General features: G+C 45.2%; 4 protein-coding genes across 11 annotated transcripts; 1 reads left to right on the forward strand and 3 right to left on the reverse strand.

The window, feature by feature from the left end:
- Nucleotides 1-12,025: 12,025 nt before the first annotated feature.
- GCGR (glucagon receptor) lies at nt 12,026-54,122 on the forward strand. 2 transcript variants are annotated; one of them, XM_083727627.1, is made up of 14 exons: nt 12,026-12,578; nt 37,560-37,700; nt 37,805-37,901; nt 39,097-39,204; nt 41,549-41,670; nt 41,854-41,960; nt 43,498-43,651; nt 44,793-44,952; nt 49,510-49,570; nt 49,839-49,908; nt 50,782-50,870; nt 51,213-51,351; nt 51,845-51,886; nt 52,772-54,122. In XM_083727627.1, exons 2-14 carry the CDS (start codon nt 37,647-37,649, stop codon nt 53,063-53,065), a joined length of 1,497 nt encoding a protein of 498 aa, XP_083583753.1. In that variant the 5' UTR covers nt 12,026-12,578; nt 37,560-37,646; the 3' UTR covers nt 53,066-54,122. The 2 variants fall into 2 exon arrangements, with proteins under 2 accessions (XP_083583753.1, XP_083583754.1); XM_083727628.1 differs by lacking the exon at nt 12,026-12,578 and adding an exon at nt 37,241-37,445.
- Nucleotides 53,491-74,418, reverse strand: MCRIP1 (MAPK regulated corepressor interacting protein 1). 6 transcript variants are annotated; one of them, XM_083727863.1, is made up of 6 exons: nt 74,259-74,418; nt 73,626-73,686; nt 72,549-72,715; nt 71,982-72,083; nt 71,015-71,125; nt 53,491-55,034 (listed from the first exon to the last, which is right to left on the reverse strand). In XM_083727863.1, exons 1-5 carry the CDS (start codon nt 74,401-74,403, stop codon nt 71,061-71,063), a joined length of 540 nt encoding a protein of 179 aa, XP_083583989.1. In that variant the 5' UTR covers nt 74,404-74,418; the 3' UTR covers nt 53,491-55,034; nt 71,015-71,060. The 6 variants fall into 6 exon arrangements, 5 of the variants coding, with proteins under 5 accessions (XP_083583989.1, XP_083583991.1, XP_083583988.1 ...); XM_083727865.1 differs by lacking the exon at nt 53,491-55,034 and adding an exon at nt 67,655-68,833 and having other exon boundaries at nt 72,549-72,667; XM_083727862.1 differs by lacking the exon at nt 53,491-55,034 and adding an exon at nt 67,655-68,833.
- A 2,299-nt stretch (nt 74,419-76,717) lies between these two features.
- On the reverse strand, nt 76,718-79,561 carry PPP1R27 (protein phosphatase 1 regulatory subunit 27). Its single transcript, XM_083727870.1, has 3 exons — nt 79,047-79,561; nt 77,985-78,135; nt 76,718-77,499 (listed from the first exon to the last, which is right to left on the reverse strand). Exons 1-3 carry the CDS (start codon nt 79,222-79,224, stop codon nt 77,376-77,378), a joined length of 453 nt encoding a protein of 150 aa, XP_083583996.1. The 5' UTR covers nt 79,225-79,561; the 3' UTR covers nt 76,718-77,375.
- A 5,711-nt stretch (nt 79,562-85,272) lies between these two features.
- Nucleotides 85,273-109,842, reverse strand: P4HB (prolyl 4-hydroxylase subunit beta). Of its 2 annotated transcripts, none has more exons than XR_014561350.1 (12): nt 104,193-104,641; nt 102,936-103,142; nt 98,810-98,943; nt 98,192-98,329; nt 94,037-94,141; nt 93,678-93,803; nt 92,492-92,692; nt 90,060-90,180; nt 89,708-89,889; nt 89,273-89,359; nt 88,858-88,926; nt 85,273-86,324 (listed from the first exon to the last, which is right to left on the reverse strand). XR_014561350.1 is itself a non-coding variant. In XM_083727616.1 (12 exons), the coding sequence occupies exons 2-12, from the start codon at nt 104,356-104,358 to the stop codon at nt 86,241-86,243; spliced, it is 1,551 nt and encodes a 516-aa protein (XP_083583742.1). In that variant the 5' UTR covers nt 104,359-108,387; nt 109,313-109,842; the 3' UTR covers nt 85,273-86,240. The 2 variants fall into 2 exon arrangements, 1 of the variants encoding a protein (XP_083583742.1); XM_083727616.1 differs by lacking the exon at nt 88,858-88,926 and adding an exon at nt 109,313-109,842 and having other exon boundaries at nt 104,193-108,387.
- Nucleotides 109,843-129,736: the final 19,894 nt, after the last annotated feature.

Raw genomic sequence — 129,736 nt, forward strand, 5'->3', positions numbered from 1 at the left:
ATTCGTCCACCATGGCAGGTAGTTGTTTGATTTGCTGCTGTATAATGTGTAAAACTGACTACAGAACACTAAAGAAGATATGGTCAGTCTTTTTTATGAATATATGCAACATCGTTCAGAGATGCCAAGAACCTAAGCCACATGGTTTGGTCCAGCAACTGCACCCCTGTCAAGTCACAAAATACATGCCAGGGTAGCTGGATGTTTCCTACGAAGGACACTGGTTTTTCCTAGGATGGAGCAAGGACTGCACAATATCCTGGCTAAGCAGGTGGGGTCAGACCAGGAGGAAGCTGGCAAATGCCTCTAACATCTTGCCATTCAAAACAACTACCAAATGAGTGTGGAGAGTGCTACAAAACACTGAACAGAACTGCACAATCTTGGCTTTGCACATTATTTATTTCTCCTATTTGTGTGTCGCTCTGGCAAACCTAGGCACTGGGATCAGGTATTCAGCTTCTAGTATTCGTTAGGCTTGACTTAAGTGTGTAATTTAGTTCAACCAACATGCGTCTCAAACTCAGCCCCTGTTCTGAGTTGGTGTTTACTCCACAACTGAGCCCGGCTTCGGCTGGGGAGGGCGAGATATAAATAGCAATTTATTATTATTATTATTTATTATTATTATTATTATTATTATTATTATTATTAAATGGGTAGTCTGACTTGCTTTCACTACTGCTACTGCTTCCACTTGACTAGTGTAGTTTGGTTTAGGTAGCATAAGGAGCCCTGAGTAGTATAATCAAGGGTACCAGGCAGGGGTGCCAACTTGAATAAAATACTGGAGGGGGTGCCCAGGTAAGCCCTGCCCCACATAATCAATCACATGATGTGGCACACAAACACCATTTGAAAGGCAATGCCCACCAACTTTTGGGGAGGCTAGCCCCCTCAAATATTTTATGGGGGGGGGTGAAGGGACCTCAGCCCCTACGAATTGGCTCCTATTCGTACCTGGGACTGAAGTTGTTCAGCACTGATGCTTATGAATGCTCAGGGTTAGTTTGTGCATTGACGCAGGATCAAGCTGTGAAATTTTCGCTGCAGAGGCCGTAGCACAGGCTTCCTCAAACTCAGCCCTCCAGATGTTTTTGGCCTGCAACTCCCATGATCCCTAGCTAGCAGAACCAGTGGTCAGGGATGATGGGAATTGTAGTCTCAAAACATAGAGGGACCAGTTTGAGGAAGCCTGCCATAGCACTTCATGCTGCATATAATTACAGTGCTCCCTCCTGAAACATTTCCCTTCATTGCACTCTCCTCGTTCACATGACAAATGTGTATGCAAAATTATATTTTTAAGGATGCATGTTTCAATGTATAATACACATTCCGATGTGATGCCTGCTGCCATGTGGTTAGAATGTCAGCCTGGGACTGGGCAGACCAGTTTGAAACTCCATCAGCCATGCTCCTCACGAGGTGACCTTTAGCCAGTCATCCTCTTTTGACCTATCCTAACCCACAGGGTTGCTAGAAGGATAAAATGGGGGGGACGGGACTGTTTGCTCCATCTGGAAAGTCTTGGAAGAAAGGTGAGATATTAACCCCATTTGATGTTGTTGTTGTTTACAATCAAGCAGTATATAAAGTTGATCAAATAAATAAATAAAATGCAATAGACAAAAACTTCAGACTACATACCACAAAACGAGCCTCTGGGTAATGTAATAAAATTTTAACTGACATTTTGTAAATGTTTTCTTTCATCTGGGATAATGAGACAAGTGTTCAAAGTGATAGATGAAAACACAGCTGTTGTTGTTGTCCTTTTGCTGCTAAATTTCTTACATTTTTTTTTTTGCCAGGTTTCCCCCCATAGTGGCTCCCGCAGCAGATATAAGTATTCTGGAAGCCTTCCTGAGAGCACCAAGCCAGGCAGCGTGATGCTCTTTCTGGATTCTCATTGGCTCTTAGTCGGCCCCCTAACACAGTGGGGAGGAGAGAATGGGAGAGATGTCACTGGCCAGCTACTGTTAATTGCATGGTAGGAGCCAGCCATGTTCTTTTGAGTGCAGAACGAGCTGTCTGCTTGAACAATAATAGTGAGGAACTTCAGCATCTCACACTTGGTCAGGATGTTGAAATAGTCGCCAGGAGCTTTTTGTTTGTTGGCAAAAAGATGACCAGGGTGGAAAGAGGAGAAACACGGTAGAGATTTGTAGAACTACAAAAAGCGTAGAGAAAGAGAATAGAAATGTGTCTGTCTCAGATGGTGCAGTGGGTAAGACGGTGAATTTCTGCACCCTTCCACTGATCCAGCCACCTGCCTGTCACCATTTAGCACTAAGAGTACCATCACCACTTTGTGGCTGCAACAAAAGGGTCCATGGCACTCCTACGGAGATGTCCTCAGGGCCCTTCCACAGAGCAAGGCATATGGGGAGAGGGGGCCACAGAGAATGCCTACACCTCCACATTGCTCTGGCAAATACAGCTTATTAAGCAAGAAACTGTTAAAACTTTAAATAGAGTTTCTTCTATTTGTCACAACTGTGACAAAGAAGCAGTGGGAGCAGGCACTCTTTAAGGTCACCACAACCACAATGCCTTGCTGTGGAACAACTCTGCGGTCCCAGTTTGTTTTATTGTAATTGGATTCAGCAGCTTTACAGCTGCAGCTTGCTATTTAATGTATAGCAAACTGCTTTGTGAGAAGATTGTTCTAAAAAGGGGCATTTTTTAAAAACCTTGGTCTTCTCTATGTGAGCCTGTCCATTGGTTAAGATAGTGTTTGGATACATTTCTCTGGAGGTCTTCCAAAGCCTTTGGATAATGATGGCTGTCAGACAAGGGGCCTTTTCTGTGGTGGCAGCAGAAGAATGGATTTCCCTTCCTAGATGTGTTCACCTGGTACCCGTGTTCCTGTATTTTGGCTCCATGCAAAGACTGTCTTATTCTCTTGTTTGATGGTTCTTAACTGAAGGTTACCAGATGTCCCTGTTTCCTGGGGACAGTCCCTGGATTTACAAATCAGTCCCCATACAAAATTCATTGAAGTTGAAAAGGGTCCCCGGATTCATTGAAAAAAATCTGGTTACCTTATCTTAACTCCCCCTTTGACATTTATTGATTGCTGTTTTATAACTTCTGCCCCTGGATCATTTCGTGGCTTCTCAGTCACTTTATTCCTGACATGTCATTGCTGTTCTATTATTGTTTTATATTGTGTGGTATACTATTGGTTAACTGCCCTGAGGCAAATGCAAAAGGCAAAGATATAAAACCATAAAATAAAACAAGAGGCAAATAACGTAATTCTGTTTCCCAGACTGCTAAGACCCACGTTGTCCAGTGAGAAAAGTGTAACTTTCAGGACAATAAAAAAGTGCCTCCTAAATAATTGATGGCGTTAATTTCCACCTGGTTATGTTGGTGGCCACTAGCTCAGACAGCTTGGGGGGGGGGGGGAATAAGATAAATTACTGAAAAGCAGATTGAGAATTAGACAAATTAAGAATTAACAAAATTACTGGAAGTTATGTTGGCAGCTGAGGCAGAAAAGTCCCACAGGTACCTTTCTCCCTCGTCAGCAGCAACAGCAGCAATATCAAATAAATTACAATTTGCTGCCCTTTCATGACACTCAAAATCAGTTTCCTGAGATGGCCCACCTCACTGTGCTTAATGGCAAGGTCTACATGAATAATTGCTAAAATTGAACTTGCATGTTCAAAGGCTGTGAGCAAACAATAGTAAATGGCTGCTTCTGAGCTGACCACCGTTGGAAACAGAGAGCTTCGGATATCAATACGTAATAAACTTAGCCAAGCCTGCCCTACCTAACTTAACTGACCCACTCAGTGAAGGAGGGTCTTGATTTTCCCCTTCAGTACGACTCTCAGGCTCTTGGGAGATGCTGTTGTGTAATTCCCAGAGGCAGAAGAGGGGGAAAAAAGCCCCTTCAAATGCTGGGTTTGTCATACGCTAAGAGTAGCAGCAGCATGAGATTTACAGGCTAGAAGAGCATACAGCTGCAGGGCCAGGAGAATGTCTGGCATTTGTGTCCATCCGTATCCCAGGCAAAGAGGCATCCAGCGGTCCGATTAATGAGCACACAGCAGGGTTCCTTGGCCCGACACTGCCATTGTGAAAGGAAAGCTACCACTTAATATGTGTGTGTGTCGGGCGAGACAGGGAGAAGAGGAGGGGGCCCAGGACACAATGGAGCAGAAACTCACATTGCCAGAAGGAACAGTATCTAGTCCCAGTGGAAGCGAATTGAGAATCATTGAACCTTGGGCCAGCCCTTCAGTAAACAGACCTGTGTTTGGCAGCACAGATGAGCGTGAGGAAGCAGGCCGAGCTTCTGTGGGGCCTAGCGGTGGGGTGGCCCTCAAAGATAAGAAGCAAGCGCAGCAGCAGAACAGAACAGCAATATTTGAAAGCATCAGACTGTATCCAGCTAACTTTTGCTCACTTAGTAGACCCACTGAAATGAGTGGGCTTAAGTTAGTCATGCCCATTGGTTTCCACAGGCCTACTCTGAGCATGAATAACATGGGATGCAACCCATGGCGTATTAAGCGGCTACAGTGTGTGTTAGAGATCAACATCATCTCCCCTGTTCCCCAAATTAATCAGTAGAGCTGTCAGAAAGTGATGATTCTTGATCGTGGGGCTCTTGTAGGGCTTAACATCATGAAGCCCGGAGAGATGTCTTGGCTATTTGCTGGCTGTACCAGATTTGACGAGAAATAAATTACAACATGACATTTTCCTCGAGTTTGTATCCAGTGGCAGCCTTCCAGGAGAAATGATTATGGCTTTCCTTCTGAAGCAAGAACAATTAGAAACTAAAGCAGACGGTCCTTAGCTGAGATGAATGGGCATAAACTAACCAAGGTTGAAAAAAATACTTGATTCCCATTGATTTTGACACGAGAGTTACAGTGCAATGCTATGCCTGTCTATTCGGAGTTAAGTTCTGCTTGCTCAATGGGGATTATTCCCTAGTAGAAGATGAAAAACTTGTGGCCCTTGAATATGTTGTTGGGCCACTTCTTCCATCAGCAGAGGGAATGATTTACTTAATAGTTATTTGGATATTGCATATACCACTTAATGTTTTCAGCAACAACCCATGAGCAGTTTACAGAAATTACAGAGTGGAATTCAGCATTGCACTAATACAATTGTTCCTTCAGTGCAACCATTTTTGCTTGCCAGATGGAACAATCTCTCCTCTCCTTCCCCTGCATGCTGTTCTGGGGGGTCTCCCAGCCCCACAGAGTATATATGGGGGTGGAGCAGGGAAAAGCCCCATTGTGCAAGCATAAGTCCTTGTGCTGGCTTCCCCTGACATGCTGCGTTAGTGGAAGCCAGCTTAAAAAAATCCAAACCAAAATGCAATAACTATAATAGATGTCAAATAAATATCAGAATGCAATAAATACATTTTTAAAACCATCATTTAAAACAGCAAGTTGCAACTGAGCACAATAGCATTCTCAAACAGACCTGTGTAACCAGCTGATATCTTGGGAAGCCTTTGAAGCATCCAGCAGACGGAGCTTCTCAGATCTTTTTTGGGCGAGTGCTCCAGACGGTTGGTGCTATAACTGAAAAGGCCCATTTCTGAGAGGTTTCCAGATGGTACGGCCAGCAGGGTCTCCTCTGATGAGCATAAAGTTTGATTTGGCCTATAGCAGGGAATGCAGTCTGCTCGGTACCATCACCCCAAGTTGGTTGGGTCTTTATATGTCCATAATAAACCTTGGAACTTAACTCAGTGGCAAATAGATGGCAGCTGCAGATCCTTAAGAACCAGTGTCATACGTGGCCCAGCTAGATGTAGTCAGTAGTCACAGCATTCTGCACTAGCTGCAGCTTCCAAACCAACCAATAGAGTTTAATATTTAATGTGCCTAATATGGTGGAGTAGGAATGTTAAGATATGGCTTTACTTCTCAGCAATGACTGGTGGCTTTTGTTTATCAATTGCAAGTGGTCCTTAGAATAACTTTTTTAAAGTATTCTGTTGGGGTCTTGTAGCATGCTAGTCAAGTATTTGCATTTCATCAATTGCTTAGTAGATTGGATAAAAAGCCAGAACATTAATCAGCTAATGATCTTTAATCAGTTGGCAGTCCAGCTTCTACCCCACTTGCACGTGAACAGGTCAATAGGTCATCCCGCGCAATGTTTGCTGTCACTGGAATTGAGCACATCAACGCTGCCCTGCTGCCAACTGGCGAGCAATGGAATTGGGCAGCTATGAGGGGTGTGGTCGTGCTGCTTAGCTCATTGGACTGTCCTACAACTGAAGCTCCTGCTCACCATGGGGAATGCAACAACTTGGCCATCTGAGCAGGAAAAGGATAACTAAGGCAAATCACTGCTGCTACAGTTTTCGAATCTTAAAACTGCATTGACTTAGAATAGCGGGAGAGAGGTATTTTAATGGCCCTCCATATGTTGCTAGACTCTCTACTCTCATTAGTCTGAGCCAGCATGATCAATAGCCCTGGATGATGTAGTCGAGCGACATCTAGAGAACCAAAGCCTAGCCACCCCTGCCTTAGACTGTCCTAGCAAGGTGCGCTTGAAGTTGGGGAACAAGCAATAGTGGAGGGCATAGCGGATCTTTGTTAGAGCAAATTCAGTGTCCTCCAGTAGGTGAAAGAAGCATGGAAGGAAATGCTTGCTAGCCAGGTTTTCTCCTGACGTCACTTGGGAACCATGGAAGTTTCAGACTGGAGGTGTTTCCAGTCCTACCTGGGAAAGGTGGGGGGTGGAACCTGAGACTAAAGCAGAGCTACAGCCCTTCCCCAAGCAAGAACCAACAACCATAGGCAAACATGGGGCAGGTGAGCAAAGCAGATGAACTCAAAACCTAGGAGAGTTGGTGTAGCTTTCAGCCCCGTTCCACAGCATGCTGTTTGTTTGCTGGAGAATGTGAGATGCTCCCAGAGGCCTCTGACCCCATTCCCTGACCACGTTTACTTCACCCAGTTTGGCCTCTGTGAGTCTCTGTTCTGCTCCTGCTATGTGCCCCTCTTCCCTCCCTCTCTGCCGCAGTCACTTCCGATGTCCCGAGACACCCCAGCTGCGGGAACCATTCTTAGCCTTTCTGTTCACCCAGAGGAGCAGCTGAGCCCTTTGTTGGGGCCGGGGGTGGCTTTAATTTCTCTTCCACTCTTTTGAGCAAACAAAAGTGCCAGAGGAACATCTCCTTGGAAGCTGGAGCCCTGTTTAATTTGCAATGATCATGGGCTTGGAGTGGCCCAAACTTAGTTCCAGGGCAAGCAAAACAAAAGGTTTCCTTTTTATCACAGCTTTATGCTACAGAACAGAATCTCTGAGATTTTTTAAAAAGGCAATTTGGCATTCTTAGGCATGTTAACTGTCGTACTCAATGTCTACTTTATTTATTATTGATTAATTGATGGCATTGATATATCACCCTTCTTCCAAAAATATTGATGTAAAAAAAAACCACAGGGTTTGGCTTTTGCTGCCCAACTCCACATGGGACTCTGAGTCCCCTAAGTCCATGATCGGTCACAGAAGAATGGATGGAGGCAGGATTCAGTGGAAAGCAAAACATAATTTTCTTGGCCCCGCATCACCATCACACTTTGCATAAGCAACTGCAATATAATTACCATCTGATTAAAAGGATTAAGACAAAACAGGTGACGTTGAGCAGCACCGGGGTCTGGTTAGCCGTGAGGTCAGAGTGCTGTCCGAAAGCAGCCTTTGAAGCATAGGGTTTGATGGCATCCACTGTGCTTTCTGCATCTGTCCAATTTGGAGAGAGGTCAGAAGCAGCAGGAGCTAGTGTGTTGTTGTTTTCTAAAGTGCTATCTCTTTCTGCTTAGAAAATTCTTGTGTGCAGAACTTAGCCTCTCCCCCCCCTCCCACTCCTCAGACACACACACTCACTAATGAGCCCCAGCTATTCATTGCTATGATGCGCCAAGCATGTGTTCTCTCCCCCAGCTCGCAGTATGATGGCTCAGCTGGTCTCCAGGGGAAGCTAAGTAACTCAGAGGCTGTCCTCACACGAAAACATTACCACTCTCTGGACACTGAGCAGACACCTCTGCCCTTTGCTGCCGTCCTCTAGGAAGCCGAACTGTCTTCCTAGACCTTTCCCCTGCATGTCTTCCTGAGCAGCGAGGCAGGTGTCCCCGAATCCCAACTCAGTCCCCATTTGCTACCAAGATGTAGCACAGTATCTAACAGCCTATCGGCTGACTTAGCACAGCAGTAAATGCATTTCCCTTTCCCCCAGAGGCTGGTGGAAAAGGGCAGCATATTGAGAGATGCTTCTTAAAAGGAATTAACAGGCACCCTTTCACTGGGCAGGGGGTGATGTGAGGAGGGCACAGCTCAGATCTAGGACCACATTTCCCAAGCTGTTGTCAACACTCTCATTACCTAACTCCCCAGCCATACAAGGGATTTGTGGTCTCTATTACTGCAGCTAATGTGATAAGCTCCCTTTCTTTTGACAGGCTCATCAGCAATAACCAGTTCAGAGCATGATTGTAATGGCCCCATCCAATTACCGAGGGTCAGTCACTAAAAAATGGCACTGGGGGACTAAGTGGTATTTCTTTAAAGTGTTGTTAAAGGCGAGCATTCGGAAAAAGCTTGCACAGACAATTTTTTTAAAAACTGGTGCTTGATTACTTGCTTTGTAGTATCTCTTAGAAGGGCCTACTTGCAGCGGGAGGGGAGGGTTCAGAGGGAGAGGGGGAGACAGAACAAATGAGAATGTGGACTACAGCCTTTATCCAAGATCCCATGTAGGATGCTCTGTGGCTCAGTGGGATTTTCTTCTGTGGATATCCTGGTCTTACCTGCATTTTTCATGCCTTAAAAGTGCCCACTGAACAGAGGGCTCTGGAATTGAGACACAGGTAACACCTCCACAAATACCCTTCCTCTTCTTTCTCTTGTTGCATTAAAAATGCATTCCAGTTCCCATCTGTGCCAGCTAGAATGGCCAGGAATTATGAGAGTTGTAGTCCAACAATATGTGGAAAACCACAAGTTAGTCCCCATCCCTGGAATTTCTGTTGTTCATGCTGCAATATATATATAGAAAGAACAGAGACCCGTCCTTATTTTTCTGCACACATTCTGTAAAGTTACCCCCCAAAAAATATTTCAGGAATCTGCACACATTTCTTCTAAGGGTGTCCGCCCCCCCACCCTGCCCACACATTTCAATTTATTCTTTGTAAGCCAAGCTGCTCCGTTTTGATTAACTGTCTCATCGATTTCTAATGGGGTCGTTATCCTCCCACCTATGAAGGCCCTTTGGAGCCAGGCAGCTTCTGTCTGAGGCAGACCCCATGTGTCTGGAATTGCATGTGAGTAATGACAAGTGATGCTGGTGGCGCTGTGGTCTAAACCACTGAGCCTAGGGCTTGCTGATCGGAAGGTTGGCGGTTCAAATCCCCGCGACGGGATAAGCTCCCGTTGCTCGGTCCCAGCTCCTGCCAACCTAGCAGTTCGAAAGCATGTCAAAATGCAAGCAGATAAATAGGTACCACTCCGGCGGGAAGGTAAATGGTGTTTCCATGTGCTGGCCACATGATCTGGAAAAAAAACTGTCTTCGGACAAACATCGGCTCCCTCAGCCAGTAAAGCGAGATGAGTGCCACAACCCCAGAGTCGTTTGTGACTGGACTTAACTGTCAGGGGTACTTTACCTTTATTTAATGACCACAGCATATGACTAAGTTTAGTCCCTGAGGCCTGACATCACCACCAGTGGCTAGGCTTGTTTGTCCTGCTTATACGGGAAGTGGATTTTATATATATATATAAAACTGGATCACACAAGACTATGCATACCTCCGGCAAGGCAGTATCAGTAGCTTTTGGGCTGTTGTGAACTAGGTTGCTTTTATAATGCCTTTTGAGTCTTTGTTCCACAGTTCCCTTCCATTATTGCAGTGGCTTCTTTGAGGCATATGTGCCTGAGAAATACAGCAGCTTTGAATGGGACGGAGGAAAAGCCACCAGAGAGTGTACTCTCCCTGCAGCACATAGGGGAAGGAGAAGGCAAGGAATGAGAGAAATGAAACCCACAATGTAGATCTGCACATCCCTGAAATTCAGGAATGACCATGTGAGGAAACTGCCTAGCAATTCCAGAATTAATGGTCTGGAACTTAAGAGTGTGCCATCGTGACCTTGCTCAGAGTCACCAGATAGATTTAATTCCATAGCCTAGATCTCCCAGTAGCTATGCACAATCTCTCGAATCTCATCAGCTGTCAAAAATGGCACTGGTAACCAGAGGAGATAAGAACTCCCCCTGTAGAATCAGCATCCTGCTTCCAACAGCGACCAACTTCTCCAACAATTCTATAGCACCGCCACTCTGCACACAAGGAAATAAAAGCAACTTCCACTCATAATAACTGTTGAGCATAAAACTAGCAATGTGAATTGTTTTCAATGTACATTTGAACTTTCCCCAACATTGTAGGATTCAAGGGATGGAGTAGGGACAGCATCCAATCTCCAACCCAAATTAAAATAACAACTTCCCAAAAGTAGATATATATATTTTTTAAAAGATTTGTGTAGCTATTTTGTGCACAAAGACAAGCCTATGCAGTGTATGAACACAAGTGGAATATTTTTGTTTATTTGAAGAACAGTTTTATTTCTTTTTATTTCATTCATTCATTCATTCATTCATTCATGCTTGCTTGCTTTCTATAAAGCACACACCTAGCAATGATTCTAGTTACAGATAGGTAGCTGTGTTGGTCTGCCAAGGAATTTTTAAATTTTGTTTCGACCTAGCAATGATGTCAATCAAGAAACAAAACATGCCTTCTCATTGCTATCATTTGTATTCAGAGACACACTGCCTCCAACAGTGAAGGTAGAACATAGCCATCATGCTTGGTAGCCTTGTTCTCCACGAATTTATCCAATTCCCAGAGTGGTTCAACAATCCCTCTTCCCAGAGAACCCTGGGATTGTAAAACAGAACTTCCCTTTGGACAAGCCAGTCTAATTCTTCTGTGACAACACTTGCTCTTCTTTATGTTTACTAAGTCTATTTTTAATAACGCCTTCCAGCAATTTATCAAGGCCAAACATTAGGCTAACTGGCCTGTGATTTCCTGGCTCGCTGCCCTCACCCCTTTATAAAAATTGGTGCTGCGCTGGCTTACTTCCAGTCATCTGGTAAAGATGCTTATTTTAGTTACAAATCTGTTTCTGCTAGATGCATTTCCAGAGGGAGGTATCCATGTATTACCATCACAAATGGATGGCATCAGTGCTAAATGGAAAGGAAGAAAGGAGGAAGAGACCACAAAATTTGAGCTTGAAATTAACAGGCATTAATTGTCACAACTGATATGCTATGGAGGAGGCAGGTGGGCTCTCCCCCCGCACCCACTGCAATAGAAATATTGCCAGAAGAAAAAAAGATATCCACATATTTAATGTTTCAGACACCTTCTCTCAGGTGTGAACATCTTTTTTCCAACCAGATGTCCTGCATTACACCTGGATAAGGCAGGTGCAATCATTGGCGCATCCAGGATTTTTGCTAGGGGGCAGCCCTTTTGGGGGGGGGCAGAACCTCAGTTAGCTATGATTTTTATTTATTTAGGGGGTGGAGCTGCCCCTCCCTGCCCATGGATGCAACTGATGCACTATAAATTGAGTCTGGAATAAGGACTAAAGCAGAGTTGATGTCTTACACAGATGTTCTGTTTTCTCTTAACAATTCAGACCACAGGGCTGATCTGCTTAGCTTTCTTCAAGCCATATTAGGTAGGGAAGCATACTTCCAGACCTCACCATAAGCCCATCTGATTCATCCAGGGGTTTCCCAAACTTGAGTCTCCAACTATTTCTGGACTACAATTCCCACCATCCCTAACCCTGGTCCTGCTAGCTAGGGATGATGGAAGTTGTAGTCCAAAAACAGCTGGAGACCCAAGTTTGGGAAACAACATTAGTGAGAGGAAGGCCTTGAGCTTGATGACCGCCTGGCCCTTTGCCCCCTTTCCCCGATGCCGCTCAAAGAGTACACGCGTCCCAGGAACAGGATGGCGCCCCCTGACGCGAGGCCCTGGGAAGAATGAGGCGGCCTGAGCCTCGGCTGCCGATCTCCCCCGAAGTTGGGGTGGGCGGGGTGGGGGGGTGGAGAGGAAGGAGGAGGTGGTCTGCGCAGCCCTCCCTGACACCTCCAAGTCTCGCTTTCCTTTTGCGCGTCAGCAGCAGCAACGGCGGGTGAAAGCTTGCGACTCCGGCAGGAGGGAAGGTCCCTTTCTGGAGAGCTGCTTCCCTGGCGCGGGGAGAACGCGGCGCCCCTCCGGCTGCCCGCCCGCCCGCACCTGCTGCTCCGCGAAGAGGCTCGGCCGCTGTCTCCTCCTCCCCTCCCTCCGGGCGCCCACCCCCCAGCTCGCCGGTCCCTCCCCCCGAAGCCGGTCACTGAGGCTGCATTGAGCCGCGGCTCTGGCAAAAGTTTTGAGCGGAGCGCCAGCGCTCAGGAGCCCTTGGCGGGGAACTTCCTCGACCCTTTGCCCGGCTGCGATGCGCCTGACGGGGAGCGCCGAGAACTGAAGCCACACAGGCAGGTAGGTCTGGGCCGGCGGCTGAGGGAAGAAGGAGGGCTGCCGTCTTCGCGGGTTTTTCCTTTTCCTTTGGTCACGTCGAGGGGCGCGAGCGCGTGGCGGGGAGATCCCTCAGCCGGTTCCAGGGGCACCGGAGGCGCTTTCTCTGGGCTCGGTGTGGAAGGGGGCTCTCGCTCCCCCCCCTTCTTCTCCCCTTCAGCCTCGGGCATAGCTGTCAACTTTTCCCTTTTCTTCTTGCGAGAAATCCTATTCGGAATAAAGGAATTTCCCTTAAAAAGGGGGAAACGTTGACAGCTATGGCCTCGGGTTCCCCGCGGTGAACCGGATGGAGCTGAGCACATGCAACAGCCAGCCTCGTCCCTGCCTTGCGCTCCGGGGAGGCGAGGCGACAACGGCCTCGGTCCGGGGCGTCCACACGGCAGCCGAATATAGCGGGACAGCTTTGTCGAGGGTTAAGGGAAGGGAATTCTGGAGAGCTCCGTTGGTTAGAACGTGGTGCTGGTAATAGCAAGGTCTCAGGTTCAGTCCCCATATGGGACTGCTATACATTCCTGCACTGCAGGGTGGGGGATTGGACTAGTTGATCCTTCGTGTCCCTTCCAACTCTGCAGTTCTATGATTCTGCAACTGTTAAAAGGGGAGCAGCGTCCTCTCCCGAGAGGTCAGAGACCCACTTGGACGCCAAGTATATAGTCAACTTTGGCACAATTTCTAGCGAGCCTGTTAGAATATGCCACGCACCACCCAGTTTGCCTTGCTGGCTTGCTAGTCTGTGGTAAGGTTGCCATATTTCATAAAGTAAAAAAACAGGACACCCCAAAAGACATCAACTCTGCCTTTGTAATGTCCTGGGAAATCCGGACGTATAGCAGCCCTTGTCTCTGGACACACAGGGTAATCCTTGACCAGATAACCATACACACACATGTGTCAGTCAAGGACCTCCTTAGCTACTTCTTAAGAGCAACACAATTTTTCCTCCCTTCCCAAGAGCAAACAGTATCAGGTATGATTTCCAACTCCCCTTTGATCAGCAATGGCTGCAGCAAAACGAGATGACCCCAAATTACTCTGCCAAATGAAGAATGCTTGAAGGTAACCAGGAGTGGTTTCCAGGTGGAAGGGCTGTGAGTTCAGTTCATTCTGGTACCCAAAATTAATTCCCTGGATCTGAATTAATGCTACACTGACTCCACTTGGTGGATCTTGTGGGTTCCCGTTAAACCACCACCACCACCAAGCACATCCTGCAAGCCTGAGGTCTGACCAGCCCTGAAATAGATAGTGCCTTGTTTTCTAGTCCACAGTTCATGGGCATAGCCAAGGGGGGTCAGCTGTCCCCTATGATCAATAAAAATATTTAACTAACTAAGGTTCTGCCCCCCCCCAAAAAAAAATCCTGGCTATGCCCATGCCACAGTTTTTTTATGCCCTTTGCTTTGAAAACCCAAACAGGAGAATTGCATCAGTTGCACAGGGAACCTCTGGATTTTTGGAAGAGAAAGTGTGGGGCAGTAGTAGTTGGAGAACACTGCATGGATGAGGGGGAATGAAAGGAGGCACAGAGGGGTTCACAAGTCACATTAAGCCAAGGCATGGAAGGGGCCACTGAGAAAGGGGGCACATATACCCACCATGGAGTTGTGCTTATGGCCAGGCGTGTGTGTGTGTGTACCATAGCTGCCAACTTTTTTCTTGCAAGGAATCCTATTCAGAATAATTTCCCTTTAAAAAATGGAAAAGTTGACAGCTATGGTGTGTACACATATATACATCTACACAGTACATACAGTTCCTCTTCTGCCCTGCTTCTCCTCCTCCTCCATGCTAGTATCACATCACAGGGCTATGTTCTTGTCTCCTGCCCACAGCCTCCTGCAGACACCCAGCCACACAATCAGTCACGTAACACCTAGCAGAACTTGAACCTAATTAATACTAATGGCAATCTGCTATGTGTGCAGGAGAAAAGGTGGCAGAGGGGAGAGTGTGTGTGCCTGTTGAATGGACAAACACATGCCCCGTGTGAACTATAACCCAAAGGTGAAAAAAACAATTCCGGAGACGACAGCCAATTGGTTAAAAAAATCCTTTTTACTTTATGTATGACTGGGATAGCTCAGTTGGTTAGAGCAGGAGACTCTTATGCTCTGGGTGGTGGGTTCGACCCACATGTTGGGCAAAAAGATACCTGCATGGAAATTCTGTTTCTTCCTTAGAATCATAGAGTTCGAAGGGACCACAAGGGTTATCTAGTCCGTGACCCTTTTGGTCCCTTTGAACTCTATGATTCTAAGGAAGAAACAGAATTGGAACGGCCACTTTTACAATATATAAGGACCCGAGGCACAGGGATGTTTGTTTTAATGTGTTATGCACTGTATTGCAAAATCACAAAACATCCATATGAAAATCTCTGGTTAATGTGACACACTGCTAAACAAAAAACAGATCTGTAAGCCCAGCAGGTTCAATGAATACTAAATTTAAGTATGGTTATACCCATCTCTGCAAAAGTGGGGTGAACATTGGAGCACAAGGCATAAGGGAGAGTAATACTGTACAGTATACTGGTCCAGTTACCCATTCAGGCAAATCTGTCCTAAACACTTGGCATGTGCGGTATAATCCTACATTGGTAACTTGGGGAAGTTAGGAAGGATAAGTAGGATTTCCCCCTACAGATGCTGTTGTTGTTCAAATAGGAGGTGTTAAAAATGGTGACCAGTGTATAAATGAACTTCTAAAGATTTATATTTAGGAATGGATTGGTTCAGAGTCCACCCTATCCTGCTTGGGATTACTGTTAACGTTACTGCTGTAAACACACGATCTCATGCAAAACTCACTAAATTGCCTATAGCAAGAGTAGTGTGTGGCACTCACCAAGGCAGGATAATTGCAGGACACCAGATATTAAAATCCCAAGCAAGCCTGACTTTTGCCTTTCTCTTGCTATGATGGACAGTGTTGGGTTAACTCCCTTGCCTTGGATACATTGCTGGTGAGGACAGAATTGCAGCCTGTGGGGATCTGGCTCCTCCAGTGTCACTAGTGAGGCAGGATAGGAACCAAAAAGAGACTTGTAGCAGCAATCATGGCAGCCTCTTAGTGTGTGCACGAGGAGTAGAAATCGCTTCCCATTGGCTTTCAGGGTTAGTTCTGACCTCTGATCCTTATGTACAAGCCCAGAACAGCAGTGGAGTTTAGGTAACAGCCCCGCTTCTTGCTAGATTCAGTTTCCGTTGTTTGAGTGTGACGACATGTACAGCAAATTCTTGGAAAAGCTGCATGGGAGCAGACAGTCTCTCTTTAATTAACCTCTTGGTTCTATATCATGGAATGGAGCATTGATATGACCTTTCTTAAAATGCCTTGCAGGAATCTCCCCTACCTCGGGTTAAGAACTTAATTTGTTCTGGAGGTCCGTTCTTAACCTGAAACTGTTCTTAACCTGAAGCACCACTTTAGCTAATGGGGCCTCCGCTGTCGCTGTGCTGCTGCCACGCGATTTCTGTTCTCATCCTGAAGCAAAGTTCTTAACCCGAGGTACTATTTCTGGGTTAGCGGAGTCTGTAACCTGAAGCGTCTGTTACCCGAGGTACCACTGTACAGTCCTCAGCTCCAACCCCATCCCAGTATGGTCCCATCAGGTGGAACTGACAGCACATTTTGTGACTATTTCTGCTTCTATCCACAGAGGTGGATTTAAGGGAGTGTGACTGGTTCAGTTGCACTGGGCGCAGAACCTCGGGGACACCGCAGGGGGGGGGCGCTGCAACTATGATGTAGAATGGAATGTGAGAGGAGGTGGTGCCGCTGAAATTTGAGACCCCCAAATCTATCCACCTACACCCTTCCAAAATGCAGTAGCAGAAGCAAATTACCAGTAGCAAATTCTTGTAATGTGATCTTGATTTATGCACTTAAAAGCAATCCAGCTCTTAATGAGAAACCTGCAATTCTCCAAGGATCACTTGTGTAAATTATGCAGAGATGCAAATATTTCAACATGATGTGAATCCAGAAATATGTTAGTTTTTTTTTTAAAAAAGTGATACTGTGTGCCAGTTTTTAGGGAATTTTAAATATTTGGTGGCAGAAACACATGACACAGAGAACAGTGTGTACAAAGGTCTTGAAGGGCATTTATGGGATAGGACAGGAGATATACAGAGCACAGACTTCCTTGCCTCTGGCTGCCAAAAACCCCATTTACGTTTTCACAACGTTTTCACAAAGTACTGTCCGCACATTTTCACCCCCCCCCATAATGCTGATGACTAGAAACTTCAGTGTTGCTTTTTTAAAGTAAACCTGAAATTATTGGAAAAAGAAAGATGTCTTGACACCCCAGATTCCATTGCAATTGCAGTTATGAAGATTTTCAAATGCACATGCCCTTCCCAGACTCATTCACCTAATACTGCCTTTCACTCAGTGTGTTAAGACATCCCCATTATCTATCCCCTCCCAACAGTCCTGACCTATTGGATTTTTGAGACCCGATGTGACAATCTCCCATACTCTTTGTCCACTTTACCTTTAGCACATATTTTTCTTGCCCTGTGTATCAAATCCTCTGCTGCTTGGGGCCCAGAATAGATGTTTTTCACTGTTTGGCTGCGAACACAGTGAAGAGTCTATTCTCTGTGTGCCACAAAATGCCCTGGGTGTAATTGGAGGACAGTGTATCATGATACCACCCATTCATTTGTCTGATATAATTCAGCTCCTCATGTAGCATGGATGATATGAAAATCCTAATTTCTGATCCCCCATCTGGCATAAGTCTCAATATAAGACTCTGGGAAACATATCTCGTTAGATATGTTTGTTAAGCTTGTTAGAGTGTTTCAGCTTTGTGCTTGGTTGGCGGCTGGTGCTTAATTTGTAAAATGATGGCCAGAGTTCAGCCCTATCTGGAAGCCAGGCCCTCTAACCAGGAAAACTTATTCTGTAGCCACCAATGAAAACAGAGGGACAGGCTAGACTTGTTGAGTTTGTGCATGCTCAAGAGGCATGGACTCTTCTCTTTGGATAACCAGAACAAGAAAGAAAAAAGGAACCCCAACCCCTACTAGTGCAGTATTTGGGAGACTCCGTACACACAGCCCTGCCAGTTTGAGTGAGTTGATTGCATCTTGGGCTGGATTTGGCTGTGTGATTGCTTCACAGAATGCTCAAATCACAACTGGGGGAAAAGTCTCCTGGTGTTCTACTGCTGCATCATAAACGCTTTGTAGTTGGACTGCAATAGTAGAGTAAAATCTCAGCTTGCATTGAAAAATTATGACTGGAGAGTCTAGAGAACCTATTGCACCATTGTTTCACTGCTTGGTGAAAAGATTGAACAGATTCACTCAATCCGCATAAGGGCACCCATCTCCAGTTGTGTGATTTGGACCTCAGATTCCAGGATCCAGGACTAGCTTCTCTAGCAGAACCTATGGCTTGACAAAAACAGGTTCCAACTCAAATTAAGTAGCAAATCTGGTTCTTCTGTTGTGTCTAGCTGGCTGTGGATGTCACCTACTTATTTGGGGATGTTATATACTCCTTGATATAGACCACTGGTGTCAGGTGGATGTGTTTTTACATGCTTTCAAGAGGCAACAATTTCTGGAAAACATTCTGGCAGGGCTTTGCGTTAAGTTGCCAATACAAATGGATTGAAATCTGCCTTCATTCATTTGCAGCGTTTCTATTCTGCATTTTCCCCAAGGAGCACAAGGAGGGGTCTACATAATTCTACCCTCCAAGGTTATCCTCGAAACAACCCTTTGAGCTAAGTTAGCTTTAGCTTGTGTGACTGGCTCACCTGGCTGAGTGAGTGGGGATTGGAACCTGGAACTATCTCTTCCTTTCCTAGTCCAACCCTCTAACCACTACACCACACACTTGCCTATCAGATTCTGAATGGAAAAATGTCTTCTGGGGCTGAGCCTGCAAGGGACGCAGTATGTAGTCTTTTGCACACCCTGTAGTTCTGCCTGCACATGTGCTTCTTGGCATCAGTGCTTGCCCGCTAAGTGGCAGACAGCTAGGCATTCTTGAGCGCTGTTCCTTGCATCACAAGGGCCATGGTGGTGGGTGAGAGCTGAGCTATAACCACTTGGTTCTGTGGGGATATTTGCAGTGATGGGAGGCCCTGAGCAGGGTCCTTTAGGTTCAGTCTCAGCCTCTCCACTGTGCCCTTTGTGCCTCTGCTCCGAGTTGGGCTGTGTCAACAGAGTGATTGCAAAGTATCCTGTTTGAACAAGTCTTACTCACTATGAGACCTTGCAAGTTGGGAAGTTGCCTGGTGCATCAGAATAACAACTGCTCCAATCTTGCCCCCTTCAGTTGGGGGTGTGTCTCGTCACCAGCCCCCAAGCAGACGGCAGCCACGGATGGGTCAAGTTGCATGCTGGGAGGATGAAGAGGATCCTTTGCCGCCTTTTCTGTGTCTTGCAGGCTCATGGTTTGGGTGTTTGCTTAGAAAAGGATTCAACAGTCACCTAACATGGACTCAATTGGTCTGTGCATGAGCAGACACAGATGTATCTATTTCAGAGGCACTGTGTCCAGATGTGCAATGGCAGCAGCAGCAGCAAGCCCCCTTGCCACTAGCCTCTTACCTTGGCAAAGCAGCAGCAAATCTTCCCATTGAGCCAGTGAGTTATCAATTCCATGTAGAGTTAGCAAAGCAAAGAGAAAATGGGCTGGAGATTAAATAAGGTAAAGGTAAAGCAACCCCTGACCATTAGGTCCAGTCATGGCCGACTCTGGGGTTGCGGCGCTCATCTTGCTTTATTGGCCGAGGGAGCCGGGGTACAGCTTCCGGGTCATGTGGCCAGCATGACTAAGCCGCTTCTGGCGAACCAGAGCAGCGCACGGAAACGCCGTTTACCTTCCTGCTGGAGTGGTACCTATTTATCTACTTGCACTTTGACGTGCTTTCGAACTGCTAGGTGGGCAGGAGCAGGGACCGAGCAAGGGGAGCTCACCCCGTCATGGGGATTCGAACCGCTGACCTTCTGATCCTAGGCTCTGTGGTTTAACCCACAGCGCCACCCGCATCCCTGGAGATTAAATATTCAGCCTCAAACAATGTGACAATGAGCCCAGGAAGCTACCAAAATAAGAAGAGCCACATAGACATCCTTCTGCAGTTCATATAGCTGGAGCAAATGCTCTTTGCAGGATACCTGGGCTGTAAAGCCTTTGGCCATGTCCTCCTTAAAAGGCTTTCCAGCAGTTGTGCTGGCCATTCACCATACTTAACAGGCTGCCAGTGGGAAGGCACAGTTGGCTCTTCAGAAGGCTGTGCCAGCTCTTCAGCCTGAGTTGATGGAATTTGAAAGAGATTACCTGCAACAGAGTACCAAGCCCTTCATCAACCCCACCTTGTACAGGGATTCACAAGTCCTGGCAGTCAGGTGATGAGCCTGTGGCTTTGCCCACATGGTTTGATTTCAAACCACACAGGCAAAAAACCTAGGTTACCCAATGTCATTATGGCATCAGGTGGCTGACAGAGGAGCAGCTCCACCTACCTGTCAAACTTGGCCTGCAGAGAATAAGGATCTGGCCCTCTGACCATATCCAGTTCCCCACCCTTGCCTTATTGCAATATATGTGAGACTAGAAGAGCGTTGATTTTGGCATTACAGGAAGTAGTAAACTGTGGCGGTAGTGACACATTTTTGCTTTGCCCTCTGTGTGGTTTACAGGTGTTGTTCTTGCACTGTGGGATGAAGTCAGAGATTCTGTGCTGTAAGACAGAAGATGGTTTTTCTCAGCAGATCTGTTTCTAGAGATCTAACTGGTGGCAGACGTCTTTCATCTGAAAAGGCCACACAGCCTTTTTTGCAGCTGGCATGTCCTCTCATAGATCAAGGATAGCTAATCTTGGACCCTTTAGGTGTTGCTAAACTACAGTTCCCCCCACCCCCAACCATGGGCCAGGCCTGCTGGGGTTGATGGGTGTTGCTCTCTTTCTAGTATAAACTGCTGACCATCTCTCCCTTTAGCCACTTTCCTTTACAGCACACAGTCTGTGTCCCTATGTGGGATAAAGTGACCAATGAGGCAGGAGTCAGCACTCAAGCGGACTTTGCCTCCTTCATTTCAATCATGGGTGGGAAACTCCAGCTCCCATCAGCGCCAGTAAGCATGGACAGTGGTCAGGGGATGATGGGATTTGTAGTCCAGCAGCAGTTAGCCAAATAGGGAATGTCACCTGCCTGCCTGCGTTTGCTATCTTGCCAAATTGTCCTTTGATCACTCTCATTTTATTCCTTTCTCTCCAGTTGGCTGTTGCTGTTTTCTTACCTCCCAAGGCCAGGAAGCGTCTCATCACATTTTACAATACAAGGTGCTGTGTGGGGATTATCATTAATACTGAGGAAGCTCTTTTCATTCCTCTGCCTCATAGTAGGGGTTCTGGATACTCATGGAGATGAGCTGTTGAAATCAAGAGCTCACCTATCCCTAAAGAGTCATTTTACGTTATAGTACCATTTTTTTACATTAGAGTGTAAACACTTATAAAGTTGTCTGAAGTTTTCTTTGGCCTATTTTTATATTAAAACAGAAACAAACAAAACCCTGCACCCTCACATCTGAGTAATGTTGAAATGTCAACCTCTATAGCTGTTTCACAGCTAAATACAAGAAAAGTGCTGTGGAAATTGAATTACCCCGGCCGTTTGTGACATCAGAGTTGTCCCAGCTAATCAGATACTTCTCATCATCATCACTATGATTTAGTCCGTTATTTCTTTCTGCAGCCGAGGCTGATGATGGTGGGGACAGCAGAGGGTAATGAAGATCAAAATTAAGATGCAGAAACAGAGCCATGAGGCCTTTGGTCTGTGGGTGTGCGCACTCATAGGACCAAAATAGCGGGATAATGGCAGAGGTGCAAGTAGTTGATGGATCTAATGACTCTCCCCCTAAGACTGGCTGAAGCCACCTGATCCCTACTGGGAAATGGGGTGTTAGTGGCAGAGCCAGCCTTACGTTGTTGGCATCTCGCATCAGTTCCTGCCTCAGACATCCCCTCCCCTGCCAAGCACTGAAGCCCCTGCTGCGGTTGGATTGTAGCTTCAAGGTTTGTGCCATTAACGCACTAGGGGCTAATCCTTTTGTGTTTTAACAAGAGAGCAGCCTCCCCCTTCCTCCTCTCCCCACAGCCTCTCTCTTGAGCAATCAAGGGGAGGGGATGGGTGAAATTGTATGTGTGTGTGTGTGAGAGAGAGAGAGAGCGCGAGTGGGGGGGGAGGCAGGATCAGAGCAGCTTTGATGCTTGTTTGCTGAGAGAAGAGTCTGGAAGAGAGAATGTACTGCATTACATTCCCAGCATGGGTGATGCTGCAGCACATCCTTCTTTCACCAGGCATAGTTTTTCTCCCCCCCCCCCTTTTTTTTTTACAGAAGCACTATTTCTTCTTCTTCTTCTCCTCCTCCTCCTTCTCTTTTTCAAGAGACAATCCCACCCACCTCTTGGAATTCAGAAACCACTCATGCAGTCCTACTGCAAAAGCCTAAAGCATATGCATAGTTTGCAGCACAGAGATGAAAATATAAAATTATCAGAAACGGTGGTGTCTTTCCCATAGGTTGGCCATAGAACTGGCATTGTTCTGAAAGGAAGGACTAATGGTGTCTTCCTAGGTGCACTTATGTACAAGTAAGCACTATCAAACTTCAGAGTAAACAAGCATAGGATTGGGCTGTACTTGAGCTTTAAACTAGTGTACAATGAAATCCTGAGTCACAGAACTATGATGCTCTTCTGAATAAGGAAAATAAATAAGCTTAACACAACAGGCACCTGATAGTTCTGTCAATGGGATTATAGCACCCAACATGTAGGAAATCGAACCGTGTCTGCTTTGCACATTGTTTGAAGAACCACAAGTGTTTCCAGATGGAAGCTTACTGTTGCAAACTGATCATTCAGATATTGCAAACAGGTTACTGGCAGCAGGTTGTTGTTTTTAAAACTTGTCAGGTTTTTTCATGGAAAGGGTAAGTGTGGAGAAGAGACAAGGTGTGATTTTGATATCAACAATGTTCTCCAGATGCCAGGAAAACTCCCAAACATGAGTGCGTGAGGAACACCAATCCTACCAAAATAAAATCCACCTGGAAGCAGCCTCTGCTACCCAGAGGTGACAAAGAACAACAACATTAATGGAATTCAGTTGACAAATTTAAATGACTCACCTGGACCAGGTGGCATTCACTGAATAATTATTAAAGAACTCAAAATGTGAAGTTGTTCATCTTCAAGGTAATTCTAAACCAAAATGACCCTCATACCACAGGGTTAATAGCTAGTGGAATGCTAATTTCTAAAAAGGATCTTTTAGGGTACAGTCTCAGGAAATTGCATTTCTATCAGCCTAGCTATCTGACCCAGGCAAATTGGTGGAAGCAGCATTATTAAAGCTAGAACTATTAAACGTGTAGCCTCGGAAGAAACAGAATTAAATCAAGCTTTAATCATTTTTTGGTCAGGGTTGGGAAGTCAACAAAGATATAGATGTGTGAATTGGTTGGTATTATGGAGATTTTTAAAGCTTTTGACTATTAAAAGGTTCCTAAACAGCAAAACATGGTAATATTCAATGTAAAAGCAAAATGATGCCCACTGGAACAAAAATATAATAAAAATCCTAAATTCCCCAGCTGATGGTGAATTGGCTGTAACTCCTCAGGAAAAAGATATTGAGTTCACAGTAGGGATTTCATTGAAAATGTCAGCCCAGTGTGCTGTGGCAGTAAACAGAATGTACAGTATTATGAATTATTATTAGGAAAGGGACAAAGAATAAAGCAGCAAATTTATTTATGGCATGTTCAGTTTTGATCTCTGCATCTGAAAGGGACGACCACAGTACTAGGAAAGGTACAGAAAAAGGCAGTTAAAACGATCATTTTCCTTAAATAGAAAGCGTAAAAAGATGAATGCATTTGGGTTTAGAAAAAAGGTGTCAAAAGTAAGAGGTGAAATTCTGTGTTATAGAGACAGTGAATGGGGAGGCATTCTCTTCCTCATGATACTATAACTCAGGATTCATCCAGTGAATGTTGGGTGGCAGTAGAATCAGGCCAGACAAATTAAGTAAGGCATGATTAAGGATGGAATTAACATTGAACAAGAGACCTGCAACACAATATTGCAGTGTATCTTCCCTCCTTAAAGCGTGCACAGTCTTCATTTGGTTGTTTTCTGTGGGAAGGTGCCCTCTTAGTTGTTGTTTTTAAAATGTGCTTCTGCAGAGCATGTCGATCCCCTGAGGATCCTGATACCTCCTTTTTGTTTCTCAGTATCTCTATTCTAGTTGTAATCCCGGCAGCACCCACCCGCTTAATTCACTATTAGAAGGAGCCATAAAGAATGCATAGCTGGCACTGAAAATAGCAGTCCTTCGTCTCATTATCATCTGCACTAATGTATAATAATCCAAAATGTACAGCATTACTTTATCATGCTCCACTTCTCACCCCACACCTTGCAAGTGGCAGCCAATTGAGTGGGAGGAGCAGGGAAACTGATGAGTGTGGTTTTATCGCACATTACACAGCCCCTGTATTATGGAAATTATAAGGGAGAATGGAGAAGATGCAGGGCTGCTACAGCATCATCCACATCCTCTCACCCTTAGTTATGGATTTTATTTAAGCTTTTGTTTTTCAAGCCAATTTATATATTCATGGAGAATGGGTCTATCCAGAACCACCTTTTCCTGGGACCTTAAGGTGAAGAGCAGGTAAATAACAACAATGGAGGGGGGCCCACCTTCACCATTCTGCCTGTGAGCTTTTGTGGAGCACTTTGAGATAAAAAGTACAGTCGTACCTCATGTTATGTCTGCTTCATGTTACGTTCTTTCAGGTTACGTCCCGCGGCCCCCCGGAAGTACCGGAAAGGGTTACTTCCAGGTTTCGCTGCTTGCACAGAAGCGCAAAATGATGTCAAGCGGATGCGCAGAAGCGGCAAATCGCAACCCACGTGTGGTTGCGTTCTTTTCATGTTGCGAACGGGCCTCCAGAACGGATCCCATTCACAACCAGAGGTACCACTGTACCAGATGAGATGGACCACTGGTCTATCGAAGCAAAGCAATGCTTAAGATTCTTAGCAGGTTTCAGACAGAACATTTCAGACTCCCTCCAATCCTTTCCCCAAGGCCATTTCCACCTGTACTCTGGACCAGTTGTTCTGTTTGCTGCAGGGGGGTTCCTCTGGGAAGATGGGGCACTGCATTTTGAAGACTGCCTGCCCTGTGTTTTCAAAGGGATGTTTATACTGCTGTCCCTTCCAAGTTAATAAGCCCAGTGCACATTGTACACAGGCAGTAGCAGGACCAGAGAAAGAAAAGATGGCCTTGTTACCTGGACTTCCTCCAGGACAGCTGGGCTGGGGTTTTATTTACTGAATTGCCAGAAAGCCAAAGGCCAAGAAAGACCAACCCTGCAGGATGGGGCCAAGTGCATCTCTGATACCCATATCCAAGCAAACAAGGGAATGTCCCTGCCCAGGTAGAGTCTCCAGGAGAGGGATGCTTCCCGTGCGTATTTCCTGCCACTGTATCAGTGGAAGTGCCATGGCTTCCAAGTCGTAGAGGAATCTCTGTTGCAACAACATATGCATTAAGCAGGCATCCATTCCTGGGCCCTTTTCTTCGAATTGTGAATAGTGCCAGCCAGGGACGGGAGTAGACAGTTGTCTTGGAGCAGCTGAGATTGAAGGTGATAAGGATTTTATTTTATTTACTCCTCAATAAATTTATTCAGCAATGCTACATTACTTCAATAAATTTCTGTTATGCCCTTTGCCATAAACAACCTCTGAGTGGTTTACACAAATAAATGCATTTATTTGTTGTTATCACATATATATCCCACCTTTCCTCCAAGGAACTCAAGGCGGCAAGCATGATTCTCACATCCTCAGAACAACCATTGAGGTAGGTTAGGCTTGGGAATGATGACTGTCCTAAGTTCACTCAGTAGCTTCATGGCTAAGTGGGGTTTTGAAGCCTGGATTCCCAAGTCCTACTCTGACACTCTAACCGGTACACTGGCTCAAAATCTATAAACAAGTATAAACAATTACATATTAAAACCAGTACAGTGGTACCTCAGGTTACAGACGCTTCAGGTTATAGACTCCGCTAACCCGGAAGTAGTACCTCAGGTTAAGAACTTTGCTTCAGGATGAGAATGGAAATCGCGTGCTTGTGGCGTGGCAGCAGTGAGAGGCCCCATTAGCTAAAATGTTACCTCAGGTTAAGAACAGTTTCAGGTTAAGAACGGACCTCCGGAACAAATTAAGTTATTAACCTGAGGTACCACTGTATTAGAATTCAAATCAAGCCAACAGCAGAAAAGCTGGGAGACAGATCCTTCATAGCTGCCATAGCACACAGCAGGTTGTGTAGAATACAAATGACCTTGGTTGTGGGGGAATGGGGTCACTGGTGTGGGGAGCAGGATCCTATTACTTCAGCAGATCTCAATCATTCCCTCATGCAGTGAACATACTGCTGTCTTTTTGGGTGCAGCCCAGCTCTTTCTGAGGTTCACGCTTTATACACCATCAGCTTCTTTCCAATAAATGAGTCTTCTAGCCTTCCTCTTCTAGCTTCCACACTTTTGACTGTCCAGATTTATTTGGCTGATGCAATGGATGCTATGGCCTATATAATCTCCTTAGGGCAGGGCTTCAAATTAGGAGTCCTGATGCCCTACAGTTAGGGATGGGGAAGAAATTCAATTCAGTTTGCATTTAAAAGCAAATCACCCTGAGTCACACTTTCAGAAACAACGTGAAAACCAAAAGACAGCCAGTATCCATCAAAATTTGCACTTCTCTGAATTTTGCAAAGAAGTTCTCCAACCAAGTAGTGTTCACAAAAATGAATGTAGTAGGGCAAAGCGTGCATAAAAATGCATATACTAGTGAACATAACATACAAAAGTGCATTGTATTGGAGAACGCAGCTATTAGGCAAAATCACATACAAAATATGTATATTAGGAGAAATGCTGATGAACTTTCATTAGGACTTTTTTTTTAAATGCAGACCAATGTGGAAATGTGGAGAAGTGAATTTAAGATTGGAAAAAATGAGAATGTGAGAGGAAATAATGGGCAGATTCCCGCTGCCTACATTTGCCAAATAAATTCTTCAGGGTCTCCAATCTGATCCTATATTAGCAGCTGATGAGCAGTGCGTTTGTGAGATGAGAAGAGAGGGGTATCTTCATCATTTGTGGAGGACAAAGCAGAAATAGGAAGAATGAAGAGCTCAGCTGAAATCTTAGGGGGCTCAGGGATCTTGCAGTGGCCTGGCTTATTGGGCTGAAGGTGTATTCAGGGCTACTCCATCCATTTTCCAAAGCCCGAGAGCTGTGCACAGAGTACTCCTTACATGGGATTCTGTGAAAAGTTAGCTTATAGTGTTGTCTAAAATTCAGGCAAGGACTTCCCCCACCCTATGGCAAATTTTTCTAGGCAATATATTTAGGGTGTTTTCCCCCTTGTCCTCTGAAATGGTAACAAGGAACAGTCAGATGGGATGGGCTTGTGCTTAAAAGGCAGAAAGGAAAATTTATATGGGAGAGGATTAACAGATAGGTTCTGTTTTCACAGTTAGGGTCTAACTCATCATCAGGTGTAGGTAATTTTCTCCCAGTTCGTATTGGCTAATGAACCTGAGGCCCGGTGGTATGTGCACAGTGACTTGCCTGACCTATCAAGGTTATTTGTTGTTGTCCTACGCACACTCCCTGGCCCCTTATCTTGCGACACATTGGTAGTATGTTTGATGGAGATGAATAAGTTGTTGCTTACAGTCACAAAGGCCCAAGGTTATTTTGCAGAGGTTTTTTAGCTTAGGATCATGATTCAATGCTTGTGCCTCTGGTCTATTTACACAAGAAGGGAATCCCAGGGTGCTTGAGCTACACCCCATTGTGCACAATTGCACACTATTGTTGCCAATGAGAGGGAATTATTATTTTTTTAAATGGGAAAGGATGGAGAAGTGCAAGAGGGGTGATGGCCCAGCAGGACACAGGTAGGATGATGTGGACAAACTGCTATCATTTGTCCTCTTCCACAAGCCTTAGGATTGCAACCTTGGAGATTTATACAGGAACTCAGCAGTAAGTTATGGGACATGCACTGATTGTGGACATTTTGCAGGCATGAACAGTGCTGAAAGCAGATTGCATATAACTGCCCCATTGTGAGCACAAATCATAATGAGTGCACAATAGAAGACATCTGAAGGGTCTCTGATACATCTGCTCTTCTGTCCACAGATGGCTGGGTATCATCATTAGTTCAGTTCTGTATATCACGTATGAGAGTTAGCCTCAAACTTTTTATGAACGTGAAGAGTGAACTGGGGAGTGGGGCACACCAGGACATTTGAGTAGGTTTGCCAGATCACAACCTGGAGATCCATACGACAGAGCTCTAGAATGTGATCTGGCAAGCCTGGATAGGAGTTACTAAGTCCCAAAAGAACAACACAGACAACACTATAGAAGTACAATGGATTATTATGGACTACCATGAGCCTGAGCAACAGCCTCCCCATTTATCACCCTTGCCACCCAAAACATGATGGATTAGCCTAGCTTGGACCAATTAAGTTTTTGCCAGTGTTGGCTGAGTTGTCAAAGTTAGGCAGCGGGCGAAAAAGACACCATCTCTCTCTGAAGGCAGATTCTGGTGGCCTTCTGAAAACAATCCTGCTGTAGTGATGTATCTTTACACTCATCATCATCTTCTTCAGCAACTAAATTTCAAGCACTTGCTTCACCTCTACCTCCTGTCTGATATGTCAGAACCCAGAGAACTCCCTCTGGTGCCAGGCATGTAGGTCAAAACTGTCTCCAGATGGCTCTGCAAAGCCAGCTTGGGGCTAATGGTAGGAAGCCAGCTGGGTCAGGGATATCAAATCTAGTACTGGAGGAATAGGTGGCCCTAGGGGCCTAAGAGGAAGGGGGGAAAGACAGCGATACCTGTTGGTTTAATGCTTGTGATCAGATTTCCTTTGTAAATATGGGTATTGTTTGGAGGCAATCCAAGAGGCCCAGGTCCCAGGTCTTTTGCACCAGTTCTGGATCTCCTTTCCCTTCTTCCCTCCTCTTCTTTTTAAACTTTAAAACAATATTTTGTGCAAATTTTATGCATTGGCTCGTGCCCCCGAGTCCTTTAAGTACTTTGCAGTACAGTGGTACCTCGGGTTACATACGCTTCAGGTTACATACGCTTCAGGTTACAGACTCCGCTAACCCAGAAATAGTGCTTCAGGTTAAGAACTTTGCTTCAGGATGAGAACAGAAATTGCGTGGTGGCGGCGCGGCAGCAGCGGGAGGCCCCATTAGCTAAAGTGGTGCTTCAGGTTAAGAACAGTTTCAGTTTAAGAACGGACCTCCGGAACGAATTAAGTACTTAACCCGAGGTACCACTGTACAATACTCCTGTTGGTAATGCTCTCCATCTTCCTTTGGCAATGGACAGTGTGAGCATGCCCTGTTGTTGCATATGTTGCAAAGCATCCTGGGACTCTCCCAATAATAACTGATGTTACCCCTAAGCTATTTATTTCTGTAAAGCCCGTAACATATTCTCTATACAGCTATCCTCCCGCTCCTTGACTTACCTCACAGACTATTTCATCTAACCCACATTAAATCAGGATAGCTATTTTGTTGTTGCCACCATTGAGTTTTTTCTCTAGAATTGGACTCTGTTTCTTTGTGAGGCAGATGACCAGTGTTGGAGCCCCATGTATAGTGTTGCAACATTCCAGGCTAGAAGTGACCAAGACTTGTGTAACAGTGGGCAGATCTGCCAGTTAGGGCAGCCCCCAAATTTTCTGGATCCGTTTTCACCAGGAAACCACCAAGAGTGGCCTAGAGATCTTAAAAAACAAATTTTCATCTCTGGACAGGGGTGTATCTGAATTTCTCAAGTAGCAGCAAATTCAGCATAAATATATACTCAACCTTCCCATTCTGGAAGGAGAACTGATGCAGTCTCTCTCCTTTACTGGCAACAACGCACGCTAAGATTGAGGATGATACTGCGTTTTCATTTAGAATACTCTTGTTATTGGCACCGAAAGTTCTTCTGCAATACAAAAGCGTCACTGCGTTTCTGCAGTTTATCACAGCTGCAGCAATTTCTGAAAGCAAAAAAGGCTCCCACTCCCGAATAAAGTTTAATAATAATTATCTAAGGAAATTTAAGACGAAGGGTAAGGGGGAATAACAGCAGATAATTGACTAATTTGCTGAGGCAAAGAAACAGAAAATGAGATTGAAATTGACTGGTAGAAAGCTTCTCTATTAAATGTTGTATAACATTTCACAGGTGACTACGTTATGATAATTAAACCTTACAAGGTGCTAATCTCTTAAACTGGTGCATTTAATGTGGATAAGAGTGCTCATCTAGCTTACTTCAGTTTGCTGGGAATATTAGCTCTCACCCAAGGTTTCTAGCTCTCATGACTAATGCATTATTTTCTTTGTATTTCTGTCTGATCTTAACCCATGAGCAGATTACAATGTATTGTTATTTTATTCTGACAACAAACCCGTGAGATAGATCAAGTTTAGGTACAATGACAGCCCCATTCCCACCCACTAATATTTATAATATAACAGGAAATGTACACGCTGCAGGTAGGCTCTCTTTTTTTGCCGTTTCTTGGTTATATTTTATTAAATTTTCAAAAAAAATCACATATACATTCCAATACATAATATTTTTTCTTTTGTTTTGTCGACTTCCCACCCCATTTTCCTTGGTGTTTTTTATTTACTCCCCTTTGCTGTGCCCTAGCTTCTCCTTCTTATATCATAACAACAATACAATAATCTCTAATTCCTTCTGGTGCTCATAGTTCAAATCCTGATCATGATTTCATCATACTATAATATTTCTTTAAATAGTCTAAAACAGGTTTCTGTTCTTCCACAAAGCAATCACCACCGGGTTCTCTGATTCTAGCTGTTAACTTTGCCATCCCTTTATTTATCCATTATTTATTTATCCATTCTTCTTTGGTGGGAACTTCTTCCCTTTTTGTGCATTGTTGCAGGTAGACCTCCTGTGGCCAGAGCATGGAGGCATCCTCTGCCTCTGTATCTTGCAGCTTGCTCTGTTCCCATGAGCGATACGTTCTTACTGCAACTGTGGCTCCAGCCAGGCGCTTTCTCACTGGGGTCTCCAGGGACCAAGGTCATTAGCCTGCAATACTAATTAGAGTACGTTAGCCAAGCACAGAAAAGAGAGGCCACTCTGGCAGGGAAAACATCATTCAGAATCACAGCTGGGTCGAGCAGGGAGACAAATGGATCCCCCCTTCCCTCTCTCTTTCCCTATGGGGCAGAGCCAAAGGAGTGTGTCTGGGGCTAGAGGACAACAAAGGAGGTCCTGGGCAGTCCTGCAGCTTCCCTGAAGCATTAGGAGGTGGCTGAGGACGGAGCTGGCCGGAGACCAGAAAACCCCTCTCCGACACAGCTGGGGTTGGGGGCAGGAAGAGGCTCCTCTGAGCCAGGAGGGTGATCTGTCCAGCTGGGCTAAGGGGTGGCAGGGAGGAGACATCAGGACAAACGGGAGCTGTTTGTATAGAGGAGGGATCTAGGCCAGAGGTCTCTGCACTCAGCCTTTTGGAAATCTGCAGCTTTTGTGGTGCGTGAATGAGCCAGGCATTCCAGTGCCTTCGCAGCAGGGGCTTCTCAGGCAAGGGAGGGACACTTGTTTATTTATTTAGGTAAAGGTAAAGGGCCCCAACCATTAGGTCCAGTTGTGACCGACTCTGGGGTTGTGGTGCTCATCTCGCTTTAATGGCTGAGGGAGCCGGCGTACAGCTTCCGGTTCATGTGGCCAGCATGACTAAGCTGCTTCTGGCAACCAGAGCAGCACACGGAAACACCATTTACCTTCCCGCTGGAGCGGTACCTATTTATCTACTTGTACTTGACGTGCTTTCGAACTGCTAGGTTGGCAGGAGCTGGGACCGAGCAACGGGAGTTCACCCTGTTGCGGGGATTCGAACCGCCGACCTTCTGATCGGCAAGTCCTAGGCTCTAACCCATAGCGCCACCCACGTCCCGTTTATTTATTTAGAGCAATATTAAAACACTAAATAAGGAGAAATGTCCGCCTTCACCTTTGGGGAGAAGAAGAGTAGGACTGGTTCCTCACCCCCGCCATCCCACTGTCTTTTGGAAGTGATTCCTATGTGAACTACAGCCACTTCAGAGGGCTTGGGCTCCCTGGGGCAGTGAGCCATGGGTCAACAACCAGGGGTACTCGCAATCCAGTTGAAGAGTCTCTTCCTGTCAACTTTGAGGCCAGGAGCCTGGGCACAGTCTGAGAAAGGCAGCACAAGGGGACTTGTTCCAGTGGTGGGGAAGGAGGTGGCTCAGCAACACGCAGGTGGGGAACTCCCTCTTATAAATCCTGGCTCCACAGGGTGGCATTGGGGTGGGGTGGATATTGCCAGGTAGAGAAGTTTTCCAGTAGGGATCATCCCTAGCCAAGGGACCTGGGCCAACCTGATCTGGAATCGCAAGAGCTGCCCACATCCCCAGCAAAAGCTTTTGCACACTGCTGCCACCAAGGCAAGGTTCATCATGACAGACACATCTGTCTGTCCTACTATCTAAATACGGAGAAAGCTCAGCCCAGGAGCGAAAGCAGCATCTGGCGCTGCTGGCTTCCTGATCAATGAGCTTCCCAGCTCCCAAACAGAAGCAGCAATTAGGGACTGCTCTAAGGAAACATGATTTCCCAGGGCTAAAAATAACCGCACAAGGAGGGGAGGAGGGATAGAGGGATAGTCCTGGGAGCAGCCCTCCAGACTATGGGCTGGTTACTGTCCCTCTGACAAGCTCTGAAAGGTTTCAAAATGTCCCTTAGAGATAGGGGGAATTGGACATGCGCCACTCACTCCTTCCTGACCAGTCAAGCTCTAGCTTTGGCTCTCAGGGTGCTCTTTTTGGCGCATCAAAAGTATGCATTTCCAGAATGAAGTGCAGAATGAATCTAGAGCAGAATCTTGAAAGCACATGTTTGAGAATCTAAAAACTGGGGTGTATCCAAATGCCAGAACTTCTTTTAGTGCTACAAATCAGTATGCCCTCCAAATGCTTTCAGACAACCACCACCAATTTTTATGTACTTTATTATTATTATTAACTCCAAGACTAGCAGTGTTTTGCTAGTTCCAGCCTTATTTCTTGGAAATTGCACGTGGTGCAATCTTTATGGGACTGATGAAATTGAGAAAGCAGCAATAAAACTTCGAGGTTTTCCATTTACACCCAAGAACACTAGCAGAGTAGCACAGAGGAGAGCATGGGAGGTTAGCTGGATATAATGGCAGGGGACGGGGCAAGGATCACACACAAGCCGCATCCATGAATGCCACCTGAAAACTGGGTAAGGCAGCAGTGCTGCCTGAATGTTTTGTGCTGCCGTTGCAATGTACAGTGTAAGAATGGCTGCCTGTGAGCCGACAGTGCAGAGAAACGTAGAGGGACTTTAGAAGGAATGTTGCCTGCATTCTCCAGAATAAGTGAGCGAATGGTGCTTATATGGAAGAAAAGTCTTGTTTGTGTTGAAGCACACTTCCATTTGTGATTTTGTAATGGGCTTGTTAACGGGATGCGGGTGGCGCTGTGGGTTAAACCACAGAGCCTAGGACTTGCTGATCAGAAGGTCGGCGGTTTGAATCCCTGCAACGGGGTGAGCTCCCGTTGCTCGGTCCCTGCTCCTGCCAACCTAGCAGCTTGAAATCACGTCAAAGTGCAAGTAGATAAATAGGTACCGCTCTAGCGGGAAGGTAAACAGCATTTCCGTGCGCTGCTCTGGTTCGCCAGTAGCGGCTTAGTCATGCTGGCCACATGACCCGGAAGCTGTCTGCGGACAAACACCAGCTCCCTCGGCCAATAAAGCAAGATGAGCGCCGCAACCCCAAAGTCGGTCACGCCTGGACCTAATGGTCTGGGGTCCCTTTACCCTTTACCTTTAATGGGCTTGTTAGTTTTTGAACTATCCTCATAGTCCAAAGGCACTACAATTGTCAGGACAAAACTAGACATGACACCAACGATCTAGGAACTGGATCGCCTGTGTTTTGTTTCTTTTTAACTACTGTGGGAGAGAGGCAAAATGGATCAGAGCCGCAGTGCTTGGGGAGGGGTTTTCAACACTGATCCCCCATCCTCCCATATCATTTTTGTGACTGAGCCCCCTGCCCACCCGAAACTGGAGTATTCAACAACAGGTACTTGAAGCAACAATAGAGCCCCACATCTCAATCACCTAACGTCACTATGGCACCAGATGACCCTCGCCCCCTCTTTTGCCCACATGTCCATGCAGAGAGCTCTGCAATTTATGCCCAAGTGCCAATAGTCAGCTGATTGTTGGGGCTCACATAGCGCTACAAACAGAACTATGAAAGCCCTGACAATCAGCTGAGGCCATCACTGCCCTGACTCCTACCAAAGGAATTTCACATTTTGAAAAACAATTCTGAAGTTGTATATTGCCACAACCTATCCCAGGAGTAGGGGAGCTCAGGTGCTAAATGCAGCCCTCCAGACCCCTGTCTTTGGCCCTTGGGATCCTCCCCAGTCCACAACCCTCACCGGCCCTGCTTTGCACCCTCCATGAGTAATAATAATAATAATAATAATTAATTTATTATTTATACCCCGCCCATCTGGCTGGGTTTGCCCAGCCACTCTGGGCGGCTTCCAACTGAATATTAAAAACAGTACAGCATCAGACATTAAAAACTTCCCTAAAGAGGGCTGCCTTCAGTTGTCTTTTAAAAGTTAAATAGTTGTTTATTGCCTTGACATCTGCTGGGAGGGCGTTCCACAGGGCAGGCGCCACTACCAAGAAGGCCCTCTGTCTGGTTCCCTGTAACCTTACTTCTCTCAATGAGGGAACCGCCAGAAGACCCTCGGCGCTGGATCTCAGTGTCCGGGCTGAACAATGCGGGTGGAGACGCTCCTTCAGATATACTGGACCGAGGCCGTTTAGGGCTTTAAAGGTCAGCACCAACACTTTGAATTGTGCTCGGAAAGGTACTGGGAGCCAATGCAGAGTGGCTTTGCCTGGCTGGAATGTGTCCTTGCACTTTGATAATGCCTCTTGGTTGTCTGGGTAGCGAACAGAGAGGGGTGTGTGAAAGTGACTAGACACTAGTCTACTGTACAGAGGAATTGTTTATATTCATTGCTCTGCCCTCTTTGGCCTCAGGCCCTGCCCAGCACTGGAATGTGGCCCCATGGAAGTTTGCTAAGAAGGGAATTTGGCCAATGGCCTCACAAAGCTCCCCCACCGCTGGCCTATTTTTTTTTATGTTGCCATTTCTCTACCCCTCTCTATATCATAACAAATAAAAAAAATTAAAAATTCTCCAATAGCACCTTAGAGACCAACTAAGTTTGTTCTGGGTATAAGCTTTCGTGTGCATGCACACACGAAACAAACTTAGTTGGTCTCTAAGGTGCTACTGGACAATTTTTTTATTTTTTTATTTATATCGACTGCGTCAGACCAACACGGCTAGCTAGCTGAATCTATATCATAACAGTGAGGGTCCTGTGAGTTCTGTGTAGATTCTGTAAATACTGGCAATCTGGGAAGTAGCCCTTGGGAAAGTAAGCCCTCCGTATGCAGGGATCTTTCCATTGTTTCTTGCCCAGCTCATGCTGAAGAATGGACCTAGTGGATCACGAGGAGCCTTTCATTCCAGGGCAGAACAGGCATTTTTAGGCCAAGTGCTTATTTTTGGCTTCACAGGACAGCCGGAAGGTCACTCTCGCAATCCCAGCAAAGTTCCGGCCGCATCTGGGCCAAAGGCATGGCCCGTCTGTTCCAAGGCACACGGCAAGAATACTTGGTTTGTGTCCGGAGCACTGTGATCCCATTCAGGAGCCCTTTAACCAGATTAGAGAGGGATTGAAGGATTTAGCTCTGGTGTGAATCTGAGTTTATCCCGGATGGGTTGCCAGCACGGCGGGCATTGCCCAACAGCCGCCCACAAGGACACACAGCAGTCTTTCAGCCAAGGAGTCCAGCCTTCTGAACACATGGGGGCCTTTGTCGGCAGTAGGATGAAGGCTGTGGGGTTAGGAGGCAACAACATCCCTGGGTTCATCTGGAGCCAGGAGATCCCTGGAGGGCGTTAATGATTAACAGCCTGGTTGGCCTTAAGCTGGGCTATGCCAGGAGCTGTAAACAGACCAGGGGCAGCGCTACTGGCACATTCCCTCTCGTTCCCTCCCCCTATGAAATGTTTTCCTAGACACGGACTGGTGGGGAGAAGTTGACTCTGTATCAGGAGAGTCCCTGCTGTCAGGAGCGCAGGAAGTGTCATGGTGATGGAATGCACAAGCCACTGTCCATGAGCAGATCAGGGCTCCAGGCATCGGGGCATGTGTCCTCTTCAGCAAGCCTCATCTCACCCACCACTCAAGGCGCAAACAGCCCTACCCTCCTTCCCACGTGCACTGCCTACTGCACACACCACACACACAGCCCCCTGGTACCTCAGTGTGGCATTCTGTCACTGCCTGCACCACTCCACGGATGACTCAGCTACACTGTCCTTTGCTGGATCCCTGCAGACAGCACAATGTCAGAACCACCAGCACAATCCTACTGGTTTTCTGGATCCCAGATACATTGGCTGAGTGTACTGCCTACATTCAAAGCACCTTTTCACAGACACATCCCAAATCCAGAGAACTGTCGTCTACCCCTTACAGAGATACAATTACCCTCATCCATAACAAACGACAGTTACCAGGATTCTTTCGAGAAGGGGAATGCGTTTTAAATGTATGCTGTGTATGCAGCCATTATTTCCAGAACTCTTTGCTATCTTCCCCACTCCCCACATCTCTGTCTCCCTTTCTCTTTCTGTCTCATACACCTGCTGTTTTCTGGCTACAAGGCAAGGCTATTTTGCCAATCAATACCATAGACAGAGGTGTCCTGTGAGAGGGCTCATCCTATCCCCAGAGGCACCCATGTTTCCCTTTGCTAGTACCTTGGAAGTCAAACGGAATCCGTTCCGGAAGACCATTCAGCTTCCAAAACATTCAGAAATCAAAGCACAGCTTCTGGTTGGCTGCAGGAAGCTCCTGCAGCCAATCCAAAGCCACGGAATCCCCATCGGATATTTGCGTTCCAAAGAACGTTTGCAAACCGGAACACTCACTTCCAGGTTTGTGGCATTCGGGAGCCAAAACGTCCCAGTACCAAGGCGTTCGGGATCCAAGGTACGACTGTATAAGAGATCCACTGTCTAGCCTAGCTATGCAAAGGCTTTGGGATACTTTTCTCCTGCTCTGTTGTTTTGGGCTACCTGCTGCTCCCCAGCACCGGCTGCAGACTTTGGCAAGCTTGCCTGTGGGGCAGGGAAGTCTCTGCACGCTGCTGCTCTGAGGAGACGAGCAAGAAAAGGGCAGCCCCCCTGTGCTGCATTGTAGTGGATCAAGTCTCCCTGGGCACTTGGCCTGCACCCAAATCCAGCCCTGAAATAGCTCCCCACCCCTAAACAGGCTCCTGTTACAGTGACTGGCATCTGAAGCAGCCCCCTAGAGTGGGCGTCCTCAATTCCTCCTGGCTGCAGTGAGGGTCAGAAGGTTCCCTGCACCAACCAGAGGCAGGGTCAAACCACCAACAAGCACCAAGCACCTGATCTGGGCGGAGGCTGCGGTGGCCATATTCACTCCTAGCAGGTCCCTGTCAGCCCAGAATTTCCTGACACTGGACAGCCTTCCTGGATGTAGCCCAACAAACCCAGTTGCAGAGTGCGTCATCCACCTTGGAGCCAGGGTACTGGAGCCTAGAGTTTGCAGAAGGGCAGTCAGAAACTTGCAAGACTTAAGTGCTCCTCTTTTCTCCTTCTATCTTATCCTTCGCAGGGCTCTGCTAAACCGGCCACAGGACATTCTGTAGGCAGCCAGCAGCTCTGGGAACATCCCAATGCGGCTTTGCAGCCCTGCAGAGGGATGTCCCAGCCACGTCTTCTCAGTATCCTGCTGGCACTGGTGGTGTGCCCTCAGGTAAGGGCCTTGGTCTCCAACCCTCCCAGCCCCTCTCCATCCCAGGCCTGAGAAGCACATATATATCAGGCCGGTCCTCCTTTCTGCTGTCTTTTTTCCTTCAGGGACCCTCAGCCCAGATCATGGACTTCCTCTTTGAGAGCTGGAAGGCCTATAGCGAAGAGTGCTACCACAACATGAGCCTTCTGCCACCATCCACTGGTGAGACAAGCGCCCCCTGGAGGTTGGGCATCAGAGCACTGAAGTTGGGGGTGGGGGCAAGGAGGGGGTTGGACATTTATCACTCTGAAGTGCAATGGACATTTAAAGGCACTGGTCAGTTTTTCCACCCAGCTGCTTTTCTTGCTTGTTTGTTTGTTTAAGCTCAGCCTCCTTGCTAGGCAATGAGCAGCTGAGTGCTGGGACCACATGCATCTGTGCATGCTGTGGAAACGAGACAAGAATTTTGGAAGCTTAAGGGGCATAGCAAATTGCCTTACATTGAATCAGACCACCATGATAGCTTGGTAGAGTCTATACCAGGTGTGGTGAACCCTTGGTTCTCCAGATGTTGCTCAGCTGCAACTTCCATCACCCCTGTCCATTGGCCATGCTTGCTGGGGCTGATAGTTGTAGTTCGACAACATCTGGAGGGTCAAACGTTCCCCACACACCGGCAGTGGCTCTCCAGGATTTCAGACAAGGCGTCTTTCGCAGCCCTACTTGGAGATGTCAGGGATTGAACATGTGGCCTTCTGTATGCAAAGCATTTTCCCTACCACTATGCTACGGCCCTATGCCAAGCTTGAGGGAGAAAATGAGCTACCTACAGTGCTGGGTCCCAGAGGCAAGTGTTGTTTCATAAATCAGCATACGCAAAAGATGAGGGGTTCTTTTTCTTTTTCTCAAGAAGTTGCTGTAAAAACTGTTTCAGACAGCAGTAGAGCACAAAGGGTAGGCTGAGGCAGGGTGGAGGTGAGGTTTGTGGATGAATTACTAGGCAGTTGTGTGTGCAGACACATGCATGTGAAGCTGGCAACAAGGGTCCCATATGTGTCCCAAGGGCAAATTCTGCTGGTTGATGAAACACGTGAAGGACATTAACGTGGGGAAAGTTTCCTAATTAAAGAAAGAGTAAAAAATAAGGACGAAGCTGCAGTGGCGTAGCGTGGGTTGTCAGCACCCGGGACAAGGCAAGTAATTTGCGCCCCCTAACCTGTGGATTTGCGCCCCCTAACCCGTGGATTTGCGCCCCCTAACCCTAACCCCCAGATGTTGCGCCCGGTGCGGCCGGCCCCCCCTGCACCCCCCATGATACGCCACTGCGAAGCTGTACACATATTCAGACACACATATAACCCGCTGTTCCTACCACCATATCACACACAGATCCTAAGTTTTCTCCTCTCTTTGACAGAGCTGGTCTGCAACCGAACCTTTGACAAGTACTCGTGCTGGCCTGATGCACAGCCCAACAGCACTGTCAATGTTTCCTGTCCCTGGTACCTGCCCTGGTACGACCAAGGTGCGTGCACTGGGGGAAGAAGCAGACTGGAATGGGCCTGTGCTCTTGGCAGGGGGGTAAAGGAAGGAAGTGACATGGGAGAGTTACTCAGGGCCCAGCCACACTTTGCCTTAAGTCCATACCTCTTTGCGCCATTTTTAATTTGGTCCAGGCCTGGGTGTTCCCACTTGTGATTTCTGCCTCTGCTTTCCCTTGAAACCCCATGTTTTCCTGTTCATGCTTCCTATAATCAATAGTCTGCTTTTAAAGTTCTCTCCACCTTCAGTTCCACTCACCTGTGGCAGAGAGTCAGAAAATCAGAAAAGCCAGATACTCAGGAAACTGGATAATCAGATAATCATTCAACATGCACAAAAGGAGCCAGGACATTTCCACTACAGTGGTACCTCAGGTTAAGAACTTAATTCGTTCCGGAGGTCTGTTCTTAACCTGAAGCTGTTCTTAACCTGAGACACCACTTTAGCTAATGGGGCCTCCTACTGCTGCTGCGCCGCCGCAGCACGATTTCTGTTCTCATCCCGAAGCAAAGTTCTTAACCTGAGGTACTATTTCTGGGTTAGCAGTGTCTGTAACCTGAAGCGTCTGTAACCTGAAGAGTCTGTAACCCGAGGTACCACTGTACAGGGATGGTCCATCCCATTTCACCACCTGAGGTGAAACAGAAATGTGCTGTTCCCTGCTCCCCAACTTTCACTGTTGCCGGAATGCCGCCTTCAAAGCACTGCCACTCATCTTTCCCACCCCGTGCAGGTGGGGAGTGGCAATGCAATGCACAGGAACACCACTTCCTTGCCAAGTTTGGTGAGAGCCAAGGCATTCCAGGTGTTGCTGCTCGTCTTCTCTACCCCAAGAGATGCCATGCACCAGAACATCTCTTTTTTTGCCAGTGAGAGAGGGTTGTTCTAGCAGTGGCAGAAATGGTGGGGCAGGCAGGGTGCCTCCAAAGCACTTCTGTCATCTGAGGCAGGTGCTTCACCCCGCCTCATTGGTGAGCTGGCTCTGTTCCAATACATATTACAGTGGTACCTTGGTTCTCGAACTCAATCCATTCCTGAACTCCGTTCAACTTCCAAAACATTCACAAACCAAGGTGCAGCTTCTGATTGGCTGATTGGCCATGGAAACAATGCCGACAGCAGAAACGGATGATCAGCTTTCGAAAAATGGATGCAAACAGGAACACTTATTTCCAGGTTTGCGGGCTTCAGGAGCCAATTTGTTTATCAACTAAGCCGTTCAGGAACCAAGGTACCACAGTATTTAATACGTATTATTACAGGCAGAAAATAAAGCTGCCTTTGGAACCATTGCAACCAATAAAAGCAAACGAATTGGGACACACAGATTTTGCACATATATCACTTGATCACTGTTTTAATATGAGCACCAAACAAGGAAGAGTAAACTAAAAAAAAACACATTTTAAGCATGTTGAGGAAACTAGAAGTGGGGTGCTCGAAGCTGGGGAGACAACTGGAAAAATTATCCCACAGGGGTAGGCAGGGAGAGAAGGAAAGGAGGTGGGAGCAGACTTCCCACAAAACAGCTTCCTGGAAAGCATGCAGAATCCAATTCAGGAACTATTTTAGGACTGGTTCAGAAGAGAAACACATTTTTCTTTGGGTTTTCCTCGTGACATTTGTTCCAGTTCCGCAGTAAACAACAGGTTTTCCCAGGGAAAGTGGTGGGACAAAGCAAAAACCTATGGACCTGTTATAACTAGTGATACAAAATACTAGAAATCATGGGACAAACGAAAGTGTGGCTGAGCCCTAAGAAGGGGAAATAGACAGGAAAGGAATGAAGAGGGATCGAGATGATAATAAACTAGAGAAGGATGAGGGAAAAGTACTGAGGGTGCAGGAGATGGGGACTGTGGGAAGGCACAGAGGAATAACAACAAACGGTCAGAACAAGTATAGGGTGGAGTTATAATAATAATCCTAATAAGATCACAAAGGATAAGGCAACCAGTGACTACTAGCCATGTTCTGACTTCATGGACAGAGGCAATATGCCTCTGAATACCAGTTGCTGGGAATGACAAGTGGGGAGATGGTTGTTGCACCCAGGTTCTGGTTGGTGGGCTTTGTGTAGACAACTGGATGGCTGCTTTGCAATCGGGATGCTGTGCCAGATGGGCCTTCTGATTCAGTCGAGTTCTTCTTCCTCTTGCCTTATGCCAGGCTTCCTCAAACTTGGCCCTCCAAATGTTTTTTTGGCCTACAACTCCCATGATCCCTAGCTAGCAGGACCAGTGGTCAGGGATGATGGGAACTGTAGTCTCAAAACATCTGGAGGGCTGAGTTTGAGGAAGCCTGCCTTATGCCTTCATTCCCTACAGTGAAGCATGGCTATGTATTCAAGAAGTGTGACCCAGATGGACAATGGGTGACCACCCCCGAAGGGAAGTCGTTGCGTGATGCTCATCAGTGTGTGATGAACAACGAGACCATCTTAGAGCAGGTGAGAGCATGGCTATCTAAATGAGTCCTGGGGGCTGTCTGCAAGAACATTCCCTGCCTCCGTTGACTCCATTGATTTTGTACTCAACGTACTATACCCATTTTAAAGAGCAGATAGATTACCAGGATTAGTACCATCCCTTTGGGGCCTCAAATTGTCTCTTTCCTCTCTTTCGACTTCCAGGAGTGGTTTGCTAAGATCTACGGGAGCTTCAAGGTGATGTACACAGTTGGCTACTCGGTGTCACTCTGCACTTTGATCCTTGCCTTGGCTGTGCTGCTGGGCTTCAGGTGCCTTGGGAACTGGCCTGGGAGGGGTGGGGGGGATGGTGATGGGGATGGGGATGACCACATTGAGGGGCACTGCCCAAAGCGGTGAGGGGGAGGGAACCGGGAAGTGGGATAGTAAGACCAGATTTCATTTGGTCCTCCTAGAAGGAAGTGGAATGGCTGTAGGTCTGCCTGGAAAGAAGTGAGATGACAGCTCAGTTGGTTAAAGCATGGTGCTGATAATGCAAGGTTGTAACTTTGATCCCTGTATGGGGCAGCTGCATATTCTTGCATTGCAGGGGGTTGGACTAGATGATCCTCAGGGTCCCTTCCAAGTCTACAATTCTATTATCCTATCTGGTTGGGTGGAGATGGAGCTCTTTTAAGTTGGAAGGGATCCGTCCACACTGGAGATGCTGGGAATTGCTCTTTACATATTAACGTCTTTGGCAGAAACCAACACTTTGCATTCTTTCTGACCGAGTGAGACAAATTACATACAATGCAGTTTTGTGTTTCTTTAAAAATATATTTTATTAGAGAAAGTTGAGGTGGATTCATTCAACCCTCTTTTTTCAGCACAAGGTTGTTGCTGCTGTTTTACATTTACTCTGTTGGGTTGATCCATTTGGATCCCTAATCGCGCGGCAGGTTCAGCAAGTGCACACATTGAGACTACAAATTAATTTACCTGTCTCCAAAAAAGTATAAGATCAGGAGTGTCACAGGTCTCTCTGCTAGCAGGCACCAGATAAAAATTATCCCTGTGGTAGAGAAAGCAGCCATGTCAGAATGCAACTTTGGGAAGTATGCATGTTGCTGTGTACTTGTGATGAGAATATATGACTGTGTGGGTGTGTACTTACGTCAGTTGAATGAAGTGTGTGTGTGTGTGTGTGTGTGTGTGTGTGTGAGAGAGAGAGAGAGAGAGAGAGAGAGAGAGAGAGAGAGAGAGAGAATATGACCCTATCTGCACTATATATTTAAAGCAGGGTCATACCCCTTTAAACTTATATTTAAAGCAGGATCATACCCCTTTAAACTTCCTGGTTCTCCCCAAAGCTGTAGGATTAAGAAATTGTAGGATTAAGGATGCTGATAGATATTAGGAGACCCCCTCCCAGAACTACAATTCCCAGAGCTCCCTGGGAAGAGGGATTGATTGTTAAACCTCTCTGGGAGTTGTAGCATTGTGAAGAGAATAGGGGTCTCTTAACACCACCCCTAACAAAGTGCCTTCCTGGGTCACGTTGGTCTGGATTTAATGAAAATATTTTCTGGTCAAAATCTGCAAAATATTTCCAGATTGGCCAGGAGCTCCTGGTAAGCCACACGACAGTTCACGAGAGAGCAGAGCATGGGTGAATGCGTAGGTGTGGAATGAGGAGCAGAGTGGAGAGCACAAGGCATGGAGGAGCGGGAGTGGGGGTTTAGTACAGTGGGGTGAAAGAGAGAGATCAGGGTGCAAGGGCTGGGAGGAAGATCTGGGAGAGAGGCACTGGCTGCATGGTGCTGGCCATGCTGGACAGGCGTTGTTGACAAGCTCCCTGCTCTCCAGCAAGCTGCACTGCATGCGCAACTACATCCACATGAACCTCTTCGCCTCCTTCATCCTGAAGGGCATCTCGGTGCTTATTATCGACAAGCTGCTCAACACTCACTTCAACCAGAAGATTGACGACTACAGTGTGGGTCTTTGGCTGAGTGATGAGGTGAGTTAAACATTCCTGTTCCCCACCCCCTTTTTTTCACACTTGCTTAATTTTCATTTCCTTTGTTCCCTTTCCCCAGGGAGCATGAAGGTTCAGTTGATTCGCCTCTGCACCACACATAAACAATTATGGTAACCCAACAACCCCTGCCTACAATACTTGGTAGCTACACACTAGGGGCCACTCCCAAGTAGTTGTTTTCATATAAAAATTCACAAGAGCCAGCAAATAAGGGGGGAAAGGCATAGGATGTTTTCTCAGAGCTTTCACGATGCTTAAGTCAGCTTGTAATGCATCCATAATGTCCCGGTTAAAACCTAAGTTTGGCGACTACCGTATTTTTTGCTCTATAAGACTCACTTTTTCCCTTCTAAAAAGTAAGGGGAAATGTGTGTGCATCTTATGGAGTGAATGCAAGCTGCGCAGCTATCACAGAAGCCAGAACAGCAAGAGGGATTGCTGCTTTCACTGCGCAGCGATCCCTCTTGCTGTTCTGGCTTCTGAGATTCAGAATATTTTTTTTCTTGTTTTCCTCCTCCAAAAACTAGGTGAGTCTTGTGGTCTGGTGCGTCTTATAGAGCGAAAAATACGGTATATCGTTTCTCTGATGCATCCAGTCATGAGTTAAAAACATACCCCCAGAGTGCAAGAGCAATTTCTGGTATCTGGAATTAAACTGCTGGAAGGCTGGACCGTGTGGGCTAAGCCCTGCTTCAAATGAAGCCATGCCAATAGCATCCCCAATAGCACCTTCTTCAACCCTCCTCTGGTTCAGTACTCACCTTCACTCATGGATATGGGAACCAGAACCACCAGGCTTTGCTGTCACCAAGCAGCCTGAACCAGCTACATTTCCAAACTTGATCCAAGCCATTGCCTCGTTGCCAAGTCCTACGCATTACTGCCACTTGAGACCTCCTGTACTGGCGGCTTTTGTTTTTAACGTACCAACCACAAAACTATGGAGAGTGGCAAACTGCCGCCCCCATGAATCTGCCTGCTAAAGGGACATGTTCACTTTGTGTTGAAGCTGATCCAGGGGTTGGGTTGTAGAGAGGGGTAGGGTGGGGGAGGAGAGCTTCTCGCTGAGAGTTCCTGGACTTTCCTTGCCCTTCTCACTGACCCCTTGTCATTCCCCCAGGCAGCAGCCAGGTGCCGGGCAGCCACTGTGTTCATGCAGTACGGCATTGTGGCCAACTATTGCTGGCTGCTGGTGGAGGGGCTCTACCTGCACAACTTGCTGGTGTTGGCCGTCTTCTCCGAGCGCAGCTACTTCAGCCTCTACCTCTGCATCGGCTGGGGTGAGTATATGCAGGGTTGCCAAGGCCCTGGAAAGGACGAGTGACTGAGTGTCAGAGGCACCTTCGCTGGAGCAGAAACAGCTGGGCGAGAGTCACTGAGGGTGGCAGGGAAGGAGAAGCACTGTGGCTGGAGATTGCGCTAATCTGCACTGTTTATTATGGCAAGGGTGGGGAAGCTCCAGTCCATATGGGCCAAAATGGTTTCCCTCGAAAGACGTCAGGTGTGGGGCAGGCAGAGATGCGGCTTGACCAGGGGATGTGCTGATGGGCGGTGACTTCAAGTCTGTTGATTAATAGCACTTCAAAGAAATTTGGCTTGTGGGGGGTAGGGGAGATAAGGCCAGGATTCCCACCTTTATGTTATGGGGACGGGGCATATGACCTTGTCTTAGAGTTATGGGATGGGGAGAGTGTGACACAGAAGGTAATGATGGTGACAATGGTCAGTGTTGGAGCCAGAGCAGGGCTGTCCTGTGACATTTGCCGCTGTAAGCAAATCACCCCAGCAACACCCCTACCTCCATGATGACACCCCTCTGCAGATCCGGGGGGCCCTGCCTCCCGCCATACGTGCACTGCGGCCAGCCCCACTACAGCAGGGCTGGACTTGGGTCTTTCAAATTTCAGTGGCGCTCTGTATGAGGCCAAAATTCATCGCACACCCCCTTCTCTTGCTGCTCAGTTTACCATGTTATACAGTGGTACCTTGGGTTAAGAACTTAATTCGTTCTGGAGGTCCGTTCTTAACCTGAAGCACCACTTTAGCTAATGGGGCCTCCCTCTGCCACTGTGCCGCCGCTGCACGATTTCTGTTCTCATCCTGAAGCAAAGTTCTTAACCCGGGGTACTATTTCTGGGTTAGCGGAGTCTGTAACCTGAAGCGTCTGTAACCCGAGCTACCACTGTAGTTGCAAGCCCTGCTGCATCCCCTAGGCTAAGCACCCAGTATGGTGGAACCAGTCACGCTGCCCTAAATCCATCTCTGACAACACCTGCACCTGCAATGCTGCCATGATGCAGTGGCAGCAGTGAGGCTGCAGCAATGAGGGCACAGTGGCAGTGGTCTGTGGCAGTGGCACAGACAAAGCCCCGGCAGGGCTGGCAGCGGCACAGTGGTGGGGCCCAGAGTGTCATTTCAGTGGACTGAAGGACTCTGAAGGACTGAGATCCATCAGAAGCTCCCACTGGAGGAAGGGGAAAGGGTCATTTTTGCCTATTTCACCCCTTCTCTTCCCCCTCTCACTGTTTTAGAGGATCCCCTACGCCTTCAGTTGTTCAGAGTGCGCAGGGGGGCTTCAGAGGGAAAGAGGAACTGGCAAACATCACCTGCCCCCTGCCTCCAGCAGGAGTTTCCTGTGAATTGAGTTATGCTCACAGAAACTCTGAGTCCAAGGCAGATAATGCCTCATTGCTTGACCAACACAGTGCCATTTTACCCAGAATTTATTCCTCTAAGTAACAGAGGTGCCTTTGCTTTACTTTTCTGTACATTTAAAAAAAACAACTTTGGAAGAATGATAGCCTCCACAAGCCCTCCTGTGGGTGAAAGACCTAGATATGCCATTGAATGAGCATGTTGCTTGATCAATGGCTTTCTGCAATCACTGTCTTTTAATGGCAAGAATTAGATTATAAAGTCCCAAGTGCTCCTTTATCTAGAGCCTTCCTGAGTAATTTTTTGTCTATTAAAATCTTGCATGTTCAGACTTTGCAATGGTTTCAGATTAGCTAGGAATTGTGAGGTTCTGGTGAAGCCAGCATTGAGCATCCCTACCTTACTATTTATTTCCTCTAAAAAGAGAAAATCAAGATATGCCTGCTTGAATGTCAGATTTGACCCTTGTGACTACCAGCTACCTGCTAAATAGCTGCCTTCTTTCTTTCTGAGCGTGAGAGACTAAAGGGCAAGCAAGACGTGTTATGAATGATGCATGGGCTGCAATTGAGAAGAGCAACAGCATATTCTCTCTCGGTTTTCCTGGTAAACATCCAGTAAAAGATAGATGGATGTGATGTCATCATTCTCAGAGTTTGCCAACCCTAGGGATGAGTGAATCAGTCTGTTTGCAGCCTGTGTCACTTTTGCAGGCATTCTGCAAGAACACATTAAGCTGCAATTTTAAAACATAATAATGCCACGTGACAATTCACATTTCTCCCCATACAAATAGAAGCATAAGGCTGCTGTCATGCTGGAGTTCACATAGCCCCCAGTAGGCAGCCAGGCCAACTCCAGCATAACAGCATGCAGGTAAGTGGGCAAGCAGGCCATTTGGCAAGTAAGCAGCATGGGTGGAAAGCGGCCCAGGCAAGGGGTTGAACAAAAGGGAAGAAGTGGTCCACAGAGAGGTTTGACAAACCACTCTCTGAAACATCTGTCCCGCTCCGTTAAACATGGCTACAGCAAGGTTTAACAGGGGGCAGGGGCTTCAGAAAACAGCTCTCTGAAGTGCCTCAGACTTTCTTACTTTAAAAGGTGGGGTTGGGGTGAGCTGTGAGGGGGGAAAGGAGGGGTGTGGGATAAGCAGGGGGTGGAGCTGTTAGGTGGGGCAGGGGTTTGGGGCAAGCTGTGAAGGAAGGAAAACTGTGAGGGGATCAGCCAGGGGGTGGGTGGGGCATAGGAGCAGCAGCCCCTATTCAACAAGTAAATATGTATCTGAACTTAACATTCTTTCAAAATATGCATTTCCAAACACCTCTTGTCTCAAAATACATATTTCTAAACGTTTCCCCCTTCAAAAGACCAATTCCTAAACACATTTGGACACGTATTTTGAGGCAAGAATTGTGCTGGAACATTTGGGAAGTGTGAAAGACGTCAGCTAACTAAGTTCAGATCCACACATTGGCCTGGGAGGCACCGATCAGGTGAGCTCATATCAGAAATAACAGAAACAGAAGCATGCCAAGCCCCACCTCCTGCACTCGATTGGCTGCTCCTTACAGCAAAGGGGGGGGGGACATTTTGGGTACGATAATGACACCGTCTCATCTGTCTTCTTTCAGTAAACATTACTGGGGAGACATGGGAAGGAGACAGTGCTGTTCTCCGCAGTAGTCATCCATCCCTCATGACTAGTAATGTTTGCCCCAAAGGGCAAGCAGCTCTACATGGAACAGCACATTGTACTGCAGCTAAGGACATGTAGAGATTGTAGTTTTTGAGGGCATTCTGTTGTTGATGTTTTCAGTAAAAATGATCACCCACCCTCTTACCCCCACCATGGTCTCATGTCAAGTAGATTTTTGAGACATTGCAACAGTAGCAGCAGCAGCAGCAACAACAACCCGATAGCATCTATTTGACCAGAGACAACAGTGGGTGAGAGATATTTACACTCTGGCTAACAAGTGGTTCTTATCATACCACTGCCTAATTGCTAAAGAGCTACTGCCTGCATGGGACTTCTGATGCCAACTCTTGCATCTTATCCCTCGGGTAATCAACCTAGTGCCCTCCAGATGTCCTCAGACTTCAGCTCCCATTAGCCCCAACCAGCAGGGTGAATGATCAGGGATTATGGGAGTTGTAGTCCAAATAAATTTTGAGGACACCACTTTGGCTGCCTGCATCTTATCCTATCTATCTTAAAAGCAGGTTTAATCCATAAACTGGGCTCCTTTGGGAGGAAGGGTAGGATATGAGTTTAATAAATAAATATACTTTTCCACATTCTGTTTTGAAAGTGTCTGATGGTGCTTCCACATGGCAGACTATTGTGATCTCAGTGCTACACATGCATGCAAGCTTTGCACGGTGCCCACACAATGCTGATATTGGGTGTTGTTGTTGTTGTTGTTATTTTGAACAACATAAAAGCTAAAAAGGTATACTATATCATATGGGATGGCATTTTGATGTCATGTGGTCACTGCCCAAAACTTGGTCTACACGAACATCACTGAGTCTGCAGTAAACTCTCCCATAACAATGCCATTTGTGCCTCTTGCTAGCTGCTTCCTACTAAGCAATTATACAGACACAGTTGTATCCAACGAAGTCATTTCATGAGCAGAATGGCTCCCGCAAACACGATGGGATTTCCCTTCCCTCTCCTCCCTCTTCACACCCCTGCCACTGCCTGCAAGCCTGCTCTGGAGATTGGGAGAGGGACCTGGAGCAGGTTTGGGAGGAAGGAAGCCCCTCCGCAATCTAGAAACATCCAGGTCTTGCCTGGAAATCTGAGGTTTTGTCTCTTTCCGGTGAAGCCACGCCTAAACCACATGTGCCATTTGGCAACCAGGCCAGGTTGGATTGTCTCTGTGTTCATGGAGCCTGGGCTGGGAGACAAGAGCTGTCAACTTAGATTGGCCTCTTCACCTAGAGAATGCATAACTCCAAGCAAATTGACTGCAGTGATACTCCCAAGATTTGAGGATCCCTCGACTCCCTGCACCTCCTGGTTGCGTTTAATGAGCCACTGGCAGATCTTGAGTCAGGATGAATCTAGTGCAGAAACTCTTCTTAGGTTAAATTCCTCTGTCCTGCCAGACAGAGGCCGTTCCTTTTTTAATAAATAAATAAATAAAATTTCCCCCCCTCTCTTTTTCTTCCAGGGGCCCCAGTACTCTTCATTGTGCCATGGGTAGTGGTGAAATTTCTTTATGAAAATATTCAGTAAGTTCCAGGACAATGTGTGTCTCTGCCGTGCAGACTGTTTGTAGGTTATCTGTAATGCTTCTGTCATTGCCAGGCAACTTAACAGGTGACATTCCTATGAGGGCTATGGGTGTGAGCAGACCACATTGTACTAAGTGTGAGCAGTGGGGGTGGGAGGTGCTGCAAGGAAGAAGATAGTGTGCCAGGCCACACTTGTTGCACACAATCCATGGTTTCTTTCTTTCTTTCTTTCTTTCTTTCTTTCTTTCTTTCTTTCTTTCCTGAGATGCTGGAGTACCAATCATAACATGGGGTTCTGGTGGATCCTGCGTTTCCCTGTGTTCCTGGCCATCTTGGTGAGTTCTCTTTATTCCTCGCTTGTCTCAGATGCCCACTGAACCGCCCACAATGGCTGTCCTTGTCCAGCAAAATCCAGAGGGAACAATCATTTTCCTGCCTCCAGCCTTCTTATTTGGTGTTCCTGAAAAATGAATAGGGCAACCTCCAAGTAATAAAATGTCTAAGGGCCACAATGTGATGCACCTTGTCAGGCAAGGGGTAGGTGGTGAACCAATTTTGGCCTGAAAGCCACATTAGCCACGTTGGGGGTATGCACACAGGGGCACACAGCCCACTTCCTTAACTGATGGATGCAGATCAGCTGAGGGAATTATCAACCCCCCTCCCCTTCCATAAAATGATCAAGTTGATGACAGGGAAGAGGGCACACAGCATCACCATCAAGGTGCTGAGCAGGGCATAGAGGCTTAAACCAGCACTGTCTCAACTAATTAACTAAATTATTTTTTGTGCTGTCAAGATGCTGCTGGGGTGGGGTGAGAAAACATTTCTTTGGGGACCCAATTTAGCCTCCAAGCCTAAGATAAGCCACCCCTGTTGTCCATGTTACCAACAACAATCATTTAGTATGTATATTATAGACAGCACTTTCCCTAAGTGCTCAAATCACAAAATGTTATTAGCAAGCATATGTACCAGTGATCCAGTAACTGTTCTGCAAACGTCTAATCCTATAGCCCCAGTGATGCATAGACATGGTCACAGCCTGGGGAGACCTGTGCAAGCCACTGAGAGCTTATGATGGGTCCAGAATTAATAACAGTAGTAATCGTGGCTAAAATTAGACCCTTATTTGCTATGCGTGTCTTTTGACTCTCCTGCAGTCCTGCCTCTTCTTCCCACTCAGACACTCTCTCTCTCTCTTTCAGATCAACTTCTTCATTTTCATCCGTATCATTCAGATATTGGTCTCTAAGCTCCGTGCCCACCAGATGCGCTACACAGACTACAAATTCCGGTACTGGCTCCTGCTCCCACCCGTCCCTGCTCTACAGTGCCATAGCTTTTCCCGGGATGGGAAGGTTCTTTTATCATCCTGTTTACGCCATCATTGCCCATGGCATCACAGCCTTTGTAGGTTAGGGGTATCCCTTCCACATGTCCATGGGTTTGGGGGATGGGTACACTGACTTTTTAAGGTGGCCTTCGATACGGGTCTAGCAGGTTTCTTTTCTTGTCATTCATAAGCCCATTCGTTCCTCCACCAGGTAGGTGGTTCATACGGGGTTCGGGCTAAATACTGTGGGATGCTGCTGCCTTTTGCTTGTCATGCATTCTAATTAGCTGATGCCCCATTTAGGCTGGCCAAGTCAACACTGACGCTCATCCCGTTGCTGGGAATCCACGAGGTGGTTTTTGCCTTTGTCACCGATGAGCATGCCCAGGGCACGCTGCGCTATGTCAAGCTCTTCTTTGACCTCTTCCTCAGCTCCTTCCAGGTGAGGCACACCAGAAGCCCATTCTTTGCTCAGGCCCATTCAAAAACTATAGAGAGACAAGCCTTTCTGGTTGCAATTATTATTTAATGTACGTTTCTGTGTATAAGACTAGGTTTTTTCCTATAAAAATTACGCTAAAAAGTGGGAGTTTCTTATACATGGATAGTGCATAGGGCGGACATTTGATTAGCTGCTGCCGTGTCTGTCCACGGCTGCTGGATGTGTTATTGGTTGCTGTGTCAATGGCTGGTGTTGATTGGCTGAAGCTGGGGCAATAGGACGGGTGATAGGCAACTTCTGCCAGTGAGGGAACAGATGAGCTCAACAACCCTGTGCAATCCCCCCCAAAGCACAATCCTCCCCCAAAAAAGCTCAAGATGTCTGAGCCATCTCCCCCCATCTTCTTAAATTTGAGTCCCCCAAAATAGGGGGTGTCATACATGGAAAAATACAGTAAATGGCATTATTCTGATTGACTTCTCTGCCTCTTTAGGGAATGCTGGTGGCCATTCTTTACTGCTTTGTGAATAAGGAGGTAAGTGTGCTCTAAACTGGGGTGGGGGTGTGGTGGAGGAGGGAGATACAGGACATGCAAGCTGCTGCACAGGTAGGAATGTATGGCAGCAAGGATGATTTCCACCTATATTATCTGCGTGGTATTGGAGGCACAGCTGGAACAAGATGCAATGTCTTTTGAAATACTGTCAGAGATGAGTGACCTACCCAGCTTAATTCAAGTGGTAAGAAGGCAGATGCAGTCAAAGCTCCTCATCCGTGTGTGTCTGTCGCCCATGTAACTGGAACTGTGTAAGCAGAACACAACCAGTGCGGAGCTGTTGTTACAAGTACAACGGAATCTGTGCAAGTGTTGTTGGTTGTGTTTGCTTCTTTCTGTACCCATTTCTGTTGCAACCGACCAGCTGCACATGGTTTCAGAAAGGGGCATGTGCAATTTTCAGTGGACAGAGCAGTAAGAGAGGTGGTGCTTAGCCCTTTCTCTGTCCGATGCTTTTCCACCACATCCTCCCATCTCCAATATGTCAGATCTTCTCAGCAAAGGTCTAGTCTGCACTGCTGATTTTGGAATTTGAGGGTGTCATGTGTCAGAGGGAGATGTGGTAAAAATGGCAGTGGGAAACATTTTAGGCACCCTTCTCCTTGAAAAATTTTCCCTTCTGAGGTTGCTTTTCACTACATGAAGCACACATGTTCAAATACACGTTTGTATGTAACTTGCAGTTGTGAGCCCTTAAACTGGCTGTATTACTCATATGCATGAGATTAATACAGAGTTTATTTATAAAGGTTTATAATCCTGCCATTTGTGGCAAAGCAGCCTACAGCGGATAATAATATTTAAAAATACAACCTCAAACCAGTAAATAACACATCCTCCCCGCAAATGTTTCTATCTCCATAGGTGCAGTCAGAGCTCATGAAGAAATGGACGCGCTGGAAGCTTGGCTGGGACATAGAAGAGGAATACAAGCACACGTACAGCCACACACCCCATGTCCGCAACGGGGGTACCAGGACCGGTGAGAAGCACAAGCTGGTTGGCAACTACCTCAATGGGCTGGGCCGCAGCCAAGCCACCATGCACACCAGCACTCAGTACCTGGAGAGGACAGCATGCAGTGCCAGTGAAAACTTGGCAGTGGCCGAGCAACCCCATTGCTACGAGTTCCCTGACACAGCCGAGAGCAACCTCTGAAGCTGACTTGCCCGTCTGCCCCTGGCTTATGGGGCCTGTCTCACTCTTTGCCCCCTGAGGCAGCCATCCTGCAGAGCAAAGAGGGCAGCTGGCAGCCCAGGAGGCTGTGGGACACATGACTGGAAAGTGTGCCCTCTGCCAAGCAGCTCGGCGCTGACTAGATGGTGCAAATTCCTTTTCCGTGCTGGAGACATGCTTACGAGAGACCCAGCAAGATGAGCTGCCTTGCCTGTCCGCATGCCGAATGCTCCAGGACATGAGATCCAGGGGACAGCCCAGCCACAGGGCATCCTGACAGAGGTGACAATGCCAAACAAGCTTTGTAGTGGGAGGAGATTCTGTACCATTGTTAGGAAACTTTGAAAGCCTGCACATTTATGATTGTGCCAGAATCAGCACTGATCAGACTCCTTAAGAATCTCCGATTTCCTCTTTTTAAAAAAACAACAACCAAAATCCAACAACCAAGTTTCTAGTCCTCATAAATTACAGAGAACAAGCACTATCTGCTAAATGCACACACACACACACACACACACACACAGGGTCTGTGCAATTTTTTTTTTTTAAATCAGTCATAGGGAAGGATATATCTAGAGGCTATCATATGTTTCTTTCATTTTCCCCAAACAAATTGTGCAGCAAAACATGCAAATGTATGTATAATTGTCCTATGCGAAGTGTCCCATTTGCAAAAGGCCAAATTTAGTGGTTGCAAAACTTGTACTCTCCAAGTACAAACTTTGCAGATCCACTTTCGCACATATGAAAATGTCGTATCTGGAACAGAGACGTCTTTGCCTTCAGGGCACACGGGATGGCATACCACTTAAAGAGATATTTTGGAGCCGTGCAGAAAGCATTGCCTGCAGAGTTTGGAAGGAAAACAGTACTACCATTCAGTATATATATCTACGTGGAAGTGACACGGCTCGCTTGGGTCATTGACTTTGTACGTGGCTCTACCATTGCATCCGCACTGTGGGCATGCTTGCACCTTCTGTGCTGGGTGACTCTGTAAATCTACTTGTGTGGGCAATACAAGCTCTGAAGGCCACTTCTGTGTCTGCGTATGTCTGCCTGTCAGTGCCAATGTTCGGGTGATTGAAGGACCCAATAAATTGTGCTGTATGTCCTGGCAACTTAGACGGTGCCTCCTGATGCCCTGAGATGTTTATCCTTGCTGGGGCCTGGACTGCCTTTCATTCACCAGCATGGACAGGAACAGGTGTCCTGCACCAGCCTTGTCCTTCAGAAGTACTAACCTTTCCAGGGAGGCCACGCAGCAGCTTTAAATTAGAACCACTGCAAGAAACAGGTAATTGCCAACTCCTGTGTGATGTCCCATCCAGTCCCCAAGTCCCTTTACAAAAGTGTTTCACTAGCACACTAGCATCCAAAATCTCCAAGCAGCAACTATTGGTATGTTCTTCTTTAAGAAGACTGCATTCCACACTGTCCAAAAAAAGCTTCTTTTTTAAAAAAAGGTTTTCAGCATATGTACATTCACATGTGCACGCATGCACAAATGTGGCTTCTGAACATGAACAGCCACATAATAACTCCATGCATACGCATCTTAGTGATGTGCCATAGCAGGACACCAACTGCAGTATGGAAGAAGTCCTCAGTGCTGGCATGTTAGGAAATCATCAGAGCAGTCGGAGGCCACCAGCTTCCTGCTACCTTCCTCTTGCCCATTCCCATTTGTAGCCAGTCTAAGCACTGGCAAGAAACAATCACCTTCAGCTGTGGTAGGCTTCAGGAGGCAGGTGGTCCGGTGGGGCAGAGAGCAGATTTCTCTCCATTCCTTACCTGCTTCCAGTCTGGTTTCTTCCTCTTCCATCCCATCACAGGTCTGCCTGTATACTATGGTGTGGATTCCCTCTGTGGGCAGAGAATGCTTTCTAGCCATGGACTTGTTGTCTGGTCTTAGACAGATTGCTTTCTTTCTGCCTCTGCAGCTTTCCTGTGAATGGGAATCGACTATAAACCAGAAACGTAATTTTCATTATTTTCTGCTGCAATTGTCTGGCCTTGAGCAAGTATTTTTTTTAGCCCTTACTCCAACTGCTAAGTCCAACAGGATGCTCAGGGGGTCTCCATCACAGGTGGTCATCACACGGAAAATATCGGCAGGAGTAGCATTTTCATTGTGAAGGCCTTGTTCTCTCTACTTCTGGTGGAGGGAGACATGTACACATAGAATGAGCTGGAATAAAGTTCAGGCAGGGCAGAATTGTAACAGGTTGATCTAAGAAAGGTCCCCCTAAAGCTGCCAAGGTGTATTTTTGAGATTAAATACTGTTCACATTATCTGACCTGGAATAAGGCCTGAATGCCAACTGAAAGGGCCTGGGCAAGGTTACTGCTCATTGTGGATTCTTACAGACATCTGTGGAAATAGTTTGAATGCTTATACAAGCCTGAAAAAAAGCATTTATATTGACATGTAATTTGATTCACAAAGCATTATTTGAGATAGTAACAACAGGCAAAACTTGAAGATGGGGCAAAGAGATCCTACTGAGGAAGAAGAAAGAGCAGGTAAGCTTGAAAATGAACTTGCAGCACATCCCAGATCCTTTTCTGTTAGGAAGGAACCTGTGACGCTCCAGATATTGCAGGACTACATGATCCTCCCTGATCATTGACCATCCCAGCCAGAGCTGATGGGAGTTAAGAGTCCAAAAACATCTTGAGGGCCACAGGTTTCCCATACCTGTGATATTAGATCACTGAAATCATACTGACTGCTCAGCTCTGCAGCCCTGCCCAGTCATGTCCGGAACCAGGTACTGAACACACATGGCCAATGATGTACTCAATAATCCACTAGTGGCGTCATTTCTGCAAAGCACCACACTTGAGAAAGTGCATGGCCCTTTTCCTGACGTGGGATGATGATGCACCCATTGTGCTCACTTTGGATGCCTGCTGGACGGGTTACAGAAGAAACGTAAATTGTGTAACATCTTTCACAAACACATAGCACTTGTCGTCGTCGTCCCCCCCCCCCCCGTGCTACGTGCGCAAACAGGAGAGCATAGTTATGTCACACACTCTCTCCAGTTCCTTTGTGCCTCCGCCTAAGGTGCTTTGGCAGCATGTGACTTCTAAGTCTCCCTGAGCTAGTTTTAGGAACCGGACAATCCCCTTGTTCATGGGATTAGTCTCCCTGTCTCTCCCCCAGTGCACCACCTCCCAAAATGCCCCCCCCCCAAACAGGGAAGCATATGCCAAATTAACACTCCGCTCGCTGCTACACATGCACACCCTCTTCAGTTTGACAGTGGGGTACATGCACACAGCCAGTTATTTGCTTGGCATTCATAATGCCTGTGACCCTCCAGCGAACGCCTTCCTCGTTTCATCTCCCACTGGTTTTAATTCAAAACAACACCTCGTTCCCAAGCCGTGAGATGTAGAGCTTTTCCTTCCCTCATTTGGGAAAGAACACAATCCAGGGCCCTCTGCGCCCTCAGCCAGACCGCAGTCACACCTGGGGCCTGATTGGCTTAAGACCCAACAGACTGTAAACATGTCCCAGAGCCAACATCAATGGCCACAGGGTACCCACACATTCTGTTTAGGACTCAAGAATCTGAAAGGCACAGCAGGCCCAAGTGACCATTTAATCCGAGCCTTCACTCCGTGTTAACATGCAACAGGAGAAGAGACGCAAAATCCCGCAAAGTAGGGCAATCTGTGCAATCTGGAGAAAAATGCTTTCTGCTCCAAACGATGGCAGTGATGGCTGTTTTGAAAATTCAGACATGATGAACTCGCAGAGCTTACCAAATGCTCTCTTTTATTCCAGCAAGCATTTTAATTGAAGTCTGATTTTAAAGGTTTAACCCATTTTTAGTCTTATGCTATTGGGTCCCCTGCACAACTGCTTAGAGAAGGCTGTGAGGAAGCGGCACACAGTTGCTGGTATCCGTCTCTCTGGGGAGACAATGGAAGAATGCACTATCAGGCGTAAAGTCAAACTGCTGGAAAGTTACAGTGCCTGCTGTGGCTGTAGAGACCGATATGGGAGAGACATGTTTTATTGCAGCTGGGGCAGATGAAGGAATCTGGTTTAATGGTTGCAGATGTAACATGGCATTTCTTTTCTCTGTGCTCTTCCCAGCAGTCTAGAGGATGTGATCTAGAGGAGAAATGACCGCTTGGATACATGAACTTTCTGTCTCCAAGCACTGCAGTTGTTTGCAAGGGATTCACACATGGTGGGGCATACAAGTGTCATACAAACCGTTGAAATAAAAAATGAGTTGCTATCTTGCATATAAGCTCACACTGCACATGGAATACAAGCACAGTGACCAGAAGTGCAAGTTGTCTTTGGAAACATAACAGCAGTATTTGCCTGGTTTATTATTTTCCTCTCTCTTGCAAACTTCACACTCAAGAGCAGACGAGAATGGACTCAAGAACCACCACCTCAGCCATCTGTTCACAGGCCTGTGGTGAGCAAGGGGCACAGACTGAGCTGATGTCTCCCCCCACCCCCTGCAAGGAAACCACTGCCGTCACCGGGTGCCTCTGACTGAGATAACGAGCCTAATTGAAGCAAATTGCCGGAGCACAAAGGCACTTGATGCAAAGGTAAATATGGCTGGTGGCGGGTCAGGCGCATGGCATGGATGGCTCGTTCTTCCCAGTTGTCAAAGTGTCTCAAAAGTGAAGCCCAAGAAAGATGCCTCGTGCCTGTCCTCTGAAAGAGAGCGCCCACAATGCTGTTGCCTTCAAAGAGGCTGAGAGATTGCTGTGACCACCACAGTGGAGGTAAAGGTAAAGGGACCCCTAACTGTTAGGTCCAGTCGTGGACGACTCTGGGGTTGCGGCGCTCATCTCGCTTTACTGGCTGAGGGAGCCAGCATACAGCTTCCGGGTCATGTGGCCAGCATGACTAAACCGTTTCTGGCGAACCAGAGCAGCGCACGGAAATGCCGTTTACCTTCCCGCTGAAGCGGTACCTATTTATCTACTTGCACTTTGACGTGCTTTCAAACTGCTAGGTTGGCAGGAGCAGGGACCGAACAACGGGAGCCGACCTTCTGATCGGCAAGTCCTAGGCTCTGTAGTTTAACCCACAGCACTACCCATGTGCCACCACATTGGAGAGAGGGGAGCAACTGCACTCTGGTTCTGTAATGCTCAAATTCCAAGACGAGCAATTAAATACTTGATAATGACGTGTCTCCCGCCGATTCAGTTCCAAGACTATGTGGGATGGTGGACAATGTCACCATGGCAGAACTTTCAGTAGCATGTTTGTGGACTCAGATGTGGACTCAGATGTTGTAGGTAAGCATCATAGGGCCAGCCCATAGCCAAGGGGGCTGGCTGTACCATCGTCATGAAGAGTCCAGGGAGACTGACTTTCGACCTTCACAGATACGAATCCTAGGCAGGCCTTGGACTCCTGGCAGCAATAATGCATGGTTGGCACACACCGTCCTTATCTCCCACCCTATCTAACTGTGCCCAAATGCAGAAAGCTGTGTCTCTATTGGCACACTGAGTAGAGTTGGCAGGATAAATTACAGCCCAAAGAGCACAGCACCCTAGGCACTCCTGTCTGTCGTGTGGGCGATGCTGTGCCTCTGACAGCCACTTAGTCTCCAAGCGCAGACAGAAACTTATGTAAGAGCCCCATCGGGGTCGATTTCACGGTCCAGATCCTAGAGCCTAGGGAGCAGGCAGAGACCCCACCCACACAACACAGGAGGTGCCGGCAGACATTCCTTCCTATTCCTGGCATGGGATGCTCTGATCTTATCAAGAAATGCTCACGATGGGAAACTCTGGACTATGGTGTCATGAACTTGGCCCAGAAAGGTGATTTAGAAAGAGCTAAAGTTGCTGCCACTCTCTACCCCACTACACACACACACACACACACACAACCTATTGATTCTTGGGGCCTATAAATTGTCCCCTGCCACATGTGTCTCTCAGAGGACTACTCCCAAAACAACTTGTGTCAGCCCAACTTCAACACCCCCCCCACTAGCTCCTCTTATCACTGCCTGCATTTCCCAATGAAGTGAGGCCCTTTTAGGGAGATTTGTTCTCCTTGGTTGCAAAGTTCTCTCACAGTGCAAAGAGCAGAAAGTGAAGCGGTTCCCTGGGCCCCACCAGTGCTGCTTGCTTCCCCAGCACTCTTGGGTTCCATGCACCACAGGGCAGGGCAGAAGATCAAATGCACAGACATTTTCTCCCAGCTGCAAAGGACCAGGGCACATGTCATCTGAGAAGAATGGGCTTCCATGGTAACGGGGGATGCTCTGACAAGAGCAGCACTAGCTAGGCAGGAATCCAGACTTCTTAGGAGGAATGCGTTACCTGCTGGTGGACACAGGCATGACTAAACACTAGGAGACAAGGACTTATCACAAAGTACATATAGACCAGCTCTGCCTAAGCACAGGTGAGCAACTTGTGATTGTGGAAGGGGGATGTTTTTAAGCCAGGCCATGCTGGTTCATATACACACATTACCTTGCCCACAGGAGTGATGGACTCAGGAGCTATCAGACTACTTCATATGGAGAGGAGTCTGTAAAATTAGCAAGCAACTGCACAGATGTCAAGGACTGGTACGATCATTCCTTTGCTAAATATACAATTACTGAAAAGGAGGACAATCAATCTTGAGTCTTGTTTCATATAGGAGTGGATATCCACAATCAATCTTTACACTAGCCTCAGTCCTGATTTGATTTCCCCTATCCCTCTGTGCAAGCAGTATCAAAGAATAAGATTTCAGAAGAGGAGGAGAGAATAAGAGTGTCAGAAGAGCAAGAGGGGGAGGTAGATGGGGCATGTGCAGCAATTCATGTGTCTTGCAAGGTGTCCAAGAAAAATATATAGGAAGAGAAGCTATAGCTGTCCCATCCACCACTCTGGTGTCAAAACAGTGAGACTTGAATTCCTTCTCAAATCTTTTCTCGGTTTAATTTATAAGATTCAGCTAGGCCTGCAATTGAAACAGAGCTGAAACAGTCAGAAAGAATAACTATTTCCAGCATTATTTCATTTGAATGATGATTCAAGGCCCACGTATGAAAACATCACTTTAAAGTGTTTTATAGAAATGTGTTTTCTATTCTGCTGCAAAGAAGTTCAGTAAAACCTCAAAACGTACTTTCACCACTTAGGCACATGCATTTCTGTGGATTAAAAGAGACATCATAATGTTTACACACTTTTAAATGCTAGCGCCTTAGGAATAATGTATGGAGAGGAAACGCACCATAATCAGCCTAATGAGTTTGGGAAGCTGTCATTCGGTTTCTGTTGCTCTCTTAGGGCCTTTTATTATCTCAATACTATCTTGTTTGTAACAACTCAGCGTTAATGGTAGTGATTCATTTTGCTCTTCACAGCGTAAAATTTGGTCATTAAAAGAAAATCAGATAACTGTCACAATCCTAGCTCTCTTACCAAATAAAATAAAACTAAACTGTTGGCTTCAGGAAAAATAAACAAACACATGCTAAACATATTCAGGAGCTATGTGGAATAAAAATGTTTCCACACTATACAAACTCCTTTTTAGATGGGAGCTAAGGGAAGCTAATGGATATGTAAACAAACAGGACAAGAACCTTAAAACTAAACCCAGCCAAAATTAAGTACTTTTAAGTTTCCTTGATTTCAGGAACGGCACTTGCTTAACTTTTCCTATCATTATCAACTGGATTTTGAAAAGCTTAATTAAATCATGCTTTGAAAAACAACAGCTTTGAGTTCCAAAACGTCACTGAAACCTGTTTAAAATTATATATTCTGCAGCTCAAAGCAGAAAAAGTCATTCAGGTATCTAGATCCCTTGTCATGACTCATAGGATAAGAGAAACTAGTTCATTCATAGATCAGGTTAAAAGAAGAATGAGCCTTGAGATGAATGGGATTTTTCACCATGTAGAAAAGGTAAACTGCAGGGTGTCTCACAGTTTACCCATTGATTAACTGGAAAAGGGGATGGAGAGGAAGTTTGCACAACCGGCAGACAATCAGTTTGATTTAGCACAATTAAGCTCATAAAGTGCTGCAACAGACTTACACACAGATCTCATAAAATGCCTCATAAGAAACAATGCAATCAAATTCAAGGTTGAGAAGCACAAGTGTTGGGATTCTAGAAAAATGAAGTATGCAGAAAAGACATCTGATAATCCTTACAGATAACACAGCTCACTGAGAAAATATCAGCTTGATGTACTGAACAGTCATCAAAGAGACAAACAATGTCAGGAACTGTTAGGGGAAACATAAAAATAAAGCCAAAAATATCACAACCACATATATTTGGGGTGTCAGCCTAACTTGAATACTGTGCTATTTTCACCCCATCTCAAGAAGCTACTAATTTGTCACAGAAGAATTGAAGAAACTGCAGTGAAAAGCACATGCGAACACACACATCTCTGGGGGAGAAAGCAGTTCCCAGGATTTGCAGTACAAGCAACCTAATTTCATTCTGGTATTGTTTGAGTTCACTTTTGTTATAGGGTGTTTGCCTTTTGTGATTCCAAATATAACTTGCATTCACTGCCCCACTGCTGCCATGGCACCTCCATCCCTCAGGCTGCACAGGACATTCCTAGAGATGCGCAGTCAAGCTTTGGTTCCAAGATGCTTCTATTGACCATCCTTTTAAAAACTAGTCATCTAGAGCCAAATGTATGCTTGTACCTTGTGAAAACAGTGCTGCCGCCCCAAATTCATTCTGTACTTGCAAGTATAGACTGAGCAGGTACAAGAACACCTACACAGATCAAGTGTACAGACTGAATTGTAGAGTTAATGCAAGACATCCGCTATAGTAAGTTGATGCAGAAATTTGGCTCTATTCCAAACACACACCTGAACCACACCACCAGGGATTCCATCCATGCCTATGAGGGTTCCTAGATCCTTTCACGCAGACCACATAACCGAATGTGTGTTTTGCGTATCTCAGCTCTGCGCCAACAGCAGTGTAATGACTACATAATTAAAGGCTTAAATGAAGGGAACAATGTTTTCTATCAGGGGCTGTTGGCCAAGCGCGTCATTAGAACTGAGTCACAACAATGAGCAACTCATTTCCAAGAACCACCCCCTCTAGATGCAGAAAAGGAAGTCCTTACTGATGCAAGGTGCAAACAGAACAGAGTCCCTCCCAATTTCTGGTAGCGTTATGTATTTCATAAGGGGTATATACGGCCAATGACAGATCTGTTCTTCTTGAAAACCTTCAGGGCATTTTAGAAGCCAATTCCGTACTTAGTTCTCATCACTATTCTGATTGAAGAAATCCAGCAATCAGTCTGCATACATCATTCACAGGGGTTTCTTAGCCTATTGTCATAGCAAACTGCCCTAGGTTAACAGGAGCTGTGTGGTTATCTGGCTACTGTCAGGATTGAATATGGAAAATCTAGGATTCAAAAGCTGGTTCAGCCCCAAGCTCATTGAGTAAGCCTAGACAAATCACATTCTCTCTGCCTACCTAACCTACAGTACAAAGGGCAGGGACTATGAGGGCAACTCCAGGTTGTATTTTGCAGGAGGGATTCAAGTGCAAACCAATTAAAGTGGATTAGAGTGCTCTGTCACCATAGTGCAACAAATCCTTTTTTAAAATGGATTTTTGTGATTAAGAAAGTGAAGAGGAAATGCACTGGCACAAATGGCTAACGGAAAGGTATATGAACACCCTACAAGCAAATCAGAACATATGCTCAGTAAAGACCACACATAAACTAACCTCTGCATAAGGTTAAATAGTGCAAGTAAATGAGGATGAATGCTCAATAAACAGGTTGTCTGGAGGAGCCCTGAGATTAGCATCCCATATGGAGCACCTTGGAAGGGCAGCATACATGTGCGGCAGATAAATTATCGCTTTAAAACTTCTCACACATAACTAGATGGATGGTTGGGTGATGCTGTGTATTCTCATCTGAATGAAAAGAGCTGAAGATGCGTCTGGAGGAATCAACCCTCAGCACCTGGGCTAACTTGGGCATAAGGAAGACTAGGCTTGAAAAATTCACACTTTCTATGTCAGTATGTATTTAGGGAAATCTTCATATTTTGAAGATAGCCCTTGTTGGTGAGTTAGCTTATTAAGACCACTTTGCTCTTCCTCACACAGGAAAGGTCAAAAACACTTCATGATTTCTAGAACTTAACTCCCCACCCCAAGTATGCTGGATAACTGGAGAACAAGTGGTGCCATGATAAAAAACAGATTGCAGAAGTTGATTTTGCTTAGCAGAGAAAATACTAAGAGGTGACATAATCTAGTATTCAACTACTTGAAGCCTGTCAACAGCAGGAAACAAATAGAAGAGCTCTACCAACCACCCAAAAGGTTGATGCTTGGCTTTAGGAAGAACGCTTTAACTCTATGATGATAGAAGACTATACACATTTGGTTCGGAATATGGTGGAATATGCTGATGTAGCTACATACATACGCTTCAGGTTACATACGTTTCAGGTTACAGACCCGCTAACCAAGAAATAGTGCTTCAGGTTAAGAACTTTGCTTCAGGATGAGAACAGAAATCGTGCTCCGGCTGCGCGGCAGCAGCAGCAGGCCCCATTAACTAAAGTGGTGCTTCAGGTTAAGTACAGTTTCAGGTTAAGTATGGACCTCCGGAACGAATTAAGTACTTAACCCAAGGTACCACTGTACATTTTAAAACTTAGTTCCTGATTACTGTAGATTAATGATCAGTATCCTGCATCAGAATAAACCACGTACTCTTTGGATATTAGGCTTTGCAGGTGCCAGTTCTTCCTTTCCAGGAGTTCTTCACTCTACCTCTGGGACACAGCAAGTTTAGACTCGAATTATTTCTAGTTTTTTTATAAGCTGGGAATAGATCACAAGGCATACATCTACCTATATTAACCTTGTTTGTACATTTTTCTGTTGTGCAACTGGGACAGCATACTGAGCAGGTCAGGCCGTCAACTCAATCTAGTCTGGTACAGTTGATGTTCTTGTGACTGGTTTCTTTTTCTTGTCTATTCACTCCCTAATGAGAGCCAAGACTTCGCCAACAAGGCACGTTTCATTTGTATCAGCACTGCCATCTTCAGACAAAAACAGGGAACGTCCCACAAAATTTTATCCAAACTTATTTCCCCATCAGGACAGAGAAAACAAGGGCATTGCTTCACACTTTGGCTCCTTTCACTTGAAGTTAGAGAGAAAACAGGAATGAGAGGAGAGGGTGCTCTTTGTTGGACTGAGTTTTATATTTTTATTTTCAGCCAGCCAAACCACTTCAGTTTTGTTTATAGGCAGGAAGGATGGCAGCCTCCTTACATTTATGGATGCAATCAATTAAACAAGTTTCAGTCCATCCAGCTAGAGCTTGGGTACTCCAAATTCTCTCTCTTGTGCCATACTGTATCACACAAGTTGCTGACTTCCAAGTAGAAATGAAAGTGGAACAAAGAAGGCCTCACACGGATTGACACACCGCTTCAGGCCCCCTGTCGCCCGGTGAGCAGATCTCACCTTATCCACACCTGCGCTGCTGTATAGCCACAAGATAATAATACCTGCTCTTCATTCTCCTATAACTTTTAACACTGTTTTAATCATGTTTGGCAACGCACCATCCCTTTCTATACATGTTATATAAATCACGAAACACTTGTGATTTCAGGGATATCACAGATTGATACAAGTCTTGCAGCAGAATCATGAGAACAGTAGTTAATTAGCTACCAGGCAGCTAATTAACAATAGGAAAGGTGTCCAAAGTAGACAAGAAAATAGGAAGAATAAAGAATAAAGAAGGCAACTTAAGCTTTCTGTTAGTGTGTTGGAAGTGGGGACAGACTCAATATGCAGATAGGCATATCTGTGTCATCAGGGATGAGCGTGGAATAGATGCAAAGGCTTTACTATCCTCATATCTAAGGGCCTACATGGATGGGTGAATTCTCTGAAAGGGATTTAGTGAGAAAGCAAGATTAAAAACACAGAATAGGAAATGTGACCATGTCTGTTGGACAGAAGAATATTCCTTATTTTCTGGGATCAACTAAGCAACATTGATCTGTATAGATGGATAAAAACCAACTAGCATGGGGAAGCCTCAATGTCCCATCCCTTGTCCTTGTGTATTTGGATGGATATAACAAGATCAAGCCACTCCCAACTCTTCCTAGTTAATGCAACACAAAAACCCCACCCTTTGTGTTAATGAGTGCTTGCTGACACATCAACTAGGGAAACTGTTCCACCCACATCAACATCAGATATTTGTTTTTACTCTGAACTCTCCACAGGTTTAAATCTATAGTATGAGCAACACCCTTTTTCTTTCTTTCATTAAATGGGTTTCTCTTCAACGTGCAAGGTATTTTAGGACAATTTCGATGCAAAACAAATGCACACTATTTTTGTTGTTGTGAGAAAGCTACATGTGCCCTTGCCTCCAAGCCATTTGCAAACTCGCTGCACTTTTTAATTTAAAAAAATACTCAAGCTACGGTATTTTGCAACTGGGAATTTGCTATTTCCTTTTATTTGCCACAACTGTTGCAGGTTTGAACACTGTACATACCTAAAAGTGATAAGCTTCCCTGACCCCATCATTTTGCCACTTTTTAAAAAGGTTCTCTAAAAGCTGAATATTTCTGTATCTTTTCTGAATCTGCTGTATCTTTCAGAAACAAGCATATTCACACAAAAACCTGTTACACACAAAGAGAGAGATTTGTAGAGCAGCCTGGCTGCCCCTTCTTTTTGCAATGCAATACCTTTCCAGAATTTCATTTTATTTTCCTTAGAATTTAATTATGGGTTTGAGTGAAGGTTTTGACCCCCCACCCCTCTGAAATGGAGTGGTGGTGGAAAGGCTATTCCCTGCAACAATATTCCTGTTCCTCTAGCGTTTCATGTGTGAAGGGTATCATGTCAACTTGTGCAGGATCAGAGCCAGCATTAACAGCAAGGACTATTAAATCCAATTACTTTTGTGATTTGGTAAAAGTCCTCACTTTTTCAGCAGTGAGAACATTTTTTTATTTAATGTAATTAGACCCACTATGCCAACATTTGACCCCATAACCCCAAAAAGAATTCTAGGCCACAAAATGCAAGGGGCGGGAGGGGGGGAATAGCTCATAAACCTCACAGGTCAGACTCTCTAAATAGGACTGTGTTTCAAGAGATTCACAGTGGCCAGAGGTGACAGGGTTCAGCCTTGGTGAAGTGATGGGGGAAATCTTGCATCTAGTAAGTGTAATTTAGATGGCAATAAATCCTCTGGACCAAAGGACGAAAACAGATCTGGGTATATTAATAGATGCAGCATTTAAATCCCAGTCCCCTCAGACAGCAACAGGGATGTCTCATGCTTTCTTGCAGGACTGTGGTACCTTATGAGTGTGGAAAACAGTGCAGGTTTCCAAAGCCATTAAGTTGGCTTCCACAGACCTATGTATAAGGTGTAAAAAGACAAGTGTTCCATGTTGTTAATTCAGGTACCAGGACTTACTCTTCCAGTTCCACACTCACAATCACTTAAGCTGAATAGAATCCCCCACTGCTCATGTAAGTGTATGCTAAAAGAATGGGGAAAGCACACTATTTCACAACTTTTGATCATTCGAGTATGGCTGGCTGGGTAAGAGGTGACAAGCTCATCTCAAGAGACCATGAGCATGTGCCCTGAAGTTCCACAACAACGGGAATCATGCAAAAACAAGATGACGTGTGATCCATCTACAAATACAGCCGCCACGTTAAGTAGAAGGCAGAGCGTAGGGATTGGCAGCTGGAGGCCCAGGGACAAAATCAAAGCTGGCAAATGAATAGTCATTTAGCTGCAGACCAAGAATACACACACACACACACACACACACACACACACGTACCTAGGACACTTTATTCCCAAGCACCCACACTGGGGTTAGTTTCTGTACTCGGTTAGTGTTAAACTGCCTTGTGAAACCCAGCCATACAGGTGGGGTATAAATAATAAATTATATCATTATTTTTATTATTATTGCTTCATTCACTCACTTTCCACAAGGCACCCACATGTCAGCATCCAATTGTTGTCCCCCGTGTTTCTTCTATGGTTCTTCTGCCTTTTCTCGGAGCTCAGAATATCTACTTTTAATTTTTTAATAGAACTGGTTCCAGTTTTTCTGCACACGCAGATAGCCATAGCTAGGCTTTTCCAATTCCAATGTGTGTGGTGTCTTGTCGGGCAGGTGAACATATCAGCAGTATCACACCTCCACTATCACCTCTATAAGGGGCATCATTTTATCAAGAATTCTTTATTATTCCCTTAGTTCCGATCATTAGCATCAAGACACGTTTTTGGCCATAATTATTTAAAAAGTTAAGTTCTTCACACAATAATGTCAAAATGAAAAGTGCCATGGTGCTAACTTTTAAGATTTAAGACTCACCCCTCTTTCTCTTCATTGCCATCGTTTCAGCACTGCAGATTTTCCCTATCACTTTCAAAGACCTAAAGGTAATCTCATTATTGCACTTAAATAAACTAAAAAAAACTGACTATAGGAAATGGCTGCCCAAATGTCGTCCTCCTTTACCCATATAGTTGTGTGGCGCACAGTAATGTGGATGGTACGTAGCAGGATATACACATATAAAAGTTTCGCCCACCATGTTAATTTTGCATTTTTAAAACATAGCATTATAAACTCTCTGGTCAAAGTCTATACCAAGCCCATCACTCTTGAGTGATTAAGGGTCAATTTACATGATAAAATGTTTATGTTGAGAAATCAGCATGAGCTGCTTTGTTCCATATAATCTTATCACATTACAGTTGTGCCCACATTTGGAATATTTTTGGGGGTGGGTGGGTGTCTGGCAAAGGTGTCTCGTCTAACGATGCAGCCACTCAGGTGAGAGGTTGCAGGGGACACTGCCCAGTCAAATCAAAGGAAAGACTCAAATTATGTAGGTGTAACACAAACAGCCACATGGGTTAGCACTAATAAACGACCATTCTGTAGCCTTTTCAACAGAATGGACAGATGTGATCAGCACATTTACAGTCTTTGGCATCCCAACACAATGGGTTGAGGGCTGACATCTAGCCTCAAAGATTCACAAAGCACTGCAAGCTGGAACAGGATAAGTAATTCTGAGGCTGATAATATTTTCTGAAATCTATAAAGCCTATACACATCCCAAAATATCTGGTGAAGAACAAGGGACATAACTACATATCACCAAAAACAACATGTCTGGTTCTCCTTGTTTTCCTCAAAAATGGGGGGGGGGCTAGACACAGGGCTGTTTTGGGCTGCAACCACATTTTCCCTGAGGCAGCATTGCACTAAAGCATAACCTATTAAACACAAGAAAGAGCAATAATGATTGATGGAAAGAAGTAACCTCTATGGACCAACCCCACAAATAGAATGTAAACCTATCCCAAGTAAAGATTTACACTTTCAGAGAGTCTTGGAAAATTGCCCTCTTTGTTTAGCTTGGATCAACAAATAAGATTTCACTTAATTGGGTTAATTCCCATGTTGGCTTCATATTTCAGCCAAAAAAGAAACCCTGCAATTCTGCATGAAGGGAAGTGCATGATTAAGGGTGCTGAGGGATTTACTGAAACCATCCTGTTTATCATTATCACACCACGGCAACCTTTATTTTCTTCATTTGATCTTCTATATCTTCTTTGACGTCTCCTTGGCACTATGCTCCATGTTGCTTTCATAGCTACGTTTTTGTGCTGCCTGTTGGCAGAGAAACACACTCTGTTCTAATCCAATTCATGACATGACATTCGGTCAAAGTAAACAAACTGGTCAGGCTGGGTGCAAATATTGCCCACTTCAATCAAGATTGGCAAAAGCGCTCAGCAAGTTGGATATGATTTCAAATCTAGCCTAAAGATATATTTGGGAAAGCAGACTGAGATAAAATATCCACAGCACAGCAAACTACTGAGGATTCAAGTGTTACTGCATTTGGGGGTGCTGATTCAGTTTGCTGCGGTAGGAAAATCCTGCTAATCCAACTAAAGGTAATAATATCACCTGCAGCCAGATTACAGTGTGAAAATAATGTTAGCTTCCTGTTGACCCTACAGGCACCACTGCTCTAGTTCCCAGACTTCAAGGAGGAAAAATACCTTACTAAGCAACACTCCCTACCCTGTTGCCTTAGGGAAAACGGATGTCTGAAAGTCTCCACCATTCTGCTGCAGAGGCACATATGTGTTCTGTGCACACAAAAACTTCTTAAGGTGTCAGCTAAGACTACTCAACATAACGCAACACCAGATAAACCCTGTGCTAACCCTATTAAGCACCAAGGATAGCAAACACTGTAGGTGCCTGCTGCCAATCACACAGAAAATTACCATGTCATTAGCCAAGGAAATAGCAAGTTGTGAGAGAGGCCTTGCTTCACAGTAGGTGTCACCTCATAGCTAACATGAAGCACTTTCCCCAACCAGCCCGCAACTCCACTCCTTCACAGCACGATGTGAACACCCTTCTAAGGTGCACAAAATAATGTGTATCCAAATGGCAACTGTTTACCAAGCACTAGGATATCTTTCTGAATACTGATAGCTAAATACAGCACACCTAAGGGACTAGATATTTCATAGTTCCTTCTCCCCTACAGGATTGCAAAAGGGACTTGAATGCTCTTCTGGAGGCTTAACCATCACAAGAGCATCAGGTTAGGTTGAACTGTAAATTACTCCAGACAGACTAAGTTGCAACTAGCCCAGCACCAATGGAGAGTAATAGTCAAGTAAAAACACAGGAAGCTGCCAAGCACTGCCGTTAGGGAAACAAAAGGAACAAAACAAATCCCCTTCCTTTTGAGAAAATTCACTCTGGCTCAGGTGAAGCAGTTCAGAACAATGAGAACATGGAACCCAAAGAAAGATTGGTAAGCAAGCCCCGTTCATGGGAACCCAGCTAGAGATGCAGGATAAATTCTCAGAGCAGAATGTCAAAATGACTAACCAGTTTTTATTTACAACACTCCTTAAAAGACAGACACAGACCAAGAGGGGACATTACAAAGGGAAAAGAACAGCCACCATGCCCCTTGCCTACCCAACTCTGAGCAGGGTCCCCAACATCACTGCCTGAGCTGGACACAAACATGGGCACTACTGCCACTTGCCAGTGCCCAGCACACACCAAGGCTGTCCCCAGCCCTGCTGGGGCACAGGGGCTGGGCTCTGGGGCTAGCTCAGAAATGCTACCTGCCCCCCCCCCCTGGCTGGGGCTGCAAGTCAGCCAAGTGTAAAGACAGCAGAACCTGGAGCACCTGCTCAGCTCAGAATAAGGGTGTCAACTCAGTTTTATCCTATACAACAGAATCCCAAAAGAGTTTTCCCTTGGGAGACTTTGTACCTGGGTCCCTCAGCCTCTATCTTCAGCGTTTCGCCAATGTTGTGCCACAGAGCTGAGCAGATAGCATATGGAGATCGTAGCACAACACTCTTTCATCCTCCAGTCTAAAAGCTCAGGTACTGTATGAGGAGTCAGTCTGAATTCTCACAATGTATTGATAGGGTGGACTACGAAAACCCATATTGCTTCTGTCCCATCATTCTCTCTTAGCCTTGCCCTAAGAAGGGCTGGGCTTTGAGACGGGTATAGGGAGAGATTAGATATTGTTCCTGATTCTTCTGCCTTATTCCACACTCCTAAAACAGACAGGGTACACACCAACCTCTTGGCCACCATCAGAGTAAAATGTCATTTACTAAGGGGGAAAGGTAATTTCTGGGGCCAATTGTAGAATGAAGGCAGGCAGGCCAGGCCAGGCCAAGGGAAGCTGTGAAGAAAAGGCAAGAAGCCTATCCTTCCTTAGGGAATTCAGAGCCAGCCCCAGGCACAAGCCAGACCAAAGGAGGAAACCAACACAAAGTCATCAAATTCATGTACCAGTGGCCACACGCCAGCACTTGGGGCTGAGGCAGGCCGAGCCATTTTAGGATTTCTTAGCATCCTGTGTGTTCCGCCGCTTTAGGTCACTCAAGTCAACAGGTCTGAAAGCTGTCAAAAAATAAGAAAGGAGACACAATTTAGGGTAAGATTCCTGACTACCAACATTGCTTTCCATCAATACTCCCTCCAGCCTGCCTTGATAAGAACAAAGATGCTAGCCTCCCCACCATCACCTAACAGTTAGTACCCTAAATTGGAATTCAGATCACAGGTAACCTACACACCTAATTAAATGGTTTGAGTTGGTACCTCAGACCTATTCAACACTGCAGGCCATTACTACAACCCAAACCCAAGGGGTCTCCAGTTCTACCTAGAATGATAACCTAAATTCTTCAACCAGAAAATCTCTAATATGCAAGAAAGTAGGTACATCTATATTCATGTACCTAATCAAATTCATGGACTATAACACTATCACTATATGTTTCCAACTATCCTCCTATACAAGTGAGTTTTCACCGTATGTCTGAAGAGCAAGAAAGATGAGGGCAAATGGGCTTCCCACGGAAACAAATGTCAGAGCCTGAGGCCAACTGCTGAAAAGCCCCTTTCATGCATAGCCATCTAGCTCAACCCCAGAGAGAACCGGAAAAGGGCTTGAATTGAGTCAATAGACAGATCTGTATTGGAGCAGTCAGTCCAGGCCATATAAACCTTTAAAAGTCAACACCAGCACTTTGAACTGAGCCCTGAAACTATCTGGAAACCAATGACAACAATGCTTCTAGTGATGGGTTTCAGTTAGGAGTCTTTCAGCTGCATCTTAGACTCTATGTTTTCAAATGCTCTGCAAAGCCAGTCCTACATCAGAGTAATCTAAACTGCCTGTCACCAAGGAGGTGTAACCATGACTAAATTAGACCTCTCTTTGAAAGGGGAAAGCTAGCAAAAGAAAACTCACTTTTCAGACTGGGGTTTGGCATCTTCTCCACATACTCCTCCACAAGTCCCCGTTCACCACTTGCCATCTGATTGCGGAGATCCCGCTCCACACACTGCCATGCTGCAGAGAAGGGGAACAGTTAAAGTGGGGATAAAACTTCACATACAAACTTTAGCCCAAGAGTACTGCCAGCTTTTGGCACCCTAAGACAGCCTAGACACCAAGCAGTGGTCCCACCGTTACTACGGTAGAAGTCTTCAAATGCAAATAAAGAAGCAGGGAGGCAATGACAGCTGTTGTTATGCTGGATGCAGAATCAGAAGACAAGTCTCACATACCCTCAGAACTATCCGTCAGTTCCAAGAGTTGGATTCATATCTAAACATTCCAATGAGTCTCATCTTCATTTTCTTCACTTTCCCGCACCCATGTTAAATACACGAGTAACGAAAAAATGACACCAGAACTGGCAACCGCATGAGAAACATATGTTACATACAGGGTAAGAGATAAGGAAATGTGCTACTGACTCAGTGGAGATGCAGCAACTGAAGAGATCAGTCTTCTCAAATGTAAATACTGCACCTTCAGAGATGAAACGCACATTCTCCTCATGTGCAGGAGTGAAGATCTCACTGCTGTTGCTTGGGGAGCGAGGGCTGCTGTTTCTCTTGCCGTTGTATACAACTCGGGAGACAGGAGAACTGGAAGTGCAGTGGAGACCCCAGTGAGAGAGGAAACAAGACACTGATCTTTGCCACAAATAAAGAAGCAAAAAAGGAAGATTTATGCTAGCTATCCTGGCAAAAGGATCCTTTAGCTCTACAGACCATTCAATGTGGCTGCTATTACACTTTTCAGAGAATGTGACCAATACAGACTGCGGTTGTGCTTAGTTGTCATTTACATCAGGAGTAGGCAGACTTCAGGCATGCAAAATCTACTTCTTTTTTTAACTAGAGCTCAATGATCCAACTATCACAGCCAACTCACAAGAGTTGCACACTTAGAATTGAAGAACACTGAGCTCAGGAATTTGTTTTGAATATGAGCACTGAACTAAATTGAGCTCACAGTCCTTCTATATAAAAATCTACCTTGGGTTACCCCACCCTTTTCATCACTTGAGCCGCATGACTTCGGAGGGATGGTCACTTTTTTATTGTCAGTGCTAAGCAACTGGGAATCAAAAATCCTTATTGATCTACTTCAAATCACTCAGAGATCTATTCTGATATCCCTATGGCCGACCCCTGATTAGCATGACACCTTCTTATGTACAAAGTGTTAAACAGTTATTGTTTCAGACTCAAAACTAAAGTTATATAGACAAAGAAAAGAAACTTGGAGGAACTGACATCCAAACATCACCTAGTGAAGCTAGGTGGGGAGGTGAACACAAAGACCCATGCTAATGATCAGTTAAAGGTTCAATCAATGATATCCATTTACCTTTATTGCCCACACCATTCCTGAACCACTGTCAGCAGGTAGCAACACAGAAAGATTTTTGGTACATAACCGTGGTATACCCAACCACCAAAGACAGCAAAATCAGCACTGGGAGCTGAAAGTCTCCAATCATCGAGGAGTCAATACATTCTGACAGCCCGCTCAGTACTAACACAAGTTCAATTCCCACAAGCCCATAAGTTTTCTCACCTCGTCATGGCTGGCTTTTTCCCAACTCTGGCCCAAGTCCTGGATGTGTGGCTTGGCAGTGCTAAAACAAAGACAAGACACTGAGCTCAGTGGGGAGGACCCTCAATAAATCACACGGGTGGGGACAAATTGCTCCAGTAACCGACTTTGGATGGAAGCATCTATGCCCACCTCTGCTATTACATTTAAGGAGATTGCAACATCCGGTAAGTCCCACCCCATCGCTAAAAATCCTCAAATGTGTCAAAAAGCCCTGAAGCCCCCCGACCACCACTTCGGGACCCCACCGCCCTCCTCCCTGCTCCGAGTCCAGTCCCTAGAGGCACCTGCGCCTTGGGGCACCCCAATATTTCCCTCAACAACGCCCCCCCTCCAATCCGCAACCCTACGCTCCCCTCAGGCACGGAGTAGGGATGTCAAGCTTCGTGAGGGAGGTGCGGGGAGAGGGAGGCCCAAGCAGCCGCACTTCTTCTCCCGGCCCCGAACGACAACAAGGCAGGCGTGGAGTTTGGGGACTGCGCTACTAGGCCCAGAGGAACAGAAAGGGAGCACTTCCACGGGGGGCCGGGGAAGAAAGGGCGCCCCACTCGCCGCGGCCCCACCCTCAATTCCCCACCCCGCAACCCTCTTCACCTGGGCCCGGGTTAAGTCCCGGCTTCTCTCGCTGCTGCCAGGCCCGGGGCGGAAGAGAGCGCCTAGGCCGGGCTGCGCGTGCGCACTGCGGGCGAATGGGCCCGGGTAGCCCCTGCACCGAGTACCCGAGGGAGGAGGTTTCCATGGAAACCGAGCGGCTGGGCAGGGAGGGGTATCCATGGAAACGGGAGTGAGGGGTGGGGAAGAGAAGCTCTGGGAGACGTGGGAGAGGGCGGGGAGGGTCTCCAGAAACGGGGAAATGGGGCAGGAGCCGGAGCGGGACGGAGGCTTCTTAAAAGAAATCGCGTTTCCCTCCTTTGTGAGCTTCGCGAAGTCGGCATTGCCCAAAGCAGAGTCGCCACTTCCCAGGCTTGGGTCAGGATCCAACTGAGCGCTACCCGCCCCCCAATTTACCGTGTGTCCCGTTTTGTGGACGTTTGAGGCTTCTCTCCACATCCTGTTTTCATAATCATTACTCTCTAAGTCTACGCCAACTAAGTGTGGGCAATTCTGTGATTACGGGGGGAAATCATTGACATGATTTCACACATTTACATTAACATTTTCCGTGTTTGTATTCGACTTGCAATCTGAAAAGAGCCTTCTCCAGTTTTCCGAGATCTAGCTCTCTTTGGGATGGCATTTAGGATGCATGGTTGACAGAAAGGATGGAGAAATTTCCCATTAATTAGGAAATGTTATTTTTTTTCTGGTGTAGGATTAATTTTAGACCTTGCCCAAGCCTTCAGGATAGGGCACACTATATAGATTGACACTTTCAAATAGCAATACAAAAGCAATCCCTTTCTCTCTCACACACTTGTAGTATTTTTAAAATTCGTTTTTTAACTTGCCCATTTGAATGGGTTTTTGTCATTACACAGTGTTCTGTAGAAGCATTTTAAAGTGCTGCATTCGGAAGGGGAATCATGGGAGTGGAGACTTCCTGGTTTAGTACAACTCCAACACATTAGGAACTAAGTTTTCAACAAAAGTCTCCTAAATTTAGCCAAACAAATGTAGGTAAAAATAAGAGAAAACCAGTTGTTTTTGCTTACTAGACAAGGGCAGATCAAAGATCCTTGCTGGACACTGAAGCCCTGACTTCTGACCAATCTTGTACATCACCTTGCTTATCATCATATTGGGCATTATCTGTGCCTATCATCTATTGCCAGGGCTAAAAGTTATTTAAAAGTAAAGCTGAGGATCTCAGGATGTTGAGCAGTGTCCCCAAACTTAATGCATGTGCAGTGTATTATAGAGTGAGCCCTGACAATAGCTCTGCATGGTGATGTATGCTTAGATGGCAACCACAGTGACACCTAACCAAATATGTAGGAAGCCTGAAGCAACTGTGAGTTGTGCAGAGCTGCCCTACTTCTGTCACAGCATGCTGACCCAGATGGTGCAAGTGATTCACTACTGATTTTCACCAAGAGACAAACTATCCAACTGGGAAGTAGTATTTAGCACTTATCAGGTGTCTCTGAGTGGACAAACCTCCAAGCATTGACTCTTCTCCAAGAAATGCCATATCTAATTTTCTTCCCGTCTTGTTCATGCATTTGCCAAGTCATTACTAAAGCCAACTCAAGTCATTTGGGACAAAAATAGTAAGAACTTTATTACAGGCCTCTTATTCCCCTTCCAAGTGATAGGTTGCAGGAACAACACCTCTGTACCTGAAACCTATCAGAAAGAAGCAGCCACAAACAAAAGAAGCCCAATTATTTAATTTCTTCAAACTCTGTGGTGTACCATAGACTGTGCAATTATCAGAAACATTGCACAGCTGAGGGCTAATATCCACCATCTTGCATTGCCATTTCATTCTTCTGCCTTCCAGAGAAAAGAGCATGCAAAGATTCATAGAATTGTAGAGTTGGAAGGGACCACGAGGATCATCTAGTCCAATCACCTGAGCTATAGTATGCTGCACATATTTTAAGTGCTGCAAAAAAAATACTCAAGTTGCATAATTTAATAATACAGAATTGTAGCATTGGAAGGGACCCCAAGGGTCATCAAGTCCAACTCCCTGCAGTGCAGGAATCTCAACATCTAATCTGAAACCATACCAGACCCTGCTTAGCTTTGCAAATGTGCTAACAATTTTATTACTGCACCACTAGGAGGACATTGACCCATACTTAACAGAATGAAATAATGGTGCAACAGGGACAATGTCTAATGGACAACTTCAAGGTTAATACATGTCCTCCATCAAAGTTAAACAGCTAGATGTGTATGAATGAGAACTTTTAGGCATTAGTCACTATATCTTGTTCTGCTTTTTAAGCTGTTCTACTTTCCTTTAGAATTCATTTCCTCATTTCATATCCAAAATCTCAGGTGCAGCTAGGGAACAGTCTAAGGGCATCCTGGGAAACAAAGTGGCTGAGCAGTAAGTGTGGCTAGCCTTCCCAAGAATAGGGGGAAATAAAAATAACCCAAGGTTGTAGAAATTACTTTATTGAAAAAATAAAAAGCTGTTTCAGAGCCACATAAAAAATAACAGTAGAAAAGCAAATCTAGGAGCAAACATGTGAGACTTTATACATGACATTTTTAGGATAATATATACAGCAGAAAGATACCAGCTTGAAGTTGGGCTATTTTCTCTTTGTGATAATCGTGTGAGGATTCTTCAGGCCTGAATAGGTTGAATGTCTTTGAGAAAGCACTGTTCAAATCAGTCATTGCCAGATAATAATTGGAAGGTGTATGTTCACACAAATTGGTACCCAGTCCAGTTCATTTCATAATCACCTGTGTGAACCTCCTGCACAACAGTGCCGTTTGGGCCAGTGTGTCCCAGCCATTAGACTCATTTTAACTAAAGCCTGACCGTAGCAGGTACCAGAAAATGGGCCACATGGTAGAGAAGTTTACATTTTCTGGAAGGGCTATCCCAAGCATAGCTCTCTGATAAACCCCAAGGTAGCCACTCTCATACATACACATTACAACCAAACTGTGGTCTCTTTTAGGAGGCCGTACACTCTTGCCAACGTAGTAGGGGCAACTTTGCTAGCCTCCCTGCAGCATGCAACAAATGCTGCTGCCTACCATGGAGGCTGAACTCCACATGGGAAAGAGCTGAGTGGCACTAGCTTAGTCTACTCGGGCTGCTTTGAAAAGCTCCACAAGCTCCTTGTACTCTGGGTCAATTAGGTCGGATGGCTTCTCCCCTTCATCATTGGTAGCATCACGCTGGGCCCCAAGAGAGATGAGGTACCTGCAGGATTAAAGAATGAGGTGATGAGACAAGGACAGAATTGACACACATACCCACATGCACAGTTTAGTTCAAACATGCAGTTTTCCCTATGCTTTCATAAACAAGATGATACAGAGGACTTGTGAATTGGCTGTTAGTTTCAATGTAAAGCTTTCCTCTTTCCATAAAAAGATCAGTCTTCTCTTATAGCTGGTTTCCATTCTTACCTTCTTACTTGAGATATCCTATATATTTGGAAGATATCATAGGTCACATAACACGCCAACACAAAACATCACTGCTAGTGTCCAAAGACTAGCACTACCTATTGGATGGTCATCTAGCCAACAGACATGTCATCATCTCAAGTCTAAGCCTAGCATTCACTGTTGAGCAAGCCCTATTTCCCTCCCCATTTTCCTTGGCCAAGTTTGTGGCCTGTCAAGAGAGGGTGGGCATGGCTAGGCTAGAGATTAAAGGTTAACATAATTTGCATCTCTGACCTTGCAATATCAGTGTGACCGTCACTGCAAGCCATGTGTAGGGGTGTCCAGCCGTCCTCATCTTTCTGGTTGATGTCAGCACCATATTTCACCAACAGCTTGACGCAATCAAGGTTCCCAGAAAGCACAGCTTCATGGAGGGCAGCCATACCTAATGGGAGAAGGCAATGCATCAGCCACAACCTGATCAGCCATAATCTTAGGAAAACATCCCACAAAAAGGCAGCTGTGCTAACATGCTTGAGACAGTGGGGAGGAGTTGTCTAGAAGCAAAATGCATCTTTTTTCTCTCAGAAAACTAAACCAGGGCCTTTACATTTTTTAGATTGAATTATCTTATAAATGTTGGGGAAATGGCACACAGAGGGGACAATTTTTGGCCCACCAGGTTCTTTGCATGGAGAAAAAGAATATTATGTTAACCAAGGCTGAGTGAGTTCCAGAAACCTATTTGGGGAATTAAGTAAGCAGTTTGTAAGAACAGCACCTCGATCAAGGCTTCTATGGCCTTCTGCAGTACTGAGTCAACGTTACGAAAGTCAAGTGTGATGGAAGTCAGTAAGAAGCAAACACACTCTAACAATCTACTGGGCCATAGTAGCTGTAACTGTTGAAATTCCTGTGACTACTGGATTTCTTTTTTAAGTGCAGTCTTTCATGCTGAGATCATAGCTGGGGGAAACGGCTCAAAGAAACACTGATTCAGCTTTATGGCTGGGCATGAAGCTGCTCTGTTCATCCTGCCACTGGATATATTGTTCTGTTCTCAACTCAGCAGCCATATTTTATTCACACAGGAACAAGCTGCATTAGCAGATTAGTAAAGGGATTTATATTTTCTCAGAGAGTGCGCTGTACATTGGCATAGTTTTCTTAGCATCTATCACCTTAGAATCTGTTCAATACCCAAATGTCTAGCAAAAGGATTTCAAGTGACATAGCTCCCTATACTGATGTAAGTGTTAGAGGGAAAAACATGACCTAGTTTGTAATACACAGCCTGACTTTGGGATTAGGCTCATTCAACCACCCTTCAGTTAGGTTCACCCACGTCCTACTTACCTGAGGGGTAGATAGTGTCCAAGGTGACCTTCCTGGCACGGATGAAACGGCCCACCTGCTCCAGGTCGCTCTGCCTAATATGGTCCAGGAAGAGAACGTCATTGGGGAAACGCACAGTTTTCAGGCCTCGGGTATATCGCCTATACCTGGGAAGTGAGTCTGGGTAGTAGTACTTCATTGTGGCAGAGGTAGAAGGAAGAGCAAGAGACCAGCGAGACAGGACTGAAAAATGGTGTTGAGGAATAATAAAAAAAGCACACGGCAACCCAGACGACTTTGAAGTGTCTTGAGACCCAAAGGATTCTCTTCTCTGTGACGCTTGCACCTGAAAGACTGGTGGGATGTTAGCTATGGTTTCTGCTCCTGATACGACTTTCCTTGGAAAACACTGAGCATGTGTGGGTAATCTCCTGTTGAGGACTGTCTATTTCCAGCAGTGTCTCCTGTTATATATCTTCCCCATGGCTATTTTGAGGATATTCCGCTCATGCTATTTGCCATGAGATTTGGTAACTGAGCTGCCCTGCCCTCCAGCCTCCCCCTTTTGAATATAAGTCAGGGTTTCAATTTACATCCCACCTGTCGATGTGCAATAGTTAATGGGTCAAGCTTGCTCCACAATCGGCTTGTGTAGATCCCAGAACCCAGCAGCCCGATTCTGCAAACCACTGTTTTCAAAGTCCACTGTTAGCCCTGCTTTCTGGAACCTCTTGACAACCTTTGTGGGTTTTCCAGAATATACGCAGCTATCTCCAACAGAAGAGAAATGCACGGAACTGAAGTTCTACACTGAAGTTCAGTTCAAATTGTGCAGACAGCGAAACTTCAAAATTTACAGTCTTTTAAAGGAAACTATGCATTGTTGTATAACGCTAACTTGCTGCGTTTTGTTGCATCTTGAGTTTTGAATAAGCAAGAATATTACCCAAATTATGTGGTGAAAATGGTGGAAACTATGAAATGTATGCATTTCCTCTTTTCGAAAACATCAATGCATTTCCACCAATTTCCCACTTCAAGTGCTGCCATCTCACAGAATGAAACTGGTCTCATATCCCAAACTTAACAGCAAAGGGTTGTATCCCATCAGGTAGACACCTTGTTAGCCACTCTGATTAACTTCAGTGTGTCTCCTCCATTATGACTGGCACTGGATATAACCCTACGTACCCTAGAAAGGCATCTCCCAATCTTGGAAACTTTTCTTTCTTCAATCAGCCAGTTGATTCCAGACGTAACTGGCTCAGGACAGAATGGCCATTCCCAATGATATCCGTCCTCCTGCCCCTTTAGAACTGGCCACCAACCAAAAAGCAACCGCATCAGAGCAGCCTGATGGGAAGAGGTTTATCTTCCCTCTCTTCCTGAAGAAATATGCCAAGTTTCTGACTCTGTAAAAATAAACTTCAATAATCTACTTTCCTTGGGTACCTCAGCAGGCACTGGATGGTAAACAGTGCAACTGCAAGGAGCAGTAATGAGACATCCCACAGCTCTGCTTTGTTGTTATTCTGGGTTTTGTAAGGAACCCCCTGTTTACAGACACTGTGACAATGAATGCAAGCATGTCCCATTTGCCTTTGATATAACAAAGCATGAGAACACTACACAATGAGATCAGGATGAGCAAATTACTGGGCTAGAAACTGGCTTTTCATCTCAAGAGTGAAGGCAGCTAAAACCAACAACTCAAAGACCCATAGCTGGCATGGAGGCCTTATTTCATAAACTAGCCCTGTTCATATGGGATGCATGTATTCCTCATAGCAACGATTTGAAAGTTTGCCTTCTGCAGCTTGAAATGAGAGACATCCTGCTAGTGTCAGAATCTAAAGTGACTTATTGGGCAGGGGACCAATGCCGTCACACAACTCCCCCTGCCTCCGGGCCCAACCCTCGGCTCATACCTAGCCCTGGATCAGCCACTCTGCTAGAAGTGTACATTTTACGCTGTCATTTGAATACTGCCAAAGAAATTTGTGCATATTTGCATATATATTTTTAATTTTGCTGTAGAAAAACATTTGAAACAATCTACAAAGCAGACCCTATTTTTGGAGGTCCTAGCTCGCCTGGCATCCCAGCTGAGCAGAGCGAGAAAACAGCCCCACAAACAAGGTCTCCTGCCTTCCCTTCAATCAGCATGCAGCAACTTGTTTTCCTTTGCTAGGGCTGCTATCGCTTCCCATCATGTGACAGAATTACATATTTGCTTACAGAAATATTTTTCAGCAGAAGCAGCCAGCAAGCACAACACCTGTCAGGATTCTGTGCGTATGACAGGTAATAGCTGTTCAGTATATGCGTCTTTGTACACCATTTCTTGGAACGAGAGGGAATTAAAAGCTTCCTGACCTTTAGAATGTTTTCTACACTGAGAATCCTCAACTTGCCCAATGGCTCTGTCCTTTGGCAGGCTGGGCAAGGTTCTTCTGCACACACAGGATTGGGCAACAATATCCAAGTACTGCTTTCTGGTAATGACCTAGCAGGTGAGAGAAGAACTACAGAAATAAGGTGCTTCTGAGTTCCCATCCCTCTGAGTTGTTCCAGAGCACAGTGTTCAATGATGATACTAAATGTCTCAGAGATCAAGAATCCACAGGGTTACAGGGTTTCTCTCCCGATAAAAGTGATCAGTCAGGGTGACCAAACCTGTTTTTGTAGTAAAGCAGCCTGAAAACAATTCTGAAATTGGTCTAGGAGCAATTATATCAATTTCTCTATCCTGCCATTTTAAAATGAAAGTAGGGCCTCAACAGAAGCAACAGCCATGCTGCCTGAAAAATCCCCCTGATCATTCAGAAATACATCAGATTTGATCTCTCTCTTGGGTCAATGGGGTGATAATCACCACCAGATCCTTCCCCAATCACTCAGTAGCAAAGATGATATTTAGGGCATGACCACCAGTATGTGTTGAGTGCACAATTTATTGAGACAGCCCTATGGTACCCAGGAAATTCTGAGCAGGCCTGGGCACAACAGGCCCTGCATGGGTCTTGAAGTCCCTCAGCACTAACATCCTGAAATTCTCCACCAGGTCAGGCAGGTGGGTGGACAGGACACCAACTACATCCCTGTCCTGTATCTGTCACCCAACAGAGGTAAAAAACCCTCACATCCAGCTCCCAGATGGGTTGGCCCTTCTGATGAAATTTAATGCAGCAACCACTACATCCCTTCCCTGTTGCTCCAATCTTGCCTGATGCTGCACCAAATACCAAGATAGGCAACACAAGCTAAGGTCAGGGCCCTCCAATTCACCTACCCATATCTCAGTTATGTGCACAAGGTCAGTCATCTCACCCATGATCAGATTATAGGTGAGTTGTTTTGCCTGGCATTAAGCAACAGCGCGGGACAGGTAAGCATGGATACCCAGTTCTCTGTTGTGGAGGTGGCTGACCATGGATGACAGACTTATAACAGAAAAGGACCAACAGGTGCAGTAGTTCCACTTAACTCAACGCTCAAGTGATGACAAGTACGGTATTGCTTTAGAAAGCACTCTTCATTTACGGGATTTTAAGGGATTGTTGCGGGATTGTTGCAATGGAGCCACCAAACTACCCAAGTAGCTTGGGGCACTTTTCAGAACATCAAATGCCTTTAGACTTGCTATCCAAATTCAGACCTAGCAACTGCAATAGCATCCTCACAATCTTGCCATTTTACTGCAGACTAGGGGGTTGCATGTGTTAGTTTTTCCTCTGCAGGTCGAGTCCCAGCGCCTTAAAACTACTATATGAGCCCTTGCAACACTGGCTGAATACAACAATTCCACTGGACATGGGGGTATGTGCTTGCTCCCTCTTTACATAAAGAGTAAATTCCTAGCATACGCAACCATAAAGATATGCTTGAAAGGTGAAATCTCAGAAGCCAGAGTAAGGTCTCTAGAACCTTGCTGAGTAAGGTATCTAGAAGCCAGGGGAAGACTCAAGCCTTGCAGAGCTTCTTGACGCTGCCCAGGATGAATAAAAGAATTATGCAGAGTATGCGGTCATACTAAGTTGCCTAACTTGCCTGATTTATGTGGGTTACGGAGGTCAGGTGACGCAGAACGCAGCTCAGCTTACAGGGGACTGACCATCTGGGAGCACTATTACACCAGGGTTCCTATCCTGCACACCATTCAAAGACTTGGCCATGACGTACAAAGCCCTTTAAATAACTTGGTCCTTACATAACTTGCAAGTCACACTCTTCCTTAAGAGGAAGCACTTGCTTTTTTTTTTTTTTTAAATCATCCAATCTACTTCAGCAGACATTAGGCATCTACTCTACCACTTACAGAATTCCTTCCCTGTAAAGCTTTGGAAGATAGTTTGGTAGTTTGAAATGCCTTTCAATATGAATTTAGTTTGAGAAGAGTGGAGAGAGAAACTTCCATTTTGTATTGTTGTATTACAGGCTCTGCCGGGAGCCTATAAGAGAAGATACAAATTTGGGTTGCTGCTGAATTTTACCCTTTCGGTCAATAATGTAGACTTTCCTCAGTCTCAAAAGGTACAAGCAAGCCGCCAGGGCTCTGAAAGATCAAGCTACTGTGCCTTTAACAGCCTTCAAGAGGATGGTGGAAGGGTCTGCTACTGCATACGGAGGCATGGTTTCTCATATCTAATTCTGTTGGAAGTGACATTCTGTTCCACACCTGTTCTTAGAACCATGTTGGAAGTAGATCTAGGAAAGGAAATTTGCCAACACTCATGGGAGGTCTCCTGGCCTTCTAAACTACTCGCCTACCTCCTCTAGCATCCAGGAAAATTCACTTAAAATGTACAGATGAGTAATACTAACACAGTGCTACTTTTCCAGAAGAGGTACCAAACTTACTATGAACGCCTTCCTTGGTTCTCTTATAATGGCAATGGTGCCTACCCGAGAGATGCCAGAACAGTTCCAGCTGAAAAGCCCTAGCACTATACCCTAGTGAAAATGTCACAAATCTTGTGAACACCCAAATCCCTCTGCTGGAGGCACTGTGGGGAATGTGGCACTTATATCCATCCTTTGTGCCTTTGCTCAGCTGTGAAATCTATCTGGATTCAGGTACTATAGAAGATGGGTGTGATAATTCATGGCTCAGATTTAGGTTTGCTTTTCATGTTCTGATCAAATCAATAATCTTCCAAAAGAGCTAGTTATCTTTATGTTGGTAGCCATAACACTGAGTGTACCTCAGAACTGAAAAGATTGGGGGCAGGGCTTGAAAATGTGGTGTAAGTCAATTTTTTACTGCAGTTTTTGAAACATTCACACATCATTTAAAAGTGCAATGAGGCAAACCTGGTCTTCAAGACTTCGCAGCTGTATGGTAGCCATTTTTAGCTCCCATGTCTGGTATGCCCCTTTAAGCTCAGGTACCAAGCCACGAAGTTTTTGCTTGGAACTATATGTAAATATTTCCTCTTCTTTTTTCCCCTCTTCAAAAATAAATATGATCTCTTACTATACTGTCTCCTTCTGCCATAATTTACATTTTATTACCAGATAGAATTCCCAATTTTCCAGGGACACAGCCTGCTCTACCACCTTATTCAGTAGTACATACAGACCGAGCTCATCTCCTGAGTTATAGCAATTAAATGGAAGTGGAGAGAGTAAGGTCCCCCTCATTTGACCCTGTACATTTCCTGGAATGTTGCATCTAGAGTCGTCCCCCCCCCACAAGTACAGTTTTGCACACAGCTGAATGCAGATAAAATAATTCAATTTTTGATGTAATCAATGTTCAAATGTACAGATTAGTTTTTTTATTATCTATGAACAGTTTGTATCATTCTATATTCCGTACTTAGTAGGTAATTTCCCACTACTGCCATTTTTCTTTAAGGTTTTGCTACCACATAGCATAAATCCACCCTCCAGATACTTGCTATTGGACTTTCATAAGCTGAAGTCAAAATAGCCAAAGATGAAAGTGATAGTATACCTCTGGAGAGTACCATGTTCGCTTCCCATGGAACATACCTAAAGCAATACTTTGCACAAATGAAGTTACTTTGTTCAAATGTGCATTTCTGCAAAACAGATTTGAATTCCATAGTAAGAACATGCAAAAGGCTGGATATAAGTTTCCCCCTGGAGGGGGGAATATTTATCATGCAAGCTAGTTTCAGCAACAGAAAAATAAATAAATCCATTTTCATCCTTCCTGGCCTATATGAGAAAAGAGTTCTCCTTAAACCAGAGTTCAAACAAAACAGCCAGATACACAATATAGTATTAAAATCAACTTTTATTTGGCCAATGAGTTCCATTCCTTTTAGCATCATAGACGCTCCAAACTAATTCCAATTCTCTCAACATACATTCTTGTCCTCCCATCGCTCCTTGGCTCTCAAGTACCCCCACAAAAAAAACCTAGTTATTGAGTGTCCTTTTTGTTTCATTCTGGTAGGCCCCTTCCCAAACAGCTCTGTAAATGCCTGGGAGACCCATTCACAAAGCAAATGCGTAAAGAGCAAGTCGTATTGTTTGTTCAGGGGGCAAAGTGGCAACACCAGTTAAGGTTTTGCCTCAGGAGTAATTGGGTCCTTTCCCCCTCAAGGACAGTCTTCTATGCCATCCTAATCTTTGGAAGAGAGAGATACATATACTGTTCAGCATAAAAGGGAAGCAAGACCATGCAATGAGTTAAGAGGACCTGCTCATTTCCCTTTCCACTGCCACCAACGTGGTCAGCCCAGTAGGTTCCTCCACACCGGAGTAGCCCAAAAGAAATAGTAATTGAAAAACAGCCGAGACAGTATCCAAGACCCTGCTGGGCCAACAGCAGCTTATGACATTTGGACAAGTGTGAGTAAGTTTTAAGGCGGCATTACTGGTGAGGCTCCAAAGTGAGTTAGGCAATGGGACATGTTGCCATTTCAATCTGCTTCTACCCAGATCACAGAACACTCTAGGAAAAGAAAATGTACATCACAGTGTGTAAAGGAGGGGGGAAAGAGAAGACCCAGCAGGGCTGGCTACCTAGGCAGATCCCTCTTCCAAACTGAAAATAATAATAATAAAAATTAAGTAGAGGAATCAGTTGACAGACAAGTTAGGATGAAGGGTTACTTTAGACCATTCCCTGTACTCTCAGACAGCATCTGCCTTCTGGTTCAAGTTGGTTCTGGACTTGCTTAACTGCATGAAGTGGCAGCCACAGTGTAGTGTCTGGGGATATGCAGATTGGACTTGTCTTTACAGTTCATCTTTTAAAGTGTTTGCGTCATCATCGTCTTCTTCTGCATCTGGCTCTTCAGCATCCTCTAGATCTTCCAGATCCTGTTTAAATGAAGAAGCAAAAGCTTGGTCAGCTGCAGCTACTCTCACAGCCAATGCCAAGGAGGCCAACACACAGTTAGGTCCTGCCAGTGCAGCTGTCATTGCCCTTAATAGCATGAGAAATTCATGTAACTGCCTCTATGCTCCTCTGGCAGACAGAGTCCTGCCTCCCGAGATGTGCAGGCCAAGGAAAGTCCATGCATTCCATCAAGTCACTCAAGGCAAAATAAAATAAAATAAAAATGGAAACAACCTACAAATTTCCATATACCAGGCAGAAGGAACTTGTAAGACAATGGGGATAACACCAGGTCTGTTGGCTTTCTGCTTGCCCTATACATCTCAAAATTATTTGAATGGATAAAAAAACCTGCTGTACCAACTTTAGCACATTCTCCATCTATATAGCATTCTGAATCAGATGAATGCCATCGCATTTGAAAACTAAGTTGGTGATTTTAACGTTTTGCTCAACCAAGAAGTGCACAAAAGACCTCTAAGAAACTTACTTTAGAATTAAAACTTCATTAACACAACCATGTATTGTTAAGGTAAAATCTGATCTCACTTCCACACACAAACACACACACAAAATAACAGATAAAGAGAAGCTGCGATTAAGGCAGCTGTTCCAGTATCTGTCTTTGAAATTTCTAAGCAAATATTAGTAGTAGCTCCAGAATAGGTATAATCATAGGAGATGATCCTGACAGGTCACATTCAGGTTCATTATCAGGGAAGCCTTGCAAGAGAATTGTAACAGTCCGTTCACAAATAAATGCTCCATTCACAGTAATAAGCAAAAGTAAAACAAGTGGAGATTCAGTCTGAATGACTGATGCAGTACTCTATACTGCAAATCCAATTGGCTGTTCCTTAGATTTGTGATCTAAACCCACCCATGTTCAGTTCTTTCTTCAGAAGTGTTGACTTTCAGTGGCTTGCAAAATCCTCAGTGATTTGCATACCCTCAGCCAATTATTTCATATACACTATACCAGAGGTGGCCAACTCCCAAGAGACTCACAGAACTAAAAACTGGCAGTGATCTACCCCTTTTTGGGGGGTTCAGGTCAAAGTTGTTGAGCTCACCAACAGATCGCTGAGGAAACAACAGCCTCACTGAGTAAACTCCATCTTCCATTCTGCAGATCGTGCAGCAATGGAGGGCATGGCGAGGCCGAATTCTATTTTACCAGCGCTAAGGAAAGGGACCCAGTGATCAACCACAATCTACCAAAACCTCCCGGGGATCTACCAGTAGATCGCAATCAACCTCTTGGGCATTCCTGCACCATACCATTCCACTGCATTGCCTTAAAGAATATAGACTGGCTACCAGCATACTGACAAGAAGCAAAGAATATAGGCTGTTATCTTCAACAACAGCCTATGCTGAATAACAGACAGATGTTTAGCATTATCCTGTTCTCAGCATCTGGTACCAATGCTTTTTGAATGGAGTACACACTGTGCTGTTGAGCTAGCAACTATGAAAAACCTGCTAGCACACAATTCTTCTCAGAATGAGAAAATGCAAAAGCACTTGCAAGAAATACACAGGGCCAGCCAACAGCCAACACAGCACCTCCAAAAATCAGCCGTGAGGGACTGGAATACCATTCACAGGAAGGACAGAATTTGTTTGCCTCCAATTCAATCACATTCTTCAATTCAAAATCTGTTTCCATGAAACCCAGATTCAAGGACCTGCTACAATCCAAGAAGATTTAATGGCCATTTTTGGCCAATTCTTTTGCTCAGTACTCTTATGTTTTTATACCCAAACTTCCACCGGTGACATCTTATAGAACACAGGTTCAAAAGCTATCTGTCTTCAAGGTGTTGGAACCTGACAAACAACCAAACTGAATCAAAATCCAAATTTCCAAAGTGTACAGAGATGATAAAGAATCAAACAAGCTAAAGCAAAATGGGGCCGGTCAGCTCTACTCTGCTAGGTCTCAGCTACATGTTAGTGCCAGGTCTGTGCCTGAAAATCATGTAAGTGATAGCTAACCATAGTGTCTATCACCAAGATGCTGAATATCAAAGCCAGTTCACTCTTAAATCACAAAGCCTGGTGCAAAGACTTAAGCTCAAAACAGGGACAAAGGAATCAAATCGGGATATAGTTTCTGTGTATGCATCACTCATGGTCAATGTACCAAACAGTTGGCACCCTTGATAACTGTAGGCCTAGAAGTGTAGTCTACAGAGCTTTAAATCACACAGAACCCACCATACAGGGTCCAGGAACATGCAGAGGTGCAAAGGCTGGGTCACCAGTTGCTCCCTGTATCCAATGGTAATGTAGGAACGGCAGCCCTGAATGCACAGCAATTCTAACTTGGGCTATGAGCTTTACCCCCTCTATGTGCAGCTGCTACTCCTGCTGGGCAGCAGCACCCAGATAAGCCTAGCAGTGCTGCAAAGAGCCAGTAGCATTGCTAGCACAGCAACAGAACAAGCAAAAATTGTTACACATGCTGGCAGCAGCGACTACTTGACTCAAGCAAAAGGACACTCGCACCTGGTGCTGGAGAAAAAGCCAATTCAGTGTAGGGTCATCTCTCGAGAACTACAGATAGTAGGGTCAACGCTGGGAAGAATGTAAAAAAAAAAAAAATCATGTTTCTTGAACATTTGCAGTTGATCTGGGAATGGTGGGGCTCTCACAGGCTGACTGCCTGTTTGTGTGGCCTGGTTAGTCCACATGGAATGGCAGGTATTCAGGAACACCCTTCCCCACCACCCCAGTTCATTCTGGGTATTACCAGCTGTGCTTTATTTACAAGTTGCTAAGGAACCAGCATTCTCGGCTGCCACAGTAAGCCCAAAGTAGCTTTGCAGGACAAAACTTCCCTTCCACGGGGATTGCATCTGAACCCTGCCCTAAAACAGCTACACAGGCCAGTGCCCAACACGGTCTGGGTTTAGATACTCACATCTTCATCTACACCACCATCCTTTCCGCCACTTTCCAGGAACTTCTTAAAACCTTCCAGCGTTCTCTCGCCGTTGTAGTCTACAACCTGCAAAAGCAAAGGAGGAAGTGTGTCAGCAGTCGAAAGACAAAGCTGGGCACTGGAGGCTGAAGAATCGCTTTCTGAACAGCTAAGCAAAAAAAAGGGATTGGAAAATTCACCTTCACCCATACGAGTCGAAGAAGAGCAGCCAGCCACTAGATTCCCATGATCGCTGCGAGGAGAGAATAGCCCGTACATGAGCATCATCCTCTACGAAGCAATCCTCCCCCCTATAATAGCGTGAACCCCCTGTGAACCCACCCTTAGCAACTCAAACCAAGGCACTCTCTGGGAGTGGGAAAGAGAAACACCCAGGGGCAGCCACCAACACAGACCGACCACCGGTCTCCTCACCGTTCTGCCAGGGCCTGCGGGGAAAAACTTGAGGGTAGGGAAGCTGTGGACTTTCACGGCCTCCACTTCATTGGCTGTGGAGTCCATTTTGGCAATGATGATGTTTTCATGGTCTTTGTACGTCTCGCCTAGTTTATCCCAGATGGGAGCCAGCTGCTTGCAGTGGCCGCACCAGGGAGCATCTGCAAGTCAGAAAAGGGACAAAACCCAGATTAGCATCTGTTCAGCAAGAACCACTCACTCCCCAGTTCCAGCCACCTGAGAAACATTCTTCGCTAGCCGAACCTGTGCAACTCAAGACAGGATGCGCCGAGGTGCGAGTGCATGTGGACTCAGCTATCGAAATACTTACAGAATTCCACAAACACGTTCTTATTCTCATCAAAGGCCACTTCTTCAAAGTTTTTCCCAACCAGAACTTTGACAGGTTGTTTGTCCCAGTCATCAGAAACATCTTGGCTCATCAGATGGGGCTGAAACAGACAAGCAAAAAGGAACCCACATGAAAGCAACAGCATGGAATGCGCCAACAGGAAACCCTCCCACCCACTGTTCCAAGACAGGGCAGAGCAACTGACAAAAGCCAGAGGCTATAAAAAGTCAGATTAATATAGACTTCCTCCTTTCAAAGTCAACCCCCACCCCACCCAATGACCCAGCCATGTCCTTCATGAGCTGCTGCATGAAGCATGCGTGTTTACAGGGAGCTGGCATAGGCATGCTGTGTAGACAAGAGCCCACTCTGCTTCAGTTAAAGAACAAAAGAAATGCATGGCAAGATATATGTACAACAAGCAAGAGGAGATGGCTGCAAGAGTCAGATTAGTTCCAATATTTTTAACAAGAGGGAGTTAGGGCTGGGCGATATGTGGTTTTCAACATCACCAGCTAAACATCGCAATATAGTGATATATCACAATGTCTAAAATAAAGATGGAGCTATGTACAGGCATTGGAGGGCTTCATGGTTTTTCATGCAGGATTATGTTTGCATAGCGCATGTACACACACACACGAATACACACAAACACAATTCACAATATATTGCCAGGTCAAAAATTATGAAACTGATATCACAATACGGATTTATCAGTTTTGGACAATATATCACTCAGCCCTAGAGGAGTTCTAGGATGTTTTCCAGAGCATTTTAACAATGAAAGTGACCTATTAAACCATTGTGTCAAAATTGTGTTCCAAGGTACAGAGCCAGCTGTCTTGTACAGAAGTCAGATCATTGGTCCATTCAGCTCCCTGATCTCCAGGATTTCAGACAACCCCTCCCAGACCCACCTGGAGGTGCCAGGGATCTTAGCTGGGGCATTCCGCATGCAAACACAGGGTTCTATTAAGTGTTCTATCCTTCCAACATGCTTAACATTCAATTTGTCTTGAAGCCCATCTGAAAAATCCCCTACAACTTCCCCTAGGCTACATCTTTCAACTATCAACCGCTTTGAAACTCCCAACTCAAAACTGTTCAACCCTAGATCTACTTTTGCTTGAAGACCATGAATACTGTATCTCATGAATGTGAGGGGTCTTCAAACAGGCCAATGCTGAACATAACCTTCTCTGAGGTTAGAGGTCCTTGGAATGTTTCTATTCCTATTTGCTTTCCAGCACACAAACCATCCCTGTAGTTCTAAATAACTTCAAGTGTCTTTTCAGAAGTGAGGAATGCTGCCCAAAGGGCTATGCTACACATTAAAAAGGAGGCATATGTTACACCACCTATGGGACAGTACCACCTTTAGTGTGAAGGTGGGGGACTACATGATTCAATGACCATATACCCCCAATCTAGCAGAACGCTACAGAGCAGAAGAGAGTTCTAGCCTTTCTAGCCTACAGAGTGATATGGGGGAAGCATATAGATATATAACACTCAGCCTTTACTGCCAAGTGGCAGGGGCTTCGTTGACCACATGCTCGCACTCATATGTTAACAGGGTGACCAAAAGAGTACTACAACATGAATATGTATTAATACAACCTAGAATGTATTTTACCTTTTATGTCATGCAACACCTTACTGTCTATGTGTTCCAAAATAGATCTACCATAGTCCTGTATCCTATTCAAGAATGTCCGTCAAGCCAGGTATCACTCAATACTTTTCCTTCCCTATCATCAACTCAGCTTTCCCAATTAGAAAGGTCATCCTGAACTTTTAGCCTCGTTTAATAATCCCTTCCAGTTTTTCAAAGGACCTGCAGATGTTCTTTAAAGGTGTACTTGTCCAGTCGACTGAGTAATTAAGATGAAGGCTGCAACTTCACTGAACAGGAAAAGAAATAATGGGAGGCAAGAAAAGTAGATGAAATAGGCAGAGCCAAGAAAGAGCCCTGCAAAATTCAGGTGTGGGGCAGAACAAAAGCAGTAGCTGGCTCTGCTGTACAGCTGCTTTCGTCTCCAGATTAAGACGGAAGCCTCCCAAGCACTCGTGCCACGTGAGGACAAGGCCATGCTGCCGTTAAGGCAGAGGTAGTTCTTAAGAGCTGGTGATGCAGTTCTATGAGCAGCTCCCAGACTTGTCAAGCTCACTTTATCAGCATTTAAAGGCTATTTCCATACTGGCACCGTGCCCCACTGGCTTTGCCCTTTGGGCTTCTCAGCATGAAGTCTAAATACTGGGCTGCTGGACGTGCTGCAAAGCCAGCTTGAAAGACTTTGTGCCACGTGACTGTTCTCAGGTTTCGTGTGATTCGTGCTGCGGGGATCACCTCACATGGATGCCTGCCTCAAGAACAAAATACAAAAAAAGAAGAAAAAAAGAATTACCTTAACTTTGCCCTCCAAGAACTTATTGCAGAAGTCCCTGATGTTTTCTGGAGTCAGCTCTTCTGAATCCGGCTTGTACTTGGTCATTTCCTCCTCCAGGGTAATGAGGCGGATGGCAGGGCACTCCTCTTTCTTGAGGCCAAAGAACTCCAAGATCCTCTGGTTATCGCCGTGGTCACTGTCTATGAAGATGAACAAGATCTTGGCGGAGGAGAAAGGAAGAAGAACAGGCATTAGACAAATGCATGGCACAGGCAAGAAACTAGCTCAGTCCTCCCTTAGCAACTATTCTTTCTCCTGCCACCCCAATTGTGTTTCATGCCCAACTATAAGCCTAAAGCAAGTTCTTGTCCGCTTAATAGCTGTCAAGTACCTAGCTCAGTGGTTTTCAACCCTTTTGATTCCACGGCTCCCTTAACCAACCACCTTCTTTCTGCAGCTTCCCTGGGGGAGTCACTTACACCGGGGTTCCATTACAGGACTCGAGTAAGTGGGGACTCCCCCATTCTGCCCCTTTGTTTCACACCCCATTCTGTCCCTGCCATCTCCCCTGAATGTTTCTCAGAGTAAAAGAGAGATAATGCAGGAAGATATGAGCTTGCAAGTTAATGAAAGGATGGTTCTCCCCCCCTCTAGGGCTCCCCTGAACATTCCTCAAGTCTCCCCAGGGTGTTTCAGTGCAACCATTGACCAAGCTTATTCCATTCAAAGACTTCTAGGGTTGTCACCTGATTGCTGGGGCTATTTCAGAGCAGTCTATGCTGAAGCAGCTTGTGCTACTTTTCATGTTACTTAGCTATATTCTGCAACTCCTATGATCCTAATCCATGTCCTTCCTGAGAAGCCGCAATATTAGAACTGTACAGTCATGCCTCTTGTTACGTTTGTTAAAGGTTAAATCTTTTCAGGTTGCATCCCACGGCGAGCCAGAAGTACCAGAAAGGGTTACTTCTGGGTTTCACCGCTCGCACATGCGCAGACGCTCAAAATGACGTTGCGCACATGCGCAGAAGCGGCGAATCGCGACCAGCGCAGACGCGGGTTGCATTCTGCTCATGTTGCCAACAGGGCTCCGGAACGGATCCCGTTCGCAACCAGAGGTACCACTGTAAGTGCCAGTGTTCACCACCTGGGAAGCCTAGGGGGCGAAGAAAGGATTTTTAATACATCACTTCCTGGTCCTCACCTTCCCTTTGAAGCTCTCTGCTGCTTTTTTGAAGTTATCCAGTTTTCCCTGGTAGTCTGTAACACTCTTGGGCAGGAACAACAGGATGTGGGTCTTGATCTCTCCTCCAAAGATTTTGGGTGCCGTCTGTGGAAGAACAAATAGATGCATGCTAGGGCCAAGAGTGTTACCAGGTTGCCAAGATTATGCAAACTCCCCCCTCCCTCATTTACAGTTCATTCTACTTGGTATTATTTGTATGGTTAGAATTCTCCACTCCTGATTGGTAGACACAGATCAAGGCGTGGGTTAGGTCACCCAGCCAACCAATCAACCAACCAACCAACCAACCCTGCCTTGCTAGAGAGCCACTTCCATACCTGTTCAGTGAATTCAATCACCAAGGGCAGCTGGTTTGATTTGATGAAGTTCAACAGATTTTCTTTTGTTATCTCCCCTTCATAGTTGTTACGTCCCTCATCAAACTGGAAACAAGCACAAAGGGACTTGTGAGAATAAATCAAGCCGACTTAGGGTTGAGATCAATCAAGAGTTACAGGTGGGTCATCAGCCTATTTATCACCAAAACGCAGGTTATGGGCAGATTGAGTGTATGTCGCAATTCTACAGGCATGCAGAATTTGGTATTGAGTAAATCATTAGGTTTCCTGAAAACGTCGGTGGTGGTTTAGGCTTCTAACCCTTATGTCTATGAAAAAATGTGTGCAAGTATGTAGGACTAAAGGCTGGCACAGCAAAACCAAGAATGGCTCAGTTCACATTCAATCCTAAACCAAGCTATGGCTTGAACACACCTGACTAGCAGGGATGAGATTGTGGCCATTTTGCTCCTCCTCCAGTCCTTCCACCACTGCACTGCTGTAAACCAAAGACTGGTTCAGGCTCATGTGTTATCCAAACCTGGACTTGGATTCTAATGGTGTGTGAACCACGAACTCTCGTTCAAACACAACACTGAGCCAAATCATGACTTAGCTCACAGCAAATGCAGGAGGAGTAGAGAAGCAAAACGGCTCTCTCCAGTAGCCCACATGCCATGTCATAGTTTGGACAAGTATTACATGTAAACAGGTCAATAGTTTGAGGAATGGGACTTTAGGGCCTAACATTTATCTTCTGCCACAACCAGGCTGTTATTGATTTATGTAAAAAAGGCAAACATGGAGTCCAGCTTGCTGTCTATCCATTATTTCTCCAATTTTTACAAGTACAGAATACACAATCCTGAGTGTTATATCTGTAGGGCTCCCACTGACAAGTCTTGACACAAACTACGGTGCACATTTCACCCTGCAAGCAAGGCACAGAATTTCTCAAGTTAAAATCCAAGGTAGAATCTCTGCCAAAGCTCTCATCTTACTAACAAGCTAGGATTCAAGGCTCCATAGGAGTAAACAGAGCAGTGACTAGAAAGGAGTTTGGGACTAAGGGGATTGCCAGATTCTTGCTATATACCCACTACCTCAAAAGGGGTTTCATCAATATTCTACAGTATTTTAAATACACAACTCTCAAAAGTCACAGAAGCAGGTTGCTCATTTCCTGGCAGGCAACAGGTTGTGCAGGTCTGCTGGAAGCAGATATATTTATCTGATCAAGAGAACCACTAAAAAGGAGGTAGTGTCCTAGGCAGCAGCACACAACATGGAACCAGTAAATATATAGCAATTTACTCAGAGGACAACACATCCCTGCAGGGCTATTGTTAGCCAAGCAGGAACAGAAGTCAGAAAGCACGCTATCATTCCTCTGCCAGGAATAATTTTGCTGCAGAGCAACACCTATTACTGTCCAGGTTCTCAAAATCTTTCCTGGCACCCTGGAAAGGGGCAGGGAGTGACATAGGAGAATCAAGGTTATCCACCAAGAATACATGCAAGGGAAAGCAGTGATCCCATTGGCTGGGCTCCCTAGCGACAACTCTGGGGGACGCACACATAGGTCACTGTTTGAGTAACTTTCCAGGAAAGTTATACAAAGAAATCTACTTCAAGACAATGTGAAGCTTTTGCAAAAGACAAGGAAACAAAAAGCCAAGTTGGGTAGCTGCAGTGCTGCATTCAAATCTCACCTTAGCCCTGAACTCAATAGGTAGCCTTAGGTAAGCCAGTTTTCCCCCAGACACCATATATATAGTAAGAGCTACCTGCCTTCACATTGGCAGGTTAACCAAAAATGCTGTTGGCACATTCAGAAGTGTTTTATAAAATGCCAGTTTTTAATATAACCTAACCCTGAAGAACAGTTTATTAGAATGCACCTGGGAAGAAGGCACAAGTCAGCGGTCACAAAGAAACAAAACTTTAAAATGTGCAGCCTTACCAGGGACTAGATGTTCTACAGTTCTGCCAATAACACCTCTGCTTGTTTATGTGTGCTACATAAGACTTATAATAAACCGGTTCCTGGCCTTCATGCACCTCCAGTGAGATGCATTTAGAACAGGCTTCCTCAATGTTGGCCCGCCAGATGTTTTTGGCCTACAACTCTCATGATCCCTAGCTAGCAGGACCAGTGGTCAGGGATGATGGGAATTGTAGTCTCAAAACATTTGGAGGGCCTGATTTAGAACCTACCAGCTCTGCTTTTACTATACCCTGTAATCTTAGCAGAAACTAGCCAACTTAGAGATACCTCAAGATTCCAAATGCAGTCTTGCCACAGTCTAGAAGATTCTGAGTGCCACTCTCACCAGCCCCAATGTTTAGAGGCCTGCTAGCGGAAGACCATACAAAGACTTTGCAAACACAACAGGGCTTTATTCCGTGTGTGTGTGTGTGTGTGTGTGTGTGAACAACCCCCAGAACAACATGTGGGGAGGGAGGGTATATAACTATCAGCAGGGAAAGAGAGGCAGGTCATTCCATCAGGCAAGCAGAAATTATCGTGCTGACAGAGCTATCTGCTTAGCGCTACACTGAATTCCTCCCAGTGCTTCACCACTTAACAGCTGCAGGGGCATTTCACGTCCTGTCCAATTCTGTAACTGCTTACACGGTTTCGTCTCATTCCAAACAATATTCCCGGGCATTAGTGAGGTCACTTCATGACACTCAAGCTCTATGGGGCCTTGTGCAAATGTGGTAGGAACAGATTCAAATGTAGCATCTGCTGAAAGTTTGTTTCATTTTGGTTGGAAGCAAAAAAAATAAAAAAATGGCAGCACCAAAGAGTTAACCATGTAAAAATTCAAGCATTTGACAGGTGTGCAACTGAAGAGTTCAGAAGCTTGGGCAAGTGTCCTTTTGGCAACTAAAAGGGATGTGTTTTTACTTTGGCTGGTTGAAGTCTCAACAGCTCCGAGACTGAGGAGCAAGAAATGGAGAATAAGAGTGAGGAAAGTTCTAAACCACTCAAAAAAGTACCCCCTTTAGATAGAAGAGCTGGCCAATCAGAAATTTACCTCCTATCCTTTAATAAAAGTGCTGGCCAAACACAACTTCCCCACCCCCTTAACAGATTGAAAGGATTTTAAAAGCAAGTTTTCAGCTTAACATGCCAAACACGTGAAGGTGGAAAAGCCTGTTTGAAGCAGGGAGAATTGACCTTAAAGAGGCAGTCAGGGTGTAATCTACAGGCTATAGATGCCTTTGCAGCAGGAGAGAGCATGCGTTGCTCTACTCTTCTCAGGTGGAGAGAAGGGTATGGACACTGTGGGGTCTCCATCCACTTTGTAATGGCGCTCATTCCCACTATCAAAAGTCAATGCCCGCAACTACAGTAAGTTCTGGAGGATTCTGGAGTCTGAGATTTCCTCCCTTAATGGTTGCTTCGAGGGCCCCATACCTTTTGACAAACCACTTTGGCAACCTAAATATTGATAATGGCATGAGTCAAGATCTTGCTCTTGTGGCTTGCAACACAAAGCAGGGGTGTTTTTCCCCCACAAGTGCCCCTGTTTGGAGGTGTCCCCCCCCCTAAATTACCTCCTCCATTCTGGTTCTCTAACATCTGAACAGAGCTAACTATTATATTAACAAGGTTAACTTGCTGAATAAGCTACTCAGACTGCTTCTTCCTGTTCTGCTTTCACAATCCATCGAGTGTGCTTGGTTTCCACCAACAAGCTCAGCAGCAGAAAGACTGGTTTTGTTCCAGACAATTGCAATTTAAGTGGCAACGAGTCTTGCTGCCAATCATTAAGATTCTCTTGCCTTAATCATCTATACTGACCTTGAAAACAAAAGCCCGACATCAGTTCCTCTTCACACTACCACTTCAGCTGTGATACTAGAAGTACCCTTTGAGGAAGCAACTGGGTTTTAGAGGCTAAAGCCCATGCACTCTTAGGATATAAGAGCACTTCCAGGAGGGAGGGGGAAGCTGATGAGAAAAAATTCAAGTGGTTTACAATTACCTCTTTCAAATCAAGTTTTTAGAGCACTATTTGGACCTGTGTGAACTTTCTACAAATACAGCAACAGTGTGGGTGGATGTGGAACAGAAACATATTGGGGAAGCAGAGGTCAGCCAGCCAGATGTAGCACATAATGGGAATATTTTGCACCACTCACCTTCTTAAAAAGGGCAACTCCATCTTTGCTGAGCTGGTATTTGGCAAAGACATCGCTGTTGGAAGAGATCCCAAAAGGAATGTCATCAATGGACTCTGCTGCCAACAAGAACTGCTTGGCAGCATCAGATTCTGCATCCTAACAAAGAAGAAAGATTTTAAGTTTTAAATACTCCACACCATGCCTTGATTTGATGCATGTTGCTTACTCAGTGATGCAAGAACAACAAAGAGCCAAGATGGGATAAAGAAATGGGCATCATACTCTAGCTGTAATTTCCCTGTGTCCACAAATTCCCCTCCCCGCTGAAATTGGGCACGATTGATTCTACTGTAACCAATTGAACAGGTTGTGGCGTGCGATGCCCACAAGTTTCTCTGGTTTGCAAGTTTATTTATTCTATTTTTATCCCACCTTCCCCCTAAGAGCTGAAGGTGCCATACATGGTTCTCCTCCTCCCCAATGGGAGGTAGGTTAGGTTAAGAGACTGTCTAGGCTCAGGTCACCCAGGGAACTTTGTGTTAGACTGCCCATGGACCCAAACAGGTTAGCGAGCCCTGGTGTAATCTCTTCCCAGATAAAGGCCTCCAAGGGAGGTAACCGAGTGAAGCACTCTACCTTGAAGAACCCAATCACAGCAACTTCACTGGATTCCACCAGTTTCTCAGCAGCAGCTACATCTGCCAGGGCAGTGGCTGCTGGGCCCGTGCGCTTCTTCAACCAGTTGACAATGTCATCTGCTTCCCTGCCAGCTGCATTAGGGGGGAAAAGACACATCAGAATCTCTTTCACGTTTAAGTTGGAGCACTTGATCTAATCACCCCAGGTGGAAACTCCCATTATTTCCTGGTTCAGAGAGCAAAGAGTTTCTGTTCACCTTTCTCGGGAGATAGGCCACCATCTTCGCTCCCCCCTTTGCCTTCCAAGACAAAGTTGCCACCAGAAGGTGCTATTGAGCACAAAGCTGCTTTACTTGGTGCAAAAAATGTTTCATAGTAACATTTAAGAGCATGCTGTTTCTATCACCACATTGGCTAATGTATATTTAGAGCTTGGGCCACATTATAATATCACTGATGCAAAACGTTCTGCAAGATGCAAGCATTTCCATGCTGAAAAATACCACAAAATGGTTGAGTGAAGAAAAAATACAGGAAGCAAGATTTTCTACCATAGTACCAAAGCTTAAAAGCAACAAATAGGTTTTTCAACGCTGTTAAAATGAGATCTGTATTTCTAACTCTTGGGAGGCTCCACCCAAAACTAGCTGCCTTTAGAATCTGCTTTAAGCACATCTTACACTGATTATGTACAATGCAAGATAAGTTACTATGCCAATCTCCATTTCAAAATTCCCCAAATGTAAATAATACGAATTGCCTTTCCCTATACCTGTGAACAGAAAGATTCCTATAGGCAGGAGGGTAGATACCTGCTCACTGTGACCATCACCCACATTGCAGAGGTGACATGTGGAGCTGCAGCCCTGGAGCTTGAGGGTGGTGGTGGTGCAGAAACTGATCCAGTTTTATTGAGCTTTATTGATGAAACAATAGATAAGAGCCATACCCCAGCTGTAAGATTTGAAGGGGGAAGCTAGGAACAGCCACTACCTTCACCTTCCACTGCCTTGCCTCCTTCACTCCCAAAGTTTGCAGCAGGACAAGGGGAGCAAGTGATCGCTTATGATCTCCGGCAGTGAAAGCTCTGAGATAAAACCACCATCCTATGCATATTTACCTGGGAGTAAACCCCACTGAATACAATGGGATGTATAAAAACATGCAGAGGATTGCACTGAAGGGGAGGGGCTGGATCCTGACAAATATGTGTTTTGGCTTGGCTAGCCGGGTTAGGTGAAGCTGGTACTGGGGACAGAGCCCTGCTTTCCTTATTTGGACAGGGCCAAGCAGTGTGAGAAACAGAATGGGTGTGTACTCCATATTCTCCAGGCAGCTCTCAAAACTCTGCTGGACCAAGCTAAACACCCACCCACCAAGTTGAAAATGATGCCCAAAGAATTCAGTTCAAGATGTATGGGACTGCTTATTACAGCTACTTTTACCACACGAGAAAGAAATCATATAACCAAGCCTGTAACATTTAATGCACATATTGATACAGCAACCTGGGGATGGGTTATTGCTTTTTGTTTTGTTACTACTATGCAATGTATTTTTGTGTTCTGATATTGTAAACTGCCCTGCGATCCTTGGGTGAAGGGTAGTTTGGAAATTAAATAAATGAAATAAACCTTTTTTATATGCAAAAGGTAATAACTAACTTTACCAGCACTCAAAGTGGCTGCACAGTCTGCCTTTCAAGAAAGCCAAAATCAGAGACAGGATAGCCATACCTGTGGGAAAACCTATCCTACAGGTGGCTTCTGTGGCTGCTGCGAGCTCTTCTTCCCATACAACTGAAAGCACTTCTTCCCCTATAATTGGAAGCTCATCTTCCCCTACAACTGAAAGCTCATCTTCCCCTGCAACTGAAAGCTCATCTTCCCCTATAACTGAAAGCACTTTTTCCCCTACAACTGGAAGCTCATCTTCCCCTACAATGGGATCTAAGGATGGGGGACTGGCCATTCTGTAGTGTTGCCCTCCCAATGCAGTTTTTCACCAGCCACCAGCCCAAAAAGTTAATAGCTGAAGACCATTCAGCTTCCTAAATGAGGATATTTTTGTGCCTATTTCTAGGTGGCAGGTTCCTAAGCATGGCGGGATTCTTCCCAACTGTCACCATGGAATCTTGGGAGAGAATCAGCAGCAATGTCTAGGGAACAGACTTCTTACATCATTGTGCCCCACCCCCATCCTACTTCTGTACCTTCCATCAGCCACCACTACCTTTTAAAAACTTCATTATTTTAACCTGTGTGATTTTTCTTTTTTTATATGACTAGGAGTTTTAACCACAGGCCTTCCATTATGATCTCTGGGTTAGGGGAAAGTATGTTACAATCAGCATAACCAACCATTCAGAATGATCAGGCATGCTGATCAGCTGTCTGTCAGTAGCTTTGGTGATAAAAGAAGTTTGTCTAGCACTTATATCATCCACATATATGGCACAACTCATGAATTGTAGAGTTGAGAGTGACCCTGGGTTTTATCTAATCTGATCCCCTGTAAGGCAAGAATCTCAACAAAAGCATTCAGACGAAGGACATGTCCCTGCCCCAAGGCTCTTACCATTTAGAAACAGATAAAGCAGGCAAACAAAGGAACGGAAGGGAAAGAGGGATGGGGTAAACATGGGGGAAATTACATTTCAGTTACATATATTAAAGGCTTAGTTGCAATGGTGCTTTAGGAGTAGGGGTCTGTCAAAAGCTTCGTGGAAAAGGTGATTTTGCAAATGGTTATGTAGGAAGGGTTTTGGGAGGCAGTTCAAGTCACAAGGTACAGTCATTGAAGGAGCAGAAGACAGCTAGATGACCAAGAATGGAGGAGCTGGCCAAGCAAAAGAGACAGGGAAAGAGATGTGGCAGCAGTGAGGCAAGAGGGTGAAAGCTACTGAGAGCTTTGAAGCTGAATCAGGGAGGACTCAAATGCAACATAGGGCTGCAAGAAGGGTATTTCCGTGCTCATAATAATTTTGCCAAGAGTGCTGACTATAGGCAAGACAATCAGGTCCAGAAAACAGAAGGCTGGATGGATCAGAGTTTTTTTGCTGAGGGACAACAGGGAGCAGAGTGCAGGTAATGTTATAAAGCAGCCTTACTCATGTGCATGTCCTACAGATACTGCTAGACTTCCACCTCAACCCCATTTTCCAACAAGTAACATGTGGAAGAAAAACTGTTACTACTTTTATCATTTATGACATGCTAGTGCCTATGCTTTTGTGTTTTTAAATACAACTACAGGTGCATGCTTGTCTCAGTTACACAAAACTGGGAATATGAAATATTTGATAAACTCTCATTTAGCTTTGATACAACTTCAAAAAATAGGACATCCATTTTATACGTAGGAAAGAGGCTGAAATAGACTAGTGAATGAATGGCTATGACTGAGCAGTAGCATGAGCTCAGTGCCTTGAGTCACAGACTTCTCCTTCAAGGCTAGAATGCTGTTCAGAATACAGACACTGAAATAGTCACTGCTTAATAGATTTATTGCCTTTGGCTGTAGCCCTATCTACCTCTTCTTGGCAGCAAGCCTCACTGACCTCCATGGAGCTTACTACTGAATAGATATACACAGAATTGGGCTGTAAGGAATAAACAATGGTGAGGGAAGGTATTACATGAAGCAAATTGCTTCAAGAGCTGCACTTTTGCATTTGTGATTCCATCATATACAAAGCAGGGAGCCGATATATCCTAAGGGCAACTATTAAAAAGCAACACCAACTTGTCATTAATTTGTGTCAGGAGTTTTACGCTAGAAATGTGAAACCACAGTACCTTATTCCTATTTAACAGATTATCCTTGTCTTTCTAACAACTAAAAGAATTACATGAAAGGACAAAGTTGCAAGTCTTCTACGAAAAACATTTTTTCGTGGGACTATTTAGCAGAGACCTTTTGAACTGGTGAAATATATATACAACATGAACAAACAGCTTAAAGGAGGCAGAGAACTATATTTGAACAACATGAAGTGAATGCCAACAGTTTAGGCATCAAACCAAGAAGTATCCTCTTGTGTCACTTTTGCTTTATGTTCCAGATTTGGTCCCCCCACCTCAATTCACATGTTCCAGACTTTTTAACCATTACCACAGTCTCACCTGTGTATTCTTTAGGGGATGATTTATCACCATTCTTGAAGAATTTGATAGTAGGGTAGCCTCGAACACCAAACTGTTGGGCAAGCTCTGATTCTTCTGTTGCATCCACCTTGGCCAGCCTGATTTCTGAGTTGTCAGATTTCAATTTTGCTGCTGCCTTCACATACTCTGGGGCCAGAGCTTTACAGTGACCACACCAGGGTGCATCTGAAAAAGGTAAGTACTTAGTATCAAAGCAATTACTGTGCAACCCTCCAACACTGATACTTTCTATCAACAGGAATGAACCCACAACAACAAAACATTCCATGCAGATCGCATCCAAGTGACGGGTGGGGGTGAAAATTATGGCAAGGAAAGCTTCCCCTTTGACTGCCCTGTAGTACTATAACCAGTACCTTTCCTATCACAAAATCCTAACATGACGTTTCTCCCTCTTCACCTATTACTTTACAAGCAGTCTCTGCAGTGGAAAAGCAATGAGTAGGCAAGACAATGAGGAAATCTAGGATATCTAGAAAAGCAAGAGACAGGCTCAATCCTCAATACTGTTGCTCACTTGATGTAAATCTCTCCCCAGTACATAGTTCAAGGTTTCTTGTCCTGCACTGCCGTCAGCAACAACCTGCAACTAGCACAGCACATCCAACTTTGGGAGTCTTCCAAGACTCCACTGAAGCCTCTTAACTTCACTGGCACGCCCCTTCCAACAGTACTCCTGGTGCTATTGCAATGCCACCAACAGACATAACATGGCACAATGCTTTCCCCAATACTTGAGAGAGGTGCATTTCAAACGCACTTAGCACTCTTCAGCGGGCCCCTGTGCTCTCCTACATGAGACACTACCAGTGTTTCATAACCAATTCGTAAGCATCTATCTATACCCCTATTTTCAAGGCTGAAAATATAGGGCAACAGTAGCACCGGCCTATTCCATGCATCCGGGACACGCCGACAGCAAAAGACGAGCAAACGCCTGCAGGCCCCTCTTTGGGCTGGTAGAGACATTACAGCACCCGGCGCACGCCAGCTCTCGCAAGTCCCCTTCTCACGTGAACAGTGTAACGTCTGAATAGGCAGGGGTTGTTTCCCTAATGGCGGGGGGGCCGCTAACTCTGAAAAAAACTGTTCCTTATCCCTCCCTAAAGGGGCACGAACGGGGGGGGGACCCCAACCTCAGTTTCCCCTCCCACCCGGCCGGCCTTCCCTCTCCACCCTCATCCGCGCTCCCCCCCCCGGCGCCCCTCCACTCACAGAACTCCACCAGGATGTTCGGGTGCTGCTCCAACGCCCGCTCAAAGTTGGCCGCCTTGAGCACCAGGACGCCCTCGTCCTCCTCGATATCTGCGTCGCTGGCCAAGCAGGCCGGTCCCAGGAAGAGCAGGCAGAGGAGCGGAGAAAAGAGCAGAGCGGTCTTCATGGCGGCGCTGACAATGACGGCAGGATCCCAGGCGAACAGACCGGACCACGAAGAGGCGCCGCAAAAGAGAACACTCCGCGCCCGCCTCCCGCTTTATAAACCCGCCCTCTCCCTGCTGCGTCTATCGCCCATTGGCTGCTTCCGCCCTCCTACGCTTCAGCTCTCATTGAACTGGCGTGGAGCCTAAGGCCGCCCTCCGGTCCTGGATTGGTCAGCTTTAAAGGTCGCGTCGCCTTTCCTTCCCCACTTCCGAACAGCCGCGAGAGTTTCCTTTGCTCCGCGGGCTTTGATTGGCCGTACCGACCTCTCCGGTGACTGGGATTGGATAACGCGGCCGCTCTTAGAAACTCGGACCAGCCGTTTCTGATTGGTTGACCTCAACGAAATTCCCTCCCCTCCCCGCCTACTTTCGCCTCACTTCTTTGGAACGTGGCATTCGAGAAATACGCCCGCCTCGCTCTGCGCATGCGTGTTTGAGTGTGGCAGGGAGACTTCGTTCGTGTTTGATTCTGACTGGCCGCATTTAATGAGCGACCCGGAATTGAAAGCTAGCAAGGAACCAAGTGTTTCCGGGACTGTACGAAAGAGGGGGAGGCTTTTGCATAAGAATTGCTTAGAAGTGGGCGGGGGAGCGGGGAACTCAAGCGAGCCAGTTTATTACGATGGGAAGTTCTGAAGTGTGTACATCTGCATTGCTTTTGTATATGCTTTACTGTTGGGATGTTTTTTCTAATGAGAATAAACGCATACTATATTTTTGTATTACCATTTTTATTATATATTTTTACGTATAACCTTAGCATGTTTACTCAGAAGTACTGTAGAACTCTCTTGAGGCTTAGGCTGCAGTCCTAACCCCCTTTTACATGGGATCAAGCCCCACTGAATTCAGTAGGACTTGCTTTTGAGTAGACGTGGTTAGGGCTGCGGTGCTAGACTGAAAAGGAATAGCTTTATTCTCTGCCTTCCTCTCCTGCTTTTTGACTTCATCTTTTTACTGCTGCAAGGAATAGTGTAGCTATATTACCTGGACAACTTTTTCCCCCCAGCAATGAGGAGGAGTTTGCTCAAATAGAATTTGTTGATAAATAAAATACAAACATTTTGTAGTTATTTATATGGGAAATACATACCAGTGTCTGGATCATTTGCACTCCCATGTTGTCTGTGTTTCCCCTTCTGTTCCCTGCTTTATAATATAATATGGTCATTATAATAATGTAATGCATTTTATATGTCAGTGTTTGAAAGGGCAGGGCAGTAAAGTGGCAGAACCAAGCCCAATAGTTTCTGAAAAACTATTTCAAAATATTCCATCCTTTATACATTAGCATTTCCACCACTATTCCAAAGACCTGTGCCACAATCGACCATAAGTGGAGCTCTGGGAGAGTGGTCTGCTGCAGGCTGTGTCATATTGTTTATGCCTAACAGCATAAGAGTTGAGACAGCCAAATTTGCCATTATGTTTAGATTGAGAGTCAAGTTTCAGACCTTTACTAACTTAACTGGAAGAAAGTCCCATTGAAATCTATGTGGCTTATGTCTGAGCTGACATGCATTGTAAACTAAGACTGCAATCTTAACCTCACTCACCCAGGAGTTAGCCCCATTGAATTCAGTAAGGCTTCTGAGTAGGCACTGCGAATAAAATCATTGGGAGACAGCCAACATTAGTTATGCTCAGAGTAGATCCACTGAAATCAATGGACTTAAGTAACCTGATTTAGTGGGTCTGTTCTGAGTATGATATAATTGGATTTTACACAATGGCAGTGCAGTCCTATCTGTGTTTCTACATAAGTAATCTGGCTATATTCAATGGGATTTATTTCCAAGAAATAATTGCATTTAGAATTTCAAATTGCTTTTCTATTTTCACTTTGCTCTGCTTAGGTTTTTTATGCCAAACACAACTCACATTTTATAGCATCCTGTGTTTTTAAGGTGCTTAAGAAATAATAGCTGTTAAGTGGACAGCTGAGCTCTTGGGTCAATTAACATTTTTAACCATTTTTATGGTGCTGGAGGAGACTCTTGAGAGTCCCATGGACTACAAGAAGATCAAACCTATCCTTTCTTAAGGAAATCAGCCACGGGTACTCACTGGAAGGACAGATCCTGAAGCTGAGGCTCCAATACTTTGGCCACCTGATGAGAAGAGAAGACTCCCTGGAAAAGACCCTGATGTTGGGAAAGATTGAGGGCACAAGGAGAAGGGGACAACAGACGACAAGATGGTTGGACAGTGTTCTCAAAGCTACTAACATGAGTTTGACCAAACTGCGGGAGGCAGTGAAAGACAGGAGTGCCTGGTGTGCTCTGGTCCATGGGGTCACGAAGAGTCGGACACGACTAAACGACTAAACAACAACAACAAACCAATCATTTCCTTTGGTCTTGGATGAATAAGGTAAAATATGATAAAATTCCAAATCATGTAATTTTACACTAGCCACCTGCTGATAACAAACTTTCAAAAAACTTTTCCAAGTACTTAAAGTAGGTCAATTATTTTTCAAATTCCCCCCATGTGCATTTTGGTATGATACAAAGAGATGCCTATCATACAGAACTAGTGAATGGGTGTTTTCATTGTATAAATTTGCATGTCCAGGAACCTGAAGGACAATTGCATCAATGGATCATCCGTGTAGTTGACTCATCTTGCCTGCTCACAATTGCCATCAACTTCAGTGGCATTGTTTGGCTTTGTATATGACTGCTGAAATAGTTGTGAGCTGTATAACTTCAGCAAAGTTTAAAGGGATGTTTCTGCTGCTGTGCAACATGACCAAACATTTTTGATATTCAAAATATTTAGGCTTGGCAAAACCCAATGTAAGCAGTCCTTTACATTGAGCTTCTAGACTAGTTTGGTTTTTAGACATTATTTTCTTTCTTTCTTTCAGTCTTGGTGTGTGTCTCTAGTGAGTGGGAAATTCCACATTGCTTCAGCCCCTGGAAGTCAGTATGCACACAGTAAGAATCTAGTAGTTTAGCCAGTTTAGGTAGAAATCCAAAGCTGGAGCATCTGTTTTGTGTACCTTACCTTTCTGCAAGTCGTAGGATTGCTACCTGGCATTCTGTGTGGAATGGATGGACTCAGGGGACACAAACACTAAGCTTCTACAAGTATAATAGCATTCCAACAGCACAGGATTGAACAAGTTAGCAGCAGCAGTATTCAACAGAGCATTATAAATAATTTGGGCACACCCAGGGAGAGTATTTCAGCAGCAGCTTCTATATCCTTTGCCACCAGGAGTAAGCAACTCTACAAGTGGCAAAGTAAATACATATAAGTCTGGAAAGATCCCAAAGCTGGAAGGCTCTCAAATTTCTTCTAGCTTAAACAGTTTTCATGTTAAAATATTCCTAGTAGGAATAACAAATACAAATAGACTACATGCAAGAATATCAATGAATAGAGAAACCTCATGCTAACTTTGGTTAAAAGATCCTAGTTTTGGAAATAAATGTACACACACCCTGTACACATAGCTGTCAACTTTTCCCTTTTCTTGTGAGAAATCCTATTCGGAATAAGGGAAATTCCCTTAAAAAAGGGAAACGTTGACAGCTATGCCTGTATCTTAACTTCTTTTAAAATGTTACACTTGCTATGGATCGCCAGGGCAGAGTACAAGGAAGGTCTGCACACTAAACTCTTCCAAGGCTGTGTTGCATTTCCATCATGTTGTTGCTAACCCACTCAAATGTGGGTGTGTTTCAGCCAAGCTACTCTAGTTGTGCAAACAGATCTCTCTTTCTTCATCAGGGTGTGTACGCATGGGACAGAGAGGAGAGACAGCCTTGTTAGACTTAGTACTGCTGAGACACGTCATCAGAGATATCCAGCTTTGCAAGATGCCCTCCCTGTAAACGCCAGCCAAAGGCAATTCAGCTCAAAGTCCTACCTTTATTTCTGTCTGATCTATGCATAGGACGGTGGGCCAGCCTGAGCAAGCAGACACCAGTGGGAGGGTAAATCAGTACTGTAGAGCTAAAACGTGAGATAGCTCCAGGCTGGAAGTAATAAAGGAATGAGAAAAGTTGTTATTTCAACCTTAGGAAGCCAGTGCAGTATGTAATACAAAAGGGACTCATTTCTGATAAAATACAGGAGAGGTAGGGAGCTTGTATCATCACAACTGAGAATTTAGAGCAGGCAGGCATAACTGAAGCTGGGGCTTAGTAACCTCCTGTTTTTTCTTCAAAACTATGGAGACTGACAAACACCTACCAGTATGTAATTCATGGATATATTTGGCTTAGTGGGTGGAGAAAGCACAATCTAGAGTCATCTTTGGCTTGTCTGTCAGGGGTCTGCTCAGAGATACTGTAAACCCCTACAAGAAGTTAAGTGAATCTCCCTTTCAAGTAGGTATACTTAGAGACGCGCTATTAAGAAAGCCACGGTGCACATTATGGACCTTCTTGCATTTTACTGCCTTCCCTCTAATTGTAGTACTCAGTCCAAGTGTAAGGTAAATCATTCCCTGCATAAAATTATGTAATAATTACTCTTCCTTCATGCAGGCAAATCTGCAGTTAAGCAAATATTTATGCAGAAGGTGCATTCCCTTTCCAGAAGAGCAGTCATCACTATCCTCCCCCCCCCCCATTTGTTTCCTGATTGTGAAAATCTAAACGAGTTCCCTATGTGGTGGCTTCCTCCTTTCTGGGTGGACGTGTCCCAGCCTGTTAGGTTAGAACCCCAGAGCCAGGGAACAAGGCCACCGTTTAGGAAGCTTGAGCTGGCTTGCTGCAATTGGTTGACTTGTACTGCCCCTTCACCCTGGGCTGAGAGCTGTGGCAGAAGGAGATAGGGCTTTTACTCCAGTCTTGCTCTGTTGTTATCTTGCTCTTCCTAGGAGTAAAGTAGATTCTATTGGCTGGGGATAGATAAGGTTTGCTTATCAATCTAGCTCGAGGAACAGATGTTACTCACCTGCGCCAATGTCCAGCGGAACCTAGAATGGGTTTTTCCCTTGGGTAGATATCTTAGCTTGCTGTCTGCAAGCAAGCCAATGTTTTGCCCTTCAGCCTTTATTCCAGCCAGCCTGGCTTGCTTTCTTGAGCTTTCCCACTGCATTTTGTGTAGGCACAGCTGCTGTGGTGCTCCTTCTTTTCTGACAGAGATGAAGTGTCTTCAGTCATGGCAGGAAAATATGTTGTAAATAGATCTCTATCTCTCTGGCTCTGTTTTTTCTTCTTCATTTTTTTAACAGCTATTTATTCTGCTGTGGATTTATTTTTATGTTGTTTGTCCTGTTTTGATCAGGTTTGTTTTGATTATTACTGTTATCTGAGCTGGGGGCGCCTTTCAGGGTGGATGAACAAGACAAACGTGTTGGGCTGGATTCTAGTAGGAGCCAGCAGAGTTACTGCAACCCCATATCAGCTCTGGGGGGGTCAGGAGAATCCCCCCCCCCACCAGAAAAGCACACAGTGTGGTGCAGGGAGATCTTTCCATGTGGCAAGCGGAAATGCTTGTGCTGATGGAACTATCATAATAGTGTGACGTTGAGTTCAAAAGCACTAAGGAAATCCAACCCCGGTAACTGTATTCATTACTCTACTGTGGACTGGTGAACTTGCTGAATTCCTGTCTATTAAAGGCAAAGTAACCGTGTCGTGAAATGAGGATCCAGCAAGCGTGTGACATACGAAAACAGGAACAATTTGCCAAACTGGATCACGGCCAGCAGTCGGTGTGAAGAAGGGTGTCTATGCATGATAAACATAATCAAGGCTTTAAAATATCGTAAGTGCTTTTCAGGGAAGACACTCCTGTGTGGAAAATGTTTCTAGTGGAATCCTGCAAGAACGAGAGCTCAGTTCCTAAATTAGGAGAACAGGAGATGTTAGCGACTGACCTAGAAACTACCGTATTGATTTCATTTTTGCCTGACATGTCAAAACTCAACAGCTGAAGTTTTTCCCATCACTTCACCTCCATGCCAATATTCTTCTTTTATATGCTGAATTTCTCTGCATCAGGCCTGCTGTTAAAGGCACAGGAGCTGAGCTATCTCTGACCGGAGTCGGGAACCCTAGACTCAGGAGCCAAATGCGGCCCTCGTGGACTCTCTACTTGGCTGTCGGGAGCAAGCAGTGGTAAATCACACTGTGATCGTTGGAGTCAACTCTTTATTAGCAAAAACATGATCAGCACAGGAGTGCCAGGCTTAATGAGCTCAGTAACCCATCTCTGGTAGGTCTTGCCCTCATGAAGCAGTTGCTGAGACTGAAGGTCTCTGCCTCCTCACATCTACCTAAGTCCCTTTCTCCAGGGTTTTCTCCAAGCAATCGGAGACTGCATCTGCACCTCACCGGTCTCTCCTCTGCCCTTTTCATGTCTCTTCTGATTCTGGGAGACCAAGGAGAGGAGCTGGTTGCAGCAGGAAAGGAAGTCACCCATGCCTTTAGATCAGCCTGACTCATCTCTGCTTCTTGACCTCTCTCCTCCCACCCTCCTGCTTCAGCTTCTGCCTCTGATTCTGAACTTCTCTCTGCCACAGACTCTGACCACCATCAATTCTCGGGCTCTGAGCCTTTGTCCCTTGGGGGTTCCGCCACTGGTTCCTCCCACCATTCCTCAGTGTCCAGCCAGTCCATGACATCAACCTGCAGAACTCTCTCCAGGCCACAATCTCTCTTCCCCCTAGTCAAAATCCTTCACTGGACCCAGGTGTTTTTGCCTAGCTGGAACATGCCCCTTAAATGAACTCTTGCTTGTCTGGATAGAGGGGTGTATGAGTGTGTGTAGAAACTAAAAGTACAAAAAGAAAATTTTATATTCATCACCCACTTTTGCCTTGCTCTGCCCACCCCTGGCATGCGGCCCCCAGAAGCTTGCTTTTAAGGGAATGTGGCCCTCAGACTGAAAAGCACTCCCCGCTCCTGAATTAAGAGATGTTTGGATAACTGTATTTCAGGCAACTGTCAAGGATTTCCTAAAAAGTAAAGGTAAAGGGACCCCTGAGCATTAGGTCCAGTCGTGGCCGACTTTGGGGTTGCGGCGCTCATCTTGCTTTATTGGCCGAGGGAGCCGGTGTACAGCTTCCGGGTCATGTGGCCAGCATGACTAAGCCGCTTCTGGCAAACCAGAGCAGCGAGCGGAAACGCCATTTACCTTTCTGCTGGAGTGGTACCTATTTATCTACTTGTACTTTGTGCTTTCGAACTGCTAGGTTGGCAGGAGCAGGGACTGAGCAACAGGAGCTCACCCCGTCACAGGGATTCGAACCGCCAACCTTCTGATCGGCAAGCCCTAGGCTCTGTGGTTTAACCCACAGCGTCACCCGCATCCCTCCTATACAGTACATCTACTCAAAAGTCAGCCTCATTGAGTTCTGTGGGACTGAACGGCCAGTAAAGTGTTTTAGGACGAGCAAAGTGCCAATGATGCAGCCAGCATTACATTCCTCTGATTCTTCTGCCATCTCTTGGTTAGCACCAGGAATTGTGTGGATACAGTTAAGAATGGGAATACTACACGGGAACACAAATAAACCAGTGCTACAGCTATTGAAGGAAAGTGTCTCAGCTGCAAGGCAGCTCCTTCATGTGCTGTGCATTTTATAGCCCAATCCTAACAATATTTACTATATTTACAATATTTTTACAATAAATATAAGTATAAAATATATTTACAAGATATTTACAATATTTACTATATACAATATTTACATTGAATTTACTAAATTCAATGGGGCTCATTCCCTGGGGAGTGTGTTTTGGATTGCAGCCCTTGATTCACATCCATTGTGTATTTCTTTTGCATCACCTTCTCCAACTCACGCTTTAGTCATCAAATACAAATATTCCGCCACCCTTTCTCTGTGTGCAGTCATTAGGCTGGTCATGGTAACCAGGCTGTACTTTGGAATGGCTGGGCAAGGTTCACTTCTCATGTCCACTTAGAGCAGTCATTAATATTTACTTCAGTTCTCACAGGCTGAGCTATCATACATATGCAATACTATAATGATACAAGTCAGAATGATGGGGAAGGGGAAGAAAAGCAAGCAAGCAAACAAACAAACAGGGCAAGCAAAAATGCAAAGAAATAATTGGCTCTGCCGCTACATAACATATTGCAGCGTACAATTTTGAGGATTTCTGTTCCAACGCATTTTCATTTGCTCGCCAAGTTGACAACAGAAAAATTTACCCCTTTGAGGACTGGTATCACTTTCAGCATCAGAACACCCCCCCAAACTGCAGATGGTTCTGGGGTTGGTGATCCTGTAGCAGATGAGCATTAAAGCTGCTGCAAATTGGCACTTGCATAGAGTAATTGGTACCAACAAAGCACAGCAACATTGCTGCTAATTGACTTCCAAAATACTATTCTGCCTTTCTTCAACTGCATGGCAAAATTCCAAGATGCCCGCTGTCCTTGTCAGCTAGTGCCTCTTTTCTGATATTCCCCCCGGTGAATTATTGCCTCTCCTTTATATAGGAATGTTTCTAACATTTTTGTTAGTATGTTATTAGAGTTGCTATTCTTCAGATCTCAGCTCCTTCCCCTGTGTTTCTCCCTGAGGTGCATCACTCCTATTGCACACATAAGGTAAAGGTAAAGGTACCCCTGCCTGTATGGGCCAGTCGTGTCCGACTCTGGGGTTGTGTGCCCATCTCACTTAAGAGGCCGGGGGCCAGTTCTGTCTGCAGACACTTCCGGGTTATGTGGCCAGCGTGACAAGCTGCATCTGGCGAGCCAGCGCAGCACACGGAACGCCGTTTACCTTCCCACTGGTAAGCGGTCCCTATTTATCTACTTGCACCCGGAGGTGCTTTCGAACTGCTAGGTTGGCAGGCGCTGGGACCGAACAACAGGAGCGCACCCCGCCGCGGGGATTCGAACCACCGACCATACGATCGGCAAGTCCTAGGCACTGAGGTTTTACCCACAGCGCCACCCGCGTCCCTACATTGCACACATACATACATCTAAATGCATTCATTTGGACACAAAATGTTTGTGCAAGCATTTCAGATTGCAGTCTGTGGACCACCAATGACCTTTGAGCTTTGTTCAGGTCCGTGGCAAGTCTGTGGGTTTGCGGTTGAATATGGGAAATTTTTATTTGTACTTTATTGCTTCCCCTAACTTACCAAGGATTTAAGACCCAACAGCCACCCTTGCCTTCATCTGCCCCAGCTGCAGCGAAACATGTCTCTCCCATATCGGTCTCTACAGCCACAGCAGGCACTGTAAATCTCCAATGGTTTGACTTCACCCCCCAAAGGCTCACTCCATTGTCTCCCAAGACAGATGCAAACTATAGTTTTATTGCTTCTTTTGTTTCTTCTATTAAAACTTGTTGTGTTGCAGTTTGAATTATATTAAATTAAAGTTGCTATAACAGCATAACAAAATAAATAATTTAATAATAATAATAATAATAATAATAATAATAATAATAATAATAATTTATTTATACCCCACCCATCTGGCTGGATTTTCCCAGCCACTCTGGGCGGTTCCCAACAGAATTAATGATAATAATAATAATAATAATAATAATAATAATAATAATAATAATAATAATAAAGCGATAAAACATCTGACTTTAAAAGCTTCCCTGAACAGGGCTGCCTTCAATGTCTTTCAAAAGTCAGATACAGTGGTACCTCTGATTGCGAATGGGATCCGTTCTGGAGGCCAGTTCGCAACCTGAAGAGAACGCAACCCACGTCTGTGTGTCTGCACACATGCAGGTCATGATTCGCCGCTCCTGTGCACGCATGTGATGTCATTTTGCATGTCTGTACATGCACAAGTGGTGAAACCCGGAAGTAACCCTTTCCAGTACTTCCGGGTCACCACGGGACACAACCTGAAAACGCGCAACCTGAAGTAAACGTAACAAGAGGCATGACTGTAGTTGTTTATTTTCTTGACATCTGATGGGAAGGCGTTCTACAGTGCGGGCACCACTACTGAGAAGGTCCTCTGCCTGGTTCCCCATAACCTCACTTCTCACAGTGGTCTACCAATAACTTTGGATATTTTCAAGTAGTCCACGAGGGGACGCAATTCAATTGGGGGACCACTCTGCTAGTGCACAATTTCCTCCCCTTCTCCAAACCATAACTACCTATCCAGTTAGTAAATGCTTCTGAATACAATAGCTCAGTTGGTAGAACATCAGAATCTTAACCTCAGGGTCATGGGTTTGAGCCCCACGTTGGGCAAAAGATTCCTGCATTGCAGGGCTTGGACTAGAAGATGGTCCTTGTGGTCCCATCCAATTCTACAATTCTCTGATTCTATGTTTAAGTGGCAGCTATGCTATAGGAACTACAACTGCTCATACATTAAGGATCCCTAAATTGTGTGTGTGTGGTTGGCTTTTTTTTAAATAAGTAAACTGTTAAGAGGAGTTTACTAACCCCATGCCACACGTCAGAATCCTAACTGTTTCTGAGTAAATAAACAGCAGATGGATAAAAGCATCTAGTGGAAGGTATGACCCTTGGTGTGAGAAGAGGAGCACCAGTACGGAAAACGCCCCAACCAACTGACATGTTGGGACATGGTATTCATTTCATAAGATACTGCTTTCCTTGGCGCAGCAATGCAGGAGTCCAGCTATACACCCACCATTTTTTTCTCGCGGCTGTACAGTTGCAGAACTTCAGTTCTACAGCAGGAATGCAATGAGGATAGCAGGTGGACAGTTGCAACACCATACTGGGAGAAGAAGGGATCAACATCCAGTTTAGTGCTGTTCCTCAGCAAGGCTATGGACACAGCCCTGGAAACTGTAGTTTGTTAAGGGTGTTAGGAATTTTAGCTCTGTGGTAGTTAACTGCAAAGGCTGGCTTAAGGCAGTCAGGATGGCGGTTTTAGGAAAGAACAGCTGTTATTTCTTATATCTCATCTCTTATCCTCTTATCTCTCATATATCATCTCATATTCTTATCCCATCTCTCCTCCTCTTCTCTTCTCGTAGTGGTTAAGAGCGGTGGACTCGTAATCTGGTGAACCGGGTTCGCTTCCTTGCTCCTCCACATGCAGCTGCTGGGTGACCTTGGGCCAGTCACACTTCTCTGAAGTCTCTCAGCCCCACTCACCTCACAGAGTGTTTGTTGTGGGGGGAGGAAGGGAAAGGAGATTGTTAGCCGCTTTGAGACTCCTTAAGGGGAGTGAAAGGCAGGATATCAAGTCCAAACTACTACTACTACTACTATTACTACTTCTTCTTCTTCTTCTTCTTCTTCTTCTTCTTCTTCTTCTTCTTCTTCTTCTTCTTCTTCTTACTTTGAAAGCCACAAACACTTTAGCCCAGACATCACTAACGGTTTTGGGACTGTGGGCACATCAGCAAAGTAGATAAATTGTGGGCAACATGCATGCACCGCAACCATGCATGCACCCTCACTTTAGCTCCCCAACCCTGCACCCATAAACTAGACTTGGGAAAACGTGCTTTTGCTTCTTCTTTTTCAAGACTTTTGTGTGTGTGTGTGTGTGTGTGTGTGTGTGTGTGTGTGTGTTGGGGGCAGGAAGAGTGTCTTCCTAGAGTGTGCAGCTGCAACTTGCAATAGTTAAGCAAGAAAAAGCCTTCTGCTGCCATCAATAGTAGGCTTTTTTCATGCCTAACTGCTCTCCCTTTCTCTCTCTCTGAGAAAGAGAGCGAAAGAGCAAGAGATGACCCTTCTCTACTCAGTTGTACCTCCTTACAGTATTCGAAGTCTAATTGAACCAAGAGGGGCATTTTCAGCAAGGAAGGAGTCACAGCTGCGGAGGTAGGGCTTAATCCTCCCCTTCACAGCTGTGACTCCACCAAATCACAGAATCGTAGAATTGGAAGGGATTCCGAGGGTCATCTAGTCCGCTCCACTCTCTTTAAACCTCTGCTTATAAACCTCCAAGGAACGAGAGTCCACCACCTCCCAAGGGAATCTGTTCCACTGTTGAACAGTGTAAGTTCTTGCGGATGTTAAGCCAGAATCTCCTTTCTTGCAACTTGAAGCCATTGGTCCTATCCTCCATGTGGCAGCCCTTTAGACCATGAGTAGGCAAACTAAGGCCTGGCGGCCGGATCTGGCCCAATTGCCTTCTAAATCGAGCCCGCAGATGGTCCGCAAATCAGCGTGTTTTTACATGAGTAGAATGTGTCCTTTTATTTAAAATGCATCTCTGGGTTATTTGTGGGGCATAGGAATTCGTTCATTTTTATTTTTATTTTCAAAATATAGTCTGGCCCACCACAAGGTCTGAGGGACAGTGGACAGGCCCCCTGCTGAAAAAGTTTGCTGATCCCTGCTTTAGACTGTTGAAGAAGGCTATCATATCTCTTTTCCAGGTTAAACATTGCAGCCAACAAAAGGCTTGTAGCCAACAGAAGGTTTCAAAGGAAGCTGATTATGGTGTGGGAAATGATCACAGCCAGGAAAGGGAGAATTAACATCCCCCCTTTCAAAAAAACACCACAACCCTGTCCCACCATTCCTCCAAACCTAATTTTGAGGAAGAACAAGGAGGATGGGGTCCTGGGAGTGCCTAGGGGCCCACAGGCACTATGTTGACAACCTGCTTTCGCTTTCACTCATTGCGAAGGTGCTTACACCCAGGGGGCTTCTGCATTTTCTGTGTCTGCCTTCCTGCATTCCCATGGGCTCCTGAAGGCAGACTTGTTTAGATAAACACTTCCCTGGTATTCTGAGCTGAACCTGCTGTTTAATTGTTGTTTAAACTGTTTCACTGTTTTAATGGGTTTGTTAATTACACATTTTAATTATGGATGTTTTAATGTTGTGATGAAGCTGTTTTACTATGTATTTTTAATAATAGCTAGCTGCATTTTTATGATCAGTTTTATACTTGCTCTGTTTTATACTTGCTTTTGGATTTTCTTTACCTGTTTCTGCACTGCCTTTGTATTTCTTTTGGAAATAAAAGGAGGCATATAAATTATATTGCTATTGTTGTGGTGGCAGTGGTTTACCTCAACCAAGCCCACTTCTTCAAGGTCTTTGTATTAATCAACAAAGCCCCATGCAACTGGATATCTGAGAGAATGAGGTTTGAGGTAACACAGCACAAACCCTGTTCCTCTTTCAGGAAAGAATTTAGCTGTTAACGGGTTTGCTTGATCAATAACTGACTTTTGTTGAGGGCAGGAAACCAAGCAGAAAGAAAGCCCACAGGAAACGGGTAACAGTTCAGTTAGGTTGCCCACCACTGCAAAACTTAATGTAATGTAGATGAAATGGTGTGCTGTGTTGTTGTTTTTTTAAAGTATCTTAAGCACTTTGGGACATGTTCACTGAATGCTGCTGAAATACCCCAAAGGATATTTTCCAATCAGAAGCATCCCAGACCCTGAGATTCCAGGGACGAAAACCTGAGACATAGTGGAGGCCCCTGATGATGTCACAGGGGCAGATCCTGGAGACAAAGGTTAATTGGGAGAGCGGAGCAGAGGAGGACAGAACCCACCGTCCACTAAATGTCTGTGCTATAATTTGCAGCCAGCTCCTGCCACTCCCCGGGACGCAGGTGGCGCTGTGGGTTAAAGCCTCAGCGCCTAGGACTTGCCGATCGAAAGGTTGGCGGTTCGAATCCCTGCGGTGGGGTGCGCTCCCGCTGCTCGGTCCCAGCGCCTGCCAACCCAGCAGTTCGAAAGCACCTCCGGGTGCAAGTAGATAAATAGGGACCGCTTACCAGCGGGAAGGTAAACGGCGTTTCCGTGTGCGGCTCTGGCTCGTCAGAGCAGCGATGTCACGCTGGCCACGTGACCCGGAAGTGTCTCCGGACAGCGCTGGCCCCTGGCCTCTTGAGTGAGATGGGCACACAACCCCAGAGTCTGTCAAGACTGGCCCGTACGGACAGGGGTACCTTTACCTTTTACCTGCCACTCCCAAGCTGAAGCTTGCAAACTGCATATGCAGTCTTTTAATTTTTTTATCTTTTAAAAATATTATTAAAGATACTGTCACTCACCTTCACTCACTACCTGGAGGTAAACTTGGAGACTTCAAGTCGGACCTCGAGGTCCAGCAACCATACCTTCAACACGGGTGGCAGAATACCTTAGACCAGACCTGACTTCACCTGCTTATATATAACTGCCTTGGTTCAGCTTGGAGGCATAAATGTGCAGGAACAGGCTTACATGTGGCTCTCTGTAACTGGATGATTATGAGACAACTCCCATGTGGCAAACCATCTCCTCACATCCTGACCCTCACCTCACTTGCACTGTCCTTTGTCTAGTTGTCAGGGTTGTGGGCAAGATGCAGTCGGAAGAATTGTCAACATCACCAATTAATTAGGAAGATTGAGAAGCTGGTTTCAATCCCTTCATTCCCCTAAACAGATAATTGATCCTATCTCTACTTACTTGAATAGACTCAGGGCTTTGTTGTTTGTGTGACAGTACTCACTGGTATAGAGTATCGGCACTTATTTTTTTGCTGCCCATGGCAGCCATTTTGTGCTGCCGCCCACAGTACTTTTAGCTTACCAGCATTCATTCCTCCCACCAAAAGCACTTCAAAGACTACTTGACTTGAATTATCTCACACATGAGTCTGGATTAGGGCTAAAATATACTGTACAGTGGTATCTCGGGTTACATATGCTTCAGGTTACATACGCTTCAGGTTACACACTCTGCTAACCCAGAAATAGTGCTTCAGGTTAAGAACTTTGCTTCAGGATAAGAACAGAAATCGGGCTCCGGCGGCGCAGCAGCAGCAGGAGGCCCCATTAGCTACAGTGATGCTTCAGGTTAAGAACAGTTTCAGGTTAAGAACGGAACTCCAGAACGAATTAAGTACTTAACCTGAGGTACCACTGTAATGATTTTACATTTATATTCTGAATTGCCTTGGGTGACTAAATAATCTGGGAAGGCAGCTATGCTAGCCTTGGCAAAGAGAAGGTGATGTGATGACAAAGTGATGTTGTTCCAGCAAACAACTTACGGAAGGCTAAAAAATGGGATGCTAAAACTGGACACCCTGATATCTAAACTACTCATTAACATGGTATCCTCCCGATGTTGTTCAACTTGCATCAGCTGCAGTCAGCATGGCCAATGGTCAGGGATAATGGGAGTTAGTTAGTTAGTTTGATTTATTACGGCCATTGGCCCATATCTAAAACAATACATCAAAATTTATCCATAAAAAATACAATTTAAACAGTTCCAAGTTAAAACACCCATATAAAACCAATTTTGCTTCAATTAAGTAAACACTATACACAATAAGCTCCCTCTATGTCAACCGCAATTCAAATCCCTCAGATTTTGGGGGATATGCGTCTTAGTTCTGGCACTTATTGATGGTTCTTAAGTTTGGCTAAGCTGTCAGTCATACAGTGATCCATTTCTCCTCTTATGAAATAAGACATTAATCAGGTATCTAGCGACTGCAAGGGATCTACTTGAGTCTTCGTCGTTTAATAAGTATATTATTTGGGCTTCCTGAGGTCTGTCAGCAATTCTCGATAAATATGGGGCCAGAAACGTGGACCGTGAAGCCAAATGTAAAGGACAACAGAAGATTATATGATATAACGATTCTATAGATCCACTTTTACAGTCACAGAGGAGTGAGACCTGTCCGTTGGAGAGTCTGTTACCCAACACATTTGATGGGAAAACATTGAATCTAGCCTTTATAAAGGCGTACCTGTGCATCACCACAGATAAGGTAGTTAAATAAGATGGAAGTTTCGTTGGTGGTGTTAAGCCAAGGTTTATCGGCGAACAGGTGCCACCACCTGTTGCAATATTAAATTGTAAATCCATCTCCTCTAATTTGTGAGTTATAATTCTCTTGGCAGAAATTAAATAATGGGAGTTATAGCACAGCAACATCTGGAGGATCCCCACATTTGCTAACCCTATAACAAGAGCATTGTAAATGGCAGTGAGATAAAACTTGTTATATGCTGGTTTTCTTCTGCCATACATGATACACTAGAGATCTCTGAATTCGCACTTGGCCTAGGAATATATTCTGCATATTATAGCACTCAGAGTCTTGCAACAGATTATGCTAAACACTGTGTTTTATTTCCTGGCAGAGCAATAATTGAGGGGGCAACAAAAGGATACTGTTAGCCAAAGATTTTTTTCCCCTTTATCTCAGCAGTTAATCTGACATTTTTTTATTGCTTGCGTTTGGGTTGTCCTGTCCATATACGCCACCAGAGAAAAGTACCTCCTGTTCCTAATTAGTGAATGCCAACCTAATGAATGTTGCCAAGCATCAGAAAATTGTTTTCTTTATTCATGCATTCGTCTATTGTATTTATGCCTGAGCATATAGCCCAGTTGGGCTCTCAGGGCAGCTTACAACAAAAACAGTTATAAAACTAATCTAACAGACAGAATTTAAAATCAATCCTAAATCAATAGTTGAAATCCTATTTCGGATACAATAAAGAATAACTTTAGGTTTGGTATCAGGGATTTTTGCCAAATTAACCAGATATTTTTGAACTAGGCTATGTATCCACTGCAGTAACCAGAGGAGGGATGACCGCCGGGAGGAGTGCAAAAAGAAGAAACTCCATGTTACACCTGCATCAGCGTAACCGGACACCTTCATGTGCCCCTGCTGCAACAAAACATGTCTCTCCCATATCAGTCTCTACAGCCACAGCAGGTCCTGTAACTCTCCAACCGTTTGACTTCACCCATGAAGGTGCACTCTTCCATTGTCTCCCATGACACAAAGATGCCAACCATTTGAACTGCAGCACATTTCCCCATCTGCCTGCCATGATCCCATAACCTGATCCACCCTACTGTCTCCCCAATTGTACTATACCAGGCACATCCAACTCCCAAGAGACTCTACTCACTGCTCCCATTGTTATCAAGAGGCAAAGTTGTTGAGCTTTTTTAAGGGAGCCAAAGCATTTTTTTTGGGGGGGGGAGATCTATCACGATCTACCACAGACATCCAGTGATCTACTGGTAGATTGCGATCTACCTGTTGGACATGCCTGGTTACTATACCAAAGCACACACACAGCTGCAACCCTGGCCCAGCAAAAGTTACCAAGCTCCACTGCCTGAGCCCACTCTGTTTCTGCTCAATTACTTGTTCAAGTATTTTTTAAAAAAACCCACAAACTTATGGTCCTGGCCCTTATTTACTAGCAGCTGTCACACTGCTAAAGAGTTTCAGCAGGAGTAGCTGTATCAGTCTGTCACAGCAAATAAGACAAAGAGTCTTGTTATGCCAATTTAAGGATTAAGTATAACACAAGCTTTTCCATGTATCTGATGAAGTAAGCAAAAAGAATCATAGAACCATGGAGTTTGAAGTGACTCCAAGAATCATCCAGTCCACCCCTCTGCAATGCAGGAATCTCAATGAGACTTTATTCTGAGATAGCATTTGTTGTTAAATGGCCACAGGACTTTGGGGGTATTCAGATTGGTGAGGGTGCTTGGGGTACAATACAAAGCTTTCAACTTCTTTGCTCTTTCCAACTAAAATTGATGATGGCATCTTGTGTTGGCCCCTTAACCTTTGTCTGCTGGAACTCCAGGAAAAACCAACGGCCCAGTTCACACATAACGCTAAACCATGTGGTTGGCTGATAGTAAACAAACCATAGTTAAGCTGCTGGGCAGGGTTCACACATATTTTTGAACCATGGTTTAGTGTTATGTGTGAACGAAACTATACAAGCCACATCAAACACAGCTACCTTCAGAGTAAACGCTTGTTGAACCTAGGAACAACATTATGTAAAGCTGTAATGGCTCAGGTTTAGACCAGTAGCCCTGCTGAGTCACGGGATACTTGGGAGATTGACAACGTCTCATGTGTAGAGAAGGGGCTGTTATGGGACAGAACATTCACACACTCACATTCATACATATATTAATAGAGAGCTGTGACTCAAATGCATTTGTGTGTGGAATTGCAGGCTGTTGTGTGCAGTCAACACCCCCTTGCATTTATCATTGATGAGTTTCTTCTGGCACAGTGTCCTCAGAATGGCAGGCACCTTCTGGAGATCATTATGACTTCCAACTGCTAGTCAGAAAGCACCGGGTAGAAGATTTGGCCACAGAATCAGTTTCACCTGTGATGTAGTACTTTGGAGACCAGGAAGCTCCGCATGGTAGAGAAGGCAAGTGACAGTAGCAATTTTATCCATGGGAGAGGTTTTGGGAAACTGATTCTGTGGCCACATCTTCTACCCGCTGCTTTCTGATTAGCAGTGGAAAGACATAACGATCTCCCAGAAGGTGCTTGCCATTCTGAGGACACCGTGCCAGAAGAAACTCATCACTGATAAACGCAAGGGGGTGTTGATGGCAAGCAACAGCCTGAAATTCCAGGCACATGTCTGCGTTTCTTTTTTGGAGTCCTAGCTCTGGCTTCCTCCCTCCCAAGAGCTCATGATACCATACATGGTCCTGCCCCGCCCCCTTGCTACATGCAGAGCAAGTAACTCAAGACAGCCAAGCCACATATGATGTGAGTCTTATGATCAAGGAGTTATTCCCCTCCCCCAATTATTTTTCATCAAGGAATTAAACATACCGTATTGTTCGCTCTATAGGATGCACCCGACCATAGGACGCACCTTGTTTTAGAGGGGGAGCACAAGAAAAAAAATCTCCCCCTCTCTGCTCAGTGCCCCTTCAGCGAAGCGGCAGGAGAAACGGAGCCCCTTCCATTTCTCCTCCCGCTTCGCTGAAGGGGCGCTGCGCAGCTCTCCCTCTCTGCTGAAGCCAGGAGAGTCTTGCTCTCCCGGCTTCAGCAAAAGGAACCCGAAGCCTTCGGAGCACAGCGCAAGTTCCCGCTGCGCTCCAAAGGCTTCAGGTGGCTATCCCGGAAGCCTGGAGAGCGAGAGGGGTCAGTGCGCACTGACCCCTCTCGCTCTCCATGCTTCAGCGAAAGCAACATGTAGCCTTCGGAGCGCGGAGGGAGCGCCCCCTCTGTGCTTCGGAGGCTTCGCATTGCTATTGCTGAAGCCAAGGAGCCTGCATTCGCTCCATAGGATGCACACACATTTCCCCTTAATTTTTGGAGGGGAAAAAGTGTGTCCTATAGAGCAAAAAATACGGTATACAGTGGTACCCCTAGATGCGAATGGGATCCGTTCCGGAGTCCCGTTCGCATCTAGAAGCAAACGTAACCAGCGACGGCATGTCTGCGTGCATCGCTTTTTGCCGCTTCTGCGCATGACATCATTTTGAGCGTCTGCGCATGCGCAAGCGGCGAAACCCGGAAGTAACGCACTCCGTTACTTCCGGGTTGCCACAGAGCGCATTTCGAATGCGCTCATCCCGAAGGACATTCACCCCTCACCCCGAGGTATGACTATAAAAACTTTCAGGGGAAAACCAGTTTCCCCAGAATCACCCTCCCATTTCTGTGCTGCTCACCCAACAGTCACTCCCCTTCCCTTGCTGACCTTCTGTGCTGTAGCCCCCTCCCTCTTTTCCCCTTTGCATGCTAGTTGACTAGGCACAACGTACCACAGCCACCTACCATCTTAGTATGCCCAGAGTCCTGGTCAAATTAAAATCCTGAGTGGCTGGATCTCAACCGCATTGTGCTTGGCAGTGTGTCCAGGCAGCCACCCGACAAGCAAATTTTCATTTATTAAAAAAGGAAGTTTAAAAAAAATCAGAGCAAGGCAGAAAGGAACAAGCAGATGGCTTTCATTTTGGGGGAAACCACCCTCATATAACCAACATGCTTACGTCAAATTAATGCATGGAGGAGTTAGGACCATAGAGTAAGCTGCCCTCCCAGGCTTAGTTCGCTTTGGGAGGCACTAGATAATCAAGCCGATTGTTCAACCCGCTCCCACAGTCTACCAGAGAAGGTCAAAATGTGAAGAAGCTAAGCTGGCTGCTCCAGCTTACTTGCATGGCTATCACAAGCCGCTCTTCTGTTCCTATACCAATAATTTAGGAACTTTCACCACTTTGGAACTAAGCTACGTTTTACTGCCTGTGCAGCCTACCTGTATGATGTATGGAAAAGCACATGAACCTGACCTTGGAGACTTTGTAAGTACACCATTTTTAACTTACTAAATGTGTGGTCCTTTCCTATGCTGGGGGAAGAGGGGCCTATAGTGGAACTCACTTGGAAATACATATTCTAAAGGTCTAACAGTCTTTATTTCTACACTTTACTTTGCTGCATGTTTTGTGAGTTTAAATCTCTGCTGGGATTCTCTCACCAAAGTGTACTTGCCCCAAACTTGGATCTTGGCATCCAGGTGTTCTCCCTTTTTATATACCTATTCTTTCATTGCACCAACATTTATTACATATGCAAACAAGTCGGAACATGGATACACCCTACCTTCATCAAATTGCACATTACTGAAGGATGATCTGGGCTGAACATTTGGGGCTCCTTGTAGGAGCAAATTGGGGCTGCTGGATCAGGCATTGCAAAGCTCTGCTGTCAGTGGCGTAGCGTGGGGGGTGCAGGGGGGCCGGCCGCATCGGGCGCAACATCTAGGGGGGGCGCTCGCACTCGAAGCTCTCTGCCCCTACTAAAATCCACGGATTAGGGGGCGCAAATTACTTGCCTTGCCCCGGGTGCTGACAACCCACGCTACGCCACTGTCTGCTGTACTCCTGGTTCTCTTCTCGTTGCAGTTGTTATTTTTGTTTGTTTTTTTTAAATATTTTTTATTACTTTTTAGAAATACAGAAATACAGAAAAAAGAATAAAGAGTAGTTATAAGAGAATAAGATAGAAAAATAACAAATTTCCATATTCTTTTTCCATCTAATCTATAGGACTTCTCCACATCCTCCGAACCCTGCGTTCTCTGTCTTATAAAGCATCAGCAATTTGTTAACTTATTTCAAAACTTATTGTAACTTCCATTTTATCATGTTCCCTATTTTCAATTTTACTGTAACTCAATTCTTATATGTTTTATATTAAACACAATAAAGTTGTTTCATTATTTTACCTCTGAATTCTTGTGTCTTAATTTTCATTTCATTAACTTACATTTGCTGAAGCTAGAATTTCCTGAAAGGTGCATTTTTTAACATTCATACAGCTTATAGTGTTTTTTCAAATAGTCCTTAAACTTTTCCCAGTCCTCCTCAGTTGTTTCTTCTCCCACGTCTCGGATTCTGCCAGTCATTTCAGCCAATTCCATATAGTCCATCAACTGCGATTGCCATTCCTCCAGCGTGGGTAAATCTTGTGTCTTCCAATATTTTGCAATCAGGATCTTTGCTGCTGTGGTAGCATACATGAAAAAGGTTCTGTCCTTCTTAAGCACTCTCTGGTCCACCATGCCCAGAAGGAAGGCCTCTGGTTTCTTAGGTAAGGTAAATCTCAGTACCTTTTTTAGTTCATTATGGATCATTTCCCAGAAGGCCTTCACTTTCGGGCAGGTCCACCAGAGATGAAAGAATGTCCCTTCCGCCTCTCCACATTTCCAACATTTGTTGTCAGACAGATGATATATCTTAGCTAACTTGACTGGGGTCATGTACCACCGGTATACCATTTTCATAATATTTTCCTTCAAGGCAGTGCATGCCGTGAATTTCAAACCGGTGTTCCATAACCTTTCCCAGTCTGCAAACATAATGTTATACCCCACATCCTGAGCCCATTTTATCATAGCGGATTTGACTGTCTCATCCTGTGTGTTCCACTTAAGCAGCAAGTTATACATTCTCGAAAGTAGCTTACTTTTTGGCTCTAACAATTCAGTCTCTAGTTTCGATTTTTCCACCTGGAATCCAACTTTTTTATCTATTTTAAATACCTCTTGAATTTGCGCATAGTGCAGCCAGTCTCGTACCTTAGTTTTCAATTTCTCCAAGCTTAGCAGCCTCCAATTGTCTCCAGTTTTTTCAATTATTTCCCAATATTTAGGCCAATGGGCCTCCATGTTGGGTCTCTTACGTGCCTTGGCCTCCACCGGTGAGAGCCACCTCGGAGTTTTACTCTCCAATAAGTCTTTGTATTTTATCCAGACCCTCCAAATTGCTCTTCTGACAATATGGTTTTTAAACAATTTGTGCACTTTAGCCTTGTCATACCACAAATATGCATGCCACCCAAACGCATTGTCAAACCCTTCCAGATCCAGGACATCAGTGTTCTCCAATAAAATCCAATCTTTCAACCAGCAGAAGGCTGCAGATTCATAATATAGCCTCAAGTCTGGCAGGGCAAATCCCCCTCTTTCTTTCGCATCAGTTAATATTTTAAACTTTATTCGGGGCTTTTTGCCCTGCCAAACAAACTTAGAAATATCCCTCTGCCACTTTCCAAAACATTCCACCTTGTCCACGATCTGTAGGGCCTGAAACAAAAATAACATTTTCGGCAATACATTCATCTTTACAGCAGCTATTCGGCCTAACAAGGAAAGTTTCAATCTTGACCATATTTCCAAGTCTCTTTTGATTTCTGACCAGCATTTCTCATAGTTGTCTTTAAACAAATTCAGATTTTTGGAGGTCAAGTACACCCCTAGGTATTTTACTTTTTTAACCACATTCAGCTCCGTTTCTTTGGAGAACTCATCTGTTTCTGTAACTGTCAAATTTTTTGCTAAAACCTTGGTTTTTTGCTTATTTAACTTAAACCCCGCCACCCGACCAAAATCAGAAATTAATTCTAACACTCTTTTAGTGCTGGAGACTGGTTCCTGAAGTGTTAATACCAAGTCATCTGCAAATGCTTTCAATTTGTATTGTTTCACTCCGACCTCGATTCCCTGAACCAACCGGTCCTGCAGTTGTTATTTTTGATCAAACAAAAATACGAATTTAACAAGTTTAAAAAGCAGGGGGAGAGATAGGAGATCCAGGGCCTGGTGCAAAAGACCAGAACTTGGGCCATACCTAAGAATGCCAGTGAGAGACAGTGACTGGTCCAGGGCCACATAGTTGAACGGCTCTGTGCTATGCTGCAAGTCAAGCACTGGAGAAATAACTGAATGTTGAATTTGAGAGAAACACTGTTAACATAAAACTTCACCTGGTTTGCAAATGAGATGCCACTAATTGGCATCTAGCTTTGCAGGGCGAAATGAACCCTTAGGCTGTAAGCTAACCAGGCGTGCAAGATTCCTGCGTCACCATTGTGCAGTGCAAATAGATGCACTTCAGTCAGTTTTTCCTTCTCCTTTATTTAACGGTATTAGTACTCCTTTGAAAAAAAGGAGGGGGGAGTGAGGGGAAGCAGTTCCCTTCTACCTATATAAACAGCAGTTTCCATTGTGATGCAAATGTATACCCGTTGGAAAGGAGGCCAAGAAGTTTCAAAAGTAATGCCACAAGAGTCCTGAGCTAGTCTGCGCCTTGAAATCAGTAGAGCAGAAGCTGCTTCGCGTCATCGCGTTTCTTTGGCGAGAGGTAATTTGCCGCCGCTTGAATACCAACGCTGTTCTTCAGCGGCCTCTGGCGGCTACCTAGGAAACAACAGTGTTTATACAAAGACTGGCGTGACTTTTACTGTCCTGTTGCTAGTAAGGAGAACCAAACGGACTGTGTTTGTCGTAGGGCTTTTAAGGAGTAGCAACTGGCCTAGGATTTAGCATGTAAGTTTGATCTTCTCATCCACAACCACTACACACATACTAGAACACTGCTACAAACTTGGTTCATTAGCATCTGTGAACAAAATTGTTCTATGGAGAAGCACTGAATAATTAAATCGTGATATAGTCCTTTGCTTCTCCTTTCAAGCATAAATATATGGTTATATGAGCTAAGTCCTTGCTGCTGCCCCGATACAGTCAAGGAGCACATGTCTCAGGCTTTCCTACATTTAAAATGACTGTGTGATACTGAATGCTCATATATACACCTTGCCCCCGCTCACTGCAACATTAGCTCAATTCCTATCAAAGAATTTCACATGCAGCAAGATTGATCAAGGGGACAAGGCTACTCCATGGAAAAGGGAATACGGTATATAGCAGAAAACCAATCGAAAAAGATTAGATGACCAGGCTATCAAATCATTCTGGGCACTTCTGTGACTGTTAGGAAGCTGAGGCGTGTTAGTCCAAGACACCACAACTTTTTGGTTGGTGTTGAAACACACCAGAATACAGAGAACTTAAAAATACAAACATAAAAAAGAGTACAGATGATTCCATCATGAGACAAGGTAAAGAGAAAACATTATATTTGGGAAAAGAACGTTCAGGTATGGAAAAGGAAAAAAGTAAAATAAGTTTTTAAAAGGCTCAGTTTGGAGCAAAGGTGACAAATGTTCGAGTGAAAACAAAAAACTGTTGTATTATTGTCATAATGGTGTCAAAATGGAACTGTATTTTGATGGAATGCGCCAGTTATGCGATTGTCCTGCCACATGTCAGAAACAGCCACTAAACAGCAGCAAAATCCTGCAGGTCAGTGTCACCCCAGTAACGCACAAATGATGGGTTAATTGTTCAGAAATGGTGATACATAAAACCTTTTGGAACAAACTATCCCAATAAAAAGTAGAAACATTCTTCCATCTTGGGATATAACCAAGTGGACAGCAACCAAGAAACAAACAAACCACCAAGAGTTTACAAGTAATATAAGTGTTTTTGTTAACAAATGTTTACAAAAAATAGCTTTGGATCTAGTGACACCTCTCATCCCATCATGAGGCCTATTTCCCTTATAGACATAGTGGCATTTCCACCACATGTGCCAGTAAGTCCTCTTTTGGATACTGCCATGCCCATAAAAGAGTGGTGATTGCTTGTGTTATGCAGGCCAGGCCAGACAGACTGGGATCAAAACATACTGGTGGACCTCTTTCTGAGTTTTCTCATAACACAAAAGGTCTGAAGGACACAAAATTGGCACCATTCGAGAAGATTCACTTTTTGTCTTTAAGAACTGACTCCAACCCATTTCAAATTTTCAAAGGGAGAAATCAGAGTCAAGAAATAAAGTATGCATTACTAAGACTAGGTCTCTGGCGTTACCCAGGGATGCCTATTTTCTCTTCCAAGAGAACTGCTGTGTGTTCTAAACCTAGAGAGTTCTCTCCTGCTTTGTTTCTTTGTTCTTCCACCTGTTCTTCCACCTGTCAATTGGATGATTCATCAAAGAACACTATGGACCTGTTTAATCAGCAGGAGTTGAGAGCAAATACACTATGTGCATTGCAACATGGGAACAGAACTTGCGCAGTGGGCTTGCTATCTGTAGGCAACTCTACCTGGCTGCTTCCCACAGGATTGTGAAGTCAAGTACTGATCGAGGTTCCAGTAAACAGGGTCCCTGCTGGGCCAGACCAAGTGACCACCCATTGCACCATCTTGATTCCAAGAAATTGGTAATGTAGGAACCCATATTATACAATTAGGAAACTGACCCAACTAGCTCAGTATTTTCTATGCTGGTAGTATACC

The sequence above is a fragment of the Podarcis gaigeae genome, assembly GCF_964106915.1.
Source record: "Podarcis gaigeae genome assembly, chromosome: 2".
In the NCBI taxonomy this organism is placed as follows: Eukaryota; Metazoa; Chordata; class Lepidosauria; order Squamata; family Lacertidae; genus Podarcis; species Podarcis gaigeae.

Excerpts from the sequence above, each read along its gene's own strand:
- GCGR (XM_083727627.1), top strand. The coding sequence starts at position 37,647 with ATGTCCCAGCCACGTCTTCTCAGTATCCTGCTGGCACTGGTGGTGTGC. Across the intron at positions 39,205-41,548 it reads CCTGCCCTGGTACGACCAAG|TGAAGCATGGCTATGTATTC; the intron begins GTGCGTGCACTG and ends CATTCCCTACAG. Across the intron at positions 41,671-41,853 it reads ACGAGACCATCTTAGAGCAG|GAGTGGTTTGCTAAGATCTA; the intron begins GTGAGAGCATGG and ends TTCGACTTCCAG.
- MCRIP1 (XM_083727863.1), bottom strand. The coding sequence starts at position 74,403 with ATGGAAACCTCCTCCCTCGGGTACTCGGTGCAGGGGCTACCCGGGCCC. Across the intron at positions 72,716-73,625 it reads AAAAAGCCAGCCATGACGAG|ATCAGTGTCTTGTTTCCTCT; the intron begins GTGAGAAAACTT and ends TTTGTGGCAAAG. Across the intron at positions 71,126-71,981 it reads GCCAAACCCCAGTCTGAAAA|CTTTCAGACCTGTTGACTTG; the intron begins GTGAGTTTTCTT and ends ATTTTTTGACAG.
- PPP1R27 (XM_083727870.1), bottom strand. The coding sequence starts at position 79,224 with ATGAAGTACTACTACCCAGACTCACTTCCCAGGTATAGGCGATATACC. Across the intron at positions 78,136-79,046 it reads GGACACTATCTACCCCTCAG|GTATGGCTGCCCTCCATGAA; the intron begins GTAAGTAGGACG and ends TTCTCCCATTAG. Across the intron at positions 77,500-77,984 it reads GGTCACACTGATATTGCAAG|GTACCTCATCTCTCTTGGGG; the intron begins GTCAGAGATGCA and ends TTAATCCTGCAG.
- P4HB (XM_083727616.1), bottom strand. The coding sequence starts at position 104,358 with ATGAAGACCGCTCTGCTCTTTTCTCCGCTCCTCTGCCTGCTCTTCCTG. Across the intron at positions 98,330-98,809 it reads CTGTGATTGGGTTCTTCAAG|GATGCAGAATCTGATGCTGC; the intron begins GTAGAGTGCTTC and ends CTTCTTTGTTAG. Across the intron at positions 86,325-89,272 it reads ATGGTGGTGTAGATGAAGAT|GATCTGGAAGATCTAGAGGA; the intron begins GTGAGTATCTAA and ends TCATTTAAACAG.